Source organism: Oncorhynchus tshawytscha, linkage group LG18, assembly GCF_018296145.1.
Source record: "Oncorhynchus tshawytscha isolate Ot180627B linkage group LG18, Otsh_v2.0, whole genome shotgun sequence".
NCBI classification, from domain to species: Eukaryota; Metazoa; Chordata; class Actinopteri; order Salmoniformes; family Salmonidae; genus Oncorhynchus; species Oncorhynchus tshawytscha.
The window spans coordinates 32,398,623-32,520,518 of NC_056446.1; the positions used below are offsets into that span (position 1 = coordinate 32,398,623).

Genomic DNA, 121,896 nt, shown 5'->3' on the forward strand with positions numbered 1-121,896 from the left:
TGGACCTGAGCCACCCAGTGCTGCCAGTGTGGAATGCATACTAGATGAGGGTTATGTATGTACCTAATAGAGCTTCTTTCAGAACAACCAGTCAAGACGGCCAGTAAGAGTTACAGAAGATAGACTGTCGAAAACGTACTGCATTGACCTCATCATCATCCATGTGCCCAACAATTCAAATCTTCCACCCTCTTATCACAATCTCCACTTTCATAGCAATCATATAACGTGTCGTAATGCTTTAGAGGGCATGCCTGAAGACATGGGGATAAGGTGCAGGACTGCTGCATAGACAGGCATGGCAAAGTGCTTTGATGGGCGTCATATACAAATACACCTATCTATCCCACTGTAACTGACTCTCAACCATGAGGTAAACCAGCTGTATGTGTGCCTGCCTGTTGTATGAAGCACTATTACACTTTTGGCAGGTGAAGTTTAGTCAATCCCTGGTTTGTGGCGACGATAATAAACCATAAAGCATTGACAACTGGAACGAGGTTACGATCTCTTAGCAAGGAGGCGGAGGAGAAACGGGGTCATCTTCACCATCTCCTATCTGATGAGAATACTCTCTGGGATGTTGTTTTTCTCTGCCGACCCCCACGTTTGCTCCTGTTCCACTGATTCAATTAGATTTTGATAACATTTTCTACGCCGCTTTCTCTGTTCTTAAATCAAAGACCATCAACGTACAAGACTGCCTGATGATAAAGTATAAACAGTGTGTACCAATCATGAAGATACCTGCATTCTATTCACACAATGTGACTCAAATCACATCCTCATATCCTAGACCTCATATCAACACGCGCAGCAGTCATACAACAGTCAATTTGATCCAACTCTAAATTGACACTAGTAATATCAATGCACTTGGATGAACAAAGCCAAGCTAGTTTTCTCCTTAACAGCCATTTTGTGGTGAAACTACGTAAGCAACACAAGCAGTGATGGCCAAGCACTCTGCCAGGCATCGTAGTCCAACCAAAGACCTCAACCTAAGACATTCATTCACAGATTCTTATACGTCTGATTTTAAGGCACCTAAGGATTTTAACCACCATTCCTAGTTGCCTGACTATACCCCTCCTTAGGTCATGGAAAAGCAGCATGGGACAAACGTGCTAATAGAGAATGCTTGAGATTGAGAAAGGGAAATGAATTTGCTATGAAAACCAACAATTGCTGTCAAAACCTATGCACCTACTTTAAAAGGGCTATATATACACTTTACAGTACTACACAATATGAGTAACTAAAGACTAGGAATTGATAGAGTGAAAGAAAACTTGAGAAAAGGCATGAAGCTCCATAAACAATTTGCTTTGGTCTAATATCACGTTAAATATAATCTGTATGTGTTGTAATACAGTATCAGTGTGAAACTTGGTAACTGTAGTGAACTAGTACGTCACCATAGCAGCAGTTGGTGACCCTGTGATTTGGGATCTTTCTGATGAGACCATCACAACAGGTGTGAAGGAGCTGAAGTGACATCATTTCTACTGACCAGTCAGCATACTCTAATGAGTATTATTAGAGTTTTAGCATCTCTTCATGAAGCTATCAATGTCTCTCACTTTCTCCTGTGTACCTCACTAAGACCAGACATGGACTTGAAATCACCAGGGATGATATCCCTGTACTGTTTGCTTTTACACAGCACCTACACAGCTCCTACACAGCACCTATGTCCTTTTTTTGCATTGTTAGGGGCTCTACATTCATGAACGTTTTTGCTTTCCATGTGTTTAAGGCCGCCTGGTAAGTAAGTGTTTCATTGAGTTTCACAGCAGAGAGAGACTGACGTCAGGAAATGAAATGGGAGATGCTGAGAGGTTTACTAGAAGCTATATAGGAATGAGGAAAGTTCCAGTTCATTAAACTACTTTCCACCCTTTTGAGCAAAATATCTGGCAACATATCTGACCAACTGAACTGTGGCTTACTGTGTGCTGTCATTCCAAAGCCCTCCATTAAAAGCTTTTCTTTATCGATACAATGTGGACATATAACAGACAACAAGCTAATCCTTCACCACCAAGTACACCACACTAACTAACCCGAAAGAAGCAAACAATCGCATCACATTCTATTGAACAATCGCAGACAACTACTGGTGCTGGAAGCTTACAACCCAAACGCCACAATTATATGGGAATAAATGTATTATAGTTCAAATCCAAATGTGCTGTTCATGTGGGTAAATTGATATGCTATGCCAATGATATACAGTGCAACACAAATGCCAGTATATCATGTCATCTAGTAAAAGGACAGGTTCTATGTTTTTGAAGGAAATGTAAAAGTAGATTGAACTAATAAGTTCATTGGCAGGGCGAGGGGCAAATTCTCCACTGTAGTGTTCAGTGGAGCAACGTCCAAGCAATGTTAAAGCCATGTCAATAAAAACCTCTCTCACACACACACACACACACACACACACACACACACACACACACACACACACACACACACACACACACACACACACACACACACACACACACACACACACACACACACACACACACACACACACACACACACCCTGCCATGACAGAAACCCTATTTTCTGCTGTCCAGAGATGGACTAGAAATTCCTCATTAATATGTATTTTCTCTGCCTCTTCAATAAACAACTGTTAAGCAAAAATTAACACTGCAAATAGACTATTTGCAAAGATGGTGTTTTCGCAAGTCAATAGCAACCATCTTTAATTCCAGATGCTATGGGCACCATTTAGTAAATATGTTAAAAAGTAGCTGTGTGTGTAGGACTGGGTAAATGACAACCGTTTCAGAGTAAAAAACAGCACCATTTACTAGTAACTAGATAGTGTTAAAGTGTCATTTGCACCTGTCTGTCCCACACTACATCCGTAGTGTGGAGGAAAGTACTTGATTGTTGTGTGCCAGATGGGATGATATGGCTGTGATGTGGTCCCTAATAGGTAGGACTGTTAGGCCACTGTTCTCTACACCCGATAGATACTCACTTTTTCCCACCATCTACTATGAGAATATCGAGTTCAATCTAATATATATGTGGGTGTGATAGATTACATGATTTATCATTACAATCAATCGTACTTGACACCAGAGGCTTGAATGCCAGAATGTCATTATGGGGCTAAACACATAACTCAAAGTGGACTATAGAATAACGTAATAGTCCTATTCAGTAGAAAATATTCCACATCTGTCCTTGCAAATAAACTGCAACAATAGCAAGTGAGCATCATGAACTACATTTCCCTTGGAAATACAAACATGAATAGTACATATAAGGTGCAAAAATGCATTGTATCATATAGTACATTTTTTTCTTCCAGAAATTAGAAACATTTGTTTCCTTTAAATGATTTACAATAGTGTTGCAATGGAAACATGTATCAGAGGAATAAATGTACTGTACCACCCATATCATAAGCATGTTTCAGCCTTACATCAATGCCATTATCAGAAGTGAAAATGCATCAATGCAGCCCTAATGTAATACTGCATGTATTTTTCACATCCCATTTCTCAGCAACATTAGTCAGTGGCTGAGGCAGCTAGCCTGGTAACATTAGTCAGCGGCTGAGGCAGCTAGCCTGGTAACATTAGTCAGCGGCTGAGGCAGCTAGCCTGGTAACATTAGTCAGTGGCTGAGGCAGCTAGCCTGGTAACATTAGTCAGCGGATGAGGCAGCTATCCTGGTAACATTAGTCAGTGGCTGAGGCAGCTAGCCTGGTAACATTAGTCAGTGGCTGAGGCAGCTAGCCTGGTAAAAAGTGGTGTGACGCTAGTCAGTGCCTGCAGAGGCTAGCCGGGTAAAAAGTGGTCTGACGTTAGTCAGTGCCTGCAGAGGCTAGCCGGGTAGTGGGGTGACGTTAGTCAGCGGCTGCAGTAGCTAGCCTGGTAGTGGGGTGACGTTAGTCAGTGGCTGCAGTAGCTAGCCTGGTAACATTTGTCAGTGGCTGCGGTAGCTAGCCTGGTATAAAGTGGTGTGATATTAGTCAGTGGCTGCAGTAGCTAGGCTGGTAGTGGGGTGACGTTAGTCAGTGGCTGCAGTAGCTAGCCTGGTAGTGGGGTGACGTTAGTCAGTGGCTGCAGTAGCTAGCCTGGTAATATTTGTCAGTGGCTGCAGTAGCTAGCCTGGTATCAAGTGGTGTGATGTTAGTCAGTGGCTGCAGATAGTCTGGTAGTGGGGTGACGTTAGTCAGGGGCTGCAGTAGCTAGCCTGGTAATATTTGTCAGCTGCAGTAGCCCTGGTAATGGTGTGATGTTTCAGTGGCTGCAGATAGTCTGGTAGTGGGGTGACGTTAGTAGCTGCAGTAGCCTGGTATAAAGTGCCTGGTATAAAGTGGTGATGTTAGTCAGTGGCTGCAGTAGCTAGCCTGGTATAAAGTGGGGTGATGTTAGTCAGTGGCTGCAGATAGTCTGGTAGTGGGGTGACCTTAGTCAGGGGCTGCAGTAGCTAGCCTGGTATAAAGTGGTGTGATGTTAGTCAGTGGCTGCAGTAGCTAGCCTGGTAATATTTGTCCGTGGCTGCAGTAGCTAGCCTGGTATAAAGTGGTGTGATGTTAGTCAGTGGCTGCAGTAGCTAGCCTGGTATAAAGTGGGGTGATGTTAGTCAGTGGCTGCAGTAGCTAGCCTGGTCTAAAGTGGTGTGATGTTAGTTAGTGGCTGCAGATAGTCTGGTAGTGGGGTGACGTTAGTCAGGGGCTGCAGTAGCTAGCCTGGTATAAAGTGGTGTGATGTTAGTCAGTGGCTGCAGTAGCTAGCCTGGTAAAAAGTGGGGTGACGTTAGTCAGGGGCTGCAGTAGCTAGCCTGGTATAAAGTGGTGTGATGTTAGTCAGTGGCTGCAGTAGCTAGCCTGGTATAAAGTGGTGTGATGTTAGTCAGGGGCTGCAGTAGCTAGCCTGGTAAAAAGTGGGGTGATGTTAGTCAGGGGCTGCAGTAGCTAGCCTGGTAACATTTGTCAGTGGCTGCAGTAGCTAGCCTGGTAACATTTTGTCAGTGGCTGCAGTAGCTAGCCTGGTATCAAGTGGTGTGATGTTAGTCAGTGGCTGCAGATAGTCTGGTAGTGGGGTGACGTCAGTCAGGGGCTGCAGTAGCTAGCCTGGTATAAAGTGGTGTGATGTTAGTCAGTGGCTGTAGTAGCTAGCCTGGTATAAAGTGGGGTGACGTTAGTCAGGGGCTGCAGTAGCTAGCCTGGTAGTGGGGTGACGTTAGTCAGGGGCTGCAGTAGCTAGCCTGGTAGTGGGGTGACGTTAGTCAGTGGCTGCAGTAGCTAGCCTGGTAGTGGGGTGACGTTAGTCAGTGGCTGCAGTAGCTAGCCTGGTAATATTTGTCAGTGGCTGCAGTAGCTAGCCTGGTATCAAGTGGTGTGATGTTAGTCAGTGGCTGCAGATAGCCTGGTAGTGGGGTGACGTCAGTCAGGGGCTGCAGTAGCTAGCCTGGTATAAAGTGGTGTGATGTTAGTCAGTGGCTGCAGTAGCTAGCCTGGTATAAAGTGGGGTGATGTTAGTCAGTGGCTGCAGTAGCTAGCCTGGTATAAAGTGGGGTGACGTTAGTCAGGGGCTGCAGTAGCTAGCCTGGTAAAAAGTTGTGTGAGTACGTCCCTAGAATAACAAAATAATTACTATACCCACCCAGCATGCTGTGCGAGTGCAACCATTTAAGATATGATGACTTCTCTGTCTTTACCATAGAAATAGAATAGACTTAGATTAGAATTCTATGTCTATGGTGTTTACCTGCAAGACTGAGGTATTTCAATAGCAGGTGTTGATCAATCACATATACCCCCCCCCCACTTATGCTGTCAACCCACCAACATGGGGAGAGATTTTCAGACATCTGTCTTGACAGTGAGTCATCACCACCTCTGTGCTACCACTGGGATGCAGTAGTCTCCACACAGGGTGTTTTAGCCCAAGACCACTGTTGCTGGTGAGATTCTCCATAAAAAAGTTGCACTTTGTGATTCCCTTTGAACACTGTGGAAAAATACTGACATCCCCCTTAACTTTACCCAGAGGCTTATAATAATACATGATGGCAATGCAAAAGCTCTTAGGGGGAAGTACATTTCCAACAACAACATTTGTTACAGTATAGAAAATAATTGATTTGCTTGTATTTACCCAAATATAATTGTGATGGTGGATCAGTTCGGTTAAAGGGGAGGGTGTACTAGCAGCTCATTGTAGTGGAGTGGGGAATATTCCCTCCATCTTAAAGGGGAGAGGACACCAGAACAGGTGGAGAAAAAACAGTGTGGAGTGAGAGACATTTGCACAGATAAGAAGGAGAGAGGAAGGGGTCTGGGTTACACCCACTGGCTGGGGCTGAGGTATGGGGGCGGATATGGGCAAAACAGGGGTAGGGCTGGGCTAGGGGGGGGTAAATCCTTGAACCTCAAAGACGGGTCTGGGCCTCGGGGATGTAGATCTCGATGCTGTCCGCCCGCTCCGTGGCTGAGTTCTGTCTGAAGGAAGCCGCCCGCTTGGCAGCCAGAAGACGGCGCCGGGCCTCCTGACGCTGGCGGTCCTGCAGGTCCAGAGAGCGCTCCCGCACCACGCCGCCACGCCCCTTCGGAGGTCTCTTTTGCAGCGGGGGAGGCCACTTCCTCTCCTTCACATGAGAGAGAGAGAGAGAGAAGAGACAAAGAGAGAGAAATAAAGAGAAGAGACAAAGTGAGAGAGAGAGAGGTGACAAAGAGATTTGAGCCATGTGATTTTCTCAGAGTAGGGGCAGGATAAAACAAAGAAACAATGTATGCATTGACCAGTACCATTAGACAACACACCAACACAGACTACTTTGCTAGCTGTGAAAAACTGTAACAACTCTGTTGATATACCTGTAATGGTGTCTTCTTCTCTGGGGTCTCCACGAGCCTCCACTCATTGCTCTTGATCTGCTGCAGTTCATTAAATTTAGCAGTGACGTCGTCAATTGAGAGCTGCAGCAAGTCCCAGAATCCGGCCAGGTCCTGAGAGGTGGGGCGGGGCATGGCACTGGGGTCCTGGGGGGTGGAGGGTGGCGGGGAGGAGGTGAGCGGGAGGGAACACATTAGATATAGTTATCAACATCTCAGTGACCATGAGAATGTGTTTGTTTGATTTCATGAAACATATACACAATATAGTTGTTATCTGGTATAGTCATAACTGTTACAGACTATAGTGGCAACTTTTAAATGCTTCTGTTACATAAACAGCTGTTGAATCATCCAACACCTGTAAATAGTACTGTACACGGTCCAACCACTAGGTGTCCTGCAATCTTACGGTACACGGTCCAACCACTAGGTGTCCTGCAATCTTACGGTACACGGTCCAACCACTAGGTGTCCTGCAAACCTTACTTGAACATTGTTCAACCAGTAGGTGTCCTGCAAGTCATAACTTCTCAAGCCCTGTACTGTTGGTTAGTCATCACTTCTCAAGCCCTGTACTGTTGGTAAGTCATCACATCTCAAGCCCTGTACTGTTGTTTAGTCATCACTTCTCAAGCCCTGTACTGTTGGTTAGTCATCACTTCTCAAGCCCTGTACTGTTGGTTAGTCATCACTTCTCAAACCCTGTACTGTTGGTTAGTCATCACTTCTCAAGCCCTGTACTGTTGGTTAGTCATCACTTCTCAAGCCCTGTACTGTTGGTTAGTCATCACTTCTCAAGCCCTGTACTGTTGGTTAGTCATCACTTCTCAAGCCCTGTACTGTTGGTTAGTCATCACTTCTCAAGCCCTGTACTGTTGGTTAGTCATCACTTCTCAAACCCTGTACTGTTGGTTAGTCATCACTTCTCAAGCCCTGTACTGTTGGTTAGTCATCACTTCTCAAGCCCTGTACTGTTGGTTAGTCATCACTTCTCAAGCCCTGTACTGTTGGTTAGTCATCACTTCTCAAGCCCTGTACTGTTGGTTAGTCATCACTTCTCAAGCCCTGTACTGTTGGTTAGTCATCACTTCTCAAGCCCTGTACTGTTGGTAAGTCATCAACAGTGAGAATGTAAGACATAAGGGGTATTTTGAAGACACATACTTGTTCCATTATGGTGTTATAGATACTCACCAGGTTCTGTTGACACAGCCAGTAGAACTGCTGGAATTTTTGAGACATGAGGAGTTGTGCACTGCCCACCGCACTCCGGATTTTCCCTAGGACTGGAGGACACACACACACCACACACACACACCACACACAGAGGGAAAGATCACGCACAGTGTAATCCTCATTGACAGCTCACAGAGTGTTATCTCACTCAAATCTGTCCACTGCCTCAACCGTCAAAAAAATAGACCGGTATTTATTAGCGGTGGTAATAACAATGCTTGTCGGTTGTATATTACATTTCCATCTACAAACAGGACTTTGCCCATTTCATTCTAAAATGGTGATCAGTGAATGTATTTAAAATCTAAAGCATTAGAATGTGAACAGCCCCTGCCATATGCATCTAAGGTGCAGCGTCAGACACTCACTCTCCTCCAACAGGTCATGCTCCTCCGCCTCCCTCTCCATGTCTTTACACCATCCCTCCATCCTCTTAGTTTCATTATGGAGGAGCTGCATGAACCAGCTGCCGTCCCTGCGGAGGGGGGACACTCGGCCCGTCTCAGCCCCCTCCAGAGAGGGCTCTGTCAGCCACGACTCGGGCTGCGGACTGGGAGGACCGCTGGAGGAACGCTGGTAGTCCTCCCGGTAGCTGAAGAGGCCCTGGGTGCGGACGGTGCGGACGGCCCCGTACTGGGTGGGTGTACTGGGCTCCGAGTGGCCCCCGCGGAAGCCTAAGCCCCCTCCAAACTGCAGGCCCTTGTCCTCCATGGTGGGGAAGCCCTCTAGTTCCATGTCAGCTTGTACGGCCGTCGTCACACTGTTGGAGCGCTTGAACCTGCCATGCCTGAGGGAGCGCAGACACATGCAGACACACACACACTCGTATATGTATACAGACAATAATAAAGAGATTAGATGAACAATATATGGATCCAAAGAGAGAGAAAACATCAATATAACCCATTCACAGATACAGTATGTACAAAAAAAGCATATTGCATAATAACTTTCACAAAATCAATAAATATTTAGTTAGTGCAATCAGGATCCAGAGGGACATTATTGACTGCTGCTGTAAAGGGTCAGAGGCCAAATTATGCAACGGTTGTATTTCCAGTTTCCACTTCCTGTGTGCCACATACCGTTTGTTATCCTCCACCTGTGTGCCAACAGAATGGTACTGAGGAAGACATTTACCCTCCGACTCTGAGTCCGTCGCCGTCTCCACCTGGAAAACAACAACGTGAACATAAACAATAACACTGGTCACATGTCATAATGAACTTCTTGACAACAGTATCATGGGGGAACTATTTTACCAATGGACTTTACTAGAAAATCAATGAGGCTGCTTAGTGGCATAAATCATAAAGAGGGTAGTAATCTGTAGTGATCTATACTAGAAACTGTATACAGGGAGAGGGATAGAGACAGAGGGGAGCGAGAGAGAGAGAGAAAGGACACACACAGAGAGATAGAGAGGGATAGAGACAGAGGGGAGCGAGAGAGAGAGAGAAAGGACACACACAGAGAGATAGAGAGGGATAGACAGAGGGGAGCGAGAGAGAGAGAGAAAGGACACACACAGAGAAATAGAGAGGGATAGAGACAGAGGGGAGTGAGAGAGAGAGAAAGGACACAGAGAGATAGAGAGGGATAGAGACAGAGGGGAGCGAGAGAGAGAGAGAAAGGACACACACAGAGAGATAGAGAGGGATAGAGACAGAGGGGAGCGAGAGAGAGAGAAAAAGGACACACACAGAGAGATAGAGAGGGATAGAGACAGAGGAGAGCGAGAGAGAGAGAGAAAGGACACACACAGAGAGATAGAGAGGGATAGAGACAGGGGAGCGAGAGAGAGAGAAAAAGGACACAGAGAAATAGAGAGGGATAGAGACAGAGGGGAGCGAGAGAGAGAGAGAAAGGACACACAGAGAGATAGAGAGGGGAGAATAGAGTGGAAAAAAGAGTCAGAGAGAGTCAGAAACAGAGAGAGAGTCAGAAACTGAGTGAGAGAGTCAGAAACTGAGAGGGAGAGTCAGAAACAGAGCGAGAGAGAGAGAGAGAGTCAGAAACTGAGAGAGAGAGAGAGTCAGAAACAAAGAGAGAGAGAGAGAGAGACGGTGAGAGAGAGGGAGAGAGAGAGTCAGAAACAGAGAGAGAGAGAGAGTCAGAAACAGAGAGAGAGAGAGAGAGAGAGAGAGAGAGAGAGAGAGAGAGAGAGAGAGAGAGAGAGAGAGAGAGAGTCAGAAACAGAGAGAGGGAGAGAGAGAGAGAGAGAGAGAGAGAGATCAGAAACAGAGAGAGAGAGAGAGAGAGAGAGTCAGAAACAGAGAGAGAGGAGTGAGAGGGGTGAGAGGGAGAGAGAGAGAGTGTGTGAGAGAGAGAGACAGAGAGAGGGTGAGAGAGAGAGAGAGAGAGAGAGAGAGGGAGGGAGAGTCAGAGAGAGAGAGTCAAAGAGAGAAGGAGAGAGGGAGAGCAAGTGAGAAAGCGAGAGAGAGAGAGAGCGAGGATCTGCATCAAGTGATGCCAGAGTGTTTGTCCTGAGAGCCTTTGATCCTGATCAGATGACTGTGTCTCCCTGAGAGGGATGGCTTTTATAGGCCTGTCCCTCTCTTTCTATGGCTCAGTTTACGAGCTCACACACTCGTCTATATTGTCATGTCAACAGCATAGACCCAGTACTTCAAAATAATGACATCAAAAAAGTTGAGTGTGGAATAAAATGTCAACGAGTACTTCAGAGTAAATAACAAATTGTACAAGATATGGTAACAGATACAATAAATATGGTGCTGGCACTGAAGGTTATGATGGGGATGTTGATGATATTGGTGATGATGATGATGGCGATGATGCATTGTTTTTTATCTATCCCCTGAGAGACTGCATTGCAAAAGAAACAGAATGTTGGCTTGAGTGCAATTAAGTGTCTAAATGACTACAGTAATGCTATATGACGCGCTTAATGACATTTAAGAGGAGATGAAAACGTCACAGCAGCAGGCATCCAGAAATGACATTTGTTGCCAATGTAAAATAGATAATATGATAAAGTTGAATTCCACTGATAAATAGAAATCTACAACAGTTTCCTCTGATGTTATTCTACTCTATTCGTCATCATAGGTGGTTTGTGTTTGTGCTTGTGTGTGTGTGTGTGTGTGTGTGTGTGCTTGTGTGTGTGTGTGTGTGCTGTGTGTGTGTGTGTGTGTGTGTGTGTGGTTGTGTGTGTGGTTGTGTGTGTGTGTGTGTGTGTGGTTGTGTGTGTGTGTGTGTGTGTGTGTGGTGTGTGTGTGTGTGTGGTTGTGTGTGCGTGTGTGGTTGTGTGTGTGTGTGTGTGTGTGGTTGTGTGCGTGTGTGTGTGTGTGTGTGTGGTTGTGTGTGTGTGTGTGCTGGTTTTACCTGTATCCCTATGGAGGAACGTGGCGTTTTGAGGTATTCCTCAGCCTTGGACACCAACACCGCCTTGTCACACGTCTGCACCGAGCTGTGGCTGCCCGAGGAGGCGTGCCGCTTGCTCCCTGCCGTCTCCATGGCCAGCGTCACCACATTGGCGCTGTCCAGGCTGTCGGTGGAGTTGTAGAGGGTTCGACCCGAGCCGCCCAGACAGTCCGGCGCCCACAGTACACTCCCCCGCGGGTCCCTCCCCTCGTGGTAGGCGTCCTGAGTGGAGTCTGTGCTGCTCTGAGCCGTCACTGAGATGAGGGGCTTGGAGGTGGAGCGAGGTGGTGCCGGCGGGGGAGTCTTCGACATATAGCTAGGCATGTGCGTCACCACTGGAGAGCAAGTAGGGGGAGAGATAGATGAAGAGGAGTTACTCTAAAACAGGTTTGAAAGGGAGAGAATGGAGGATAATCATTTAATAAATGAAGATGGGGTGAGAGTGAGTGATGAAACCGAAGGGCGGAGTGATGGGGGGACAGTGGTGGAAAAAGTAGTAAAAAGTCCAAGTAAAGATACCTTGAGTAAAAAGAAAGATACCTTGAGTAAAAAGAAAGATACCTTGAGTAAAAAGAAAGATACCTTGAGTAAAAAGAAAGATACCTTGAGTAAAAAGAAAGATACCTTGAGTAAAAAGAAACATACCGTAATAAAAAATGACTCAAGTAAAAGTGAAAGTCACCCAGTAAAATCCTACTTGAGTAAAAGTCTAAAAGTATTTGGTTTTAAATATATATATATATATATATATATATATATATATATATATATATATATATATAAAAGTATCAAAAGTTAATGAAATTGCTAAAATGTACTTAAGTATCAAAAGTAAATTTAAAAATGTAAACCATTTCAAATTCCTTATATTAAGCAAACCAGACAGCACAATTTTCTTTTTTTTTATTGATGGTTAGCCAGGGGCACACTCCAACCCTCAGACATAATTTACAAACCAAGCATTTCTGTTTATTGAGTCCTTCAGATCAGAGGCAGTAGGGTTGACCAGGGATGTTCTCCTGATAAGTGTGTGAATTGGACCCTTTTCCTGTCAAATGTAACGAGTACTTTTGGTTGTCAGGGAAAATGTATGGAGTAAAAAGTATATTATTTTCTTTAGGAATGTAGTGAAGTAAAAGTAAAAGTTCTCAAAAGTATAATAGTAAAGTAAAGCACAGATACCCCAAAAATGACTGAAGTAGTACTTTAAAGTATTTTTACTTAAGTACTTTACACAACTGTGAGAGGATTATGTAAAATGCATCATAAGGAGACTTTAGGACACTTTTTTTTTTACTGCCACAGAGATGACTCAACACGGACTCCTCTTCCTGGTTAAATTAATAAGCCCAGTGTTTACAGACTATAACTCCTTCTGGGCAGTGAAGGATAATGAGAGGAACCCTTCTTCCTGGTTAAATTAATAAGCCCAGTGTTTACAGACTATAACTCCTTCTGGGCAGTGAAGGATAATGAGAGGAACCCTTCTTCCTGGTTAATAAGCCCAGTTTTATCAGGCTAAGGCTCCTTCTGGGCAGTGAAGGATAATGAGAGGAACCCTTCTTCCTGGTTAATAAGCCCAGTTTTAACAGGCTAAGGCTCCTTCTGGGCAGTGAAGGATAATGAGAGGAACCCTTCTTCCTGGTTAATAAGCCCAGTTTTAACAGGCTAAGGCTCCTTCTGGGCAGTGGATGATTTTGAGAGGAACCCTTCTTCCTGGTTAATAAGCCCAGTTTTAACAGGCTAAGGCTCCTTCTGGGCAGTGAAGGATAATGAGAGGAACCCTTCTTCCTGGTTAATAAGCCCAGTTTTAACAGGCTATGGCTCCTTCTGGGCAGTGAAGGATAATGAGAGGAACCCTTCTTCCTGGTTAATAATCCCAGTTTTAACAGGCTAAGGCTCCTTCTGGGCAGTGAAGGATAATGAGAGGAACCCTTCTTCCTGGTTAATAAGCCCAGTTTTAACAGGCTAAGGCTCCTTCTGGGCAGTGAAGGATAATGAGAGGAACCCTTCTTCCTGGTTAATAAGCCCAGTTTTAACAGGCTAAGGCTCCTTCTGGGCAGTGAAGGATAATGAGAGGAACCCTTCTTCCTGGTTAATAAGCCCAGTTTTAACAGGCTAAGGCTCCTTCTGGGCAGTGAAGGATAATGAGAGGAACCCTTCTTCCTGGTTAATAAGCCCAGTTTTAACAGGCTAAGGCTCCTTCTGGGCAGTGAAGGATAATGAGAGGAACCCTTCTTCCTGGTTAATAAGCCCAGTTTTAACAGGCTAAGGCTCCTTCTGGGCAGTGAAGGATAATGAGAGGAACCCTTCTTCCTGGTTAATAAGCCCAGTTTTAACAGGCTAAGGCTCCTTCTGGGCAGTGAAGGATAATGAGAGGAACCCTTCTTCCTGGTTAATAAGCCCAGTTTTAACAGGCTAAGGCTCCTTCTGGGCAGTGAAGGATAATGAGAGGAACCCTTCTTCCTGGTTAATAAGCCCAGTTTTAACAGGCTAAGGCTCCTTCTGGGCAGTGAAGGATAATGAGAGGAACCCTTCTTCCTGGTTAATAAGCCCAGTTTTAACAGGCTAAGGCTCCTTCTGGGCAGTGAAGGATAATGAGAGGAACCCTTCTTCCTGGTTAATAAGCCCAGTTTTAACAGGCTAAGGCTCCTTCTGGGCAGTGAAGGATAATGAGAGGAACCCTTCTTCCTGGTTAATAAGCCCAGTTTTAACAGGCTATGGCTCCTTCTGGGCAGTGAAGGATAATGAGAGGAACCCTTCTTCCTGGTTAATAAGCCCAGTTTTAACAGGCTAAGGCTCCTTCTGGGCAGTGAAGGATAATGAGAGGAACCCTTCTTCCTGGTTAATAAGCCCAGTTTTAACAGGCTATGGCTCCTTCTGGGCAGTGAAGGATAATGAGAGGAACCCTTCTTCCTGGTTAATAAGCCCAGTTTTAACAGGCTATGGCTCCTTCTGGGCAGTGAAGGATAATGAGAGGAACCCTTCTTCCTGGTTAATAAGCCCAGTTTTAACAGGCTAAGGCTCCTTCTGGGCAGTGAAGGATAATGAGAGGAACCCTTCCTCCTGGTTAATAAGCCCAGTTTTAACAGGCTAAGGCTCCTTCTGGGCAGTGAAGGATAATGAGAGGAACCCTTCTTCCTGGTTAATAAGCCCAGTTTTAACAGGCTATGGCTCCTTCTGGGCAGTGAAGGATAATGAGAGGAACCCTTCTTTCAAGTGGAAATGCAATCTGGCCCTCATACCGTCATTGCCACCTGATTATTCCCAGCTTCCAATATGCTCATTCATCCCCTGTCCTCTCCTGTTTAACTGTTTCCAAGGTCATTGCTGTAAATGAGAATGTGTTCTCAGTCAACTTACCTAGTAAAATAATGGTTAAATAAAACAATAAACAGCAGAACAGAGCTAGTAGCAAGGAGGTACAGTATGCCTACATCACAGGCTGGGCTCAGACAGGTACCATTGCTTCAATTATATTAAATGCAGTTGCTTGATATTAACTTTTAATTCTGATAGCCTCCTGTTATTGTTTCAAAAATATAGTTATATCAAACAGGCCATGTGAGACAAAGGTGAGCAGATGTTACTACCAGATTCCTTGTGAATTATCATCAGGTCAGTGTAGTCCTGCAGGCAGTGAGGAAATGCATTATCATCTTACTTTGTTGACACCCTGTCACACACTCCAAGAAGAAGTGATTCATCATACATTTACTGACACTGTACATTATCTAGTATCAAAGACACCAAACACCAGTTGCTTGTTTTGTGGAATTCTGCCACCCAGAATACAGTACAATGAATTATGACAGTTAACACTGCTTTATGTGATGAAAGGAACAGCTCATGGGATTATTTGTGCGGGAGTCCCAGATACGGTGTTCATTATTGAGCTCACCGTTTGCAGAGAGGCTGCAGCATGCTGATGGCCCTGAGGATGGTGACATTGTCATACAACATTTCTAAACCGCTATTTTACGAAACTGTTGGATGAGTCACTGAAGGAGAAAGGCTGTGATTCATTGCAGTGATAAAAAGAGACTTCATCACCAATAAGTCGTGTAACTCGGGAACTCAATAGTCACACATGTATTCAGGCATTCATTTATTAATGTGTTCATGCATCAACTGAACCATTCATTCATTCATTAATATTCAATATTGCTTACTGTTGAATAATCTCCCTAATCCTTTCAAGGTCACACACGGCTGCACACATTGCCGGTGACTGGCTGACACATCTTTAACATAATTACACTACTGGTAAAAAAATCAGGGACAACATAAACTAAATCCATTCACAATGTTAACCAGCAGATTGTGTGATAGATCTAATTGGTCATTAGATATGATAAGACTCCACATGAAACAAATCAAACTCTGCATTTTAGATGGATTCCAAAAGGTTGTCGTTTTTTCCGCAAGACTTTGTGGGTGGATAGGAAATTGAGTAGGACGGGTGACACAGTCGTATATGATTCATTTTTAAAATTCTATCCCTGAGCTTTAATGGTGTGCCGCTTCAAAGTCAGACAGGTAGTGTGAAACTGACATCTTAAGCAGCCTCAAATTCAGAGTGGATTTGAATACTCTGTAGAAAACGTACCACACCTGTACCCAACAAGAAATGCCATAATGCATCCTTGCCTCCCTACAGAAAGCAAACAGTGGATTTGAAAACTCTGTAGAAAACGTACAACACCTGTACCCAACAAGAGATGCCATATTGCATCCTTGCCTCCCTACAGAAAGCAAACAGTGAGACAGACACAAACCCTGTGTGCCTGCCGACGTTGCACTGCAACTTGACAAGCAGGAGCCGTGTGAGTCTCTCTGTATTCAGGAGGTGTGTTGTAGCCAACAGCCGATGGGAAAGGCAGGAGAGGTTGGGCTGTAAAACTCCCTTAAAGAAGATGATATGTATATCTGTCGTTGGCCTCTCTTTGCATTGGGTATTTCCCATGTTAAACTCCTACCTTCAGTCACCAGAGAACAATGTTCATCTCCTACCCTCCAAGTCACCAGATAACCATCTTTGACTCCTGCCCTCCAAGTCAACAGAGAACAATGTTAAATCCTACCCTGTCACCAGAAAACCATGTTTAACTCCTACCCTCCATGTCACCAGAACCATGTTTAACTCCTACCCTCCAAGTAACCAGAACCATGTTTAACTCCTACTCTCCAAGTAACCAGAACCATGGTTAACTCCTACTCTCCAAGGAACCAGAACCATGTTTAACTCCTACCCTCCAAGTCACCAGAACCATGTTTAACTCCTACTCTCAATCACCAGAGAACCATGTTTAACTTACCCTCCAAGTCACCAGAACCATGTTTAACTCCTACCCTCCAAGTCACCAGAGAATATGTTTAACTCCTACCCTCCAAGTCACCAGAACCATGTTTAACTCCTACCCTCCAAGTCACCAGAACCATGTTTAACTCCTACCCTCCAAGTCACCAGAACCATGTTTAACTCCTACCCTCCAAGTAACCAGAACCATGTTTAACTCCTACCCTCAGTCACCAGTGAACCATGTTTAACTCCTACCCTCCAAGTCACCAGGAACCATGTTTAACTCCTACCCTCCAGTCACCAGAGAACCATGTTTAACTCCTACCCTCCAAGTCACCAGAGAACCATGTTTAACTCCTACCCTCCAAGTCACCAGAGAACCATGTTTAACTCCTACCCTCCAAGTCACCAGAGAACCATGTTTAACTCCTACCCTCCAAGTCACCAGAACCATGTTTAACTCCTACCCTCCAAGTAACCAGAACCATGTTTAACTCCTACCCTCCAAGTAACCAGAACCATGTTTAACTCCTACCCTCCAAGTCAACCAGAACCATGTTTAACTCCTACCCTCCAAGTAACCAGAACCATGTTTAACTCCTACCCTCCAAGTCACCAGAACCATGTTTAACTCCTACCCTCCAAGTCACCAGAGAACCATGTTTAACTTCTACCCTCCAAGTCACCAGAGAACCATGTTTAACTCCTACTCTCCAAGTCACCAGAACCATGTTTAACTCCTACCCTCCAAGTCACCAGAACCATGTTTAACTCCTACCCTCCAAGTCACCAGAACCATGTTTAACTCCTACCCTCCAAGTCACCAGAGAAGTATGTTTAACTCCTACTCTCAATCACCAGAGAACCATCTTTGCCTTCTACCCTAAAAGTCACCAGCAAACCATGTTTAACTCCTACCCTCAAAGTCACCAGAGAATAATGTTTATTCCTACCCTCAGTCACCAGTGAAACATCTTTGACTCCTACCCTCAGTCACTAGAAAACCATGTTTAACTCCTACTCTCAGTCACCAGAGTACCATCTTTGCCTTCTACCCTCCAAGTAACCAGAACCATGTTTAACTCCTACCCTCAGTCACCAGTGAACCATCTTTGACTCCTACCCTCCAAGTCACCAGGAAAACATGTTTAACTCCTACTCTCAGTCACCAGAGAACCATCTTTGCCTTCTACCCTAAAAGTCACCAGAAAACCATGTTTAACTCCAACCCTCAGTCACCAGAGAACAATGTTTAACTCCTACCCTCCAAGTAACCAGAACCATGTTTAACTCCTACCCTCCAAGACACCAGAACCATGTTTAACTCCTACCCTCCAAGTAACCAGAACCATGTTTAACTTCTACCCTCCAAGTAACCAGAACAATGTTTAACTCCTACCTCCAAGTCCCAGAACCATGTTTAACTCCTACTCTCCAAGTAACCAGAACCATGTTTAACTCCTACCCTCCAAGTAACCAGAACCATGTTTAACTCCTACCCTCCAAGTAACCAGAACAATGTTTAACTCCTACCTCCAAGTAACCAGAACCATGTTTAACTCCTACCCTCCAAGTCACCAGAACCATGTTTAACTCCTACCCTCCAAGTCACCAGAACCATGTTTAACTCCTACCCTCCAAGTAACCAGAACCATGTTTAACTCCTACCCTCCAAGTAACCAGAACCATGTTTAACTCCTACCCTCAGTCACCAGTGAACCATCTTTGACTCCTACCCTCCAAGTCACCAGGAAAACATGTTTAACTCCTACTCTCAGTCACCAGAGAACCATCTTTGCCTTCTACCCTAAAAGTCACCAGAAAACCATGTTTAACTCCTACCCTCAATCACCAGAGAACAATGTTTAACTCCTACCCTCCAAGTAACCAGAACCATGTTTAACTCCTACCCTCCAAGACACCAGAACCATGTTTAACTCCTACCCTCCAAGTCACCAGAGAACCATGTTTTAATCCTACCCTCCAAGTAACCAGAACCATGTTTAACTCCTACCCTCCAAGTAACCAGAACCATGTTTAACTCCTACCCTCCAAGTAACCAGAACCATGTTTAACTCCTACCCTCCAAGTCACCAGAGAACCATGTTTAACTCCTACTCTCCAAGTAACCAGAACCATGTTTAACTCCTACCCTCCAAGTCACCAGAACCATGTTTAACTCCTACCCTCCAAGTAACCAGAACTATGTTTAACTCCTACCCTCCAAGTAACCAGAACCATGTTTAACTCCTACCCTCCAAGTAACCAGAACCATGTTTAACTCCTACCCTCCAAGTCACCAGAACCATGTTTAACTCCTACCCTCCAAGTAACCAGAACCATGTTTAACTCCTACCCTCCAAGTCACCAGAACCATGTTTAACTCCTACCCTCCAAGTCACCAGAGAAGTATGTTTAACTCCTACTCTCAATCACCAGAGAACCATCTTTGCCTCTACCCTAAAAGTCACCAGAAAACCATGTTTAACTCCTACCCTCAATCACCAGAGAACAATGTTTAACTCCTACCCTCCACCAGTAAACATCTTTGAACCATGTTCACCAGAGTAACTTTGCCTACTACCTCCAAGAACCAGAACCATGTTTAACTCCTACCCTCAGTCACCAGTGAACCATCTTTGACTCCTACCCTCCAAGTCACCAGAAAACATGTTTAACTCCTACCTCAGTCACCAGAACCATCTTTGCCTTCTACCCTCCAAGTCACCAGAAAACCATGTTTAACTCCTACCCTCAAGTCACCAGAGAACCATGTTTAACTCCTACCCTCAAGTCACCAGAACCATGTTTAACTCCTACCCTCCAAGTCACCAGAACCATGTTTAACTCCTACCCTCCAAGTAACCAGAACCATGTTTAACTCCTACCCTCCAAGTAACCAGAACCATGTTTAACTCCTACCCTCCAAGTAACCAGAACCATGTTTAACTCCTACCCTCCAAGTAACCAGAACCATGTTTAACTCCTACCCTCCAAGTAACCAGAACCATGTTTAACTCCTACCCTCCAAGTAACCAGAACCATGTTTAACTCCTACCTCCAAGTAACCAGAACCATGTTTAACTCCTACCTCCAAGTAACCAGAACCATGTTTAACTCCTACCCTCCAAGTCACCAGAGAACCATGTTTAACTCCTACCCTCCAAGTCACCAGAGAACCATGTTTAATCCTACCCTCCAAGTAACCAGAACCATGTTTAACTCCTACCCTCCAAGTAACCAGAACCATGTTTAACTCCTACCCTCCAAGTCACCAGAACCATGTTTAACTCCTACCCTCCAAGTCACCAGAAACCATGTTTAACTCCTACCCTCCAAGTCACCAGAACCATGTTTAACTCCTACCCTCCAAGTAACCAGAACCATGTTTAACTCCTACCCTCCAAGTCACCAGAACCATGTTTAACTCCTACCCTCCAAGTCACCAGAGAACCATGTTTAACTCCTACCCTCACCAGAGAACCATCTTTGCCTTCTACCCTAAAAGTCACCAGAAAACCATGTTTAACTCCTACCCTCAGTCACCAGAGAACAATGTTTAACTCCTACCCTCCAAGTAACCAGAACCATGTTTAACTCCTACCCTCCAAGACACCAGAACCATGTTTAACTCCTACCCTCCAAGTAACCAGAACCATGTTTAACTCCTACTCTCCAAGTAACCAGAACCATGTTTAACTCCTACCCTCCAAGTAACCAGAACCATGTTTAACTCCTACCCTCCAAGTAACCAGAACCATGTTTAACTCCTACCCTCCAAGTAACCAGAACCATGTTTAACTCCTACCTCCAAGTAACCAGAACCATGTTTAACTCCTACCCTCCAAGTCACCAGAACCATGTTTAACTCCTACCCTCCAAGTCACCAGAGAACCATGTTTAACTCCTACCCTCCAAGTAACCAGAACCATGTTTAACTCCTACCCTCCAAGTAACCAGAACCATGTTTAACTCCTACCCTCCAAGTAACCAGAACCATGTTTAACTCCTACCCTCCAAGTCACCAGAACCATGTTTAACTCCTACCCTCCAAGTCACCAGAGAAGTATGTTTAACTCCTACTCTCAATCACCAGAGAACCATCTTTGCCTTCTACCCTAAAAGTCACCAGCAAACCATGTTTAACTCCTACCCTCAAAGTCACCAGAGAATAATGTTTATTCCTACCCTCAGTCACCAGTGAAACATCTTTGACTCCTACTCTCAGTCACCAGAGTACCATCTTTGCCTTCTACCCTCCAAGTAACCAGAACCATGTTTAACTCCTACCCTCAGTCACCAGTGAACCATCTTTGACTCCTACCCTCCAAGTCACCAGGAAAACATGTTTAACTCCTACTCTCAGTCACCAGAGAACCATCTTTGCCTTCTACCCTAAAAGTCACCAGAAAACCATGTTTAACTCCTACCCTCAGTCACCAGAGAACAATGTTTAACTCCTACCCTCCAAGTAACCAGAACCATGTTTAACTCCTACCCTCCAAGACACCAGAACCATGTTTAACTCCTACCCTCCAAGTAACCAGAACCATGTTTAACTTCTACCCTCCAAGTAACCAGAACAATGTCTAACTCCTACTCTCCAAGTAACCAGAACCATGTTTAACTCCTACTCTCCAAGTAACCAGAACCATGTTTAACTCCTACCCTCCAAGTAACCAGAACCATGTTTAACTCCTACCCTCCAAGTAACCAGAACAATGTTTAACTCCTACACTCCAAGTAACCAGAACCATGTTTAACTCCTACACTCCAAGTAACCAGAACCATGTTTAACTCCTACCCTCCAAGTCACCAGAGAACCATGTTTAACTCCTACCCTCCAAGTCACCAGAGAACCATGTTTAACTCCTACCCTCCAAGTAACCAGAACCATGTTTAACTCCTACCCTCCAAGTAACCATGTTTAACTCCTACCCTCCAAGTCACCAGAACCATGTTTAACTCCTACCCTCCAAGTAACCAGAACTATGTTTAACCATAACCAGAACCATGTTTAACTCCTACCCTCCAAGTAACCAGAACCATGTTTAACTCCTACCCTCCAAGTCACCAGAACCATGTTTAACTCCTACCCTCCAAGTCACCAGAACTATGTTTAACTCCTACCCTCCAAGTAACCAGAACCATGTTTAACTCCTACCCTCCAAGTAACCAGAACCATGTTTAACTCCTACCCTCCAAGTCACCAGAACCATGTTTAACTCCTACCCTCCAAGTCACCAGAAAATGTTTAACTCCTACTCTCAATCACCAGAGAACCATCTTTGCCTTCTACCATAAAAGTCACCAGAAAACCATGTTTAACTCCTACCCTCAGTCACCAGAGAACAATGTTTAACTCCTACCCTCCAAGTAACCAGAACCATGTTTAACTCCTACCCTCCAAGACACCAGAACCATGTTTAACTCCTACTCTCCAAGTAACCAGAACCATGTTTAACTCCTACTCTCCAAGTAACCAGAACATGTTTAACTCCTACTCTCCAAGTAACCAGAACCATGTTTAACTCCTACCTCCAAGTAACCAGAACCATGTTTAACTCCTACCCTCCAAGTAACCAGAACCATGTTTAACTCCTACCCTCCAAGTAACCAGAACCATGTTTAACTCCTACCCTCCAAGTCACCAGAGAACCATGTTTAACTCCTACCCTCCAAGTCACCAGAGAACCATGTTTTAATCCTACCCTCCAAGTAACCAGAACCATGTTTAACTCCTACCCTCCAAGTAACCAGAACCATGTTTAACTCCTACCCTCCAAGTAACCAGAACCATGTTTAACTCCTACCCTCCAAGTAACCAGAACCATGTTTAACTCCTACCCTCCAAGTAACCAGAACCATGTTTAACTCCTACCCTCCAAGTCACCAGAACCATGTTTAACTCCTACCCTCCAAGTCACCAGAACTATGTTTAACTCCTACCCTCCAAGTAACCAGAACCATGTTTAACTCCTACCCTCCAAGTAACCAGAACCATGTTTAACTCCTACCCTCCAAGTCACCAGAACCATGTTTAACTCCTACCCTCCAAGTCACCAGAGAAGTATGTTTAACTCCTACTCTCAATCACCAGAGAACCATCTTTGCCTTCTACCCTAAAAGTCACCAGCAAACCATGTTTAACTCCTACCCTCAGTCACCAGTGAAACATCTTTGACTCCTACCCTCAGTCACTAGAAAACCATGTTTAACTCCTACTCTCAGTCACCAGAGTACCATCTTTGCCTTCTACCCTCCAAGTAACCAGAACCATGTTTAACTCCTACCCTCAGTCACCAGTGAACCATCTTTGACTCCTACCCTCCAAGTCACCAGGAAAACATGTTTAACTCCTACTCTCAGTCACCAGAGAACCATCTTTGCCTTCTACCCTAAAAGTCACCAGAAAACCATGTTTAACTCCAACCCTCAGTCACCAGAGAACAATGTTTAACTCCTACCCTCCAAGTAACCAGAACCATGTTTAACTCCTACCCTCCAAGACACCAGAACCATGTTTAACTCCTACCCTCCAAGTAACCAGAACCATGTTTAACTTCTACCCTCCAAGTAACCAGAACAATGTCTAACTCCTACTCTCCAAGTAACCAGAACCATGTTTAACTCCTACTCTCCAAGTAACCAGAACCATGTTTAACTCCTACCCTCCAAGTAACCAGAACCATGTTTAACTCCTACCCTCCAAGTAACCAGAACAATGTTTAACTCCTACACTCCAAGTAACCAGAACCATGTTTAACTCCTACCCTCCAAGTCACCAGAGAACCATGTTTAACTCCTACCCTCCAAGTCACCAGAGAACCATGTTTTAATCCTACCCTCCAAGTAACCAGAACCATGTTTAACTCCTACCCTCCAAGTAACCAGAACCATGTTTAACTCCTACCCTCAGTCACCAGTGAACCATCTTTGACTCCTACCCTCCAAGTCACCAGGAAAACATGTTTAACTCCTACTCTCAGTCACCAGAGAACCATCTTTGCCTTCTACCCTAAAAGTCACCAGAAAACCATGTTTAACTCCTACCCTCAATCACCAGAGAACAATGTTTAACTCCTACCCTCCAAGTAACCAGAACCATGTTTAACTCCTACCCTCCAAGACACCAGAACCATGTTTAACTCCTACCCTCCAAGAACCAGAACCATGTTTAACTCCTACCCTCCAAGACACCAGAACCATGTTTAACTCCTACCCTCCAAGTCACCAGAGAACCATGTTTTAACTCCTACCCTCCAAGTAACCAGAACCATGTTTAACTCCTACCCTCCAAGTAACCAGAACCATGTTTAACTCCTACCCTCCAAGTAACCAGAACCATGTTTAACTCCTACCCTCCAAGTCACCAGAGAACCATGTTTAACTCCTACTCTCCAAGTAACCAGAACCATGTTTAACTCCTACCCTCCAAGTAACCAGAACCATGTTTAACCATGTTTAACTCCTACCCTCCAAGTAACCAGAACCATGTTTAACTCCTACCCTCCAAGTCACCAGAACCATGTTTAACTCCTACCCTCCAAGTAACCAGAACTATGTTTAACTCCTACCCTCCAAGTAACCAGAACCATGTTTAACTCCTACCCTCCAAGTAACCAGAACCATGTTTAACTCCTACCCTCCAAGTCACCAGAACCATGTTTAACTCCTACCCTCCAAGTCACCAGAACTATGTTTAACTCCTACCCTCCAAGTAACCAGAACCATGTTTAACTCCTACCCTCCAAGTAACCAGAACCATGTTTAACTCCTACCCTCCAAGTCACCAGAACCATGTTTAACTCCTACCCTCCAAGTCACCAGAGAAGTATGTTTAACTCCTACTCTCAATCACCAGAGAACCATCTTTGCCTTCTACCCTAAAAGTCACCAGCAAACCATGTTTAACTCCTACCCTCAAAGTCACCAGAGAATAATGTTTATTCCTACCCTCAGTCACCAGTGAAACATCTTTGACTCCTACCCTCCAAGTCACCAGGAAAACATGTTTAACTCCTACTCTCAGTCACCAGAGAACCATCTTTGCCTTCTACCCTAAAAGTCACCAGAAAACCATGTTTAACTCCAACCCTCAGTCACCAGAGAACCATCTTTGACTCCTACCCTAAAAGTCACCAGGAAAACATGTTTAACTCCTACTCTCAGTCACCAGAGAACCATCTTTGCCTTCTACCCTAAAAGTCACCAGAGAACCATGTTTAACTTCTACCCTCCAAGTCACCAGAGAACCATGTTTAACTCCTACCCTCCAAGTAACCAGAGAACCATGTTTAACTCCTACCCTCCAAGTCACCAGAACCATGTTTAACTCCTACCCTCCAAGTAACCAGAATTATGTTTAACTCCTACCCTCCAAGTAACCAGAACCATGTTTAACTTCTACCCTCCAAGTAACCAGAACCATGTTTAACTCCTACCCTCCAAGTCACCAGAACCATGTTTAACTCCTACCCTCCAAGTCACCAGAACTATGTTTAAATCCTACCCTCCAAGTAACCAGAACCATGTTTAACTCCTACCCTCCAAGTAACCAGAACCGTGTTTAACTCCTACCCTCCAAGTCACCAGAACCATGTTTAACTCCTACCCTCCAAGTCACCAGAGAAGTATGTTTAACTCCTACTCTCAATCACCAGAGAACCATCTTTGCCTTCTACCCTGAAAGTCACCAGAAACCATGTTTAACTCCTACCCTCAAAGTCACCAGAGAATAATGTTTATTCCTACCCTCAGTCACCAGTGAAACATCTTTACCCTCAGTCACTAGAAAACCATGTTTAACTCCTACCCTCCAAGTCACCAGAGAACCATGTTTAACTCCTACCCTCCAAGTAACCAGAACCATGTTTAACTCCTACCCTCCAAGTAACCAGAACCATGTTTAACTCCTACTCTCCCTAACCAGAACCATGTTTAACTCCTACCCTCCAAGTCAGAGAACCATGTTTAACTTCTACCCTCCAAGTCACCAGAGAACCATGTTTAACTCCTACCCTCCAAGTCACCAGAGAACCATGTTTAACTCCTACCCTCCAAGTCACCAGAGAACCATGTTTAACTCCTACCCTCCAAGTCACCAGAACCATGTTTAACTCCTACCCTCCAAGTAACCAGAACCATGTTTAACTCCTACCCTCCAAGTAACCAGAACCATGTTTAACTCCTACCCTCCAAGTCACCAGAGAACCATGTTTAACTCCTACTCTCCAAGTAACCAGAACCATGTTTAACTCCTACCCTCCAAGTAACCAGAACCATGTTTAACTTCTACCCTCCAAGTAACCAGAACAATGTCTAACTCCTACTCTCCAAGTAACCAGAACCATGTTTAACTCCTACTCTCCAAGTAACCAGAACCATGTTTAATTCCTACCCTCCAAGTAACCAGAACCATGTTTAACTCCTACCCTCCAAGTAACCAGAACAATGTTTAACTCCTACCCTCCAAGTAACCAGAACCATGTTTAACTCCTACCCTCCAAGTCACCAGAACCATGTTTAACTCCTACCCTCCAAGTCACCAGAACTATGTTTAACTCCTACCCTCCAAGTAACCAGAACCATGTTTAACTCCTACCCTCCAAGTAACCAGAACCATGTTTAACTCCTACCCTCCAAGTCACCAGAACCATGTTTAACTCCTACCCTCCAAGTCACCAGAGAAGTATGTTTAACTCCTACTCTCAATCACCAGAGAACCATCTTTGCCTTCTACCCTAAAAGTCACCAGCAAACCATGTTTAACTCCTACCCTCAAAGTCACCAGAGAATAATGTTTATTCCTACCCTCAGTCACCAGTGAAACATCTTTGACTCCTACCCTCAGTCACTAGAAAACCATGTTTAACCCCATACTCTCAGTCACCAGAGTACCATCTTTGCCTTCTACCCTAAAAGTCACCAGAAAACCATGTTTAACTCCTACCCTCAGTCACCAGTGAACCATCTTTGACTCCTACCCTCCAAGTCACCAGGAAAACATGTTTAACTCCTACTCTCATTCACCAGAGAACCATCTTTGCCTTCTACCCTAAAAGTCACCAGAAAACCATGTTTAACTCCTACCCTCAGTCACCAGAGAACCATGTTTAACTCCTACTCTCCAAGTAACCAGAACCATGTTTAACTCCTACCCTCCAAGTCACCAGAACCATGTTTAACTCCTACCCTCCAAGTAACCAGAATTATGTTTAACTCCTACCCTCCAAGTAACCAGAACCATGTTTAACTTCTACCCTCCAAGTAACCAGAACCATGTTTAACTCCTACCCTCCAAGTCACCAGAACCATGTTTAACTCCTACCCTCCAAGTCACCAGAACTAAGTTTAAATCCTACCCTCCAAGTAACCAGAACCATGTTTAACTCCTACCCTCCAAGTAACCAGAACCGTGTTTAACTCCTACCCTCCAAGTCACCAGAACCATGTTTAACTCCTACCCTCCAAGTCACCAGAGAAGTATGTTTAACTCATACTCTCAATCACCAGAGAACCATCTTTGCCTTCTACCCTGAAAGTCACCAGCAAACCATGTTTAACTCCTACCCTCAAAGTCACCAGAGAATAATGTTTATTCCTACCCTCAGTCACCAGTGAAACATCTTTACCCTCAGTCACTAGAAAACCATGTTTAACTCCTACCCTCCAAGTCACCAGAGAACCATGTTTAACTCCTACCCTCCAAGTAACCAGAACCATGTTTAACTCCTACCCTCCAAGTAACCAGAACCATGTTTAACTCCTACTCTCCCAGTAACCAGAACCATGTTTAACTCCTACCCTCCAAGTCACCAGAGAACCATGTTTAACTTCTACCCTCCAAGTCACCAGAGAACCATGTTTAACTCCTACCCTCCAAGTCACCAGAGAACCATGTTTAACTCCTACCCTCCAAGTCAACAGAGAACCATGTTTAACTCCTACCCTCCATGTCACCAGAACCATGTTTAACTCCTACCCTCCAAGTAACCAGAACCATGTTTAACTCCTACCCTCCAAGTAACCAGAACCATGTTTAACTCCTACCCTCCAAGTCACCAGAGAACCATGTTTAACTCCTACCCTCCAAGTCACCAGAACCATGTTTAACTTCTACTCTCCAAGTAACCAGAACCATGTTTAACTTCTACCCTCCAAGTCACCAGAGAACCATGTTTAACTTCTACCCTCCAAGTCACCAGAGAACCATGTTTAACTCCTACTCTCCAAGTAACCAGAACCATGTTTAACTCCTACCCTCCAAGTCACCAGAACCATGTTTAACTCCTACCCTCCAAGTAACCAGAACTATGTTTAACCCCTACCCTCCAAGTAACCAGAACCATGTTTAACTCCTACCCTCCAAGTAACCAGAACCATGTTTAACTCCTACCCTCCAAGTCACCAGAACCATGTTTAACTCCTACCCTCCAAGTCACCAGAACTATGTTTAACTCCTACCCTCCAAGTAACCAGAACCATGTTTAACTTCTACCCTCCAAGTCACCAGGAAAACATGTTTAACTCCTACTCTCATTCACCAGAGAACCATCTTTGCCTTCTACCCTAAAAGTCACCAGAAAACCATGTTTAACTCCTACCCTCAGTCACCAGAGAACCATGTTTAACTCCTACTCCCAAGTAACCAGAACCATGTTTAACTCCTACCCTCCAAGTCACCAGAGAACCATGTTTAACTCCTACCCTCCAAGTAACCAGAACCATGTTTAACTCCTACCCTCCAAGTAACCAGAACCATGTTTAACTCCTACTCTCCCAGTAACCAGAACCATGTTTAACTTCTACCCTCCAAGTCACCAGAGAACCATGTTTAACTTCTACCCTCCAAGTCACCAGAACTATGTTTAAATCCTACCCTCCAAGTAACCAGAACCATGTTTAACTCCTACCCTCCAAGTAACCAGAACCGTGTTTAACTCCTACCCTCCAAGTCACCAGAACCATGTTTAACTCCTACCCTCCAAGTCACCAGAGAAGTATGTTTAACTCATACTCTCAATCACCAGAGAACCATCTTTGCCTTCTACCCTGAAAGTCACCAGCAAACCATGTTTAACTCCTACCCTCAAAGTCACCAGAGAATAATGTTTATTCCTACCCTCAGTCACCAGTGAAACATCTTTACCCTCAGTCACTAGAAAACCATGTTTAACTCCTACCCTCCAAGTCACCAGAGAACCATGTTTAACTCCTACCCTCCAAGTAACCAGAACCATGTTTAGAACCAGAACCATGTTTAACTCCTACTCTCCCAGTAACCAGAGAACCATGTTTAACTCCTACCCTCCAAGTCACCAGAGAACCATGTTTAACTTCTACCCTCCAAGTCACCAGAGAACCATGTTTAACTCCTACCCTCCAAGTCACCAGAGAACCATGTTTAACTCCTACCTTCCAAGTCACCAGAGAACCATGTTTAACTCCTACCCTCCAAGTAACCAGAACCATGTTTAACTCCTACCCTCCAAGTAACCAGAACCATGGTTAACTCCTACTCTCCAAGGAACCAGAACCATGTTTAACTCCTACCCTCCAAGTCACCAGAACCATGTTTAACTCCTACTCTCCAAGTAACCAGAGAACCATGTTTAACTCCTACCCTCCAAGTCACCAGAGAACCATGTTTAACTTCTACCCTCCAAGTCACCAGAGAACCATGTTTAACTCCTACCCTCCAAGTAACCAGAACCATGTTTAACTCCTACCCTCCAAGTCACCAGAACCATGTTTAACTCCTACCCTCCAAGTAACCAGAACCATGTTTAACTCCTACCCTCCAAGTAACCAGAACCATGTTTAACTCCTACCAGAACCAGAACCATGTTTAACTCCTACCCTCCAAGTCACCAGAACCATGTTTAACTCCTACCCTCCAAGTCACCAGAACTATGTTTAACTCCTACCCTCCAAGTAACCAGAACCATGTTTAACTTCTACCCTCCAAGTCACCAGGAAAACATGTTTAACTCCTACTCTCATTCACCAGAGAACCATCTTTGCCTTCTACCCTAAAAGTCACCAGAAAACCATGTTTAACTCCTACCCTCAGTCACCAGAGAACCATGTTTAACTCCTACTCTCCAAGTAACCAGAACCATGTTTAACTCCTACCCTCCAAGTCACCAGAACCATGTTTAACTCCTACCCTCCAAGTCACCAGAACCATGTTTAACTCCTACCCTCCAAGTAACCAGAACCATGTTTAACTACCCTCCAAGTAACCAGAACCATGTTTAACTCCTACCCTCCAAGTCACCAGAACCATGTTTAACTCCTACCCTCCAAGTCACCAGAACTATGTTTAAATCCTACCCTCCAAGTAACCAGAACCATGTTTAACTCCTACCCTCCAAGTAACCAGAACCATGTTTAACTCCTACCCTCCAAGTCACCAGAACCATGTTTAACTCCTACCCTCCAAGTCACCAGAGAAGTATGTTTAACTCCTACTCTCAATCACCAGAGAACCATCTTTGCCTTCTACCCTGAAAGTCACCAGCAAACCATGTTTAACTCCTACCCTCAAAGTCACCAGAGAATAATGTTTATTCCTACCCTCAGTCACCAGTGAAACATCTTTACCCTCAGTCACTAGAAAACCATGTTTAACTCCTACCCTCCAAGTCACCAGAGAACCATGTTTAACTCCTACCCTCCAAGTAACCAGAACCATGTTTAACTCCTACCCTCCAAGTAACCAGAACCATGTTTAACTCCTACTCTCCCAGTAACCAGAACCATGTTTAACTCCTACCCTCCAAGTCACCAGAGAACCATGTTTAACTTCTACCCTCCAAGTCACCAGAGAACCATGTTTAACTCCTACCCTCCAAGTCACCAGAGAACCATGTTTAACTCCTACCCTCCAAGTCAACAGAGAACCATGTTTAACTCCTACCCTCCATGTCACCAGAACCATGTTTAACTCCTACCCTCCAAGTAACCAGAACCATGTTTAACTCCTACCCTCCAAGTAACCAGAACCATGTTTAACTCCTACCCTCCAAGTCACCAGAGAACCATGTTTAACTCCTACCCTCCAAGTCACCAGAACCATGTTTAACTTCTACTCTCCAAGTAACCAGAACCATGTTTAACTTCTACCCTCCAAGTCACCAGAGAACCATGTTTAACTTCTACCCTCCAAGTCACCAGAGAACCATGTTTAACTCCTACTCTCAAGTAACCAGAACCATGTTTAACTTCTACCCTCCAAGTAACCAGAACAATGTCTAACTCCTACTCTCCAAGTAACCAGAACCATGTTTAACTCCTACTCTCCAAGTAGCCAGAACCATGTTTAACTCCTACCCTCCAAGTAACCAGAACAATGTTTAACTCCTACACTCCAAGTAACCAGAACCATGTTTAACTCCTACCCTCCAAGTCACCAGAGAACCATGTTTAACTCCTACCCTCCAAGTCACCAGAACCATGTTTAACTCCTACCCTCCAAGTCACCAGAACTATGTTTAACTCCTACCCTCCAAGTAACCAGAACCATGTTTAACTCCTACCCTCCAAGTAACCAGAACCATGTTTAACTCCTACCCTCCAAGTCACCAGAACCATGTTTAACTCCTACCCTCCAAGTCACCAGAGAAGTATGTTTAACTCCTACTCTCAATCACCAGAGAACCATCTTTGCCTTCTACCCTAAAAGTCACCAGCAAACCATGTTTAACTCCTACCCTCAAAGTCACCAGAGAATAATGTTTATTCCTACCCTCAGTCACCAGTGAAACATCTTTGACTCCTACCCTCAGTCACTAGAAAACCATGTTTAACACCGACTCTCAGTCACCAGAGTACCATCTTTGCCTTCTACCCTAAAAGTCACCAGAAAACCATGTTTAACTCCTACCCTCAGTCACCAGTGAACCATCTTTGACTCCTACCCTCCAAGTCACCAGGAAAACATGTTTAACTCCTACTCTCATTCACCAGAGAACCATCTTTGCCTTCTACCCTAAAAGTCACCAGAAAACCATGTTTAACTCCTACCCTCAGTCACCAGAGAACCATGTTTAACTCCTACTCTCTCCAGAACCATGTTTAACTCCTACCCTCCAGTCACCAGAACCATGTTTAACTCCTACCCTCCAAGTAACCAGAACCATGTTTAACTCCTACCCTCCAAGTAACCAGAACCATGTTTAACTTCTACCCTCCAAGTAACCAGAACCATGTTTAACTCCTACCCTCCAAGTCACCAGAGAACCATGTTTAACTCCTACCCTCCAAGTCACCAGAACTATGTTTAAATCCTACCCTCCAAGTAACCAGAACCATGTTTAACTCCTACCCTCCAAGTAACCAGAACCGTGTTTAACTCCTACCCTCCAAGTCACCAGAACCATGTTTAACTCCTACCCTCCAAGTCACCAGAGAAGTATGTTTAACTCCTACTCTCAATCACCAGAGAATCATCTTTGCCTTCTACCCTAAAAGTCACCAGCAAACCATGTTTAACTCCTACCCTCAAAGTCACCAGAGAATAATGTTTATTCCTACCCTCAGTCACCAGTGAAACATCTTTGACTCCTACCCTCCAAGTAACCAGAACCATGTTTAACTCCTACCCTCCAAGACACCAGAACCATGTTTAACTCCTACCCTCCAAGTAACCAGAACCATGTTTAACTCCTACCCTCCAAGTAACCAGAACCATGTTTAACTCCTACCCTCCAAGTCACCAGAGAACCATGTTTAACTCCTACCCTCCAAGTAACCAGAACCATGTTTAACTCCTACCTCCAAGTCACCAGAACCATGTTTAACTTCTACCCTCCAAGTAACCAGAACAATGTTTAACTCCTACTCTCCAAGTAACCAGAACCATGTTTAACTCCTACTCTCCAAGTAACCAGAACCATGTTTAACTCCTACCCTCCAAGTAACCAGAACTATGTTTAACTCCTACCCTCCAAGTAACCAGAACCATGTTTAACTCCTACCCTCCAAGTAACCAGAACCATGTTTAACTCCTACCCTCCAAGTCACCAGAACCATGTTTAACTCCTACCCTCCAAGTCACCAGAACTATGTTTAACTCCTACCCTCCAAGTAACCAGAACCATGTTTAACTCCTACCCTCCAAGTAACCAGAACCATGTTTAACTCCTACCCTCCAAGTCACCAGAACCATGTTTAACTCCTACCCTCCAAGTCACCAGAGAAGTATGTTTAACTCCTACTCTCAATCACCAGAGAACCATCTTTGCCTTCTACCCTAAAAGTCACCAGCAAACCATGTTTAACTCCTACCCTCAAAGTCACCAGAGAATAATGTTTATTCCTACCCTCAGTCACCAGTGAAACATCTTTGACTCCTACCCTCAGTCACTAGAAAACCATGTTTAACACCAGTCACCAGAGTACCATCTTTAACTTCTACCCTAAAAGTCACCAGAAAACCATGTTTAACTCCTACCCTCAGTCACCAGTGAACCATCTTTGACTCCTACCCTCCAAGTCACCAGGAAAACATGTTTAACTCCTACTCTCATTCACCAGAGAACCATCTTTGCCTTCACCCTAAAAGTCACCAGAAAACCATGTTTAACTCCTACCCTCAGTCACCAGAACCATGTTTAACTCCTACCCTCCAAGTCACCAGAGAAGTGTTTAACTCCTACCCAATCACAGAGAACCATCTTTGCCTTCTACCCTGAAAGTCACCAGAAACCATGTTTAACTCCTACCCTCAAAGTCACCAGAGAATAATGTTTATTCCTCCCTCAGTCACCAGTGAAACATCTTTACCCTCAGTCACTAGAAAACCATGTTTAACTCCTACCCTCCAAGTCACCAGAGAACCATGTTTAACTCCTACCCTCCAAGTAACCAGAACCATGTTTAACTCCTACCCTCCAAGTAACCAGAACCATGTTTAACTCCTACTCTCCCAGTAACCAGAACCATGTTTAACTTCTACCCTCCAAGTCACCAGAGAACCATGTTTAACTTCTACCCTCCAAGTCACCAGAGAACCATGTTTAACTCCTACCCTCCAAGTCACCAGAGAACCATGTTTAACTCCTACCCTCCAAGTCACCAGAGAACCATGTTTAACTCCTACCCTCCATGTCACCAGAACCATGTTTAACTCCTACCCTGCAAGTAACAAGAACCATGTTTAACTCCTACCCTCCAAGTAACCAGAACCATGTTTAACTCCTACCCTCCAAGTCACCAGAACCATGTTTAACTTCTACTCTCCAAGTAATCAGAACCATGTTTAACTTCTACCCTCCAAGTCACCAGAGAACCATGTTTAACTTCTACCCTCCAAGTCACCAGAGAACCATGTTTAACTCCTACTCTCCAAGTAACCAGAACCATGTTTAACTCCTACCCTCCAAGTCACCAGAACCATGTTTAACTCCTACCCTCCAAGTAACCAGAACTATGTTTAACCCCTACCCTCCAAGTAACCAGAACCATGTTTAACTCCTACCCTCCAAGTAACCAGAACCATGTTTAACTCCTACCCTCCAAGTCACCAGAACCATGTTTAACTCCTACCCTCCAAGTCACCAGAACTATGTTTAACTCCTACCCTCCAAGTAACCAGAACCATGTTTAACTCCTACCCTCCAAGTAACCAGAACCATGTTTAACTCCTACCCTCCAAGTCACCAGAACCATGTTAACTCCTACCCTCCAAGTCACCAGAGAAGTATGTTTAACTCCTACTCTCAATCACCAGAGAACCATCTTTGCCTTCTACCCTAAAAGTCACCAGCAAACCATGTTTAACTCCTACCCTCAAAGTCACCAGAGAATGTTTATTCCTACCCTCAGTCACCAGTGAAACATCTTTGACTCCTACCCTCAGTCACTAGAAAACCATGTTTAACTCCTACTCTCAGTCACCAGAGTACCATCTTTGCCTTCTACCCTAAAAGTCACCAGGAAAACATATTTAACTCCTACTCTCAGTCACCAGAGAACCATCTTTGCCTTCTACCCTAAAAGTCACCAGAGAACCATGTTTAACTTCTACCCTCCAAGTCACCAGAGAACCATGTTTAACTCCTACCCTCCAAGTCACCAGAGAACCACGTTTAACTCCTACCCTCCAAGTCACCAGAGAACCATGTTTAACTCCTACCCTCCATGTCACCAGAACCATGTTAAACTCCTACTCTCCCAGTAATCAGAACCATGTTTAACTCCTACCCTCCAAGTCACCAGAGAACCATGTTTAACTTCTACCCTCCAAGTCACCAGAGAACCATGTTTAACTCCTACCCTCCAAGTCACCAGAGAACCACGTTTAACTCCTACCCTCCAAGTCACCAGAGAACCATGTTTAACTCCTACCCTCCATGTCACCAGAACCATGTTTAACTCCTACCCTGCAAGTAACAAGAACCATGTTTAACTCCTACCCTCCAAGTAACCAGAACCATGTTTAACTCCTACCCTCCAAGTCACCAGAACCATGTTTAACTTCTACTCTCCAAGTAATCAGAACCATGTTTAACTTCTACTCTCCCAGTAACCAGAACCATGTTTAACTTCTACCCTCCAAGTCACCAGAGAACCATGTTTAACTTCTACCCTCCAAGTCACCAGAGAACCATGTTTAACTCCTACCCTCCAAGTCACCAGAGAACCATGTTTAACTCCTACCCTCCAAGTCACCAGAGAACCATGTTTAACTCCTACCCTCCATGTCACCAGAACCATGTTTAACTCCTACCCTCCAAGTAACAAGAACCATGTTTAACTCCTACCCTGCAAGTAACAAGAACCATGTTTAACTCCTACCCTCCAAGTAACCAGAACCATGTTTAACTCCTACCCTCCAAGTCACCAGAACCATGTTTAACTTCTACTCTCCAAGTAATCAGAACCATGTTTAACTTCTACCCTCCAAGTCACCAGAGAACCATGTTTAACTTCTACCCTCCAAGTCACCAGAGAACCATGTTTAACTCCTACCCTCCAAGTCACCAGAGAACCATGTTTAACTCCTACCCTCCAAGTCACCAGAGAACCATGTTTAACCCCTACCCTCCAAGTAACCAGAACCATGTTTAACTCCTACCCTCCAAGTCACCAGAACCATGTTTAACTCCTACCCTCCAAGTCACCAGAGAACCATGTTTAACTCCTACCCTCTAAGTCACCAGAACCATGTTTAACTCCTACCCTCCAAGTAACCAGAACCATGTTTAACTCCTACCCTCCAAGTCACCAGAACCATGTTTAACTCCTACCCTCCAAGTAACCAGAACCATGTTTAACTCCTACCCTCAGAGTCACCAGAGAACCATGTTTAACTCCTACCCTCCAAGTAACCAGAACCTTGTTTAACTCCTACCCTCCAAGTAACCAGAACCGTGTTTAACTCCTACCCTCCAAGTCACCAGAGAACCATGTTTAACTCCTACCTTCCAAGTCACCAGAACCATGTTTAACTTCTACTCTCCAAGTAACCAGAACCATGTTTAACTTCTACCCTCCAAGTCACCAGAGAACCATGTTTAACTTCTACCCTCCAAGTCACCAGAGAACCATGTTTAACTCCTACCCTCCAAGTCACCAGAGAACCATGTTTAACTCCTACCCTCCAAGTCACCAGAGAACCATGTTTAACCCCTACCCTCCAAGTAACCAGAACCATGTTTAACTCCTACCCTCCAAATAACCAGAACCATGTTTAACTCCTACCCTCCAAGTCACCAGAGAACCATGTTTAACTCCTACCCTCCAAGTCACCAGAACCATGTTTAACTCCTACCCTCCAAGTAACCAGAACCATGTTTAACTCCTACCCTCCAAGTCACCAGAACCATGTTTAACTTCTACCCTCCAAGTAACCAGAACCATGTTTAACTACTACCCTCCAAGTAACCAGAACCATGTTTAACTCCTACTCTCCAAGTAACCAGAACCATGTTTAACTCCTACTCTCAGTCACCAGAACCATGTTTAACTCCTACCCTCCAAGTAACCAGAACCATGTTTAACTCCTAACCTCCAAGTCACCAGAACCATGTTTAACTCCTACCCTCCAAGTCACCAGAGAACCATGTTTAACTCCTACCCTCTAAGTCACCAGAACCATGTTTAACTCCTACCCTCCAAGTCACTAGAACCATGTTTAACTCCTACCCTCCAAGTCAACCAGAACCATGTTTAACTCCTACCCTCCAAGTCACCAGAGAACCATGTTTAACTCCTACCCTCCAAGTAACCAGAACCATGTTTAACTCCTACCCTCCAAGTCACCAGAGAACCATGTTTAACTCCTACCCTCCAAGTCACCAGAACCATGTTTAACTTCTACTCTCAAGTAACCAGAACCATGTTTAACTTCTACCCTCCAAGTCACCAGAGAACCATGTTTAACTTCTACCCTCCAAGTCACCAGAGAACCATGTTTAACTCCTACCCTCCAAGTCACCAGAGAACCATGTTTAACTCCTACCCTCCAAGTCACCAGAGAACCATGTTTAACCACTACCCTCCAAGTAACCAGAACCATGTTTAACTCCTACCCTCCAAGTCACCAGAGAACCACGTTTAACTCCTACCCTCCAAGTCACCAGAACCATGTTTAACTCCTACCCTCCAAGTAACCAGAACCATGTTTAACTCCTACCCTTCAAGTCACCAGAGAACCATGTTTAACTCCTACCCTCCAAGTCACCAGAACCATGTTTAACTCCTACCCTCCAAGTCACCAGAACCATGTTTAACTCCTACCCTCCAAGTAACCAGAACCATGTTTAACTCCTACCCTCAGAGTCACCAGAGAACCATGTTTAACTCCTACCCTCCAAGTAACCAGAACCTTGTTTAACTCCTACCCTCCAAGTAACCAGAACCATGTTTAACTCCTACCCTCCAAGTCACCAGAGAACCATGTTTAACTCCTACCCTCCAAGTCACCAGAGAACCATGTTTAACTCCTACCCTCCAAGTCACCAGAGAACCATGTTTAACCACTACCCTCCAAGTAACCAGAACCATGTTTAACTCCTACCCTCCAAGTCACCAGAGAACCACGTTTAACTCCTACCCTCCAAGTCACCAGAACCATGTTTAACTCCTACCCTCCAAGTAACCAGAACCATGTTTAACTCCTACCCTTCAAGTCACCAGAGAACCATGTTTAACTCCTACCCTCCAAGTCACCAGAACCATGTTTAACTCCTACCCTCCAAGTCACCAGAACCATGTTTAACTCCTACCCTCCAAGTAACCAGAACCATGTTTAACTCCTACCCTCAGAGTCACCAGAGAACCATGTTTAACTCCTACCCTCCAAGTAACCAGAACCTTGTTTAACTCCTACCCTCCAAGTAACCAGAACCATGTTTAACTCCTACCCTCCAAGTCACCAGAGAACCATGTTTAACTCCTGCCCTCCAAGTCACCAGAACCATGTTTAACTTCTACTCTCCAAGTAACCAGAACCATGTTTAACTCCTACCCTCCAAGTAACCAGAACCATGTTTAACTCCTACACTCCAAGTCACCAGAGAACCATGTTTAACTCCTACCCTCCAAGTCACCAGAACCATGTTTAACTTCTACTCTCCAAGTAACCAGAACCATGTTTAACTTCTACCCTCCAAGTCACCAGAGAACCATGTTTAACTTCTACCCTCCAAGTCACCAGGAAAACATGTTTAACTCCTACTCTCATTCACCAGAGAACCATCTTTGCCTTCTACCCTAAAAGTCACCAGAAAACCATGTTTAACTCCTACCCTCAGTCACCAGAGAACCATGTTTAACTCCTACTCTCCAAGTAACCAGAACCATGTTTAACTCCTACCCTCCAAGTCACCAGAACCATGTTTAACTCCTACCCTCCAAGTAACCAGAACCATGTTTAACTTCTACCCTCCAAGTAACCAGAACCATGTTTAACTCCTACCCTCCAAGTCACCAGAACCATATTTAACTCCTACCCTCCAAGTCACCAGAACTATGTTTAAATCCTACCCTCCAAGTAACCAGAACCATGTTTAACTCCTACCCTCCAAGTAACCAGAACCGTGTTTAACTCCTACCCTCCAAGTCACCAGAACCATGTTTAACTCCTACCCTCCAAGTCACCAGAGAAGTATGTTTAACTCCTACTCTCAATCACCAGAGAACCATCTTTGCCTTCTACCCTGAAAGTCACCAGCAAACCATGTTTAACTCCTACCCTCAAAGTCACCAGAGAATAATGTTTATTCCTACCCTCAGTCACCAGTGAAACATCTTTACCCTCAGTCACTAGAAAACCATGTTTAACTCCTACCCTCCAAGTCACCAGAGAACCATGTTTAACTCCTACCCTCCAAGTAACCAGAACCATGTTTAACTCCTACCCTCCAAGTAACCAGAACCATGTTTAACTCCTACTCTCCCAGTAACCAGAACCATGTTTAACTCCTACCCTCCAAGTCACCAGAGAACCATGTTTAACTTCTACCCTCCAAGTCACCAGAGAACCATGTTTAACTCCTACCCTCCAAGTCACCAGAGAACCATGTTTAACTCCTACCCTCCAAGTCACCAGAGAACCATGTTTAACTCCTACCCTCCATGCCACCAGAACCATGTTTAACTCCTACCCTCCAAGTAACCAGAACCATGTTTAACTCCTACCCTCCAAGTAACCAGAACCATGTTTAACTCCTACCCTCCAAGTCACCAGAGAACCATGTTTAACTCCTACCCTCCAAGTCACCAGAACCATGTTTAACTTCTACTCTCCAAGTAACCAGAACCATGTTTAACTTCTACCCTCCAAGTCACCAGAGAACCATGTTTAACTTCTACCCTCCAAGTCACCAGAGAACCATGTTTAACTCCTACTCTCCAAGTAACCAGAACCATGTTTAACTCCTACCCTCAAGTAACCAGAACAATGTTAACTCCTACTCTCCAAGTAACCAGAACCATGTTTAACTCCTACTCTCCAAGTAACCAGAACCATGTTTAACTCCTACCCTCCAAGTAACCAGAACCATGTTTAACTCCTACCCTCCAAGTAACCAGAACAATGTTTAACTCCTACCCTCCAAGTAACCAGAACCATGTTTAACTCCTACCCTCCAAGTCACCAGAACCATGTTTAACTCCTACCCTCCAAGTCACCAGAACTATGTTTAACTCCTACCCTCCAAGTAACCAGAACCATGTTTAACTCCTACCCTCCAAGTAACCAGAACCATGTTTAACTCCTACCCTCCAAGTCACCAGAACCATGTTTAACTCCTACCCTCCAAGTCACCAGAGAAGTATGTTTAACTCCTACTCTCAATCACCAGAGAACCATCTTTGCCTTCTACCCTAAAAGTCACCAGCAAACCATGTTTAACTCCTACCCTCAAAGTCACCAGAGAATAATGTTTATTCCTACCCTCAGTCACCAGTGAAACATCTTTGACTCCTACCCTCAGTCACTAGAAAACCATGTTTAACACCTACTCTCAGTCACCAGAGTACCATCTTTGCCTTCTACCCTCCAAGTCACCAGAGAACCATGTTTAACTCCTACCTTCCAAGTCACCAGAACCATGTTTAACTTCTACTCTCCAAGTAACCAGAACCATGTTTAACTTCTACCCTCCAAGTCACCAGAGAACCATGTTTAACTTCTACCCTCCAAGTCACCAGAGAACCATGTTTAACTCCTACCCTCCAAGTCACCAGAGAACCATGTTTAACTCCTACCCTCCAAGTCACCAGAGAACCATGTTTAACCCTACCCTCCAAGTAACCAGAACCATGTTTAACTCCTACCCTCCAAGTAACCAGAACCATGTTTAACTCCTACCCTCCAAGTCACCAGAGAACCATGTTTAACTCCTACCCTCCAAGTCACCAGAGCCATGTTTAACTCCTACCCTCCAAGTAACCAGAACCATGTTTAACTCCTACCCTCCAAGTCACCAGAACCATGTTTAACTTCTACCCTCCAAGTAACCAGAACCATGTTTAACTACTACCCTCCAATAAACCAGAACCATGTTTAAGTCCTACTCTCTATGTTTAACTCCTACCTCAAGTCACCAGAACCATGTTTAACTCCTACCCTCCAAGTAACCAGAACCATGTTTAACTCCTACCCTCCAAGTCACCAGAGAACCATGTTTAACTCCTACCCTCCAAGTCACCAGAACCATGTTTAACTCCTACCCTCCAAGTCACTAGAACCATGTTTAACTCCTACCCTCCAAGTAACCAGAACCATGTTTAACTCCTACCCTCAGAGTCACCAGAGAACCATGTTTAACTCCTACCCTCCAAGTAACAGAACCTTGTTTAACTCCTACCAAGTAACCAGAACCATGTTTAACTCCTACCCTCCAAGTCACCAGAGAACCATGTTTAACTCCTACCCTCCAAGTCACCAGAACCATGTTTAACTTCTACTCTCAAGTAACCAGAACCATGTGTTAACTTCTACCCTCCAAGTCACCAGAGAACCATGTTTAACTTCTACCCTCCAAGTCACCAGAGAACCATGTTTAACTCCTACCCTCCAAGTCACCAGAGAACCATGTTTAACTCCTACCCTCCAAGTCACCAGAGAACCATGTTTAACCACTACCCTCCAAGTAACCAGAACCATGTTTAACTCCTACCCTCCAAGTCACCAGAGAACCACGTTTAACTCCTACCCTCCAAGTCACCAGAACCATGTTTAACTCCTACCCTCCAAGTAACCAGAACCATGTTTAACTCCTACCCTTCAAGTCACCAGAGAACCATGTTTAACTCCTACCCTCCAAGTCACCAGAACCATGTTTAACTCCTACCCTCCAAGTCACCAGAACCATGTTTAACTCCTACCCTCCAAGTAACCAGAACCATGTTTAACTCCTACCCTCAGAGTCACCAGAGAACCATGTTTAACTCCTACCCTCCAAGTAACCAGAACCTTGTTTAACTCCTACCCTCCAAGTAACCAGAACCATGTTTAACTCCTACCCTCCAAGTCACCAGAGAACCATGTTTAACTCCTACCCTCCAAGTCACCAGAGAACCATGTTTAACTCCTACCCTCCAAGTCACCAGAGAACCATGTTTAACCACTACCCTCCAAGTAACCAGAACCATGTTTAACTCCTACCCTCCAAGTCACCAGAGAACCACGTTTAACTCCTACCCTCCAAGTCACCAGAACCATGTTTAACTCCTACCCTCCAAGTAACCAGAACCATGTTTAACTCCTACCCTTCAAGTCACCAGAGAACCATGTTTAACTCCTACCCTCCAAGTCACCAGAACCATGTTTAACTCCTACCTCCAAGTCACCAGAACCATGTTTAACTCCTACCCTCCAAGTAACCAGAACCATGTTTAACTCCTACCCTCAGAGTCACCAGAGAACCATGTTTAACTCCTACCCTCCAAGTAACCAGAACCTTGTTTAACTCCTACCCTCCAAGTAACCAGAACCATGTTTAACTCCTACCCTCCAAGTCACCAGAGAACCATGTTTAACTCCTGCCCTCCAAGTCACCAGAACCATGTTTAACTTCTACTCTCCAAGTAACCAGAACCATGTTTAACTCCTACCCTCCAAGTAACCAGAACCATGTTTAACTCCTACACTCCAAGTCACCAGAGAACCATGTTTAACTCCTACCCTCCAAGTCACCAGAACCATGTTTAACTTCTACTCTCCAAGTAACCAGAACCATGTTTAACTTCTACCCTCCAAGTCACCAGAGAACCATGTTTAACTTCTACCCTCCAAGTCACCAGAGAACCATGTTTAACTCCTACTCTCATTCACCAGAGAACCATCTTTGCCTTCTACCCTAAAAGTCACGAGAAACCATGTTTAACTCCTACCCTCAGTCACCAGAGAACCATGTTTAACTCCTACTCTCCAAGTAACCAGAACCATGTTTAACTCCTACCCTCCAAGTCACCAGAACCATGTTTAACTCCTACCCTCCAAGTAACCAGAACCATGTTTAACTCCTACCCTCCAAGTAACCAGAACCATGTTTAACTCCTACCCTCCAAGTCACCAGAACCATGTTTAACTCCTACCCTCCAAGTCACAGAACTATGTTTAAATCCTACCCTCCAAGTAACCAGAACCATGTTTAACTCCTACCCTCCAAGTAACCAGAACCGTGTTTAACTCCTACCCTCCAAGTCACCAGAACCATGTTTAACTCCTACCCTCCAAGTCACCAGAGTTTAACTCCTACTCAATCACCAGAGAACCATCTTTGCCTTCTACCCTGAAAGTCACCAGAAACCATGTTTAACTCCTACCCTCAAAGTCAAGAGAATCACCAGAGAAACATCTTTACCCTCAGTCATGTTTAACTCCTACCCTCCAAGTCACCAGAGAACCATGTTTAACTCCTACCCTCCAAGTAACCAGAACCATGTTTAACTCCTACCCTCCAAGTAACCAGAACCATGTTTAACTCCTACCTCCCAGTAACCAGAACCATGTTTAACTCCTACCCTCCAAGTCACCAGAGAACCATGTTTAACTTCTACCCTCCAAGTCACCAGAGAACCATGTTTAACTCCTACCCTCCAAGTCACCAGAACCATGTTTAACTTCTACTCTCCAAGTAACCAGAACCATGTTTAACTTCTACCCTCCAAGTCACCAGAGAACCATGTTTAACTTCTACCCTCCAAGTCACCAGAGAACCATGTTTAACTCCTACTCTCCAAGTAACCAGAACCATGTTTAACTTCTACCCTCCAAGTAACCAGAACAATGTCAACTCAGAACCATGTTTAACTCCTACCCTCCAAGTAACCAGAACCATGTTTAACTCCTACCCTCCAAGTAACCAGAACCATGTTTAACTCCTACCCTCCAAGTAACCAGAACAATGTTTAACTCCTACCCTCCAAGTAACCAGAACCATGTTTAACTCCTACCCTCCAAGTCACCAGAACCATGTTTAACTCCTACCCTCCAAGTCACCAGAACCATGTTTAACTCCTACCCTCCAAGTAACCAGAACCATGTTTAACTCCTACCCTCCAAGTAACCAGAACCATGTTTAACTCCTACCCTCCAAGTCACCAGAACCATGTTTAACTCCTACCCTCCAAGTCACCAGAGAAGTATGTTTAACTCCTACCACCAGAGAACCATCTTTGTCACCCTAAAAGTCAGAAACCATGTTTAACTCCTACCCTCAAAGTCACCAGAGAATAATGTTTATTCCTACCCTCAGTCACCAGTGAAACATCTTTGACTCCTACCCTCAGTCACTAGAAAACCATGTTTAACCCTACTGTCACCAGAGTACCATCTTTGCCTTCTACCCTCCAAGTCACCAGAGAACCATGTTTAACTCCTACCTTCCAAGTCACCAGAACCATGTTTAACTTCTACTCTCCAAGTAACCAGAACCATGTTTAACTTCTACCCTCCAAGTCACCAGAGAACCATGTTTAACTTCTACCCTCCAAGTCACCAGAGAACCATGTTTAACTCCTACCCTCCAAGTCACCAGAGAACCATGTTTAACTCCTACCCTCCAAGTCACCAGAGAACCATGTTTAACCCCTACCCTCCAAGTAACCAGAACCATGTTTAACTCCTACCCTCCAAATAACCAGAACCATGTTTAACTCCTACCCTCCAAGTCACCAGAGAACCATGTTTAACTCCTACCCTCCAAGTCACCAGAACCATGTTTAACTCCTACCCTCCAAGTAACCAGAACCATGTTTAACTCCTACCCTCCAAGTCACCAGAACCATGTTTAACTTCTACCCTCCAAGTAACCAGAACCATGTTTAACTACTACCCTCCAATAAACCAGAACCATGTTTAAGTCCTACCAAGTAACCAGAACCATGTTTAACTCCTACCCTCCAAGTAACCAGAACCATGTTTAACTCCTACCTCCAAGTCACCAGAACCATGTTTAACTCCTACCCTCCAAGTCACCAGAGAACCATGTTTAACTCCTACCCTCCAAGTCACCAGAACCATGTTTAACTCCTACCCTCCAAGTCACTAGAACCATGTTTAACTCCTACCCTCCAAGTAACCAGAACCATGTTTAACTCCTACCCTCAGAGTCACCAGAGAACCATGTTTAACTCCTACCCTCCAAATAACCAGAACCTTGTTTAACTCCTACCCTCCAAGTAACCAGAACCATGTTTAACTCCTACCCTCCAAGTCACCAGAGAACCATGTTTAACTCCTACCCTCCAAGTCACCAGAACCATGTTTAACTTCTACTCTCCAAGTAACCAGAACCATGTTTAACTTCTACCCTCCAAGTCACCAGAGAACCATGTTTAACTTCTACCCTCCAAGTCACCAGAGAACCATGTTTAACTCCTACCCTCCAAGTCACCAGAGAACCATGTTTAACTCCTACCCTCCAAGTCACCAGAGAACCATGTTTAACCACTACCCTCCAAGTAACCAGAACCATGTTTAACTCCTACCCTCCAAGTCACCAGAGAACCATGTTTAACTCCTACCCTCCAAGTCACCAGAACCATGTTTAACTCCTACCCTCCAAGTAACCAGAACCATGTTTAACTCCTACCCTTCAAGTCACCAGAGAACCATGTTTAACTCCTACCCTCCAAGTCACCAGAACCATGTTTAACTCCTACCCTCCAAGTCACCAGAACCATGTTTAACTCCTACCCTCCAAGTAACCAGAACCATGTTTAACTCCTACCCTCAGAGTCACCAGAGAACCATGTTTAACTCCTACCCTCCAAGTAACAGAACCTTGTTTAACTCCTACCCTCCAAGTAACCAGAACCATGTTTAACTCCTACCCTCCAAGTCACCAGAGAACCATGTTTAACTCCTACCCTCCAAGTCACCAGAGAACCATGTTTAACTCCTACCCTCCAAGTCACCAGAGAACCATGTTTAACCACTACCCTCCAAGTAACCAGAACCATGTTTAACTCCTACCCTCCAAGTCACCAGAGAACCACGTTTAACTCCTACCCTCCAAGTCACCAGAACCATGTTTAACTCCTACCCTCCAAGTAACCAGAACCATGTTTAACTCCTACCCTTCAAGTCACCAGAGAACCATGTTTAACTCCTACCCTCCAAGTCACCAGAACCATGTTTAACTCCTACCCTCCAAGTCACCAGAACCATGTTTAACTCCTACCCTCCAAGTAACCAGAACCATGTTTAACTCCTACCCTCAGAGTCACCAGAGAACCATGTTTAACTCCTACCCTCCAAGTAACCAGAACCTTGTTTAACTCCTACCCTCCAAGTAACCAGAACCATGTTTAACTCCTACCCTCCAAGTCACCAGAGAACCATGTTTAACTCCTGCCCTCCAAGTCACCAGAACCATGTTTAACTTCTACTCTCCAAGTAACCAGAACCATGTTTAACTCCTACCCTCCAAGTAACCAGAACCATGTTTAACTCCTACACTCCAAGTCACCAGAGAACCATGTTTAACTCCTACCCTCCAAGTCACCAGAACCATGTTTAACTTCTACTCTCCAAGTAACCAGAACCATGTTTAACTTCTACCCTCCAAGTCACCAGAGAACCATGTTTAACTCTACCCTCCAAGTCACCAGAGAACCATGTTTAACTCCTACTCTCATTCACAGAGAACCATCTTTGCCTTCTACCCTAAAAGTCACAGAAAACCATGTTTAACTCCTACCCTCAGTCACCAGAGAACCATGTTTAACTCCTATGTTGTTTAACTCCTACCCTCCAAGTCACCAGAACCATGTTTAACTCCTACCCTCCAAGTAACCAGAACCATGTTTAACTTCTACCCTCCAAGTAACCAGAACCATGTTTAACTCCTACCCTCCAAGTCACCAGAACCATGTTTAACTCCTACCCTCCAAGTCACCAGAACTATGTTTAAATCCTACCCTCCAAGTAACCAGAACCATGTTTAACTCCTACCCTCTAAGTCACCAGAGAACCATGTTTAACTCCTACCCTCCAAGTCACCAGAACCATGTTTAACTCCTACCCTCCAAGTCACCAGAGAAGTATGTTTAACTCCTACTCTCAATCACCAGAGAACCATCTTTGCCTTCTACCCTGAAAGTCACCAGCAAACCATGTTTAACTCCTACCCTCAAAGTCACCAGAGAATAATGTTTATTCCTACCCTCAGTCACCAGTGAAACATCTTTACCCTCAGTCACTAGAAAACCATGTTTAACTCCTACCCTCCAAGTCACCAGAGAACCATGTTTAACTCCTACCCTCCAAGTAACCAGAACCATGTTTAACTCCTAGTAACCAGAACCATGTTTAACTCCTACTCTCCCAGTAACCAGAACCATGTTTAACTCCTACCCTCCAAGTCACCAGAGAACCATGTTTAACTTCTACCCTCCAAGTCACCAGAGAACCATGTTTAACTCCTACCCTCCAAGTCACCAGAGAACCATGTTTAACTCCTACCCTCCAAGTCACCAGAGAACCATGTTTAACTCCTACCCTCCATGCCACCAGAACCATGTTTAACTCCTACCCTCCAAGTAACCAGAACCATGTTTAACTCCTACCCTCCAAGTAACCAGAACCATGTTTAACTCCTACCCTCCAAGTCACCAGAGAACCATGTTTAACTCCTACCCTCCAAGTCACCAGAACCATGTTTAACTCTCTCAAGTAACCAGAACCATGTTTAACTTCTACCCTCCAAGTCACCAGAGAACCATGTTTAACTTCTACCCTCCAAGTCACCAGAGAACCATGTTTAACTCCTACTCTCCAAGTAACCAGAACCATGTTTAACTTCTACCCTCCAAGTAACCAGAACAATGTCTAACTCCTACTCTCCAAGTAACCAGAACCATGTTTAACTCCTACCTCCAAGTAACCAGAACCATGTTTAACTCCTACCCTCCAAGTAACCAGAACCATGTTTAACTCCTACCCTCCAAGTAACCAGAACAATGTTTAACTCCTACCCTCCAAGTAACCAGAACCATGTTTAACTCCTACCCTCCAAGTCACCAGAACCATGTTTAACTCCTACCCTCCAAGTCACCAGAACTATGTTTAACTCCTACCCTCCAAGTAACCAGAACCATGTTTAACTCCTACCCTCCAAGTAACCAGAACCATGTTTAACTCCTACCCTCCAAGTCACCAGAACCATGTTTAACTCCTACCCTCCAAGTCACCAGAGAAGTATGTTTAACTCCTACTCTCAATCACCAGAGAACCATCTTTGCCTTCTACCCTAAAAGTCACCAGCAAACCATGTTTAACTCCTACCCTCAAAGTCACCAGAGAATAATGTTTATTCCTACCCTCAGTCACCAGTGAAACATCTTTGACTCCTACCCTCAGTCACTAGAAAACCATGTTTAACCCCATACTCTCAGTCACCAGAGTACCATCTTTGCCTTCTACCCTAAAAGTCACCAGAAAACCATGTTTAACTCCTACCCTCAGTCACCAGTGAACCATCTTTGACTCCTACCCTCCAAGTCACCAGGAAAACATGTTTAACTCCTACTCTCATTCACCAGAGAACCATCTTTGCCTTCTACCCTAAAAGTCACCAGAAAACCATGTTTAACTCCTACCCTCAGTCACCAGAGAACCATGTTTAACTCCTACTCTCCAAGTAACCAGAACCATGTTTAACTCCTACCCTCCAAGTCACCAGAACCATGTTTAACTCCTACCCTCCAATTAACCAGAATTATGTTTAACTCCTACCCTCCAAGTAACCAGAACCATGTTTAACTTCTACCCTCCAAGTAACCAGAACCATGTTTAACTCCTACCCTCCAAGTCACCAGAACCATGTTTAACTCCTACCCTCCAAGTCACCAGAACTATGTTTAAATCCTACCCTCCAAGTAACCAGAACCATGTTTAACTCCTACCCTCCAAGTAACCAGAACCATGTTTAACTCCTACCCTCCAAGTCACCAGAACCATGTTTAACTCCTACCCTCCAAGTCACCAGAGAAGTATGTTTAACTCCTACCTCAATCACCAGAGAACCATCTTTGCCTTCTACCCTGAAAGTCACCAGAAACCATGTTTAACTCCTACCCTCAAAGTCACCAGAGAATAATGTTTATTCCTACCCTCAGTCACCAGTGAAACATCTTTACCCTCAGTCACTAGAAAACCATGTTTAACTCCTACCCTCCAAGTCACCAGAGAACCATGTTTAACTCCTACCCTCCAAGTAACCAGAACCATGTTTAACTCCTACCCTCCAAGTAACCAGAACCATGTTTAACTCCTACCCTCCAAGTCACCAGAGAACCATGTTTAACCAGTCACCAGAGAACCATGTTTAACTCCTACCCTCCAAGTCACCAGAGAACCATGTTTAACTCCTACCCTCCAAGTCACCAGAGAACCATGTTTAACTCCTACCCTCCAAGTCACCAGAACCATGTTTAACTCCTACCCTCCAAGTAACCAGAACCATGTTTAACTCCTACCCTCCAAGTCACCAGAGAACCATGTTTAACTCCTACCCTCCAAGTCACCAGAACCATGTTTAACTCCTACCCTCCAAGTCACCAGAACCATGTTTAACTCCTACCCTCCAAGTAACCAGAACCATGTTTAACTCCTACCCTCCAAGTAACCAGAACCATGTTTAACTCCTACCCTCCAAGTCACCAGAGAACCATGTTTAACTCCTACCCTCCAAGTCACCAGAACCATGTTTAACTTCTACTCTCCAAGTAATCAGAACCATGTTTAACTTCTACCCTCCAAGTCACCAGAGAACCATGTTTAACTTCTACCCTCCAAGTCACCAGAGAACCATGTTTAACTCCTACCTCCAAGTCACCAGAGAACCATGTTTAACTCCTACCCTCCAAGTCACCAGAGAACCATGTTTAACCCTACCCTCCAAGTAACCAGAACCATGTTTAACTCCTACCCTCCAAGTCACCAGAACCATGTTTAACTCCTACCCTCCAAGTCACCAGAGAACCATGTTTAACTCCTACCCTCCAAGTCACCAGAACCATGTTTAACTCCTACCCTCCAAGTAACCAGAACCATGTTTAACTCCTACCCTCCAAGTCACCAGAACCATGTTTAACTCCTACCAAGTAACCAGAACCATGTTTAACTCCTACCCTCAGAGTCACCAGAGAACCATGTTTAACTCCTACCCTCCAAGTAACCAGAACCTTGTTTAACTCCTACCCTCCAAGTAACCAGAACCGTGTTTAACTCCTACCCTCCAAGTCACCAGAGAACCATGTTTAACTCCTACCTTCCAAGTCACCAGAACCATGTTTAACTTCTACTCTCCAAGTAACCAGAACCATGTTTAACTTCTACCCTCCAAGTCACCAGAGAACCATGTTTAACTTCTACCCTCCAAGTCACCAGAGAACCATGTTTAACTCCTACCCTCCAAGTCACCAGAGAACCATGTTTAACTCCTACCCTCCAAGTAACCAGAACCATGTTTAACTCCTACCCTCCAAGTAACCAGAACCATGTTTAACTCCTACCCTCCAAGTAACCAGAACCATGTTTAACTCCTACCCTCCAAGTAACCAGAACCATGTTTAACTCCTACCCTCCAGTCACCAGAACCATGTTTAACTCCTACCCTCCAAGTAACCAGAACCATGTTTAACTCCTAACCTCCAAGTCACCAGAACCATGTTTAACTCCTACCCTCCAAGTCACCAGAGAACCATGTTTAACTCCTACCCTCCAAGTCACCAGAACCATGTTTAACTCCTATCCAAGTCACTAGAACCATGTTTAACTCCTACCCTCCAAGTAACCAGAACCATGTTTAACTCCTACCCTCCAGAGTCACCAGAGAACCATGTTTAACTCCTACCCTCCAAGTAACCAGAACCTTGTTTAACTCCTACCCTCCAAGTAACCAGAACCATGTTTAACTCCTACCCTCCAAGTCACCAGAGAACCATGTTTAACTCCTACCCTCCAAGTCACCAGAACCATGTTTAACTTCTACTCTCCAAGTAACCAGAACCATGTTTAACTTCTACCCTCCAAGTCACCAGAGAACCATGTTTAACTTCTACCCTCCAAGTCACCAGAGAACCATGTTTAACTCCTACCCTCCAAGTCACCAGAGAACCATGTTTAACTCCTACCCTCCAAGTCACCAGAGAACCATGTTTAACCACTACCCTCCAAGTAACCAGAACCATGTTTAACTCCTACCCTCCAAGTCACCAGAGAACCATGTTTAACTCCTACCCTCCAAGTCACCAGAACCATGTTTAACTCCTACCCTCCAAGTAACCAGAACCATGTTTAACTCCTACCCTTCAAGTCACCAGAGAACCATGTTTAACTCCTACCCTCCAAGTCACCAGAACCATGTTTAACTCCTACCCTCCAAGTCACCAGAACCATGTTTAACTCCTACCCTCCAAGTAACCAGAACCATGTTTAACTCCTACCCTCAGAGTCACCAGAGAACCATGTTTAACTCCTACCCTCCAAGTAACCAGAACCTTGTTTAACTCCTACCCTCCAAGTAACCAGAACCATGTTTAACTCCTACCCTCCAAGTCACCAGAGAACCATGTTTAACTCCTACCCTCCAAGTCACCAGAACCATGTTTAACTTCTACTCTCCAAGTAACCAGAACCATGTTTAACTTCTACCCTCCAAGTCACCAGAGAACCATGTTTAACTTCTACCCTCCAAGTCACCAGAGAACCATGTTTAACTCCTACCCTCCAAGTCACCAGAGAACCATGTTTAACTCCTACCCTCCAAGTCACCAGAGAACCATGTTTAACCCCTACCCTCCAAGTAACCAGAACCATGTTTAACTCCTACCCTCCAAGTAACCAGAACCATGTTTAACTCCTACCCTCCAAGTAACCAGAACCATGTTTAACTCCTACCCTCCAAGTCACCAGAACCATGTTTAACTCCTACCCTCCAAGTAACCAGAACCATGTTTAACTCCTACCCTCAGAGTCACCAGAGAACCATGTTTAACTCCTACCCTCCAAGTAACCAGAACCATGTTTAACTCCTACCCTCCAAGTCACCAGAGAACCATGTTTAACTCCTACTCTCCAAGTAACCAGAACCATGTTTAACTCCTACCCTCCAAGTCACCAGAACCATGTTTAACTCCTACCCTCCAAGTAACCAGAACCATGTTTAACTCCTACCCTCCAAGTAACCAGAACCATGTTTAACTCCTACTCTCCAAGTAACCAGAACCATGTTTAACTCCTACTCTCAGTCACCAGAACCATGTTTAACTCCTACCCTCCAAGTAACCAGAACCATGTTTAACTCCTAACCTCCAAGTCACCAGAACCATGTTTAACTCCTACCCTCCAAGTCACCAGAGAACCATGTTTAACTCCTACCCTCCAAGTCACCAGAACCATGTTTAACTCCTACCCTCCAAGTAACCAGAACCATGTTTAACTCCTACCCTCCAAGTCACTAGAACCATGTTTAACTCCTACCCTCCAAGTAACCAGAACCATGTTTAACTCCTACCCTCAGAGTCACCAGAGAACCATGTTTAACTTCTACTCTCCAAGTAACCAGAACCATGTTTAACTTCTACCCTCCAAGTCACCAGAGAACCATGTTTAACTTCTACCCTCCAAGTCACCAGAGAACCATGTTTAACTCCTACCCTCCAAGTCACCAGAGAACCATGTTTAACTCCTACCCTCCAAGTCACCAGAGAACCATGTTTAACCCCTACCCTCCAAGTAACCAGAACCATGTTTAACTCCTACCCTCCAAGTCACCAGAACCATGTTTAACTCCTACCCTCCAAGTCACCAGAGAACCATGTTTAACTTCTACCCTCCAAGTCACCAGAGAACCATGTTTAACTCCTACCCTCCAAGTCACCAGAGAACCATGTTTAACTCCTACCCTCCAAGTCACCAGAGAACCATGTTTAACCCTACCCTCCAAGTAACCAGAACCATGTTTAACTCCTACCCTCCAAGTAACCAGAACCATGTTTAACTCCTACCCTCCAAGTCACCAGAGAACCATGTTTAACTCCTACCCTCCAAGTCACCAGAACCATGTTTAACTCCTACCCTCCAAGTAACCAGAACCATGTTTAACTCCTACCCTCCAAGTCACCAGAACCATGTTTAACTCCTACCCTCAGAGTCACCAGAGAACCATGTTTAACTCCTACCCTCCAAGTAACCAGAACCATGTTTAACTCCTACCCTCCAAGTCACCAGAGAACCATGTTTAACTCCTACCCTCCAAGTAACCGGAACCATGTTTAACTCCTAACCTCCAAGTCACCAGAACCATGTTTAACTCCTACCCTCCAAGTAACCAGAACCATGTTTAACTCCTACCCTCAGAGTCACCAGAGAACCATGTTTAACTCCTACCCTCCAAGTAATCAGAACCATGTTTAACTCCTACCCTCCAAGTCACCAGAGAACCATGTTTAACTTCTACCCTCCAAGTCACCAGAGAACCATGTTTAACTCCTACCCTCCAAGTCACCAGAGAACCATGTTTAACTCCTACCCTCCAAGTCACCAGAGAACCATGTTTAACTCCTACCCTCCAAGTAACCAGAACCATGTTTAACTCCTACCCTCCAAGTCACCAGAACCATGTTTAACTCCTACCCTCCAAGTCACCAGAGAACCATGTTTAACTTCTACCCTCCAAGTCACCAGAGAACCATGTTTAACTCCTACCCTCCAAGTCACCAGAGAACCATGTTTAACTCCTACCCTCCAAGTCACCAGAACCATGTTTAACCCCTACCCTCCAAGTAACCAGAACCATGTTTAACTCCTACCCTCCAAGTAACCAGAACCATGTTTAACTCCTACCCTCCAAGTCACCAGAGAACCATGTTTAACTCCTACCCTCCAAGTCACCAGAACCATGTTTAACTCCTACCCTCCAAGTAACCAGAACCATGTTTAACTCCTACCCTCCAAGTCACCAGAGAACCATGTTTAACTCCTACCCTCCAAGTAACCAGAACCATGTTTAACTCCTACCCTCCAAGTAACCAGAACCATGTTTAACTCCTACCCTCCAAGTCACCAGAGAACCATGTTTAACTCCTACCCTCCAAGTCACCAGAACCATGTTTAACTCCTACCCTCCAAGTAACCAGAACCATGTTTAACTCCTACCCTCAGAGTCACCAGAGAACCATGTTTAACTCCTACCCTCCAAGTCACCAGAACCATGTTTAACTCCTACCCTCCAAGTAACCAGAACCATGTTTAACTACTACCCTCCAAGTAACCAGAACCATGTTTAACTCCTACTCTCCAAGTAACCAGAACCATGTTTAACTCCTACTCTCAGTCACCAGAACCATGTTTAACTCCTACCCTCCAAGTAACCAGAACCATGTTTAACTCCTAACCTCCAAGTCACCAGAACCATGTTTAACTCCTACCCTCCAAGTAACCAGAACCATGTTTAACTCCTACCCTCCAAGTAACCAGAACCATGTTTAACTCCTACTCTCAGTCACCAGAGAACCATGTTTAACTCCTACCCTCAGTCACCAGAGAACCGTGTTTGACTCCTACCACCAGCTGCTTTACACAACCCACACCGAGAGCCATGATGACATCACGCATTGGACAGATCCTCATTATCACACCACCACCACCTAACTAATGACTAGCAGGCAGCTCAGGCTTAGTACATATGCTCAGTACCATAGAGATCCCATTAAGTTACTAGAGGGGCTATGTCATAAACCCTTCAAGTTACAGAATTGGGTCAAGGTGGCAGCCATATTGATCAGGGAGAAATCCAAACCAGTCTAATTGCAATGAATGGTAGTAGAAGCATAATCCTGATTTGACATATGCAGAAATTGTAGAATTGTTGTCAAATATTTATACAGATGTATACAGCAAATTGGTATAACACCTTTACAAATACAGTCTATAAAGGTTTTATACCAATTCTCTGTATAAATATATGACAATATGTTAGGTAGACAATAATTCTACAATTTCTGATATCACATGCCTTACTTTCCAAGGATACATACATGTTGACATGTAATGTCTGTTTGCATATATTTTAGAGGCTATTTATACAGGGAATTGGTATACATACTGTTTATAAAGGTTTTATGCCAATTCCCTGTATAAATAGGCATTAAAATATATGCAAATAGACATTACATGTCAACATGTCTCCTTGGAAACCTGCGAGTGCCATTATATGATCTCAATATGCATACTACCGTTCTCCCCACTCTCATTCGAGTGCATTCTCCAAGGACGTTCTCTTGAGTCCGTTCTTGTGAGGACGAGAACATGGAGAACTCATAAAACATTACATTTGAGAAGCATTCACACTCCCCTACTGTATTAACTCACACATGCTGCACCTCCCCATTCACTGAACCTGCTTCCAGCCGGGACAAAGACAAAACAAAATATACAGAAAGCAAACATTTCACTTCATAAATATCAGCTAGCTACATGTGAATCGCAGTAATCTAGCTGGCCAGCTAACTTAAACAGACAAAAATGACCTAAAACTAATGTTATAACTTGGACAGACTCTCTTCTCTGTATACATCAATGATGTCGCTCTTGCTGCTGGTGATTCTCTGATCCACCTCTACACAGATGACACCATTCTGTATACATCTGGCCCTTCTTTGGACTCTGTGTTAACAACCCTCCAGGCGAGCTTCAATGCCATACAACTCTCCTTCCGTGGCCTCCAATTGCTCTTGAATACAAGTAAAACTAAATGCATGCTCTTCAACAGATCGCTGCCTGCACCTGCCCACCTGTCCAACATCACGACTCTGGATGGCTCTGACTTAGAATATGTGGACAACTACAAATACCTAGGTGTCTGGTTAGACTGTAAACTCTCCTTCCAGACTCACATCAAACATCTCCAATCCAAAGTTAAATCTAGAATTGGCTTCCTATTTCGCAAAACAAAGCCTCCTTTACTCATGCTGCCAAACATACCTTCGTAAAACTGACCATCCTACCAATCCTCGACTTCAGCGATCTCATTTACAAAATAGCCTCCAATACCCTACTCAATAAATTGGATGCAGTCTATCACAGTGCCATCCGTTTTGTCACCAAAGCCCATATACTACCCACCACTGCGACAAGTACGCTCTCGTTGGCTGGCCCTCGCTTCATACTCGTCGCCAAATCCACCGGCTCCAGGTCATCTACAAGACCCTGCTAGGTAAAGTCCCCCCTTATCTCAGCTCGCTGGTCACCATAGCAGCACCCACCTGTAGCACACGCACGCTCCAGCAGGTATATCTCTCTGGTCACCCTAAAAAAACCTTCCTTTGGCCGCCTTTCCTTCCAGTTCTCTGCTGCCAATGACTGGAACGAACTACAAAAATCTCTGAAACTGGAAACACTTATCTCCCTCACTAGCTTTAAGCACCAGCTGTCAGAGCACCTCACAGATTACTGCACCTGTACATAGCCCATCTATAATTTAGCCCAAACAACTACCTCTTTCCCTACTGTATTTATTGATTTATTTTGCTCCTTTGCACCCCATTATTTATATCTCTACTTTGCATATTCTTCCACTGCAAATCAACCATTCCAGTGTTTTACTTGCTATATTGTATTTACTTTGCCACCATGTCCTTTTTTTGCCTTTTACCTCCCTTATCTCACCTCACTTGCTCATATTGTATATATACTTATTTTTCTACTTTTTTATTGACTGTATGTTTGTTTCACTCCATGTGTAACTCTGTGTTGTTGTATGTGTCGAACTGCTTTGCTTTATCTTGGCCAGGTCGCAATTGCAAATGAGAACTTGTTCTCAACTAGCCTACCTGGTTAAATAAAGGTGAAATAATAAATAAATAAAAATGCTAGGTAGATGTCAATTATTCGTGGCTAGCTAGCTAGCTAACAGCAGTTACTAGCCAGTTCGCCCTATTGACTTACCCTATTGACTTGACTTACCCTATTGGCTTGCAAACTACACATACTACAGTGGGTATTGTAGGCTTTTAAACATGCCAGAATTAACACAGAAAGTATTTAACGTTTTTAAGATAAAATATTGTAGTCCAGCAACATATGACAAGTGAATGGGCAACATTTTGTTCCAAAGTCGGAGCTTATTTTATCTCGCTTCAGCTCAAATAATACCTGCCATTGATTTCAAGAAATGTTGCATTGGTTTTTATGTGGTTTCTTCATATTTCTGTCCATACTTTTCATTTAAGCTTGCATCGATGCATGCTTCGAAATGTGTACAAGCCGAGTACGCAACAGAGAAGTTCCCTCCTTGCTCCGTTTTGAATTATTTTATTTGGACTCATGCTCCGACCCTCCCATGCTCCAGATTGTGTGCTCGGAGCATGATAGCATACATATTGAGAAACACCCTAAGTCTTCTCATCAAACATACTGAACAAAAATATAAATGTAACATGCAACAATTTCAATGATTTTACTGAGTCACAGTTAATATAAAGAAATCTGTCAATTAAAATAAATAAATTAGGCCCTAATCAATGGATTTCACGACTGGGCAGGGGAGCAGCCATGGTTGGGCAGAGGCCCACCCACTTAGGAGCCAGACCTACCCACTGGGGAGCCAGGCCCAGCCAATCAGATTGAGTATTTCCCCACAAAAGGTCTTTATTACAGACAGAAATACTCCTCAATTTCATCAGCTGTCCGGGTGGCTGGTCTCAGACAATCTTGCAGGTGAAGAAGCCGGATGTGGAGGTCCTGGGCTGGCATGGTTACATGAGGTCTGCGCTTGTGAGGCCGGTTGGACGTGCTGCCAAATTCTCTACAACAATGTTGGAGGCGGCAGCGTAGCCAGTGGTTAGAGCATTGGACTAGTAACCGGAAGGTTGCAAGTTCAAACCCCCAAGCTGACAAGGTACAAATCTGTCGTTCTGCCGCTGACTCAACTCCAGCCACTTTAATAATGGGAATTGATGGGAAATGATGTAAATATATCACTAGCCACTTTAAACAATGCTAACTTATATAATGTTACTTACCCTACATTATTCATCTCATATGCATACGTGTATATACTGTACTCTATATCATTGACTGCATCCTTATGTAATACATGTATCACTAGCCACTTTAACTATGCCACTTGGTTTACATACTCATCTCATATGTATATACTGTACTCGATATCATCTACTGTATCTTGCCTATGCTGCTCTGTACCATCACTCATTCATATATCCTTATGTACATATTCTTTATCCCCTTACACTGTGTATAAGACAGTAGTTTTTTGGAATTGTTAGTTAGATTACTTGTTCGTTATTACTGCATTGTCGGAACTAGAAGCACAAGCATTTCGCTACACTCGCATTAACATCTGCTAACCATGTGTATGTGACAAATAAAATTTGATTTGATTTGATTTGATTTGAACCGGCAGTTAACCCACTGTTCCTAGGCCGTCATTGAAAATAAGAATTTGTTCTTAACTGACTTGCCTAGTTAAATAAAGGTAAAATAAAATGTTAGAAAAATGTACATTCAATTCTCTGGCAACAGCTCTGGTGGACATTCCTCTAGTCAGCATGCCAAATGCACTCTCTCTCAAAACCTGAGACATTTGTGGCATTGTGTTGTGTGACAAAACTGCACATTTTAGAGTGGCCTTTTATTGTCCCCAGCACAAGGTGCACCTGTGTAATGATCATGCTTCTTGATATGCCACACCTGTCATGTTAATGGATTATCTTGGCAAAGGAGAAATGCTCACTAATAGGGATGTAAATAAATGTGTGCACAAAATTGGACAGACATAAAAAAAAAAATGGGATCTTTTATTTCAGTTCATGAAACATGGGACCAACACTTCACATGTTGCGCTTATTTTTTTGTTCAGTATCGTTTCAGCCAGTGCATGGCTGTGGATTGACTGCATTGTTTGAATGGAATGTTGGCATATTGGTAGTTAATTTGAAAAATGCATGGAATCATCCCTCTAATACTGACTGGCTAGCTAGTTATTTTACACAATATCTTATCAAAGCACTTGCAAACCACGGTTGACCAACTCCTTGACCAAAATGGCTGACGTTTATTCCGTCATAAGGTTAATTTCCATCCTAGTATTCTAATTCTATGCTTAGTACCACACCACCACAAGCTAACTAATGACCGGCAGGCAGCTCAGGATTTCCATCATCAGTTGTGATGGATGGACAAAATGAAATGTAGCTGAGATTAGATAATGATCATTCCACCAACTGTATTCTACACCGTGCATCTACATCTGCATTTCTTGTTGTTTGGGGTTTTAGGCTGGGTTTCTGTATAGCACTTTATGACATGGGCTGATGTTAAAAGGGTTTTATAAATACATTTGATTGATTGATTGATTGATTGATATTAGAGTTGACTATTCACACTGAAAAAGTTTATTTTGTAAAGCATCATTTTAAACCCTAAAGTGTTAAGAAGTGAACACATTAAAACATTTTACTCTATGTAGAGTGGGACAATATAGATACATTTTTTGGTGTTAGACTTTCATTAACACTGGCAATTTTGCAACGTATGGATTGGTGAAGGTGATGAGGGCTTTTTTACCTGGAGGTGGATCGGCTCGGTCCACACTGCAGGAAGAAGGGAGACGAAACTGGATCCCTGGAAAGAATAGGCAACACCAGTTAGTAAGGGGGAAAGAAGGGCCAGGAGAGACACATCCACATAGTTTACCTGACTATAACAGTACCTACCATGCCTCAGGCCAACACTCGTATCAGGATCACAGTCAAGCGAGAGTCACAGACATATTTCACGTGATATACACATACATTTCTTCCCATTGATCATGAAATTTGATCAATCAATAACAAAGAAAAACATGGACATTACAGTGCTGGGATGGTCCAGTTTTCAACGTTTGCCGTGTTCCCATCCACAACAAGAACATTCACACAACAGTGTCATCGAGACTGTTTTCAGTTATGACTGGTGGAACCACAGATATTAGGCTGTGCTGAAGTCTATTCTGCATGATTATACAGAGAAAAAACATGCATAAATATCTACTAATCTCACAGAACATAGAACTGTGCCCTGATGCACACCACGGGAACAAATAGTCACACATGAGAAAGTAAACAAGAGATGAGACAGGATCATCAACATAACCAGTTAAAGGTAAATACATGAGTAAATGTACAAATAACAAAATACAAGCAGAGGTAGATTGTAGGTAATGAGGCATGAGCACATAAAAGATAAAAGAAGAGAGAGACTAAATGGATATAAAAAACAACCATTTATAATGAAGATTAAAAAAATGGGTTGGACTAATCAGCTGAGAAATCTGTTAAAAGAGGAAGGAAAAATAAAGGAGAAAGACACATCAATCAAACATTCAATTAACAAGTCTGCCAGACAAACACCACATAAACATGAGATTGAATTGGAACAAGATCTGTCAAGAAGTTGCAGTAGTGTTTAGCAGATTTGCAGAGGGCCATGAGGTTCAGACAGCAAAGTGACAGAGCAAATTAGACAAAGCGGGTCTGCTAGGACCAGTACCTGTAAGTACAGACAGTTGCAATCAATTAGAGAGATTCAATTCAATCACTGTCTGCAGGCGTGTCTGTAGTAATAATGCACCGTTGCAGAGTAAAATTACACTCTAGTAAAGAGTTCGAGAGTAGCTATTTAAGGGCCACCTAATTAAAAGTATTTCTACTACAGTATCTTGTATTTGTTCTGTCTAGCATATGCTGACTGATCAGTCTGCCTTTGACTCCTTCTCTGTCCAGAGGAACTCTCAGACCTTTTCCAGTGTTTCCTGGTGGTCAAAAACATCAGCCACATCGTTGTGGGCATTTTAACAGCCAGACACTCTTCTCCATTTACCTCCATCCATCTGAGCCATTGGCGGCCCCCTGCCATAGCCTGGCAGTAAGACTGGAGGGAAGGTGATCTTTCTCAGGTCAGGATGGTACTAGTGTAATGGTGTCATGGGATGACTGACAAGCAACATGAGCATGGGGGCAGCAGATTGATCACGAGGAGTGGGGTATGGGTATTCATCATGCTGAATAACTGGGACCAATTCAGATTAGAAAAATGGTGAACAGACCTGCATTTAAATACAGGTCCTTTGTTCCTAATCTTGACCAAAAAAAAAGCAATTAAAATGCAGGAAAGTAATAGTTTCCTCACAAAAAGTGATCAATTAATATTAGAGAAATTCAAGGAACTTCCCATGGTATGTTAGACTGTATGCTAAAGGTACTGCATATGATAGGTGCTTTGCCAAAGGGAATGGAGTGGAATAATGAATGGATGGACTGAAAGATGGATAGATGGTTGGATAGAGGACAAACTCGATAGAGGACAGGTCGAGGATGAAGACAGTCCGTTATGGTCCAGCTGACTCCACTACTGCTGGTTTTCTGAGTTAAAGAGCTGGTGATGTTGATTCTCTTTCAGTTGAAAGTAGAAAAAACAACCATGTTTTCCATAGTCACATACATATATACATACAGTGGTGATGCCCCCATGGATGCAAAGTGGATTAACCTTTCATGTATGGAATAACACAACAAATCTTTACAAATCAATGGGCTGGATAAGTGTTTCAACAATGTAAACTTGTACTTGAGGAAACCTCCCTTTGTTTTACAATATTTGCTTCTGCTTTGCACTACTGTGCTGCTGTGGATAGTCTTCAGATTATTCACTTCTCTCTGTCACTTGTAGATGGATATCTTCAAGTCCTTAGTAGCAGTCAGTAGCAGTGTAAAGTTAATGCAAGTTCAAAAACAATGTTTAAGAACATTGTAAGATGCAAAATGGATCATCTGTTATCTTCCACAAAGCTTCAAGTTCACATTCATCTTCATACATCAGCTTGTTCACGTTATAGATATCTACCTGTTTGAAGCAGATGTAAAGTTCAAAAGAATTACCTTTCTAATTCCACTCTGGGATGAGTATGCACCTATAAAAAGATCAAGATTGGTGTAGTCCTACTTTTGAGGTTAATGTAGTACTGTTTTTAATCTGATGGCGACATTGACTTGTCACTGGTTTGCCTTGCTGCGGATCAGCATCTCATGAGTTGGCTGGATAACTGGCTTTTCCTTAAATGGCCCTGTGATAGATGAGTATCCTGTCCAGGGGTGTACTTGTACATCAAGCTGTCTCACGCTACAGAAACAGGAGATAGGCTCCTCCTCGTTCCAGCTCTAATTACTACGCCCCTTTTCCTAAAATAAAAACTGTTGGGCAAACTGAAACAACTATTGAGTAAATCAAGAAGGGGATTCATGTAAAATACAAATACTATAATGTTAATAATAACTCTAACAATGCTAATTCTGATGCTAATGCTATGCCTCATGCTAATAATACCAATAATTATCATCATCATCATCATCATAATTTTAAAAGGTATAATAAACAGGTCAGGACAAACATAAATAACAAACAAATGAAAGCCAAATGTGTGACTATTGAATGAAGACTACAAAAAAATTGTGGGGACTTAATCTGGGTTACATGCTTAAGACGTGCTTAAGATGTCGTGCTTAAAATATAATTCCATTGGAGACATCTTATGTTTGAATCTTATAAAGGTACCAATCTTATAAAGGTAGCATCGAAATGATATCAAAATTGTAAACTTTTAATTGGTCTTTAATCAAATTTGTGTAAAGCAATATGATGATATTACTGACAAATAACTGGAGAGTAATGATTTGTACTTCATTAAAATACCGGAAGGTGGGACAAAACTGATGTGAACAAATATAATTAACAACATATAAAAAAGTATAAGAAAATGGTCCCCTACCAGACCTGCCGTACGCTCTACGCCCCCCAGCTAAACTGCGGGCGCCTAGAATAAAAAATAAAAAAGGTGATAGCTTAGTACAAAAATAAAACGCATTGAAATGATCAAAGCCATAGATACTGTGCCTGGCCCATGCTGTGTGTGAATCAGAGTAACTTTTGTGTGCCGTTTTCCGGATCATTTATATTTAATGAGATGCTTTATTAATTATTCTTATACCTAGTTGGCCCACTATGAATTTTTTTATCAGTTTGCAAAAACTTTTGTAGCAATTTAGCAATTCTTTTTGATTGCCATTGTAAAGCTATGATCCCCACAGAAATTGCGGAAAAACTACACAACCATACAAAACACCTTCAAGATCAAAGATCAAACATCTTTAACCTTCTTTCATTATTTTATATATTGATTTATGAAAAAATACATAAGGCAAATATAAGTTGTAACAACTGATATTTCACAATTAAACATAAGAATTTGCAAAAATAAAAATAATAAAACATAGTAAGTCAACCAATGCAGCCTAAATGAAATAAAACAGATATTTTGAATGAAGCAGTGGTCAACCCATAGCAAATAAGAATGAAACCTGAACAGGTATGGTGATCATACCTCTAACCCTGGAGGTCGACTTGAACATAAAAATGCTTTCAAAAACCAAAACATGATGGACCTGTTGCCTGCCAAATGTCCTCGGCTTTAATAAAGAACCAAACAAAGAAGAGCCTTGAAAGTGCCATTAGAACATTTGCTTGTTATACAGTGTCTTCAGAAAGTATTCACACCACTCCACTTTTTCCACATTTTGTTGTGTTACAGCCTGAATTTAAAATGTATTCACTTAAGATGTTGAGTCACTGGCCTAAACACAATAGCCCATAATGTTTTTACAAATTAATACAAAATGAAAAGCTGAAATGTCTTGAGTCAACAAGTATTCAACCCCTAATTATGTTCAGCAGTAGAAATTTGCTTAAGAAGTCACATAATAACTTGCATGAACTCACTCTGTGAGCAAGAATAGTGTTGAACATGATTTACGAATGACTACCTGATCTCTGTACCCCACACATGCAATTATCTGTAAGGTCCGTCAGTCGATCAGTGAATTTCCAACACATATTCAACCACAAAAACCAGGGAGGTTTTCCAATGCCTCGCAAAGAAGAGCACCTATTGGTAGATTGTTTTTTTTAAAAGCAGACATTGGTTATCGCTTTGAGAATGGTGAAGTTATTAATTACTTTGGATGTACACCCAATCACTACAAAAATACAGACATCCTGCCTAACTCAGTTGCCGGAGAGGAAGGAAACCGCTCAGTGATTTCCCCATGAGGCCAATGGTGACTAAAACAGTTACATAGTTTAATGGCTGTGATCGGAGAAAACTGAGGATGGATCAACAACATTGTAGTTACTCTACAATACTAACCTAAAAGACAGTGTAAAAAGAAGGAAGCCTGTACAGAATAAAAATATTCCAAAACATTAATCTTGTTTGCCATAAGGCACTAAAGTAAAACTGCAAAAAATGTGGCAAAGAAATTAACTTTGTCCTGAATACAAAGTGTTATGTTTGGGGCAAATCTAACACAACACATCACTGAGTATCACTCTTCCTATTTTCAAGCTGGTGGTGGCTGCATCATGTCATGGGCATGCTTGTCGTCGACAAGAACTAGGGAGTTTTTTTGTATAAAACATAAACGTAATATAACTAAGCACAGGAAAAATCCTAGAGGAATTCCTAGTTCAGTCTGCTTTCCAACAGACACTGGGAGACTAATTCACCTCTCAGCCGGACAATAACCTAGAACACAAGGCCAAATATACAGTGGGGAGAACAAGTATTTGATACACTGCCGATTTTGCAGGTTTCCCTACTTACAAAGCATGTAGAGGTCTGTAATTTTTATCATAGGTACACTTCAACTGTGAGAGACGGAATCTAAAACAAGAATCCAGAAAATCCCATTGTATGATTTTTAAGTAATTAATTTGCAACACATTTGCAAATATGTCTAAAATCATGTTTTCACTTTGTTATTATGCGGTATCGTGTGATGGACAAGATTTTTTTTTATTTCATCCATTTTGAATTCAGGCTGTAACACAACAAAGCGCGGAATAAGCCAAGGGGTATGAATACTTTCTGAAGGCACTGTAACCTTAAAGCAATGTGTTCATTTTCTTGAAAATCGTAAATACAGGAGGAGAAAGAAAATGAATTTGTATTTAAACAGGACTAGTCTATTTTTATTCATATATATATATATATATATGACATATATATATATATTAAAAAAAAAAAAATCAGATTCCAATCCAAACCCATGGACTCCAAGACTGGCCATCAAAGGGGCAGCACAGTATTTGTGTCAGGTCTCTGTACAGCAATAAGACGTCTAAATAAAAACAAAGATGTCGGGGGCCCATTAAGTAAGTAGCAGCATAACTGGAAATAAACAGATCAGATATGACATAATTAATATGGTCCCATTACTCAAAAGAGGTCATGATAAGTTTTCATGACACAAATACAATTTGAAAAGACATGCCTCTGCCATCTTTTTACTTTTATTATTTGTAATCGAGGTACAATTCTTCGCCCAATGTTTTCCTGACCAAATATAAATATTATTCTCAGCATGTTGCTACATTTCAAGTCATTCTGGGTGGAATGTTGTAATTTCGGACTACATGATGCAATAATTGTGAATCGTACTTTCTATCTTTCTTGCTAACTGATATGACATTATATCAATAGTTGACTATAATAAAAAATATCACACCTTTTGTACGTCAAGATCTTTAAAAAAAAAGCAACAAAATGAATATGCATTGCCTGAGTTTCATGCAACATATTCTCTACCATTAATGCCTCTGCACAATTCATTTGTTCATGATATGTACTTTCCACTGTTAAAGACTTGTATGAGGAAAACAAACCCAAAGACCTGATAACAAATTCCAAACTGACCATAACCTGAAACAATACAACAGAAAAGGACATAGGACTTGCATAGAATGAATGAATGTAGTTTTGAGATATATCAAGAGTTAACCTGCCCCCATCATAGATTCAGCACCTTAATATCAGTCTCCCTCCCTAGACTGGAAAGGATGGAGAGGAAGCCACTGCATTCTGTCCTCTTTGTCATTCCAAGCAAAAAGAGGAAAATATGAATGCTAGTGTTTATAAGACCATTCTGTTTTTCCTTTTCTTTTTTCATGAAATAATTCATAGATTCAAATTCTAACTGTTGATTTGTGTGATGCTCTCAGTCTTATTTATCCTCTTAAACAACAGGAGATGTCAGCCAACCCATGGCTATTTTCTCATGGGGAACACATTCAGAGAACATTCAAGATCCTTTTTGTTTTGGAAATCTGGGTCTACAACAATCGGGGGAAAAATTATGAAATGTGTATATTGTTACTCCTGTATTGCAAAGAGAAAAACTGGTATAGTTACAGTGGAAGTCGTTTGTTTTCTATGACAGGATGGACCACTGTCAGCCCAACAATCCTATAGACATCCAACAGGTGGTGTGGTACTGTAACAAGTCAAGGACAAAAAGACAATCCACTGCAAGGTCAAAGATCTTGGGCCCATTGAGTTACAGTAGCCAGGTGGGGAAATAATATCTATTATCTTATATTGTTCTGGCTGTTATCATCTTTTCAACATCCTTTTTCTGGTACACTTGGTGTAAATGTCATAATTCCAAAGTGCCATTTGTTTCTCAGGTAATGTATTTTGGTCATGAAAAAACTGGTAAAATAAAAAAGATGCACTTTCCAGATGAAGTAAAACATCTTTAGGGTGAACCTTCTCATCCGTATAAAGTATTTGAGGGATTTAGGTTAGTGGTGTCATTTGCACATGCCTCTGTAACATTCCTGCTCTGGAGGGTACATCCATGGATAGATGCGCTGTGGAACTTGGAGCGGTTTCAGGTGGACGAAGCTTCCATATGCCCCAACCATTACATTGATAAGCCATGCTGGTATGATGTGACAATGGAGGAGATGAGTGGTTATGGGTGTCACGTGACTGGTTCATGACCAATCAAATATATATATATATATATATATATATCTTTTTAGAAACACTTAAAAGAAGATAATTGAGGACTCCACCTTTTAAGGTTTCCATAGAGCCTGGCTTGGCCATCACTAGTGAAGGCGGTGTTAGTACATTCAGGAGTACAATAGCATCACATACCTCTGGAAACATTGAGGAAGAGGTATAGGGGAACTATGCCCTCTGATTGTCTCATTGACGAGGACTGAATAGGAGATGTTTAAGACATATAACACACTAGACGGTGATGCATTTGAGTAATGAATGAAACTCCACTGGGTCAAAGGTGCAGGGGTTGATTTAGGACCATGTAAGAGAGTTACGAGCTTAGCTTGTGTTAAGCCCTCTTAGAGGTGTAATGTAAGAACACAGTATGGTCACAATCTTATGAATGACCTAAACTTGGAATATATGCAATCATTTTCTGTCTTTACAAAAATAGTATACTGAACAAAAATCTAAATGCAACATGCTACAATTTCAGCGATTTTACTGAGTTACAGTTCATATAAGTAAATCAGTCAATTGAAATAAATTGATTAGGCTCTAATCTGTGGATTTCATATGACTGGGCAGGGGCATAGCCATGGGTGTGCCAGGGAATGCATAGGCCCACCCACTTGGGAGCCAGGCCTACCCACTGCGGAGCCAGACCCAGCCAATCAGAATGAATTCTCCCAACATAAGGGCTTTATTACAGACAGAAATACCCCTCAGTTTCATCAGCTGTCCAGGTGGCTGGTTTCAGACGATCCCACAGGTGACGAAGCCGGATGTGGATGTCATGGGCTGGCGTGGTTAGACGTGGTATGCCGGTTTGTTAAGCCGGTTGGACGTACTGCCAAATTCTCTAAAACGACGTTGGAGGCGGCTTATAGTGGAGAAAGTAACATTAAATTATCTGGCAACAGCTCTGGTGGACATTCCTGCAGTCAGCATGCCAATTGCACACTCATCTGTGGCATTGTGTTGTGTGACAAAACTGCACAATGTAGAGTGGCCTTTTATTGTCCCCAGCACAAGGTGCACCTGTGTAATGATCATGCTGTTTAATCATCTTCTTGATATGCCACACTTGTCAGGTGGATGGATTATCTTGGCAAAGGAGAAATGCTCAATAACAGGGATGTTTAAAAAAAAATTGCGTGAAATTTGAGCGAAATAAACTTTAAATGTAACATTTCGGGGATCTTTTATTTCAGCTCATGAAACATGGGACCAACACGTTACATGTCGCATTCATATATTTGTTCAGTATACGTGTATACATACACACATTGGGTTGAAACATGTAACATAGCTTGTGCTGGAATGAACTTAAGCTGATACATTCGTACTCAGATAATGCTAAACCCTGGCTAGTCACGGTCATTTGTGTGGTCTCTCCCAATTCTGATCTTTTGACCAATCAGAACAGATCTACTGACAATAATTAGGCAAAAGATGAAGATTGGGCTGACTGTGTAAATGCAGACTTAGTTCCTCTTTGTTGGACACTGGAATAAAATCGCAAGATTTTTGTTCATTTCTTTAGATTTTAAATTTGAGAAAAATGTTGGGTTAACTACAATTAAACATGTTAGCTGTTTCAACTTAAAAATATTAAATGTCTAACTTTAAATGTTAAGTTGTATGACTTATGTATATTACAATGCAATGAATACTGAGTTAACATAAACCTTTTTTAAGTTAAGGCAGCTGGCTAACTAAAATGTAGGAGTTAACTTACTGCCTTAAAATGGTTATGTAAAATCAGGAAATATTTTAAAATTGAAACACTACACTTTTAAATTGCTTAATGAATGTTAGATATAATACGGTAACATCATTGAATGAAATTAGAATTATCTCCTATTTTGTTGCAAAAACTGAGAATAATTTCAATATTAGGCTATTTTACATTAAAACTAAAGGTGCATACAGTTTTTGTACATTCTACTGTTCCCCTTTTCTCCAATCAATCAAAATAAGATTTAGGGCTTTCAAAATGCCCATTTTCATGAACTAACTACACAAAATTGTACTGAAAAATATACATTTGTACGTTGACACAGGGAATGGTTAGGGAATGGTTATAGATTTGATTTACTTTACATTTAATCTACCTATTCACAAATATGATCTTTCTTTTTGATTTAATCATTACAAATTGGGATTTAAAAGTTATTCACAGTATCATTTCAGTATAATCAGGTGCTTAGGTTTCTACATGAGAAGAAACTGGAATGAATAAGGTTAAGAAACAAGCCACCACATTACTGGAATTTCATGACTCAGTTAACACCAAACAAGTCTAGGGTTGAAGTTTTGTGGCAATTTTTTCTCTTTAATTCAGATGTATGCAGATTTGCAGAGTCTGTTATCTGTCGCCGGTTTCATAATATTTCCTAGTCCAGTTCCCTAGCTCCTACTTCTTTGTTGTTCTCAGATTTAAAAGGATCCGATTGGTGTAACCAAAGGGATGGGATAGGACCTATGATTAGGGGACTGAAAAGTTAGTAGGCTGTTATATTCAATTCGTATATTTAAATTACAAACATATATAAAGTCATTTTGTGCATTCAATTAGTCTTAGTGGTGTCAAGGCTTTTATACCTCACCTCATGGAATGGCTACATTCTATAAGCTACCTTACATAAGCACAGATGAGAGAGTACATTCCCTGTCACTTCTATTTAAGGTGGATTGAGCACCATCCTCCTCATCTGCTGATCTCAAACAGTCAAACTGTTGACTCAGTGTCACACAAGACACTTTTAAATATCTGATACACAGAAGCCTAGTTAGAGAGGTGCTGAAAGCCACTCAGTGGTGCTTAGGGATCAAGACGGTAGAAGTAACATTCAAATCATCGTCTTTCACATTCCAAGGTATTAATGGCATCCCTTGATAATGGCATTACAGGACCCTTATTATTGATTATTTCAATGTGGTCATTACTTGCTCTGAGAATGACAAGCCAACAACTAGATGTCTCCATAGTAAAGGGACATTCAGCAACATTAGTGCCCTGCCTGTCTCGCTGTGTACATAGTGTGCGGTTTTTCGCCTTGGCTCCTGTTCTGGTTCTCTGGGGGTTGTTAAGGGGAAACCCCTTCATGTTGTATTTCTTCTGAGTTGTATCATGGGAATGATTAGAATGACATTGACAGGTATGACATGGGCCCACTGGTGTACTTCCTGTTCCACAGTTCCAGACTGGCACTCCTGCGGCTGCCACCCGAAGAGCGCTTGCGTATTTTCTGCTCCCTGTTGTCCCATGTTGAAAAATCTTCCGATAGCCGAGAGCTAGTGGGGCTGCTGGCTTCCTCCTCTGGCGTTGAATCCCCAGTGATCTCGATGCGGGGAGGGTCCATCAGGTTTATGAGGTTAAAGGGGGCTGGTTCCGGCTGGCACATGACAGACTTGTCCTCTGTGTTCTGCCTGACGAGCCCACTGGTGCCAGCCTGGATGCCCACAGACACCCGGTCCCCGGTCTGTGTTGAGCTGTCACTGGCGTTCTCGCGGCACATCGTCCACATGTTGTAGCACTGGGTGAAGTTGAAAAAGTTGCTGTTGAAAGTTTTGAGTTCGCCGCACACGTCCCTGCGCAGCTCCGCCAGTTCGTAGCGCATGGCCGAGATCTCGTCTTTCCACTGTATGTTGAAGGCGGCCACCATGTTGGCGGACTCTTTAAAGGCCTGGATGGCCTGAGGTACAGGGGGATCTGGGGCGGCTATGGAGGGGGCATCAGGGATCCGGTAGGCAGGCGGCGAGGTCGGGGGGACAGAGATGGCAGTTACAGTGGAGCTGGTGCTGTGCTGGCTGCGAGCTACAGCGTTCTCCCTCTCTAGGCGCTCCAACTCCTCATAGGCCGAGGAGCTGGCCCCGTCGTCGTCTTCTATCATGTCCTCGTTTAGCAAAGAAGTGCCTTCCAGCATATCATATCCCTCTGGAAGACAAATTTGAATATGCAAATAGAGGGACATTCAAAGGGAGGGAACAGCTGGAGTGTTATGTAATTGTAATGCCCAAATTTTCAAACCTAGAGTGGGCATACATATACCTACAATATGCATTCAGTATGTGAGTAAAATACCACAACTACCCTATAACTCCAGTTGATATATCAGATGAAATCATTGCATTGAGAACATGGAGTAGAAATGGTGTAGAGTATTTGTTGATCGCTAATCTCCTGCGAATATCATTACCCTTGATTCAGATGATGCATTTGAGATTCCTTTATCAGATCCATTTGTGATTGTTCAAACCCGAAAAGAGACTATGTAAAACTTAACGAAGAGGTGCCCTTCAGACACTGAAGTGGTCTCTAGAATTGTTATGCTCTCTAACACAGCTCTGGTACACTAAAATGCATAAAGGAATTATTCAACCAGGTACACTGAGCCATTTGAGCGATGCATTTTAACTCACATACTGTAGGCTTTTCGGTTTTTACACTGCCTTCTCACTCATTTCAATGAACATCTACCTTCCACAGTCTTTCCCTCTTTTCACCGCACTGCACCCTGGGAAGTGGAACCCTGTTGGTTCCTAATATAAACCATCATTACCAATCAGTTTCAAATTAAAAGACCATTCTCCGAATGAAATCATTAAAGCATGTTTCGTTAAAGAACGCTCCTAAGTGTTTTCCTATTTTTTTTTTTTTTTTTTTTTTTTTTTTGTGCAACAGAAAAGATGAAAAGGCAATGAAAGAATCACAACTCAAGTCATTGGGCCGAGAAGCAGTTATGAACCCTATTGAACATGTCAGGTCCCTCACCATGAGGTTGATAAGACATGTGTAGTTTCCCCAGTGGCGGGTAAATCCCCCCATAGTGCTGCACCAGGGAATGGGCTGCAATCCCACAGTCAAATACGGCTGATAACCTCTACGCCGAGGGTCAAACCCAGCCACATGTGGCCTTTACAGAGGTCGACTTTCATAAAATAAAATAAAAAACACAAAGCTACTGTAAGACACTGTATCTGCTCTCACATTTTGACTGTTGACAGTGGCAATATGATAACATTCAGGGATATTGTATGGCTGTGCTATGAGCAGATTATGTATTAGACTGGGAAGTACAGGTTTATCATACAGTTACACCAATGATGCCTTTTTAGCTTAAAAATAGACACACTTCAAAACAACTCGCAAAAGCCAGCGAGGCACCATCATCACAAAGATGAATCTGGAATATTAATGCATACGAACAAGGAATTCAAGGCCTCAGAGTTTTGTGAGTTGTTCAGACCCCTGTATGTTTCTCATAGTATCTAAATGGGATTTGTCCATCCTGGTATCATATCAAAGTTAGTGTTTTTATGTATTGCTGAGAAGGCAGTGCAAAAAACACACATACACATAGACGTATGTATGTGTGTTGACATCAAAATACCTGTGACAGGCATCACTGAAGTCTCCAGCTGTTCTGTCCCCCCGGTTATCCTTCAACAGTTGCATGGCTGGTCAAATAGAGTGGGGGTGCTGCTCTTCTGCCCAATGGGGCATCATAGGATCCCTTCCCCACTCAAGGGCCCTGCTAGCCTTGACATGCTAGCATCTGGTTGGGAAGTGATTTAGAATTCAGATCTCTCTTTTTTTAAATGTAAGTGAGTGGCAAGGCCAGTCAAATACTATGGATTATTTTAATTTAACTTCAAAGCCGCTATTCCTTTAAAAATTACACCAAATGGTTGATACCAGGTAAAGAAATATTTGCAATATGGCTTGAGATGGAGCCAAAAAGTCATAGCCAATTATTTCCCTGAGGCTCACTAGCACATCCTGTTCCATAGCCCAATTGGATATGACTGTATATGCAAGAGAAAAAAAAGTCCTTGAGAACTACTCATAAAAAATACAAATATATGCAGAAAACGCTTGAATAACTGACAACCATTTCAGAGCCAATTTAGTGAGCCAATTGGGAAGTGGACAGAATTGGGACAGAGCTTATTGGGTGAAAGGAGTTCAGCAGGTAAGACGGTGGGATTGGAGGACACTCCTTGATCCGCAGGTCACATCGTAGGCTGAGGGATTCTGACTGTGCAACCCAATTGAGCATGACAACATAAACAAAATAAAACTCCAGATTGTACAAGAAAACAAAGAAACCCCAAAAACTCAAACAAATACAGAGGGCTAGTACAACTGCTTTCACGAGATGTGTTGAGAAATTAAAATCCAGGTCATAATATTGTCAAATGAAAAACGGAATATGAAATGATAGTATTTCAATAGGGTTCATAGCTTTACTCTTTCAGGCATACACCAAATGCACTAGGGCAATTAGTTTATGGAGGGAGCAGTGGTTCTGTTTACACAACGAACCAGATATGTTGATGTTGTGACAAACATATTGTGTGTAAAATGTTGCACAAAACCTTGAAATCCCTGAATATTTCATATCAAAACAACAATTATTGCAACAAGTTCACTTGGAAGAGATGATTTGACATTCTTCTAATAGGTCATCTAAATGTGAGATTTAGCTGAACGAGAAAGACTGGAATATGGTGGGCCTAACGGGTAAAATAACTGTTGAACATTTTAGTGAGAGCGCCCTTCAAACCTTGTCAAACCTCAAGTCAACTGATCAGCCTCACATGATTGCAAGAACTGCCTTCTGATTGGTCTAACATCAGAAGTGATAAATCAGTTGCCAGTAAATATTATTCAAATCATATCTTCAAATGGGGTTTTATGCAACACAATACAGCAATATAGAAAAACGATTTATTTTACGCGCTCTAAATTGCCTTTACTAGTTCCTTTGAGCAACCAGTACCATATCTGAGTTTGTTGACTTACCGTATGTCGGTTACAAGATGCTGTCTTGTTTTCTGTAGGCTTATAAGTCAAGATCAGTTAGAGACGCTAGTGCCCTCAACATCCAATCTGGACCTTGAAGACAGTTTCACTGCTTAGTTTAACTCTTCTAATCAGGGACCTGGGACACCACATGGGTTCCATTAATTATCAGGTAGAACAGAAAACCAGCTGGCTCCGGACCTCAAAGGATAATATTTGAATACCCTTGTGCTAGTGTAATGAACTTGTCAAACAAAGCATGGAAGGGGAGGCTGAAAACCTCTCTGGAGCAGGCCATGAACCCTCCTAACACTCTGTAGAGGTCTATAGCCCCTCCCTCCAACCACTGGTTTGTTTAACACTTAACCCTTCCCTACACAACTCACACTCTACACACGACACATATACCACTGAGATTCACATGCTTAGAACAGGGCATGTCCCTCTTGCACATGCCAAGTGCTGTGAGTGTGACTGTAGTGTGTTGATGTGGTGTGGTGCATTGTGGGTATGACTTCTCATTGTGCTAATTTGAATGAGGCCCCTCCCACCCTCTACTACAGGTTTAGCTTTGCCACCGCCACACGTGACAAATCAGGAAGCCCGGGTCATGATGCATCGTTCGTGCAATGTAGCGCACTTGCAAGCAAATTTCCTCGGAACACTCAGGATATGCAGAGGCAAGACAAACAACAATGACAAGTAGCAAATAAGAAATGACCGGAATCTTTCAACCAAGCATCTCTCAAAGCTCAAGGGTACCCCACTGTACATATGTAGGTATGTTAAGGATGTACACATGTCATAGAATGTATGAGGAGTATGTTTTCTAGGCCTTCTCTCGTTTGGGGGGGATTTTGTGATGCATACTGTTACCTGTTGTGGATCTGAGAGTTGAAGTGACAGTGGAGGATGTCATTGAAGGCAAGCAGTCGTCGTCTTGGGAATACCCAGCCTGAATTGCACGCAGGTAACTGTGGCTTCGAGTGCGGAACGAGCCAGGCAGGTCCAAAGCCTCCATGGCCTGGGATTCTACTTCGCTAAAAACGGACTCGCAAACTGACTCAAACTGGCCATTGACCTCAGTCTCACTCACCTGAGAGACAAAAACAGGAATAGCAGTCCTTAATTTTTCCTCTTCCTTTCTGTTTGTCACTTTGATTCTTCCCCTTAGTACAGTAAATATGAAGGAGTGTTAGCAGGAGAAAAAAGGCACTGGCAATTCCGAACTTAAAAAAAACAACTTTGCATCAAAATCTTTGTTTTCTTAAAAAATCAAGCAGATAAACAACCAAATGAAAAGAGCAAAAACAATGCATCATTTGGTATACCGTTTACAGTATGTACTATCCCATTGTAAGTCATCATCATAGACATACATACCACAGGAGGTTGGTGGCACCTTAAGTGGGGACAACGGCTCATGGTAATGACTGGAGCATAATAAGTGGAATGTAATCGAATACATCAAACACGTGGTTTCCATGGTTTCCATGTGTTTGATGCCATTCCATTTGCTCCATTTCAGCCATTATTATGAGCCGTCCTCCCCTCAGCAGCCTCCTGTGATATTTTGTATTTTTATTGAACCTTTATTTAACTAGGCAAGTCAGTGAAGAACAAATTCTTATTTTACAATGACGGCCTACCCGGCCAAACCCTCCCCTAACCCGGACAACTCTGGGGCAATTGTGTGCCGCCCTATGGGACTCCCGAACACGGCCGGTTGTGATGTAGCCCGAGATCGAACCAAGGTCTGTAGTGAGATGCAGTGCCACTCGGGAGCCTTATACATACGTTACTACTGAGGAAATGGGAAAGCAGATGTCCTTACAAGAACCTATTCAAAAGTAGAAATTACAGTGCAATACAGTACAAACAACATGCGGAATTTCAATGTTGTGAATATATACAGTATATCTCCAACGCAATGCATCCAACGTAACGGCAGGTAGGAAGCTATAATAACAACGTCACCTGTGTATCAAAATTAATCTGGTTTATATTACGCAGTGCATAAAAGCCTGCTACTTAATAACATAATAAAAATGACTGGGTATATTAAATGTATAGTGTAGCTAATACGCAGCAAATATGGATAAAAAACAACGCTTTTTACTGATCAAACATCCAACATTGTCTAGACTGACTGAGCAGTTTAAAACAACATCCTAGTACTGTGTAGGAACTTCCGTAACGGGTAACCTGAACTTGTAATGAGATAAATATAGAAAATAACAGATATGTATGGTTCTGCTTATTGATGCAATGTCACCAATAACACAAATCTATTGGTTTCACATGGATCGTTCTGAAAACCGCGAAATATGTCAACAGTACTACCAATGACAACTTAAACAATGAAAAAGCCTCTCTCTCAAACAATAATGCCTGAACAAGCATCTACCATCTCAATGAAAGGGGATCTAGTGGTGACTAATGTGTTTCTATAAGTAACTATATGATTATTGTGATTATTGCCACCCCTTTAGCAAACAATAGATGGTCCCACCCACACTGCCCACATGGTGGCCGTCTACTGTATCTCCTCCTCCTCCTCCAGGACTCCTGGTAGCATCTACTGTATCTCTCCTTCCTCCTCCTCCACCACCTCCTACTCCACCTCCTCCACCTCCTACTCCACCTCCAGGTAGCGTCTACTGTATCTCTCCTTCCTCATCCTCCTCCTCCTCCAGGGCTCCTGGTGACATCTACTGTTTCTCTCCTTCCTCCTCCTTCTCCTCCTCCTGGGCTCCTGGTGGCATCTACTGTATCTCTCCTTCCTCCTCCTCCCCCGGGTCTCCTGGTGTTCCCCTTGTAAGGATCCTGTGTGGGACTCACCTGGCTGACGCAGCTGGCCTGACTGAGGGTGCTGACCGCTCGCATGTAGCTCTGGTTCCGGGAGCGGAACTGAGGCCCCAGGGGTACATGGTGTTGGGGGTAATTGAAGGCTGGGTCCAGGGTGACACTGGGATGGGGCCGCATCATGTCTCGGGTGGTTTGCAAGTGGTAGCTCTGGCTGAATGGAGAGATAGAGACAAATATGAGAGGTATTGTCAGTCAGACATTCCTTTATCTCTTGTGAAATGACTATGTAAACATAATCGAGCATCTGACTAAATGATGCATGATTTTAGTTCTGGGTTAACAGAGATTAGACATCCCTGGCTTTTTTTTTCACCTAAGCCCCAAACTATTTCATATACAGTTAAACAGGTAACCTAGCTGACATGTAGTAGGCCTACTGCTGTATCCAGGTTTGTGTTGTGTTGGTGTGTGACCGGCAGCAAAAGTGACTCATGCTCCGCAGCCTTTTAACGATCAACTCCGAACTACGATAACAAGTGCATTACTCGCAAACCCCAAAACACTGTTGAATCGCTAGCCCCACAATTACAGTTTGTCAACTCACCTATAGCTCCCAATAGTACAACAATATAAGCAAATTGAATGTTATTTGTGACATGTGTAAACAACAGGTGTAGACTAACAGTGAAATGCTAAATTACAGGCCATTCCCAACAATGCAGAGAGAATATTTTTTTAATAATAGAAAGGTAACACAAGGAATAAACCCACAATGAGTAATGATAACTTGGCTATATCTACAGTACAAAAAAATTGTAATTTAGCAGACACTCGTATCCAGTGTGACTTATAGTAGTGAGTGTATTCATTTTCATACGGGTCCCCCATGAGAATCAAACCCACAACCCTGGTGTTGCAAGCGCCATGCTCTACCAACTGAGCCACATGGGTACCAGTACTGATGTGCAGGGGTACGAGGTAATTGAGGTAGATATGTACAGTACATATAGGTAAGGTAACTAAGCAACAGGATAGATAATAAGCAGTAGCAGTAGCTTATAGTATTTGATGAGTCATAAAAGAGTTTGTGCAAAGGGGGGGTCAATTCTGATAGTCTGGAGTCTTAGCAGTCTTATGGCTTGTAACCTATAATGGTGCGGGAGGGGATGGCTGCCGTTTTACGGACTCCTAACAAACAAAATTGGGGAGAAAAAGGGGGTAAAATAAAGAAATAAAATAAAACATAATGCTCATCCAGAAGCAGCGCTTCTAGTGGCCGGGGACCTTAATGCACGTAAACTTAAATCCCTTTAGCCTCATTTCTTCCAGCATGTCACATGTGCAACCAGAGGAAAACAAACTCTAGACCACCTTTACTCCACACACAGAGACGCATACAAAGCTCTTTCCCGCCCTCCATTTGGCAAATCTGACCATAATTCTATCCTCCTGATTCCTGCTTACAAGGAAAAACGAAAGCAGGAAGTACCAGTGACTCACTCAATACGGAAGTAATCAGATGATGAGGATGCTAGGCTACAGGACTGTATTGCTAGCACATACTGGAATATATTTCCGGGATTCATCCAATGGCATTGAGGAGTATACCACCTCAGTCATCGACTATGTAAATAGTCTGGGTGGCCATTTGATTAATTGTTCAGCATTCTTATGGCTTGGGGGTAGAAGCTGTTAAGGAGACTTTTGGACCTAGACTTGTCGCTCTGGTACCGCTTGCTGTGTGGAAGCAAAGAGAACAGTCTATGACTAGAGCCTTTGGCAATTTTTAGGGCTTTCCTCTGACACTGCCTAGCATATACAGTTGAAGTTGGAAGTTTACATACACCTTAGCCAAATACATTTAAAACGCAGGTTTTCACAATTCCTGACATTTAATCCTAGTAGAAATTCCATGTCTTAGGTCAGTTAGGATCACCACTTTATTTTAAGAGTGTGAAATGTCAGAATAATAGCAAAGAGAATGATTTATTTCAGCTTTTATTTATTTCATCACATTCCCAGTGGGTCAGAAGTTTACATACACTCAATTAGTATTTGGTAGCATTGCCTTTAAATTGTTTAACTTGGGTCAAACGTTATGGGTAGCCTTCCACAAGCTTCCCACAATAAGTTGGGTGAATTTTGGCCCATTCCTCCTGACAGAGTTGATGTAACTGAGTCAGGTTTGTAGGCCTCCTTGCTCGCACACACTTTTTCAGTTCTGCCCACACATTTATAGGATTGAGGTCAGGGCTTTGTGATGGCCACTCCAATACCTTGACTTTGTTGTCCTCAAGCCATTTTGCCACAACTTTGGAAGTATGCTTGGGGTCATTGTCTATTTGGAAGACCCATTTGTGACCAAGCTTTAACTTCCTGATTGATGTCTTGAGATGTTGCTTCAATATATCCACATAATAGATTGCCATCATTAAAAAGGAAAAGTATGTAAAGTGCACCAGTTCCTCCTGTAGCAAAGCACCCCCACAACATGATGCTGCCACCCCCGTGCTTCACGGTTAGGATGGTGTTGTTCAGCTTGCAAGCATCCCCCCTTTTCCTCCAAACATAATGATGGTCATTATGACCAAACAGTTCTATTTTTGTTTCATCACACCAAAGCCAGACATTTCTCCAAAAAGTACGATCTTTGTCCCCATGTGCAGTTGCAAACTGTAGTCTGGCTTTTTTTATGTCGGTTTTGGAGCAGTGGCTTCTTCCTTGCTGAGTGGCCTATAGGATTGTTTGTACTGATGAACGTGGTACCTTCAGGCGTTTGGAAATTGCTCCCAAGGATGAACCAGACTTGGAGGTCTACAGTTTTTTTCTGAGGTCTTAGCTGATTTATTTGGATTTTCCCATGATGTCAAGCAAAGAGGCACTACGTTTGAAGATAGGCCTTGAAATACATCCACAGGTACACCTCCGATTGACTCAATGATGTCAATTAGCCTATCAGAAGCTTCTAAAGCCATGACATCATTTTCTAGAATTTTCCAAGCTGTTTAAAGGCACAGTCAACTTAGTGTATGTAAACTTCTGACACACTGGAATTGTGATACAGTGAATTATAAGTGAAATAATCTGTCTGTAAACAATGGTTTGAATTTTTTTGTGTCATGCACAAAGTAGATGTCCTAAGTGACTTGCCAAAACTATGGTTTGTTCACAAGAAATTTGTGGAGTGGTTGAAAAACGAGTTTTAATGACTCCAACCTAAGTGTATGTAAACTTCCAACTTCAACTGTAGGTCCTGGATGCAGGAAGCTTGGCCCCAGTGATGTATTGGGCCGTATGCGTTACCCTCTGTAGTGCCTTACGGTCGGATGCCGAGCAGTTGCCATGCCAGGCAGTTATGCTCTCAATGGTGGGGGACCCATGCCAAATCTTTTCAGTCTCCTGAAGGAGAAAAGTTGTTGTCGTGCCCTCTCCATGACTGTCTTGGTGTGTTTGAACCATGATAATTTGTTGGTGATGTGGACACCAAGGAACTTGAAGCTCTTAACCTGCTCCACTACAGCCCCCGTCGATGTAAATTGGGGCATGTTCGGCCCTCCTTTTCCTGTAGTCCACGATCATCTCCTTTCTTGCTCACGTTTAGGGAGAGGTTGTTGTCCTTGCATCACTCTGCAAGGTGTCTGACCTCCCTATAGGCTGTCTCATTGTTGTCGGTGATCAGGCCTACCACTGTTGTGTCGTCAGCAACTTAATGATGGTGTTGGAGTCGTGCTTGGCACACGCTGGTGTTGGAGTTGTGCGCGACCAGGCAGTTGTGGGTGAACAGAGAGTACAGGAAGGGACTAAGCACGCACCCCTGAGGGGCCCCCGTGTTGAGCGATCAGCGTGGCAAATGTCTTGTTTCCTACCCTCACCACCTGGGGCGGCCAGTCAAGGAGTCCAGGATCCAGTTGCAGAGGGATGTGTTCAGTCCCAGAGTCCTTAGCTTAGTGATGAGTTTGGAGGGCACTATGGTGTTGAAGGCTGAACTGTAGTCAATGAACAACATTCTCACATAGGTATTCCTCTTATTCAGGTGAGAGAGGGCAGTGTGGAGTGCAAAAGAGATTGCGTCATATGTGGATTTGTTGGGGAGGTATGTGAATTAGAGTGGGCCCATGATGATGGTGTTGATGAGAGCCATGACCAGCCTTTCAAAGCATTTCATGAGTAGAATCCCAGTGAGATGATGATTAAGCTGTGGGTAACAAAAGGATAGGGAGTCTGAGCCCTGAGTAGCATACAGGACTGATACATGCAGGGCACCTCCCCAGGTATCTCCCTGTGTGTGTGTGTGTGTGTGTGTGTGTGTGTGTGTGTGTGTGTGTGTGTGTGTGTGTGTGTGTGTGTGTGTGTGTGTGTGTGTGTGTGTGTGTGTGTGTGTGTGTGTGTGTGTGTGTGTGTGTGTGTGTGTGTGTGTGTGTGTGTGTGTGTGTGTGTGTGTCTGTGTGTGTGTGATGCGTGCAGACCTCCAGAACACAAGCATCCGTCCTGTTCTGGAAGAAAGATTTGCAAAGCTAGTCAAGAATAACTATAAAATACATCTCAGAGGGCGATGGATCATTTGGGTCAGAATCAGGATGGGAAAATATTCTGCTCTGATGCAGTCAACAGTACAATAAGGTATAGAAAATGTTGCACTGATACCAAGAGGTGCATAATGTATGGTCCAATCAGTAGAGGAGGTTTATTAGTTTGTCTCCAAGCTCTTTCATTCATACCGAGATAATCATTTGGACTTTGTCCTTCAGAATATTATGCATCTTCTGATTGGTTGGTATAATAATTGTTATTGTAACCATCATTACTGCTTCCAAGATCCCATGCCATGCTACATATCTAGGTGTATAATATTTTGATGTGTCCTTTTCTTTTTCTGTCCAATCATTTCATTTTTTGTACTACAAAATCACTCTGTACCACTGTCCTGCTTCTTATAGTTTACGTAAAGCTCATTTATCTTTGAATCTATGGAGTGTTGCCTATCAAGAGGGGGAATGAGAGCAAACAGACTCTTTATTTGCGGAGTGAGACAGCTCAAGTGAGAATGAACAACAATTTCACCTATATCCTTACTGTATCCTTACTTCCGGCGCCGACAGAGATGGCCGCCTCGCTTCGCGTTCCTAGGAAACTATGCAGTTTTTTGTTTTTTTTACGTTTTATTTCTTACATTAGTACCCCAGGTCATCTTAGGTTTCATTACATACAGTCGAGAAGAACTACTGAATATAAGATCAGCGTCAACTCACCATCAGTACGACCAAGAATATGATTTTCACGAATCCTGTGTTCTGCCTTTCAACCAGGACAACGGAATGGATCCTATGCGGCGACCCAAAAAAACGACTCCGTAAAAGAGGGAAACGAGGCGGTCTTCTGGTCAGACTCCGGAGACGGGCACATCGTGCACCACTCCCTAGCATTCTTCTCGCCAATGTCCAGTCTCTTGACAACAAGGTTGATGAAATCCGAGCAAGGGTAGCATTCCAGAGGGACATCAGAGACTGTAACGTTCTTTGCTTCACAGAAACATGGCTCACTGGAGAGACGCTATCGGAGGCGGTGCAGCCAGCGGGTTTCTCCACGCATCGCGCCGACAGAAACAAACATCTTTCTGGTAAGAAGAGGGGCGGGGGCGTATGCCTTATGGCTAACGAGACATGGTGTGATGAAAGAAACATACAGGAACTCAAATCCTTCTGTTCACCTGATTTAGAATTCCTCACAATCAAATGTCGACCACATTATCTACCAAGAGAATTCTCTTCGATTATAATCACAGCCGTATATATCCCCCCCCCCAAGCAGACACATCTATGGCTCTGAACGAACTTTATTTGACTCTTTGCAAACTGGAATCCATTTATCCGGAGGCTGCATTCATTGTAGCTGGGGATTTTAACAAGGCTAATCTGAAAACAAGACTCCCTAAATTTGAGGTCTGTTCAACGCTGGTCTGACCAAGCTGATTCCACACTCCAAGACTGCTTCCATCACGTGGACTGGGAAATGTTTCGTATTGCGTCAGATAACAACATTGATGAATACGCTGATTCGGTGTGCGAGTTCATTAGAACGTGCGTTGAAGATGTCATTCCCATAGCAACGATTAAAACATTCCCTAACCAGAAACCGTGGATTGATGGCAGCATTCGCGTGAAACTGAAAGCGCGAACCACTGCTTTTAATCAGGGCAAGGTGACTGGTAACATGACCGAATAAAAACAGTGCAGCTATTCCCTCCGCAAGGCTATCAAACAAGCTAAGCGCCAGTACAGAGACAAAGTAGAATCTCAATTCAACGGCTCAGACACAAGAGGTATGTGGCAGGGTCTACAGTCAATCACGGACTACAAGAAGAAAACCAGCCCAGTCACGGACCAGGATGTCTTGCTCCCAGGCAGACTAAATAACTTTTTTGCCCGCTTTGAGGACAATACAGTGCCACTGACACGGCCTGCAACGAAAACATGCGGACTCTCCTTCACTGCAGCCGAGGTGAGTAAGACATTTAAACGTGTTAACCCTCGCAAGGCTGCAGGCCCAGACGGCATCCCCAGCCGCGCCCTTAGAGCATGGGCAGGCCAGCTGGCCGGTGTGTTTACGGACATATTCAATCAATCCCTATACCAGTCTGATGTTCCCACATGCTTCAAGAGGGCCACCATTGTTCCTGTTCCCAAGAAAGCTAAGGTAACTGAGCTAAACGACTACCGCCCCATAGCACTCACTTCCGTCATCATGAAGTGCTTTGAGAGACTAGTCAAGGACCATATCACCTCCACCCTACCTGACACCCTAGACCCACTCCAATTTGCTTACCGCCCAAATAGGTCCACAGACGATGCAATCTCAACCACACTGCACACTGCCCTAACCCATCTGGACAAGAGGAATACCTATGTGAGAATGCTGTTCATCGACTACAGCTCGGCATTCAACACCATAGTACCCTCCAAGCTCGTCATCAAGCTCGAGACCCTGGGTCTCGACCCCGCCCTGTGCAACTGGGTACTGGACTTCCTGACGGGCCGCCCCCAGGTGGTGAGGGTAGGCAACAACATCTCCACCCCGCTGATCCTCAACACTGGGGCCCCACAAGGGTGCGTTCTGAGCCTTCTCCTGTACTCCTTGTTCACCCACGACTGCGTGGCCACGCACGCCTCCAACTCAATCATCAAGTTTGCGGACGACACAACAGTGGTAGGCTTGATTACCAACAACGACGAGACGGCCTACAGGGAGGAGGTGAGGGCCCTCGGAGTGTGGTGTCAGGAAAATAACCTCACACTCAACGTCAACAAAACTAAGGAGATGATTGTGGACTTCAGGAAACAGCAGAGGGAACACCCCCCTATCCACATCGATGGAACAGTAGTGGAGAGGGTGGCAAGTTTTAAGTTCCTCGGCATACACATCACAGACAAACTGAATTGGTCCACTCACACAGACAGCATCGTGAAGAAGGCGCAGCAGCGCCTCTTCAACCTCAGGAGGCTGAAGAAATTTGGCTTGTCACCAAAAGCACTCACAAACTTCTACAGATGCACAATCGAGAGCATCCTGGCGGGCTGCATCACCGCCTGGTATGGCAACTGCTCCGCCCACAACCGTAAGGCTCTCCAGAGGGTAGTGAGGTCTGCACAACGCATCACCGGGGGCAAACTACCTGCCCTCCAGGACACCTACACCACCCGATGTTACAGGAAGGCCATAAAGATCATCAAGGACAACAACCACCCGAGCCACTGCCTGTTCACCCCGCTATCATCCAGAAGGCGAGGTCAGTACAGGTGCATCAAAGCTGGGACCGAGAGACTGAAAAACAGCTTCTATCTCAAGGCCATCAGACTGTTAAACAGCCACCACTAACATTGAGTGGCTGCTGCCAACACACTGACACTGACTCAACTCCAGCCACTTTAATAATGGGAATTGATGGGAAATTATGTAAAATATATCACTAGCCACTTTAAACAATGCTACCTAATATAATGTTACATACCCTACATTATTCATCTCATATGCATACGTATATACTGTACTCTATATCATCTACTGCATCCTTATGTAATACATGTATCACTAGCCACTTTAACTATGCCACTTTGTTTACATACTCATCTCATATGTATATACTGTACTCGATACCATCTACTGTATCTTGCCTATGCTGCTCTGTACCATCACTCATTCATATATCTTTATGTACATATTCTTTATCCCCTTACACTGTGTATAAGACAGTAGTTTTGAAATGGTTAGTTAGATTACTTGTTGGTTATTACTGCATTGTCGGAACTAGAAGCACAAGCATTTCGCTACACTCGCATTAACATCTGCTAACCATGTGTATGTGACAAATAAAATTTGATTTGATTTGATTTATATGAAGACATTCAAAGAAATACATGAGATTTGATTGTCAGCCAATGAATATCCTGTTAATGCTTAATTCTGTACCTAGTCATTTGACTGTGACATTTGAGAGAAGTGACAGACTTACCACTGCCTTGTCAACAGTGCTGTGATAACATGAGGTACATTGCCTCGGTAAGCAAATATTGAAATGGCAGTTGATAAAGGTCAGATATAATGCCTGCATTGGTCTGACACTCACTAGCTAAAGTACTACTTTAATATCTGAGCTCATGAGGAGAACTGGGCTCCAATGGTAAACAGAGAACAATCCAAACACAAGGACAAGGGCACAAAGCAGTGAAGCGGCTACAAACCAATTGACCAAACAAATGTAGCAGAGCTCTTAGTCACGCATTAATACAGGCTGAAGAGGCATTGGGGTACGATAAGAACATGCACAGCCAATCGTAACATAGCGCTATTCTTCCTCTGTTACCCAGCAACATTGAGTGACATGGCTAAATCATGCATGTTCCCCAGAAAATCCCACTACATACAGAGGTCACAAAGACATAAAACAGACATAACAGGTAGCCATAATGGCAGGTATCCTAGCAATTAAGAGCATTGGGTCAGTAACAGAAAGGTTGCTGGTTGAATCTCTGAGCCGACTAGATAAAAACAGTTTGCAAAAAGCCAGGAGCTATGGTTAAGGTTTTGAAATGGCGTGTCAAAAAGGCAGGTGCTGTGTTTAGGGTTTTCAAAGAGGGTCAAAATCCAGTCAAGATGAAGGTCAGAGCTTCTACATTATTTACGGTAATCCATGAGCCACATTGGCTATCTGAGCAAAAATATAATTTTAAACCCTGCCATCCTATCTAATGTCAAAATCCAGCTTTTGAGCACAGTTATTTCAATTTCAGTAATGCAGCCAAATGTTTACCAAAAGCGTGTAAGTAACGCTGTGTAATTACGAATTTAATTTCATGAGGCATATTCATAAAAAATGATGCCTTGTCTGTACAGTTTAGCAGCATATTAATGTATTAATATTAATATGTTTGAAACTTATCCTGGGAATGACACGTACAATTGGACTCAGAAGTAGACGTTACAGATGCGCAGTTTGACTCATAACCCGCAGTCCCTGCAGTTATATCCACAGGTTTATGGTCATGAAATATTGTGTTGATGAAGGGCGGGTTGAATAAAGAGAAAATAATACCTTAAAAAAATCCAGAAATATATAATTCTTGTGCAATTTATATCTATAGGCTACATTATTTTTAGGCTATTCTACATTAGTGTGTAAGCCTAAGCTTAGGGCCTAACTGTATGCACGCCAAATAGCCTACACAACATTAAAAAGTTCATGTCAATCCATGGAGGCAAAAAGGAATATGTTAGAATTTAAGGAAAATGTTAGAATTTAATTCAAAAAGAGAAAAGCTGCAAAATGGAGTGTTGAAAATAGAGAGAAGGGAGGGCCTGAAAAGTAACGTTTGGGAAAGATTTGGTGAAGTGGTTAATGAGGATGATAGCAGTGCCGGCTGTGTTATTTGTGATGATTGTGAGGCGCTGTACAAATTCGACAGTCACAAGACGGGGATTTCAAATAGGCCTATGGCATGTCAAGGGAACTTTAGCCTACTGTTCGGATGGGTTGAATGGAAACTGAAATCAGGAAACTGACTGTAGGTCATAACCTCTCACATAGTCTTAATTTTAACTCCTGTAGAAAGAATTAAGCGTTTCTTGCAGTAAAATTATACACCAAATGTCGGCCAAATTTTTTGTGGAGAAACGTGATTGCTTTCTTTCACCATCTTGAGAGAACGAGAATACACAGTTAGACACCATCTGTAGAAGTGCTATCTTTAACAGCATCATAAAAGCTGACAGTATTTCATCCACAAAAAAATATGCATCCTAGCCAAAGTGAAATCTTAACAGAAACATGTTGGGTCATTTGTTGACAAATGGACAAACTGATGTCATTTGGAAATTTTGCACCGAAAATATTCTGGTCTTTGTTTTGTTATTGTATTTTCTCCCTGCCCCCTAAACATCTTTCACCTCGAAAGAAGCAGAGATGACAGGGAAAACTTTAACAATGTCAACTAGATTGAATAATTCATTCTATCTATTTATGACATTATTCTGGTGAGAAAGGCTTTAATTAGTCTTCTAGAGCAACAGAAGCTGCATGCATCTAATTATAGACAAATTGCCTACCAAAATGTCAAAAAGTATAAAAAGGAATTGGGTAAAAAATGTAATCCCGCACCCCCTGTCAAAAAATCAGTCTGCTGTCTCACTGTAGCGGGCCTTAGATTTGAACTTTATCACATATAGTCGGGCAGCTGTGGATAGGTTATTAGCATGTCTACTCCCGCTCCCCCTCTCCGGCGCTTGACATCGACAGTTTATTCATTATTACGCACACCTGCCACCTGAGCCTCATGAGACTTACCTGGACTCCATCACCTTCCTGATTACCTCCCCTATATCTGTCACTCCCTTTGGTTCGTTACCCAGGCGTTATTGACTGTTTCTGTGTTTGTCTGTACGCTACTCGTGGTTCTTTTTTTGTTCCATGTTCCGTTAAGTATTAAATTCACTCCCTGTATCTTAGCCTACACATTACAGAATAACGCCTCCCCAAGGGGAAGCAACAGCGATTTTTTTTACTGGTGACATCGGGTCCAAGTGCAGCTGCCGAGCAACTGGGGGTGCTTCAGCTGGCTGTCGGGCTTCCATGACTCAGCTGGCTCAACAGGTTCCCAAGCCTCGGTTGGCTCATCAGGCTCCCGCGCCTCAGCCGGGCTCGTCAGACTCCCGCGCCTCAGCCGGCTACAGGTTCCCTCCCCGCACCTCAGCCGGCTACAGGGTCCCTCCCCGCACCTCAGCCGGCTACAGGGTCCCTCCCCGCACCTCAGCCGGCTACAGGGTCCCTCCCCGCACCTCAGCCGGCTACAGGGTCCCTCCCCGCACCTCAGCCGGCTACAGGGTCCCTCCCCGCACCTCAGCCGGCTACAGGGTCCCTCCCCGCACCTCAGCCGGCTACAGGGTCCCTCCCCGCACCTCAGCCGGCTACAGGTTCCCTCCCCGCACCTCAGCTGGCTACAGGGTCCCTCCCCGCACCTCAGCCAGCTACAGGGCCCCTCCCCGCACCTCAGCCAGCTACAGGGTCCATCCCCGCACTTCAGCCGGCTACAGGGTCCCTCCCCGCACCTCAGCCAGCTACAGGGTCCCTCCTCGCACCTCAGCCGGCTACAGGGTCCTTCCCCGCACCTCAGCCGGCTACAGGGTCCCTCCCCGCACCTCAGCCAGCTACAGGGTCCCTCCCCGTCCCTCCCTCCGCACCTCAGCCGGCTACAGGGTCCCTCCCCGCACCTCAGCCAGCTACAGGGTCCCTCCCCGCACCTCAGCCGGCTACAGGGTCCCTCCCCGCACCTCAGCCAGCTACAGGGTCCTTCCCCGCACCTCAGCCGGCTACAGGGTCCCTCCCCGCACCTCAGCCGGCTACAGGGTCCTTCCCCGCACCTCAGCCGGCTACAGGGTCCCTCCCCGCACCTCAGCCGGCTACAGGGTCCCTCCCCCGCACCTCAGCCAGCTACAGGGTCCCTCCCCGCACCTCAGCCGGCTACAGGGTCCCTCCCCGCACCTCAGCCAGCACCCTCAGCCAGCCGGCTACAGGGTCCCTCCCCGCACCTCAGCCGGCTACAGGGTCCCTCCGCGCCACAGCCAGCTACAGGGTCCCTCCCCGCACCTCAGCCGGCTACAGGGTCCCTTCCCGCATCTGTACGCTACTCGTATTTCTTGTTTTGTTCCATGTTCCGTTATTTATTAAATTCACTCCCTGTACTTGCTTCCCGATTCTTAGCGTACGCGTTACACATGCAACAATAGTAAATGTAAATCCAGGACACTCCAACTATTATGATATATTATGTTTTATATGGTATGTATTCATTTTTGGGTGTCCGTCATCCATTTCATATGATATGTTATGAATTACAATTCATATGTTATGTTACAAATTTGTTGTGGCTTAGGCTAGCTAGTGGCTATGTGGCTAATGCTAAGGTTAGCTAGGTGGCTAATGTTAGCTAGGCTAGCTTAAAGGGTTAGGAGTTAGGTTAAAGGGTTAAGTCAATGAGTTATGGTTAGGGGAAGGGTTGGCTAACATGCTAAGTAGCAACCTTCGGGTTCCAGGTAGTACCCTTTTGGGTTCCATGTAGAACCTTCTGTAGAAACGGCTCTACATGGTGTGACGGCCCTGAATTATTCTGAACCGTCTCAGTGCAGCTCCTTCCAATAGGGCGCTTTCCCTTTAATTCCCAATTAAATAGCCAGCATCAGCTGCGCAAAAGTGGGGTTGTGATGGAGACGTGAATGAGGACGTGTTCAACCCTCAGTTCCGTAGCTTCTCTATTCCGTTTGTTTTGTTGCCGTTAAACGTGTGTTTTGTAGCCTAATAGAGTTTACCCAGGATCGTATCCACTCTTTGCATCCGTGGACTACACCTCTCCGTTCTTCGTGGCCTTTCTCCGCTGGAGATCTATTGGCGGATTGGATTGTCTGACTGACCAACTGACTACCACCTTTTTGTATACGGTATTTCATTTGTTTTGATGTGATGTATACTGTGATTTATGTAGTTAGTTGTAGTTGAGGACTTAGTAAGAGTTGATACGCTTTAAAGTTCTGTGGTAAAATAATTGTTATATTGATTGTATGTTTAATACTGGGTTTATGCTACAAGGAATGAATGGACAAACATTGCGTGACAAAAGTCACTTGGGTTCACTGAACTCCTTTACCGGGCTGGACTCTGGAGGAACCAGAACTCATTGTGATATTGTTATATGTGTGTAATCATTGTTGTTGCTAATACAACCCACGCAAAAGAATATAGTTGTTTTTGAAGTTCTTTCCAATGTTTTAAGGGTTTATGAAAAGTTTATTTCCATCCTGACTTTTACATAAGTCCTTTGTATTGGTGTAGACTTGACGGACCAGATGGGACTCATTCCCACCCAAACTAAAAGGAGAAACCAATGTTTCCTCTGGTAGGCACAACCTACCTGGCACCCCTATAAATAATAACCTCAAGTCAAAACCGTTACAATGGTACGCAAAAGGGGTTTACCTGAAAACAAAAAGGGCTCTTCAAATATTTCTCCAATGGAGACAGCTGAAGAACCCTTTTAGGGTTTTCTAAGAATGTATATTACGTCTAGTCTATGAGACCAGGCTGACATGTACGGTGTCCATTTTAGAACATCCTCAGCCTCATACCTCATGGGTGAGGATTGACTCAAGCAGGAGTGACTTATGAGGCTGAGGGTGTGCTAAAAACAGACACTGCAACAACGATCTCGCGACAACGCATACCACAAGGAGCTTTAGTTGAGACATTAAGATGGGCCTACCTTTGGGGGTCTATGTGGGGCCTCTGCATAACTGATTTGAGGACAAGGGCGTCGGGTCGGATGGCCTTCTGGGGTGAGGACTTGGGGCTGCCGTCAGATTCGCCACCAGAGTCATTGTCTACCTCTCCCATGGCTTTGACGTAGCTGCTGCTGCGCATCCTCCGACATGGGATCTCCTCGTCCTTGTCTCCGTCCTCCGGGTATCCACTCCACTCATCCTGAGGCACCTGCAGCAGAGAGCCCACCTCCGTCAGTCAGTCACATAGATCCAACAGTCACATAGATCCAACCCCCCCCACCTTGTACAACTGCTCTCTAAGCAGTTATGTTCTCTGCTAGTAAAATGGGGCCCAGCTGCCAAAAGAGTGTAAGAGATGACTCAGAGTCAACTGAGGAAGAGTTTTCCCATAACACACACAGGGACTGACTGGAGCAGAGTGATCCCCAGCTTCTGTTCTCCCCTCAGACTCACCCCTCACTCCCCAAGGGTCTGCTCCTCTAATTAACCAGTATCACTGCTCATAACATTCTACTCCTACTCCCCAGCCATTTTTGTTTTATTCATCTTTCTCTAACATTTAATGTTTTGTTATTTAGCCAAAGTGCTTTTCGGTGTGTATAAGCAGCTGAATATCATTACATATTTCTCAGAAACAACTCAAGAGAAACTATCCTCAATGGTGGCAAGATATTCTCAGTGTAATAAGCTAAAAGTTTTTCCAAAAACATTACATGATACAAATATCAAATCATTTTGTTTTACATATGCGCCAAATACAACAGGTGTGGGTAGACCTTACAGTGAAATGCTTATTTACAAGCCCTAACCAACAATGCAGTTTAAGTATTCCAACAAAAGAAAATACAAAAAAAATATAAAAAAATAATAAGAAATAAAAATCACAAATATTTAAAGAGCAGCAGTAAAATATCAATAGTGAGGTTATATAAAGTGGAGTACCAGTACAGAGTCAATGTGCAGGGGCACAGGTTAGTCGAGGTAATTGCGGTAATATGTACATGTAGGTAGAGTTATTAAAGTGACTATGCATAGATAATAAATAATAACAGAGAGTAGCAGCAGTGTAGAATGTGGGGGGGGGGTGGTGCAATGCAAATAGTCTGGGTAGCCCTTTGATTAGCTGTTCAGGAGTCTTATGGCTTGGGGGTAGAAGCTGTTTGGAAGCCTTTTGGACCTAGACTTGGCGCTCTGGTACCGCTTGCCATGCGATAGCAGAGAGAACAGTCTATGACTAGGGACTAGGGTGGCTGGAGTCCTATACAATTGTTAGGGCCTTCCTCTGAGTAGGTTTTGTCGTGCCCTCTTCACGACTGTCTTGGTGTGCTTGGACCATGTTAGTTTGTTGGATCTTTAAGCTCTCAACCTGCTCCGCTACAGCCCCGTCGATGAGAATGGGGGCACTCCCTAAAACACTTCAGCGAGCATGCCTTTCTAATCAACCTATATGGAACTCATTCCATCAGTAGAGGATGCTTGGTTATTCTTTAAAAGTGCTTTCCTCACCATCTTAATTAAGCATGCCCCATTCAAAAAAATGTAGAACCAGGAACAGATATAGCCCTTGGTTCACTCCAGACCTGACTGCCCTTGACCAGCACAAAATCATCCGGTGGCGTAATGCATTAGCATCCACCGCGAATTTCCACCCCGATATGCAACATTTCAGGGAAGTTAGGAACCAATATACACAAGCAGCTTGAAAAAGCTAGCCTTAGGTTTCCTAACAGAAATTTGCATCCTGTAGCACAAACTCCAAACATTTCTGGGACACTGTAAAGTCCATGGAGAATAAAAGCACCTCCTCCCAGCTGCCCACTGCACTGAGGCTAGGAAACACTGTCAGCACCAATAAATCCATGATAATGGAGAATTTCGATAAGCATTTTTCTACGGCTGGCCATGCTTTCCACCTGACTACCCCTACCCCGGTCAACAGCCCTGCACCCCCCACAGCAACTTGCCCAAGCCTCCCCATTTCTCCTTTACCCAAATCCAGACAGTGGATGTTCTGAAAGAGCTGCAAAATCTTGACCCCTACAAATCAGCCGGGCTAAACAATCTGGACCCTTTCTTTCTAAAATTATCAGCCGAAATTGTTGCAACCCCTATTACTAGCCTGTTCAACCTCTCTTTCGTATCGTCTGAGATCCCCAAACATTGGAAAGCTGCCGTGGTCATCCCCCTCTTCAAAGGGAGAGACTCTCTAGACCCAAACTGCTAAAGACCTATATCTATCCTACCCTGCCTTTCTAAAGTCTTTGAAAGCCAAGTTAACAAACAGATCACCGACCATTTTGAATCCCACCGTACCTTCTTCACTATGCAATCTGGTTTCCGAGCTGGTCATGGGTGCACCTCATCCACGCTCAAGGTCCTAAACAATATCATAGCCGCCATCGATAGGAGACAATAGTGTGCAGCTGTTTTCATTGACCTGGCCAAGACTTTCGACTCTGTCAATCACCACATTCTTATCGGCAGACTCAACAGCCTTGATTTCTCAAATGACGGATTCACCAACTACTTCTCAGACCGAGTTCAGTGTGTCAAATCGGAGGGCCTGTTGTCCGGACCTCTGGCAGTTTCTATGGGGGTGCCACAGGGTTAAATTCTCAGGCCGACTCCTTTCAACATCAATGTCGCTCTTGCTGCTGGTGATTCTCTGATCCACCTCTACGCAGACGACACCATTCTGTATACTTCTGGTCCTTCTTTGGACGCTGTTAACTAACCTCCAGATGAGCTTCTTCTGCACATCTGTCACTCCAGTGTTTAATTGCTAAATTGTAATTATTTCACCTCTATGTTCTATTTATTGCCTTACCTCTATCTTACCTTTATCTTACCTCTATCTTACCTTTATCTTACCTCTATCTTACCTTTATCTTACCTTTATCTTACCTCATTTGCACACACTGTATATAGACGTTTGTTTTTTTTATTCCATGTGTAACTCTGTGTTGTTTTTGTCGCACTGCTTTGCTTTATCTTGGCCAGGTCGCAGTTGTAAATGAGAACTTGTTCTCAACTAGCCTACCTGGTTAAATAAAGGTGAAATAAAAAATAAATAAATACATCTGATCTCTTTTTTCATTGACCAGGTCACTGGTGCTTCCTGCTTTAATTTTAGCTTGCAAGCAGGAATCAGGACTGTGGAATTATGGTCAGATTTCCAAATGGAGGGCGAGGAAGAGCTTTGTACGCATCTCTGTGTTTGGAGAAAAGATGGTCTAGAGTTTTTTTTCCCTCTGGTTGCACATTTAACATGCTGGTGGAAATTTGGTAGAACTGATTTAAGTTCCCCTGCATTAAAGTCCCCGTCCACTAGGAGCACCTCTGGATGAGCATTTTCCTGTTTTCTCATGGAGGTATACAGCTCATTGAGTGTGGTCTTAGAGCCAGCATAGGTCTGTGGTAGACAGCTACGAAAAATACAGATATGTATGGTCTATAGCTTATCAATAGATACTTTACCTCAGGCGAGCAAAACCTAGAGACTTCCTTAGATATCGTGCACCAGCTGTTGTTTACAACTATACATAGACCACCCCTTGACTTACCAGAGGCTGCTGTTCTATCCTGCCGATACAGTGTAAAACCTGCCAGCTGTATGTTGTTCATGTCGTCATTCAGCCACGACTCGGTGAAACATAAGATATTACAGTGTTTACTGTCCCGTTGGTAGTTTAATCTTGCTCGTAGGTCATTGATCTTGCTCGTAGATCAGTAATCCAGATGACTTAGTACTGATATACTGATATACACAATACATTTACCAAATGTACATTTTTGTAGAGATGGTGTACGGCAGGGATGAATACAAATGGCAATTCCCTTCCCCCTTGTAATCCTCTCATGTACAGTATGGCTCTGAGGTCTAAACTCCAGTGAGTGGAGTCAAACTTCCTAGGGAATGGATGTGTGGCCTGTAGAGTTCCATCTCATCACAGATTGCCAAGCCATCCACACAGTGAATGACACTGCAAGCCTGTCAGAGTGACTAGTCCCAGTGAGATGGGCTTAGTGTGAGAAGAGGAGGGGTGTGAATTGAGTGGGAAAGAAAAGCTTGTTTAATCTACAGGGGGGCTCTGTGGCCTAGCTCCACTTTGCCCTGTTAGACTGTTAGGGCAGAGACAGACCAACATTCAACCTGTTCATACATTCTTGAGAAGCAGGACCAATGGGATTTCTCCCACAATTGCGGTCTAGGCACAGTGTGGGTTTGATTGAACCTTAACTACAGTGGCTGCCATTCATTCACCTGAGGCTGTGCTTGTAACTTTTACGTTGACACAATGTACTGTAGTTAGTGACAAATTATTAATTTTAGCAGCAGACAAGTTAATTCATCTTGCTACTATTATTAGGAAACGATGTAATGTGCCATGAACCCCAACAGCAGTTACCAAGCATAGACAAGTGGTGCATGTTCTGTTGGTAGAAATATGAACATTTTACTGAAAATCCAGAGGTCTCAGGGTCAGCTATAGGATGAAGAGCGTTATACTGCACAGTGAGGGGAGTAATAAAGTCATGGATAATACCATGTCTTCCTCCCGAATCCTCCACACTCATTTTAAGGCGAATGTAGGCTAGTGTGTAGGTTGCAGCCATAGCAACTGCAGATAAACGAGCGACATTAACACATCGTGCATATGCAACGGCGTAGCCTCGACTGTAACAGTCGTTCGACGAACGGCAGAACAATTAATAGTGATTAAGGGATCATTGTTAATTACATGGTATTGCTTTGCCATAAACATTTCCACACCAAAACAAAGCAGCTAATTTATTGTACAAGTAGCTCTAATTGGTGAAATCAAAGAAGGTTAATAGTTTAATAAGGCATGTTCTAGTCAATCCACATTAGTAGACAGCACATGCGAATTGAAAATAAGACGGATGATCATATATATCTTACATATACTCATTTCAAGGCATATTGGCATTGACATGAAATTAGTCATCAACGGCCAATCAAATTAATGATGTCACACATATGTTGTAGCTGTCCAGCATAATGATCAGGCGTATGTACTGGATGTATAACATAAAATTCCATCACGCTGTGCCCCCAGTGGACAAGGGGAGCAGTGGTTCTTAGAACAACAGCCTGGGGCACTAGTGGTCTCCCTCTCTACCTCTGCCAGTTATTCCCCCCAACCAATCATGGGCCCTGTCTGGTTATTTCCCCTCAACAGTCCCTGGGCTGCTATCAGAGAGAGCAGAGTAGGATGAATGTTGGGTTTTCTGTTCCTGGAGGTAACCTCACTCACTCACACATATATGTATATTAAATGCAGCCATCGGTGGACATAAACCTGATCTATAAATGGCTCCTTTCTAGCATATAATCTGTATAGAGCAAAAGAACATCAGGTCAGGTGACTTCAGAGAAGAGGTGATACGGATCCAACAGGAAGCTGCATATGTGACAGAGTGGAAATTCCACCCCAGCCAGGGCGTGAATTCACAACCTTCCTCACCGTTCCACAACATACTCAAAAATCACTGTCAATACCACTGACCAAGTAAAGACAAGGCATTTCTGAATCCGGAGCAACAATAATTCTGTCTCAGAAAGGCAGTGCGGATGCTATGTGCTACACATTCCTGTACCTCTCAAGTACAGTGTTGCCTTGACGATTAGTGAGGGAGGGATACAGCAAATAAAAACATTAATCAGGAAAATCTAATTCAATGTAACTAATTACATACAAGGTGAATACTGATGAACACTTCCTAAAGCATTGCAAGGCCAGGTTGGGTCAAAAGGCAACTGCAGACAGACTGCTGTTGTGACCTAAGTGGACATGTTGGCGTGCCAAACTGCTTAACAAGAGAGCAAAGAGGCTAAGCTTTAAAAATAAAAATATATACTTTTTTTTAACGCAAATCTCCTCAGCAATGCCTGACTTCGCAAGCCAACAGGATAATTAGCTGGCTTGCTTATATCTTCACTTCAAAGCTCTATCAGCAAAACTATCATTCACACTAATCTGTTGTTTCTGCGTTTCTCCGTTCCCACAAGAGAGAGTTGAATAAAAATACAGTGATTGTGTGGAAACTAAATTAATCATGCTTAAAGACAGCAATAAAGCAAAGGTATTATTTTTTCTCCTAATGCGTTGTCTTTGATCAGCTGGGGCAGTGGTTAACAAGGCAGGCATCGCTCATGAGAGCCCAGCGCTAGCTTGTTAGCTTTCCCCTGTCTATTCTCTGAGTGGATGTTGTCACACCTGAATGAAGAGGCGCTTGGCTGCGCCACTGGGTTCGATTAGGCTAGAAAAGGTCTGGTGCCATTAGTTGGTATACATTTTATCAACACCCATAGACAGGTGAGTTAAACGTTTCTAGGAGACTAAGATGGACTATCTTGAATGATGAACACTAAAATGCTCAGAATAGTTTGACACACATTGGATAACAGCTTTTCTTTTTGTTAGTACCCACCATCTAATACATTGGGTTCGCTCCCTTAAACAGACTGTTTACCAGTAGAGGAAGGGAGGGAGTTTCCGGCTGTGTGGGTATGTAATAATTCTCATAGTAAAAATGGAAACCATAACATTGCATTAATGAGATAAACAACAAAAAAGCCAATGCCACAGGCACCCCGGGTCTCTAATTAAGCAATAAGACCTGAGTGGGTGTGGTATATGGCCAATATACTACGGCTAAGGACTGTTCATATGCACGACGCAATGTGGAGTGCCTGGACACACCCCTTAGCCGTGGTATATTGGTAATATACCACAAAACCCAGAGGTGCTTTATTACTATTGTAAACTGGTTACCAACGTAATTAGAGCAGTACAAATACCCGTGATATACGGTCTGATATACCACGGCTGTCAGTCAATTAGCATTCAGGGCTCGAACCACCCAGTTTATAATGTGAACGAATCAAAGTCCTGCCACCTGTGCCTGAGCTGTGCTAGACATACAAGATGACAGCCGGACAGAAGAAGCCATTCCATCAAACTTTATTGAGTGTGGCGAGCAGATCGCCCCAGCCAGCGAGCACTCAGGGAGAAATATATATGTAAGGCTTGACAGCTTATTCATTACAATTACTGGGTGCATGTACGGCGGCCAGATGTTGAAGCACGCCCACCGGACAGGGATGCAGACCATTACCCTAATCCGTCTCAATAACGCTGCATGGTGAGCACAGGCAGGCAGGCAAGCAGGCAGGCAGACAGACAGGCAGACAGGCAGACAGGCAGACAGGCAGACAGGCAGGCAGGCAGGTGTGTCACACTCTCTAAGCACATGGATGCTGAGGTGTTTAGGCCCTGGGGATATCATTTGTTACAATGACTGGTGCAAATCACCAGGGGACACCAGCTTGACCTTCAGATGTGTTACTGAGAATACTTGGTCTAAATCTAACTTCAAAAGCCATGTGGATGAATGGATAGGATACAAACGTCTGCTCGGTACAGAAGACTGACAGATTCAGCCCACTCTACCTCTCTACCAGGCTCCAGACTATCCCATCACATTTGCTGCACCAATATCAGTGCAATACTGGTGTAGGCATTCCACCTGTGAAAATGTTTTAAAAATATATACAGTGGGGCAAAAAAGTATTTAGTCAGCCACCAATTGTGCAAGTTCTCCCACTTAAAAAGATGAGAGGCCTGTATTGGTCAGATTCACTGATAAACAGCCATATGATAAACAAACTGTAGTTGAACGTTTCACCATTGATTCTTGATTTTTTGTCCTTTTTGAAAAAAGATGCAAACCAAATATACCTATCTAGCTAAATTCCATTCCTTTGCTTGTAGCGTGCTTCTCATCTGACTGGTGAGAAGCAGCAACCGAATTGTTGGTTCCAGTTGTAGAACTCAGATTCAGCTGAAAAGATGTTAGCATTGTCAGAAATGCTACAAAAAGGTAGCACATCGTTGGTTCTTAATGAACAGAAATTAGCATGTGAGAGCAATAGATTATACGTTGAATTAAAATTGTTGCACCTACAAACTTAGTCAATCTGACATTTCTTAAATCCAATAGTCACTTTATGGATGCTGTCGTCTCATTTTAATCCGATGTCTCGAATTTGAGCAAGGTAGGTGCAGAAAATACTCTTAAAACTCAGTTTGCTAGAAACCATGTTAAATAATCTGGTATGTGGTTCTCTGTAACAGTCGGACGGCTCATGATGAGAGGCTAGAATGTATTCTGTGCATCCAGTCAAGTTGATTTACGAATCTTCATCTAGATTGGTGTCATATTGGTTTAGATATGATGGTGGGGAGATTTTAATTGAATATTTAGCTTCAATCAATGCCTATATTGTGGGTGATATCGCTCCCACAATAATACAGAAGGATGGGTGACTGAAGCGACAGTCAGGCCTGGAGTGAAAGTAATGCAATCAAACCCTCACCTTTGACCTGAATGTATCACTTTATCACACAACAGGCTTCACCTCCATCATCTTGATGTGGTCTCGCCGTTTCTACAGCAGGTGCAGCAGACACTTATTGGATCGTGTTAGCATAATGACTTCCCTTGGAAGAAGCAGCTCAGCGTTTCTCAATCACTGTCCTACCTCTGAGTCCTCTGCTTCTACCAGGCCTAGGTTACTGAATATAGACCAACCTGTTTCTTATCGGGATTAGGTCACTGAATATAGACCAACCTGTTTCTTATCGGGATTAGGTCACTGAATATAGACCAACCTGTTTCTTATCGGGATTAGGTCACTGAATATAGACCAACCTGTTTCTTATCAGGATTAGGTCACTGAATATAGACTAACCTGTACATATCAGAATTAGGCCACTGACTATACACTGAGTATACCAAATATTAGGAACACCTTCCTTTTACCAGGATTCAGTCTATGTCATGGAAAGAGCAGGTGTTCTTAATGTTATGTAGACTCTGTGTAGAGTAGACAAACCTGCATGTAGATGCATGTAGATACCTCTGGTCCTAAAGGTCTTTATGTATCACATTTGCTGACATTGCAAGATTATAATTAGGGATGTAGTGGTAAAAAAAAAATACCGCCGATATACGCTATTCATAAAATAAAAAGCCACGTACAGTAAACACAGGTTTCGCGTCTCTTTATTTTGTGAATAGCGTATACCCTTGACTCAACCCCTGATCATCTTACAATACTATCTCAGAAGATTGTTAGTGTCCAACAAAGAGCTATAATGAATAATAACATCTATATAAACGTCTATGGAAGTGTACTTTACACAAATCCAATATGTCAAGACAGTGTTGAACACTATTGACATAGAAATGAAACATTTAAAAGATGAAAACCGTAGCCTATACCTTGTGTCCGTAGGTTAACAGTCTGAAACCCCAAACGTGTCAAACTTGGAAATAGCATCATTTATTGCTGCTGTGTGTTAAGTCAGGTGAGTGTATTTGACTTTAAACCTCTCTCTCTCTCTCTCTCTCTGTCTCTCTGTTCGTGTGTGCGTGAAAAAGATCCATGGTGTTTGAAAAACAGCAGGAGTTGCCCACCAGATAGAGAAGGTTATCCAAGGAAGCTTCCATCCCTATTATCTACAGTCTCTTCCTCCATGACATTGATTCCCTCAATTGATCGCTCTAAATAGACAATAGCTCCCCCAGGGAACTCACAATGGGGAATCACAGATAAAGTATATTGGCCTCACACATAGGAGCTTGAATTGTTCCTCTGAGAATAGAAAAGGACAGGTTCAATCAAGGAGGTTTTACTGACTGGGCTGACTGATGCATCCATCATTATGTTTTGCTCAGGAGGTCCTTTCTAAGAATCAATGAGATCAATGGCTGCTACTGTTCATAATATATTTGGATGTGTGATACGATAAATTGGGAAATTATTATATTTTCTCTGTCATGTTTTACCTCTGTCATGAATGATTCCACATACAACATAAAAGCTACTGTAAGCTTTGGACAAGGTTCAACATCTTTGTTCAGCAGTATCAGTTTGCACGTGCATGCGCGCACACACGCACACACACACACACACACACACACACACCACAGAGCCATGGCTCTGAACACCACTCACCTGCAGATAGTGACAGGCCCGTAGTGAGGGCTTGAGGTCTGTGTGCATCATGGGTTTCTCCAGGTTGAGGGAGGACTTCCTGTAAGCTTCCTTGGCCTGGCTGACAGTCAGCGTAGACCAGGAACTTCTCTTCATAAACTTCCCCTCCGGAGCCGTGGCCATGCTCTCGCATGCTGAGCACTTGACGTCGTTGTTGCTCTTCGAGGTCTTGAGGGACATGTCCCCAAAGTGACTGTGATGCATGGAATCCGGGTAGCAGTGGGCGGCATGGGCGTAGTCACCGTGGTGACGGCTCATGACGCTGGGCGTGCGGTAGGTGCTGTCGCTGTCCAGGTTGTCGTCAGAGCTCCAGAAGCCACCCGCGCCCCCCGAGCGGTGCGCCTTGCGCTCTTTGCTCTTGCTCCGCTTGCTACCGTGCTTGGAGCCTCCATGGTGGCCGTGTTGGGAGCCTCCGTGGTGTCCCCCTCCTCCTCCTTCACCCTTGGTGCCGTTCATCTTGGACGATCCCTCCAGGGAATGGGACTTTGTGAAAAGCTTCTGGACAGAGTGGACCAGGTGGCGGATGCGTCCGGGGCTCTCGCTGCGCTGCTCCGTGGTGGTGGTGGTTGACGCCCTCTGGTACTGCAGCGTGTGGAAGCCATCGTGATGCAGCGGCAGCTGCTTCTCAAACTGGTCCAGCAGATTGGCCGGGATGCGGTTGCTCTTGCCGCTGCCTTGGTACTGCAAAACGGAAGCGGCAGTGGCGGCAGCATGGGAGGTGGCGGAGGCAGTGATGGCGGCGCAGTCGTCACGCGTGGCTGAGTCATAGTATTGGGTGCTGTAGTGCATTCTGGGGAAGGTGCTGCTGGAAACGTGGTCGATGGGGCCAACGCCAACTGACGAGGGCGCCATCATGACGGGGGACATCATCATGCAGTCTGAGTGGATGGAGCTGCGCGGTGAGTAGCGGTGGTGGTAGTCCATGGGGCAGCTCTCAGTGGGGCTGAGCAGGTAGGAGGTGTGGCGTGAGTCGGAGGCGCCACCATGGTGACCCATGCCATGGATGTCTTGGGGGTAGTCGAACTGGTCTAGCCCGTGGGGCGAGAGGATCTGGTGCTGGGAGCGACCGCCCGATAAGCCCTTCATGTTCCTAGCTGGGGGGACGGGGTGGCGTCTGCCTTCATCGAAGTGTCGAGACGGGGACCAAGGGGAATACTGCTGGTCTGACAGAAATACACACAGAGAGAGAGAGTAATAAGAATAATGCTCAGACTTGTGTAAATGCATTCAGTCACCTTATGCAGGTGCAGTAAGTGATCGCTCCAAATCTCAATTGTTTTTTCAGCTGCTTTCAAAAATGGCAGCAAGAGAGCTGGGGAAGTGTATCTTTAAAATCTCATGAAATCCAATAAAGATTTTGATTATTTACTTTGAATATATAGTACATACAGATGTAGGATCTTAATTTGATCAGTTTAGTTTCTGAGCAGCAGGAAATGTGAATTATTATGTGGATTATAATTAATGTTGGGGTTGATAAATATAATGAGGTTGATACATTTTTGTTTAGGGCAAATCAAGTATGACATTTAAGTGGAAATGACAGACTTTAGAACCCTTTTTAAACCTCTAATACACTACCAATTTGGATTTCCTGCTGTGCAGGGAGTGATCAAATATTGAAAATATTCACTTTATTGAAGCTGAATAGGAGCCTGCTGTGCCCCTCCCTCCTGTGCCAGGTCTATTGAAACAGATAAGAGGCTGTTCCGTGTCTGCCACCATTGCAGTGCCCGTGCTTAATTTCAGCTGCACCTCTCCATTTTTAACTGTTTTGTTCCGGAACCTATTTGGTTGGATCTGGTAACTCTCTTGGCATGAAGAATAATTTTTGCAATATAAAAATTCGAATAAAAGCGATCAAAGTACATTTCAGTTGCCTTTTAGTTAACTCTCCTGCCCCCTCAAAAAAAACTAAGGTAAAAATAGTTGATTTTCAGCCCAGGCCTAATATTCTAAAAGTTGATTTGGGTTGGCCCAGGTTTATGGTTTGAGTCAGATAGAAAGCATTTTTAAAACTATAATTTCCCACACCTAGGCTATTGATAGAAGAGACAAGGTCGTTTTTATTGATCTCAGATTCTCAGTTTTCAGTGAAAGTAGCCTGCCATTTCGATAATTTGTTTAGTAATTAAAAAAGATTCTGCCAAAGTCTCCAGTCATGTAAAATGAAGTAGAATTGCATAAAATGTGTTTATAAAGGCCAACATTTTCCCGGATCATTGGCTACTAGAAATGTTCCCCATGTGTGCAACTTCTATAAGTGCCTCTACTCTACTGCTCTATGCCACCACGCAAATGCGATGATATGCATGCAATGCTTTACTATGAAGGTTATTATGATTATGTTTTATGTGTTCCGCTACATCAGAACTCCTCAGGTCATCACACTCTCGCGCTCACTTTTTGTTCCGGCTCCTCCCGATTTAAGGGGCGGCAGGGTAGCCTAGTGGTTAGAGCATTGGACTAGTAACCGGAAGGTTGCAAGTTCAAACCCCCGAGATGACAAGGTACAAATCTGTTGTTCTGCCCCTGAACAGGCAGTTAACCCACTGTTCCTATGCCGTCATTGAAAATAAGAATTTGTTCTTAACTGACTTGCCTAGTTAAATAAAGGTTAAAAAAAAAAGAAAAACTAAGCTCTGCCACCAGCACAGCACCGTAACAACCGGTTGAGCCTAGCTGTTCAGTCTCTGCCACCAGCGTAGCAGCGTAAAGACCGGTTGAGCCTGGATGAGAAGCTGTCCTATCTCTGCCACCAGTGCAACGTCGTAAAAGACTGGTTGTTCTAAGGGGCTGTTCTATCTCTGCCCGCAGTGCCGTAATGACCGGTTGAGCCCGGCTGTTTTCTCTCTATCACCAGTTCAACACCGTAAAAACCGGTTGAGCACGGCTGAGAGACTGTTCTGTCTCTGCCACCAGTGCAGTGAAGACCGGTTGAGTCCGGCTGTTCTGCCTCTCCCACCAGTACAGCGCAGCTCCATAATGACAGTTTGAGCCAAGCTGATAGGCTGTTCTGTCTCTGCCACCAGTGCAGCTCCATCCATGTAAAGACCGGTTGTGCCCGGCTGAGAGGCTGTTCTGACTCGGCCACCAGTGCAGCACAGCACCATAAAGACCGGTTGAGCCCGGCTGCGAGACTCAGGCTAATCATTCTCTGGGCTTTAGGGATCTGGAGAGGCCCACAGGAAGGTTCCCTCTCTTATTTATCTCCTCTCTCTCCTCTTTTCCATAAGCATCCTCATGACTCCTCCATAAACGAAACCATAGCACTCTACATCTGTTCCTGTTCCATCACCTCTGAAACTATACCTAGGAGCTTGGGACTAATGGTATCTTCCATCACCTCTGAAACTATACCTAGGAGCTTGGGACTAATGGTATCTTCCATCACCTCTGAAACTATACCTAGGAGCTTAGGACTAATGGTATCTTCCATCACCTCTGAAACTATACCTAGGAGCTTAGGACTAATGGTATCTTCCATCACCTCTGAAACTATACCTAGGAGCTTAGGACTAATGGTATCTTCCATCACCTCTGAAACTATACCTAGGAGCTTGGGACTAATGGTATCTTCCATCACCTCTGAAACTATACCTAGGAGCTTGGGACTAATGGTATCTTCCATCACCTCTGAAACTATACCTAGGAGCTTGGGACTAATGGTATCTTCCATCACCTCTGGAGCATTACAGGCAACATCCGCACCGAGCTAAAGGATAGAGCTGCCACTTTCAAGGAGCGAGACACTAATCCGGACGCTTATAAGAAATCCTGCTATGCCCTCAGACGAACCATCAAACAGGCAAAGTGTCAATACAGGACTATGATTGAATCCTACTACACCGGCTCTGATGCTCCTCAGACGTGGCATGGCTTGCAAACTATTATGGACTACAAAGGGAAACCCAGTCGCGAGCAGCCTAGTGATGTGAGCCTACCAGACGAGCTAAATTCCTTTTATGCTCGCTTCAAGGCAAGCAACACTGAAGCATGCATAGGAGCACCAACTGTTCTGGACAACTGTGTGATCACGCCGATGTGAGCATGGCCTTTAAACAGGTCAACATTCTCAAGGCCGCAGGGCTAGACGGATTACCAGGACGTATACTCAGGCAAGTGTCTTCACTGATATTTTCAACCTCTCCCTCTGACTGAGTCTGTAATACCTACATGTTTCAAGCAGACCAGCATAGTCCTTGTGCTCAATAAAGCAAAGGTAACCTGCCTAAATGATTACCGTAGCACTCACGTCGGCAGCCAAGAAGCGCTTTGGTCATGGCTCACATCAACACCATCATCTCAGCGTTTATCACCATAGTGCCCATGAAGCTTATCACTAAGCTAAGGACCCTGGTACTAAATACCTCCCTCTGCAACTGGACCCTGGACTTCCTGAAGGGCCGCTCCCAAGTGGTTAGGGAAGGCAACAACACATCTGCCACGCTGATCCTCAACACGGGGGCCCCTCAAGGGTGCGTGCTTAGTCCCCCCTCCCCCCGTACTCCCTGTTCACCCATAACTGCGTGGCCAAGCACGACTCCAACACCATCATTAAGTTTGCTGATGACACAACAGTGGTAGGCCTGATCACCAACAATGATGAGACAGCCTATAGGGAGGTCAGAGACCTGGCAGTGTGGTGCCAGAACAACAACCTATCCCTCAACGTGAGCAAGACAAAAGGAGCGGATCGTGGACTACAGGAAAAGTAGGGCTGAACACACCCCAATTCATATTGACAGGGCTATAGTGGAGAGGGTCGAGAGTTAAGTTCCTTGGTGTCCACCAACAAACTATCATGGTCCAAATATACCAAGACAGTCGTGAAGAGTGCACGACAACACCTTTTCTCCCTTAGGAGACTGAAAAGATTTGGCATGGCTCCCCAGATCCTCAAAACTTTCTACAGCTGCACCATCGAGAGCATCCTGACCGCCTGGTATGGCAACTGCTCGGCATCCGAGCACCAAGCACCAAGTCTAGGTCCAATAGGCTCCTTAACAGCTTCTACCCCCATTCCATAAGACTACTGAACAATTAATCAAATGGCCACCCAGACCCCCCCTTTGTTTCTACACTGCTGCTACTCGCTGTTTATTATTGTTATTTTATTACCTTTAATTTTATGTATGGAACAAATGTGAAATTTTACATTGGAGAAACATCTGACGTGCGCCTGTGAGAGCTGGTAGTCAGGAAACCCCATCATGAATAAATCCACAATCATCATACATAATTTGTAGGTACTCTGATCCACACTGTATCAAAAGAGCCTGAAATAAAATGCACAGTTGTCATGGCAACCACTGCTGAAAAATTCGGGAAAAAAACATTATAGGATTTTCAAGGCTCTTCAGGAGGACCCAGTCTAAAAAAAAGTGTGTAATGTGAAACATGTACTTATACACAATTGGCACGGTTGGTGTTGTCTTTCACATGCTGTTGTTATTGTGGAGTAAGGCATGTTACTGGTCTCTCACATGGAAGGAAAGACCTCTTCAACCTTCACAAACATACACACACACACGAGCGCACAGGCACACAGACACACACAAACACACAAAGACACCATATCAGCCATGACCTGTTGAACTCAACAGGTCCTCCGACAGACCATCGTAGGAATCATGTCTGACCCTAACCTTCCTGGTTTGATCCCACCTGGTCCAGTCTCTGATGCTAACCTTCCTGGTTTGATCCCACCTGGTCCAGTCTCTGATAATAACCTTCCTGGTTTGATCCCACCTGGTCCAGTCTCTGATGCTAACCTTCCTGGTTTGATCCCACCTGGTCCAGTCTCTGATAATAACCTTCCTGGTTTGATCCCACCTGGTCCAGTCTCTGATAATAACCTTCCTGGTTTGATCCCACCTGGTCCAGTCTCTGATGCTAACCTTCCTGGTTTGATCCCACCTGGTCCAGTCTCTGATAATAACCTTCCTGGTTTGATCCCACCTGGTCCAGTCTCTGATGCTAACCTTCCTGGTTTGATCCCACCTGGTCCAGTCTCTGATAATAACCTTCCTGGTTTGATCCCACCTGGTCCAGTCTCTGATGCTAACCTTTTTGGTTTGATCCCACCGGTCCAGTCTCTGATGCTAACCTTCCTGGTTTGATCCCACCTGGTCCAGTCTCTGATGCTAACCTTCCTGGTTTGATCCCACCTGATCCAGTCTCTGACCCTGCCCTACCTGAGACCTGCATTCCTGTGACTTCTCCACATGTGACCAACCAACTGAAGTCTCTACCTGCGACCTGCTGTCCCTGGTTCTGCCCCTCCCCTTTCTGTCCTGTCCTGCCCAGGTCCCCTGCCAATGCAAAAGAACAACAACCCCACAGCTATCAATGAAGAGAGAGAGAATGACTGGCTCAGAGGAAGGGAATAGCCTAGTGAAACTCAGCAGACTGGCTCAGTAGAGTAGAGGAAGGGAATAGCCTAGTGAAACTCAGCAGACTGAGTCAGTAGAGGAAGGGAATAGCCTAGTGAAACTCAGCAGAATGAGTCAGTAGAGTAGAGGAAGGGAATAGCCTAGTGAAACTCAGCAGACTGAGTCAGTAGAGTAAGGGAATAGCCTAGTGAAACTCAGCAGACTGAGTCAGTAGAGGAAGGGAATAGCCTAGTGAAACTCAGCAGACTGGCTCAGTAGAGTAGAGGAAGGGAATAGCCTAGTGAAACTCAGCAGACTGGCTCAGTAGAGTAGAGGAAGGGAATAGCCTAGTGAAACTCAGCAGACTGAGTCAGTAGAGGAAGGGAATAGAGAAACTCAGAGACTGAGGTAGAGGAAGGGAATAGCCTAGTGAAACTCAGCAGACTGAGTCAGTAGAGGAAGGGAATAGCCTAGTGAAACTCAGCAGACTGAGTCAGTAGAGTAGAGGAAGGGAATAGCCTAGTGAAACTCAACAGACTGAGTCAGTAGAGGAAGGGAATAGCAGAGTGAAACTCAACAGACTGAGTCAGTAGATGAAGGGAATAGCCTAGTGAAACTCAACAGAGATGAGTCAGTAGAGTAGAGGAAGGGAATAGCCTAGTGAAACTCAACAGAGATGAGTCAGTAGAGTAGAGGAAGGGAATAGCCTAGTGAAACTCAACAGACTGGCTCAGTAGAGGAAGGGAATAGCCTAGTGAAACTCAGACTGAGTCAGAGATGAATAGCCTCAGTGAAACTCAGTAGACTGAGTCAGTAGAGGAAAGGGAATAGCCTAGTGAAACTCAGCAGACTGAGTCAGTAGAGTAGAGGAAGGGAATAGCCTAGTGAAACTCAGCAGACTGAGTCAGTAGAGGAAGGGAATAGCCTAGTGAAACTCAGCAGACTGAGTCAGTAGAGGAAGGGAATAGCCTAGTGAAACTCAGCAGACTGAGTCAGTAGAGTAGAGGAAGGGAATAGCCTAGTGAAACTCAGCAGACTGAGTCAGTAGAGGAAGGGAATAGCCTAGTGAAACTCAGCAGACTGAGTCAGTAGAGTAGAGGAAGGGAATAGCCTAGTGAAACTCAACAGACTGGCTCAGTAGAGGAAGGGAATAGCCTAGTGAAACTCAGCAGACTGGCTCAGTAGAGTAGAGGAAGGGAATAGCCTAGTGAAACTCAACAGACTGGCTCAGTAGAGGAAGGGAATAGCAGAGTGAAACTCAACAGACTGGCTCAGTAGAGGAAGGGAATAGCAGAGTGAAACTCAACAGACTGGCTCAGTAGAGTAGAGGAAGGGAATAGCCTAGTGAAACTCAACAGACTGGCTCAGTAGAGGAAGGGAATAGCAGAGTGAAACTCAACAGACTGGCTCAGTAGAGGAAGGGAATAGCAGAGTGAAACTCAACAGACTGGCTCAGTAGAGGAAGGGAATAGCCTAATGAAACTCAACAGACTGAGTCAGTAGAGTAGAGGAAGGGAATAGCCTAGTGAAACTCAGCAGACTGGCTCAGTAGAGGAAGGGAAAAGCTGAGTGAAGCCCTGGCAAATCGCTAACCCCTAACATACAGACGATATGACAGGCTAATCTATAGCTCTATGTTGGCTGACTTGAGGATAGTAGGACAGTGGCAGTACTGCTTGTTGGCTGCCACTCTTGGAAAACAGTCACGGTTCATACTGTACCTGCTGTATAACATCCAAAACCTTGGCCAGCTCACGCTCATTCTTTCTCTCTAGTTCTCCCTCTCTCTTTCGCTCTCTCTTGTTCTCTCTCGCATTATCTTCTTCACTCTCTCTCATTCTCTCTCTCCTTACAATGCAGCAGCACACAGCAAAGCAGATGAGATGGACTGTGTGGTTGCCAAGGCAACACAATTTGACAAAATGAAGCAAGCAAGCACTTGTCACATAGCAGCCATATATAGAGCACTGCATACATCCAGTAGTCATACAGTAGTTATGTATAGAGCACTGCATACATCCAGTAGTTATGTATAGAGCACTGCATACATCCAGTAGTCATGTATAGAGCACTGCATACATCCAGTAGTCATACAGTAGTTATGTATAGAGCACTGCATACATCCAGTAGTTATGTATAGAGCACTGCATATATCCAGAAGTTATGTATAGAGCACTGCATATATCCAGTAGTTATGTATAGAGCACTGCATACATCCAGTAGTTATGTATAGAGCACTGCATATATTCAGTAGTTATGTATAGAGCACTGCATACATCCAGTAGTCATACAGTAGTCATGTATAGAGCACTGCATATGTCCAGTAGTCATGTATAGAGCACTGCATATGTCCAGTAGTCATCCAGTAGTTATGTATAGAGCACTGCATATGTCCAGTAGTCATACAGTAGTTATGTATAGAGCACTGCATATATCCAGTAGTTATGTATAGAGCACTGCATACATCCAGTAGTCATACAGTAGTCATGTATAGAGCACTGCATACATCCAGTAGTCATACATTAGTTATGTATAGAGCACTGCATATGTCCAGTAGTCATACAGTAGTTATGTATAGAGCACTGCATACATCCAGTAGTCATACAGTAGTTATGTATAGAGCACTGCATATATCCAGTAGTCATACAGTAGTTATGTATAGAGCACTGCATACATCCAGTAGTCATACAGTAGTCATGTATAGAGCACTGCATACATCCAGTAGTCATACAGTAGTCATGTATAGAGCACTGCATACATCCAGTAGTTATGTATAGAGCACTGCATATATCCAGTAGTCATACAGTAGTTATGTATAGAGCACTGCATACATCCAGTAGTCATACAGTAGTCATGTATAGAGCACTGCATACATCCAGTAGTCATACAGTAGTTATGTATAGAGCACTGCATATGTCCAGTAGTCATACAGTAGTTATGTATAGAGCACTGCATATGTCCAGTAGTCATACAGTAGTTATGTATAGAGCACTGCATACATCCAGTAGTCATACAGTAGTCATGTATAGAGCACTGCATATGTCCAGTAGTCATACAGTAGTCATGTATAGAGCACTGCATATGTCCAGTAGTCATACAGTAGTTATGTATAGAGCACTGCATATATCCAGTAGTTATGTATAGAGCACTGCATATATCCAGTAGTTATGTATCGAGCACTGCATATATCCAGTAGTTATGGATAGAGCACTGCATATATCCAGTAGTCATGTATAGAGCACTGCATATGTCCAGTAGTCATACAGTAGTTATGTATAGAGCACTGCATATATCCAGTAGTTATGTATAGAGCACTGCATATATCCAGTAGTTATGTATCGAGCACTGCATATATCCAGTAGTTATGGATAGAGCACTGCATATATCCAGTAGTCATGTATAGAGCACTGCATATATCCAGTAGTCATACAGTAGTTATGTATAGAGCACTGCATATATCCAGTAGTTATCTACAGAGCACTGCATATATCCAGTAGTCATGTATAGAGCACTGCATATGTCCAGTAGTCATACAGTAGTCATGTATAGAGCATTGCTTACATCCATTAGCACAACATGCACAGTAGAACGTGCACACTTACTGTATACACAAACATTGAGTTTAATCAGAAAATGAATCCCCAGCAGTCTAGTATACAGTATGTCTGTGAGTAGGGACCAAGGCCTCATTACCTAGTGGAATAATCAGAACACTTTCTGCTCTGCAGGTTGGCATGACAATGAGATAAACCACCCAGACATAACCACCTTAGTCAGAGCACATGTTTTCCATCCAGGAAATCCTCTGCGGTTCTCTGGATGTGTGTCCTAAGGCTGTGTGTGTGTGTGTGTGTGTGTGTGTGTGTGTGTGTGTGTGTGTGTGTGTGTGTGTGTGTGTGTGTGTGTGTGTGTCGTGTGTGCAACAACGTGCACCTGTCCATTCTCTCTTCACTAAGGCCTCTTTGGAACCTGAATGGGAATCCCAGTGAAACTGGATGGACAAACAGTACAGTGGCTTGCGAAAGTATTCACCCCCCCGTTTGGCATTTTTCCTATTTAGTTGCCTTACAACCTGTAATTTGTCACGACTTCCACCAAAGTTATTCCCTCTCCTTGTTCGGGCGGTGTTCGGCGGTCGACGTCACCGGCTTTCTAGCTGCCACCGATCCATGTTTCATTTTTCCTTTTGTTTTGTCTGTTTTACACACCTGGTTCCCATCTCATGATTATGTTCCTTATTTTATTAACCCTCTGGTTTCCCTTTCTGTTTTGTGCTTGATTGTCTTTCGTGTGTTAGAGATCGAGTCCTGTTTTGTAACGGGATTTTTGTTAGGTTCTTGGATTGAGTAAATACAGTGTTTTTTTACTCTTACGTGTGTCCTGCGCCTGTGTCCTGCACCTGTGTTCTGCACCTGTGTCCTGCACCTGACTCCTGCGCCTGTGTCCTGCACCTGACTCCTTTGCCTGTGTCCTGCACCTGTCTCCTTCGCCTGTGTCCTGCACCTGACTCCTTCGCCTGTGTCCTGCACCTGACTCCTTCGCCTGTGTCCTGCACCTGACTCCTTCGCCTGTGTCCTGCGCCTGACTCCTTCGCCTGTGTCTTGCACCTGACTCCTTCGCCTGTGTCCTGCACCTGTCTCCTTCACCTGTCTCCTTCGCCTGTGTCCTGCACCTGACTCCTTCGCCTGTGTCCTGCACCTGACTCCTTCGCCTGTGTCCTGCACCTGACTCCTTCGCCTGTGTCCTTCGCCTGTGTCCTGCGCCTGTGTCCTGCACCTGTGTCCTGCACCTGTGTCCTGCACCTGACTACTTCGCCTGTGTCCTGCACCTGTGTCCTGCACCTGTGTCCTGCACCTGACTCCTTTGCCTGTGTCCTGCACCTGTGTCCTGCACCTGACTCCTTCGCCTGTGTCCTGCACCTGTGTCCTGCGCCTGACTCCTTCGCCTGTGTCCTGCACCTGTGTCCTGCACCTGACTCCTTCGCCTGTGTCCTGCACCTGACTCCTTCGTCTGTGTCCTGCACCTGACTCCTTCGCCTGTGTCCTGCACCTGACTCCTTCGCATGTGTCCTTCGCCTGTGTCCTGCACCAGTGTCCTGCACCTGTGTCCTGCACCTGTGTCCTGCACCTGACTCCTATGCCTGTGTCCTGCACCTGTGTCCTGCACCAGTGTCCTGCACCAGTGTCCTGCACCTGTGTCCTGCACCTGTGTCCTGCACCTGACTCCTTCGCTATCCTCTAGATAGATTTGAAATTGATTTTTGGGGGGTTTGTATCATTTGATTTACACAACATGCCTACCAAAATATGTTTTATTGTGAAACAAACTAGAAATAAGACAAAAAAACAGAACTTGAGCGTGCATAACTATTCACCCACCAAAGTCAATACTTTGTAGATCCACCTTTTGCAGCAATTACAGCTGCAAATCTCTTGGGGTATGCCTCTATAAGCTTGGCACATCTAGACACTGGGATTTTTGCAATATATATACTTTGTACTCGCAAAAATTGGGAGATGTGGTCAAGAAACACTGGCATATTTTATCATCGGACCCAGTTTTGCCAGCTGAATTTAAAAATCCACCACTTATTGTGTATAGGAGAGGTCGCAATTTACATGATAAATTGGTTCATGCCAACTGCCAGCCACAAAAGAAAATCAGCCAGGCTCTTTTACGCCCTCTTCCAAATGGTAGCTATAAATGCAGAGGATGCGCACAGTGCAACAATATGATGAAGTGAACATTTCTGCAACCCTCATGCAGGAAAACGGTTCCAAATAAATGACATTATTACGTGTTCCACCACCCATGTTATTTACATTATTGCATGTCCATGAGGGCTGTGCTGTGTAGATAAAACCTCTCGTTCTCTCAAACAGAGAATCAGTAAACATAAACGTTCAATCAGGAGAAAATACAGGGATTATCCAGTCGCAGTACATTTTAATGACCTAAAGCATGACATTTCTACCTTTAGATGTTGCGGCATAGAGAAAGTTAAGATATCAGACAGGGGAGATGATATTAATAATACTCTGAGTAAAAGAGAATGTTTTGGGATTGTCACCCTCCAGACATTATTTCCTAAAGGACTTAATGATGAAATGTTATGTTGTGAATTTGAACATGAATTATGCCCCTATTTAAGATTACTCTGTTTTTCGTACGATGTACCCAATGATTAATGAAAACTTGCTATGTCCTCACTGTGGTTTTACAGACGTGTTAAACACGTCTTATTTACATTGTTTGAATATTTATGAAATGCATATTGTCATATTTGGTAGCATTTATTTGTTTTTCCTTCGCCTCCCACCCCTTTCCATGTGTGGAAGGGATGTGGGTGGGGCTAGGCCTACATAGGTCTACATAAGGGTGCTAATTTAAAAAAAACTCAAAAGCTCTGACGAAGGCCGTGAGGCCGATACGTAAAGCTTATTAAAGATCAGTGATACTATCAAGAGCAGTGTGCGGTTTCCTTTTTCCTTCAGGTTGTAATGCAACAAAATAGGAAAAACGCCAAGGGGGATGAATACTTTTTCTTTTTTGCACGGTATATATATTACAGAACCAATATAAAAGGGAGATCTGACTACAATGTTTTTTCATTCCATTCAAATCATGATTTAGCCTAGTTCCTCAATAGGCAAGTTTCACTTCCACCTCTAGTGAGTATATTTCAAATGAGGTAATCAGGGAACTTTAAGAAGGTCGAGAGGTCTGACCCTGAAACTGTAATAGAATACTTTGTAGAGCCTACACCTTTAAATAGTTTTCATCAAACCTTGATCTCACCTCAATATGCTATGTGCTTTATTTTCATACCGGTTCATATTTATAACATCAACTAAATGAAACTAACACATATGAGTAGGCTACAATGTACTGTATGTGTACTGAATCAATAGCCGCGGGAAGATGATTGGGAATTGAGAATTTGTTCCCGGGCTACAGATGGCTATATCGGTCAGCTAAAACAAGACTACCTTTGTGAGAAAAATATATCTATACAGTACCAGTCAAAAGTTTGGACACACCTACTCATTCAAGGGTTTGGCTTTACTTTTATCTACATTGTAGAATAATAGTGAAGACATCAAAACTATGACATAACACATATTGAATCAAGTAGTAACCAAAACAGTGTTAAAGAAATCAGACTATATTTTATATTTGAGATTCTTTAAAGTAGCCACCCTTTGCCTTGATGACAGCTTTGCACACTCTTGGCTTTCTCTCAACCAGCTTCATGAGGTAGTTACCTGGAATGCATTCCTTGCTTGGTATTTTTTTTTGGTCAAAAACAGCTGATCTGGGGGCCTCCCGGGTGGCGCAGTGCAGTGCCAGCTGTGCCACCAGAGACTCTGGGTTCGTGCCCAGGCTTTGTCGCAACCGGCCGCGACCGGGAGGTCCGTGGGGCGATGCACAATTGGCCTAGCGTCGTCCGGATTAGGGAGGGTTTGGCCGGTAGGGGTATCCTTGTCTCATCGCGCACCAGCGACTCCTGTGGCGGGCCGGGCGCAGTGCGCGCTAACCAAGGTTGCCAGGTAAACGGTGGTTCCTCCGACACATTGGTGCGGCTGGCTTCCGGGTTGGATGTGCGCTGTGTTAAGAAGCAGTTGGTTGGGTTGTATATCGGAGGACGCATGACTATCGACCTTCATCTCTCCCGAGCCCGTACAGGAGTTGTAGCGATGAGACAAGATAGTAGCTACCAACAATTGGATACCACGAAAAAGGGGGTAAAAAAAAAAAATATATATATATATATATATATATAGCTGATCTGTTGAAAAATGTTTCATTTTATCACATTGCTAACCAAGTTAGTAAAACATGGCAATTTCTTTTGACTGTGCACAGGTCGCGCAAGCGAGCAACAATCATTATGCTGTTGTTGTTTTACCTGGATGCTTTGTGAGCAAACCACACCCCTGCTACTTTTTACTTGTGGATGGTGATTTCCCGTTTTTGGGAACACATTGAAAAGTAAATTGACAGTGTGTTGATCAGTCAGCGCAAATGTGGATTATAAAATTGCTTTGGCAGAGGAGCTAGGGCTAGGGGATTTGCTCTGGATCTCGTAACGTTAACAACAACAACACGTCTGTCTGGTGTGTGTACATGTAATATAAATGAACTAACTGGATACAGTAGCAGTCAAGGACATTCGTTATCTTATTTGTTTGTGCTCTGATTACGCAGAAGTGTCCAGGTCAGCAGCTTACACACATGACACAGCCATATGAAAAACCATCCATAGCAAAATAAACCTAGCTAGCTAGCTACCTTCCTGTTGCTTCTCATCCAATTGGTACAGTTGCTGTAACGGCCGTTGGCAGTGGAAGAAGGTGAGGACCAATGCACAGCGTGGAAAGTGTCCATATTTTTAATAAAGTAATAGAACACTGAACAAAAACAACAACGTGAACGAACGAAACCAAAACAGTTCTGTCTGCTGCAGATACAAACACTCAGCAGAAAACAATCACCCACAAAACACAGGTGGGAAAAGGATACCTAAGTATGATTCTCAATCAGAGACAACGAACGACACCTGCCCCTGATTGAGAACCATACCAGGCCAAACACAAAACCACAACATAGAAAAACTAACATAGACAACCCACCCAACTCACGCCCTGACCATACTAAAACAAAGACATAACAAAAAAACTAAGGTCAGAAAGTGACAGTTGCGCAGTAATTGAGTTACTTGACCCAGTTGTAGAACTCTGAGATTCAGCTGAAAAGATGTTAGTATTGTCAGAAATGCTACAAATAGATAGCACATCGTTGTTGTTATTTTTGGCAGAATGGGGACAATATTATGAATATATTGTGAATTTAATAAAAACCTACCAATGTACTCAGTCCAAATGGATCTAAGTCTAATGGTCTTAATCTGAAATCTCGAATTTGAGATCAGGTCGTCAGTAAATTGCCCCAACCTAATGCAAAGACCCTGTCAAAAATACAATATAGTGGTTCTCGGTAACGGCCTGGACGAAACATGACAAGATTGTGTACCTCCAATCAAGTTGATTTTGCCAATTGTCATCGACATTGGTGTCATATTGGCTTAGATATGATGGCTCAGAGATTTTAATTTAACATTGAGCTTCAACCAATGCAAACTAAAGTAGCGCCAACTATATTTTTAGGGCCATGAAATACGTTCACTCATTGATTGAAGTCAGTTTAAATCAGTGGTCACCAACCTTTTTTGAGTCAAGATCACTTTCTGAGTCAAAAAGCAAACCAAGATCTACCCGCTCAGATTTCTTTTTAAACATGACTTAAAAAATGTAAGCATATGTAACATTAACCGAAATAAAAACCATTACGTAGGAATGAGGTTTGTGCAGCAGGCCTAATACATTATCACAGCATATAGGCTATATGACTGGCCTGCCAATATTGTTCTACTCAGACCTTCTTATATTTCAAAACTCGAGCTTTGATAACAAAATAGATCAGGTGTTGTATCACTTCCGAAATACAGCGGAGCATAAATTGAAATAATTGTATTTTTTATTTTACTGTACTAATCATAGGCCTACCAGCGGAATGAGAGAGCAGCAGAGGGTTCGCCTCTCACGTGCCCTGCTCTCTCCTTTCCTTCGGGGAGACTGACAAGAGAGGGGACACAGCAGTAGTGGTGTGTGGGTAAAGTCACTGGGGAAGCCCCAAAAAAAAGCCATATTACAACCTCCACTATTCCAGTTACATTTAGACTTCATCAAATCACCTATGCTTAGTCTAATACAGTGACAACTAAAAGGCACCAAAATAAATTTAGTCCAATCAACGTAAGCTAAATATGACGTGACTGTCCATTGTTCTGATTTCTCTGTATGTGTGTCTGTGCAAGTAGAAAAAAACATTTTGACTCACCCTACTTGTAGAGAAACATCAATATCTTCCCCTCTTTTTCATGTTGACCAACTGTCTATGACTCTGTCATACAGTACACACACTTAGATTTTGTTGTCCTAGGCCACCTGGCTAAAATGCTTGCTCGCAAGCCTAACTTCCTTTCATGGGAAACGTTAGCTAGTTAACATTAGTCTTCTACATCTCGCTACATATTGAACTTCCATCCTCTCAAGCCAGGGGCACAATGTATGTTTGGAACAGAATCGCCATTATAATCATTGGCCAGAGAATTACAGAGAATTAAGTAAAACCACAAGTCCAAATCCTTATCTCCAACTATGACTATTTTAAGAAAGGGACAATTTTAGCTAGCTAGCTAGTGGAGGACAACACCACAATGAGATGCAACAATTTAAGTTGTTTCTGTCAATGACATATTGCTCTCGATGTAATTGGAGTGAAGCACAATTCAAACTGGTTTCCCTTGACACTTTTTTTTGGTGCGCCAACACTATTCACAGTTGTGTTCACTCAGTTTAGCTCAATGGCTATTATTTTATCATTTTTTTAATCAAGGGATTCCAAACGCTCGCTGGCTTCCCTTGCATTCAATGCTACGGGCGACAACAATGTCATACTCTTTTTGACCAGACAGCATCAGATGGATGGGATACAGAGACAGGGGGGGGGCTTATTCGCTCGCTCGGATGCTTTTTTCCGGTGAGACACATTCAGCCTCTTGGAATTGAATGAAAATGATGAAACACAGAGAGACAAATATAATTTATGTTGTGTTTTTTTTATTGTTAATTTTCGGGGGGGAAGCCTGGCTTCCCTTGGCATCCATAAATACACGCCACTGGGATACAGTCTACTGATCCATGGCTACTCATTCACTGCAGCTGAAGCATGAGTGGAAGTAAGGAGAAGCACATTTTATGTTTTGTAAAAGTGTTGAATAAAAACAGTGTCGACAGTGTTGAGTAAAAACTTAAACATGAACTCACTTATAAAAACAGCAGCTCTTTGCTGTATTCTTTGACAGTCTTTCTCTGGTCATGGCTTTAAAAGTTATGACATCTCAGCTAGGCTAGCATCAATGTTTGCTGTGGGGTTGTGGAAGCTGTAGGCACGGTGATTTGAGCTATCCGATTGGCCAGCGCAGTAGGCACACTTGATTTAGCTCTCATGGTCCGCCAGGTAGGTGGAGTTATTCCTGTCAGACAAATGAGATGGTCTAAAATGGGAACACTTTGCCTATCAGGAGCGCAAGGCTTCTGAATCAAGTGCACCTAATGTCAACAGCACAAGACTGATAAAAAAGTGCAAGGCTTTATCATTGGCTTTTTTACAGACATTTTTGGTGATACACTAGGAATGCCTTGAAGATCAATCAGTCGATCTCAATCGACCGGCTGTTGACCACTGGTTTAAATCCTAATGAGATCATTATCTAACAGATTAGCAGTTTCCAACACCAGCCTCCATAGGGTCCGGATTGCATAAAATGTTTGGCTGTTTCGACCACCTCAAGACAAACATTAAAAACCACTGGCAATAAACACTGGGAATAATGTAGTAAAACAAGTAATTTAACTTTTCAAAATCGTGCCAGAACATGTTGAGGTAATCTTTATGTTCACGATTTGAAATTCAGGTTTAAATCAATTCAATTATAATTGGGATCTCTTTGGGGATATTTGTGATCTCTGTTGGGATAATTGGGATCTCTGTTGGGATAATTAGGATCTCTGTTGGGTGAGTGAAACAACATATTCTTGCTTTGTAGTAATAGTAGGTTAATATAATCATCAACCTGATATCTACCATAAACAAACATACATTAAACTGCACAAGAAGCATGCTATATTTGACTGCTCCTTGAAAACTCACCAGTTAATTGAATAGGGCCCTTAAACTACACATTTAAATTCAAGAATTTCAATCTCCATTGAATAGTTATGCTTGAATTTCTTAATTTTTTCAAAACGTCTCCAACCCCTTGTGTGAAGCAACTTGATTATGTCCTGGAATTGAGACCTGTTTTGTTTGGCATATGACACAGAGTCGCAAGGAGTTGAATGTTAGCACAAAACAGGTCTGGCTCCAAGGCGAACTTGATTAGTCTTCTGCAGTAATAGGGGAAAGCAGAAGACATAGACATGATGAATAGATATTGCTGTGTATTAATTAGGGATGAGTCCTGTGGCATCACAGCCGTGATTTACTGCTTCCAACCCCTTTCGAACATAGTCTGTCTGAGCTACAGACTGCAGTTTTTTTTTCATTGAATTTGTATATTTCTTTTGCATTCGCCAAAGGATGTGAGCAGAGTGGAGCCGCTCTGGGACTGCTCAGTCACAAGCTCTGGGCATGCCCTGCCCAGCATTTTTTTTATTCATTACTATTCTTTCTGCCACCGCATGGCAAGTGGCACCGGAGCGTCAAGTCTAGGTCCAAAAGGCTCCTTAACAGCTTCTACCTCCAAGCCATAAGACTGCTGAACAATTAATCAAATGGCTACCCGGACTATTTACATTGACCCCCTCCTTTGTTTTTACACTGCTGCTACTCGCTATTTATTTTCTATGCAAAGTTACTTTACCTCTACCTACATGTACAAATGACCTCGACTAACCTGTAACCCCGCACATTGACTCGGTACCGCTACACCCTTTATATAGCCTCATTATTGGTATTTCATTTACATATTCATTTCCCACTAAGATAACAATTTCTGTAGGATATTTTTCTATTAGGTTATTGTTTGGTGGACCTCATTTCTTTCTTGACATTAGTCAATAATACTTGTGAATGCAACTTTGTAAGTACAATTATTTGTTTTACTTGTAGCCCTGGTTGTACTGAGAAGAAAATGGTAAATACTTATTGGGATACTAAATATGAGGGCTGGATATGTAGTGATAAAAAAACAGATTTTTACTGGGGATCCCTGCTCTTGATTCGTTTATTTTAACACCATTAGTCACACTCAGGAGTAACTGCCTTTAGTATAAGAAACAAGAGGTTGACAGATCTATCGGTCACTGACTGAATCTGTGGGAAATTCAGGAGATTCCAAACCCCCCCATTCCCTCTGGCCAAAAGTATTATCAAATACAAATGACTTACAATAACGGCACATACACATGCATGACACACACTGAACAGAGTGTCTTACAGAATGTAGGTGTGCTTCCTAGTGTAGAGGTGACCGACGTAATGACTATGTGATAGACTGACCAAAAGAATGAAAGAAAAAGAGAGCAACAGGCGGTCAAACGATACTGTAGAATCACACGGTTAAAAATAACACCCCCCCCCAAACATTTTCATCGACCAACAACGAGATCAATTGAGTCCTTCCTGGAATCGATGCTTTTAGCCGCTTCAACTATTTTCTAACTCCCGACATGGGAACCGTGCTTTAACCCCAATCATAGAAGAGGAGATTGACGCCACTCTATGCTTGCTGATGTTGGTTCTGTATGAACGTCAAGGTTCTCTAGTGATTCTAAAAGCAAAATGCACTTCTTTACAAAGAGCCTTGTCACTCAATACTGTTGCTGCTTTTCTTTGAAGGCAAACATGTTCAAAGGAGACTGAACAAACCTCCCCCTCTTTTGTCAATCAAACACATATTTTCTTCCTGGAAGCCGTCTCCAAACATTAAGCACAAATAAATCAGGAGACCCCTCTTTTACAGCAGTCAGGTTGTGTTCACATCTGTGCTGAAAAGTACATTAAATGTTATGCAAGCAGAGCGATAGATATAGACCCTGATCCATAAAACTATTGAAATTAGACAAGCTTAGCGTCAGATTCCACATTCACCTTTGATTTTCTCTCCCACTTACTCCTACTGCTCGCATTCCGCAGACACTGGTTCATGTCCTTGTGATGTCATCTTCTCTTCTCCACTGGCCCCAGTTTATCTATACGCCCCCAGCGGAAAGCAATAGGGAGCTAGGCTATAGTCTTTCACCGCTTACTGAGAACATTCTCCAAAACCTCCCACAATATTTCTAGCCTCAATGATGTAATGGTAGTTGATTAAAACTTTACACTTGTGGCTTACATGGATAGGGCTAAATCAAAATGTTTATTACAGAAGAAATATGAAAGGCATTTGCAAACATGGTAGCAATTGAAAAGGAACCGTTTGGAGATCATGGGAAGATTATTCGACCAAATATTACACTGTTGATTTTATGTGCATTTTATATTTACTGTACTTTTCGCCGCATTTACAGTAACATAAGACTATTCAGTAACATAAGACTATTCCTGGAAAAAGTGGAGTAGGTGCAACATAACACAAAACAATATTACAAGCCTTTGAGTGTGAATGCTAACTAGTGTCTTCAAGTGACCACACACCTCTCCAAAGTGTGCACAGATCCTAAGTAATTTCAATGCACTTTTCTGCCTCTAAGAATAATCTTCAACTATAAGGAGCTTTTTGTTTAGATTTCCTAGCTGTGCTGTTGAGGAACTAGAGTATGCACATTAGTAGTTGTTTTGTTTGAGGAATCGTGTGCATTCAGGTGCGTGTTCCGTGGCAAATTTTCTTCACAATAGACAAACACAGGACCCAGGACATGACACCATGTCATCTTGTAACATAGTGATCATAAACATTGACACTGTATATGACATGAGTTTTATGATATGGAAATGTGAAGTGCATATTTAGACTGTATGACATCAAAGTGGCATTTATTATAATCATGTCACGCCCTGATTTGTTTCACCTGTCCTTCTGCTCGTCTTCACCCCCTTTCAGCTGTTGCCCATCTTCCCCATTATCCCCTGGGTACTTATACCTGTGTTCTCTGTCTGTGCCAATTCGTCAAGTCACCCAACGTTTTGTCTCAGCGCCTGTTTTCTCCAGTCTCTCTTTCTTGCCCTCCTGGTTTTGACCCTTGCCTGTCCTGACTCTCAAATCAAATCAAATGTATTTGTCACATACACATGGTTAGCAGATGTTAATGTGAGTGTAGCGAAATGCTTGTGCTTCTAGTTCCGACAATGCAGTAATAACCAACGAGTAATCTAACCTAACAATTCCAAAACTACTACCTTATACACACAAGTGTAAAGGGATAAAGAATATGTACATAAAGATATATGAATGAGTGATGGTACAGAACGGCATAGGCAAGATGCAGTAGATGGTATCGAGTACAGTACCTGAGTACAGTACCTGGTATTGACTCTGAGCCCGCCTGCCAGACCACTCTGCCTGCCCCAGACCCTGAGCCTGCCTGCCATCCTGTACCTCTGGATTATCAACCTCTGTCTGCCTTGACCTGTCGTTTGGCTGCCCCTGTTGCTGTAATAAACATAGTTACTTCAACACAGTCTGCATTTGGGTCTTACCTGAAACCTGATAAATCCTCAATGTCTCATCTTTCAAAATATCAGAGTCCTCTT

The 121,896-nt window shown here is 43.6% G+C and overlaps 2 protein-coding genes across 2 annotated transcripts; both read right to left on the reverse strand.

Annotated features, from left to right (window-relative positions):
• Positions 1-4,360: 4,360 nt before the first annotated feature.
• LOC112217996 (disks large-associated protein 2-like) lies at positions 4,361-8,152 on the reverse strand. The gene is made up of 3 exons (XM_042300954.1): positions 8,073-8,152; positions 6,858-7,022; positions 4,361-6,628 (listed from the first exon to the last, which is right to left on the reverse strand). The coding sequence occupies exons 1-3, from the start codon at positions 8,118-8,120 to the stop codon at positions 6,413-6,415; spliced, it is 429 nt and encodes a 142-aa protein (XP_042156888.1). The 5' UTR covers positions 8,121-8,152; the 3' UTR covers positions 4,361-6,412.
• Positions 8,153-8,426: 274 nt separating this feature from the next.
• Positions 8,427-101,362, reverse strand: LOC112217997 (disks large-associated protein 2). Its single transcript, XM_042300528.1, has 8 exons — positions 100,166-101,362; positions 90,099-90,325; positions 76,333-76,510; positions 74,368-74,587; positions 69,859-70,620; positions 11,463-11,836; positions 9,200-9,285; positions 8,427-8,901 (listed from the first exon to the last, which is right to left on the reverse strand). Exons 1-8 carry the CDS (start codon positions 101,288-101,290, stop codon positions 8,427-8,429), a joined length of 3,447 nt encoding a protein of 1,148 aa, XP_042156462.1. The 5' UTR covers positions 101,291-101,362.
• Positions 101,363-121,896: the final 20,534 nt, after the last annotated feature.

Bases quoted from the DNA above. Each gene is read 5' to 3' on its own strand.
- LOC112217997 (XM_042300528.1), bottom strand. From the start codon at position 101,290: ATGAAGGGCTTATCGGGCGGTCGCTCCCAGCACCAGATCCTCTCGCCC. The intron at 76,511-90,098 runs GTAGGCCCATCT...CTCTCCATTCAG, and splicing joins CCCCACATAGACCCCCAAAG to CCAGAGCTACCACTTGCAAA. The intron at 74,588-76,332 runs GTGAGTCCCACA...TTTGTCTCTCAG, and splicing joins AGGCCAGCTGCGTCAGCCAG to GTGAGTGAGACTGAGGTCAA.
- LOC112217996 (XM_042300954.1), bottom strand. From the start codon at position 8,120: ATGTCTCAAAAATTCCAGCAGTTCTACTGGCTGTGTCAACAGAACCTG. The intron at 7,023-8,072 runs GTGAGTATCTAT...TCCACCCCCCAG, and splicing joins GGCTGTGTCAACAGAACCTG to GACCCCAGTGCCATGCCCCG. The intron at 6,629-6,857 runs GTATATCAACAG...TCTCATGTGAAG, and splicing joins AGAAGAAGACACCATTACAG to GAGAGGAAGTGGCCTCCCCC.